The 127,280-nt window shown below is 44.6% G+C and overlaps 1 protein-coding gene and 2 pseudogenes across 1 annotated transcript; 1 reads left to right on the forward strand and 2 right to left on the reverse strand.

The window, feature by feature from the left end:
- Positions 1–13,247: 13,247 nt before the first annotated feature.
- On the reverse strand, positions 13,248–14,827 carry LOC141961083 (putative C->U-editing enzyme APOBEC-4; annotated as a pseudogene).
- Positions 14,828–24,275: 9,448 nt separating this feature from the next.
- On the forward strand, positions 24,276–99,230 carry LOC141961084 (ral guanine nucleotide dissociation stimulator-like 1). Its single transcript, XM_074907632.1, has 16 exons — positions 24,276–24,302; positions 25,301–25,411; positions 32,344–32,549; positions 70,364–70,441; positions 73,196–73,380; positions 75,826–75,950; positions 76,636–76,851; positions 81,159–81,262; positions 82,434–82,518; positions 84,827–84,916; positions 86,765–86,851; positions 87,995–88,027; positions 89,512–89,633; positions 90,528–90,617; positions 91,134–91,148; positions 99,026–99,230. Exons 1-16 carry the CDS (start codon positions 24,276–24,278, stop codon positions 99,228–99,230), a joined length of 1,779 nt encoding a protein of 592 aa, XP_074763733.1.
- A 17,658-nt stretch (positions 99,231–116,888) lies between these two features.
- Positions 116,889–118,468, reverse strand: LOC141961085 (putative C->U-editing enzyme APOBEC-4; annotated as a pseudogene).
- Between the last annotated feature and the right edge of the window lie 8,812 nt (positions 118,469–127,280).

The following is a 127,280-nucleotide window of genomic DNA, read 5'->3' on the forward strand; positions in this document are numbered from 1 at the left end:
AAAATTCCTTAAATTCCTGGTGCAGCTTGACGACCTTCCTTAAAGTCCGATCAAGTAGCCAACAACCAGTGAAGGCTTTTCCTGGGTAATCCCTATTCAGCCTTTTATTCCTGTGGCCTTTCCTGGGTAATATCCCTATTGCGGCCTGGCCTTTCCTGGGTAAATCCCTATTGCGGCCTATTCCGGGGTAGCCCTCCCCGGATTGCAAAACCTCCTGAAGCTGGACCAGCTGCTCCAATGTCAGACTTACAAATCCCGACGCTTTAGGAGATGGCACACATCTACTGCCGCCGGCAGCGACTTTATCGCCTTCCTGCTCCGAAATCCGTCCCGCCGCTTCCTGGGTTCCGTTCGGTGGAAAAGCAGAGTTCGGGTAACCCTGTTCGGTGCGCCACTTGCGGCGGGCGGAGGAAGCAAGCAGCCGATTCAACGTGAATGATAGAGCAAGCTTCAACTTTATTGAAAGAAATCACACCTTACATAAGCACTCTACAATAATCACACATACTACTCACAAATCTATTGGAGACATGTAAAAGGCTACATTATCATATCCCAGCCCCTTGTGGCATCTTCCTTCTTCTGGCCTGCCCTCTTTCCCATCACACTCAAGGCCATTGTGTACCTCAGTTTCTTTCTTGGTTAACATAACAGTCCTTTGTAAGCATAACTGTACCCTGGGTTTTTTCCTTTGTTTACCTCAGATGGCTGCAATCAGCTCCTGCAGAGACCCGTGGCCTTGCCCTCTGCAAGCCGTTCTCCAACAGACTTCAGCAGCCCTGTGCTCACCAAGGAAAGCCCAGCTGCAGCCAAGCTGCGCCTGCAGCCTGGGGAAGGTGTTTTCTGGGTGGGAGAGCACGTGTGCATTAGGAGCAGCCTAACCCTGCATGAGGATAGGGAGGCACTGCAGAGAGACTTGCATAGATTGGATCAGTGGGCCAACGTCAACGAGATGAGCTTCAACAAGGCCAAGTGCCAGGTCCTGCACTCGGGCCACCACAACCCCCTGCACAGCTACAGGCTTGGGGAGGTGTGGCTGGAGCTGTCTGGAGGAGAAGGATCTGGGGGTTCTCATTGACAGGCGGCTGAACAGGAGCCAGCAGTGTGCCCAGGTGGCCAAGAAAGCCAACGGCATCCTGGCTTGTGTCAGCAATAGTGTGACCAGCAGAAGCAGGGAGGTGATAGTCCCCCTGTCCTCTGCACTGGTGAGGCCACACCTGGAGTGTTGTGTCCAGTTTTGGGCACGTCAATACGAGAGAGATCTCGAGGGGCTGGAGCAGGTGCAGAGGAGGGCAACGAAGCTGGGGAAGGGCCTGGGGAACAGATCCTATGAGGAGCGATTGAAGGAGCTGGGGCTGTTTAGTTTGAGGAGGAGAAGGCTGAGGGGAGACCTCATCACTCTCTACAGCTCCCGGAAAGGACATTGTAGGGAGGTTGGTGCTGGTCTCTTCTCACGGGTGATGCGTGACAGAACAAGAGGGAATGGCTTTAAACTGCAACAGGGGAGGTTCAGAGTGGACAGGAGGAAAAAATTTTTCACAGAAAGAGTGGTGTTGCATTTCGGGTGAGAATAAATTTGGTACAAGATAAATCCCCTTGCGTTCTAGCCGGTCCTCAGAGATTAGAGGGGCCGGGGCGGCTCTACTTACACCTTCATAGGTATGTCAGTTGGGTTGTTGTTACGAAGGCTCTCACATAATCCACTAAAAAATAAAAAAATTATTATTAACACAATTAACTAGCTCTCCATAAATTACAGGTTCGAATGTCTGTGAGAGGAGCACAGAATGACTTCCTAGGGTTTAACGGCAACCCCAAACGCTTTATCACTCACCTGACAAGTGAGGGCTCTCAACCTCGAGGACCTGCTCAGGGCAGCGTCCCGAGCCAAGGCCCCTCGAGGAGTTTCCTTGGGCAGCATCCCGACCCAGGGGGAGAGTCCTCGGCCGCAGCTGCTGCTCCAGGGGACGAGCTCCAAATGGCTCCCCCCGGGGACTCCATCGATACCCAGGCCGAATCTGACCTGTGTCAATAGCGGCTCCCATTGGCCACAGGCCCCGATTGCCACGGAGCCCGGAGAACAAGGGCAGCCAGGAGCAGCAACCCCTCAGCAGCCAAGAAGCACCACTGGGCTGGTGCACCTGCCACAATCCACCCCGTGACTGCAGCCATAATTCGGCAGGTTTCCTTGAAGTGGCGGCGCAGTCACCTCTCGCCTCCAAGGTTAAAAGGCAGTGCGGTCCTGGTGAGTCTCCATGCTCGTTGTGGATTGTCATCCCTAGATGATTATACACTCAAATCTTAAAAAAAACAACCCCCCACCCATACAATGTATTACAATCAACACTGAAGGAAGCTGATTAACCGTTCTAACGAGGAAGATTCAAACAGATCCAGTTAATGCTTAATATGGCAACAACTGCCTCAAGTCTCTTGCCACTTTCTTCATTTGTTGACCTAAAGTGACATTAACACAACAGCACCAAGTTCAATCACATTCTTCTGAAGGATGCCAATTTCACAAGATTCATTCACCACCACTTTGTCAGCCGAGTCTTGGTTGTCCATATGGGTCACCATTGCCAGTCAGGATGTCGAAGTCATCTGTTCCTCCAAGATCTTAACAAAAGAAACAGAACTAGGCCTGGGGTCAGAACCCGGGCATCAAGTTGGAAATCAGGGATTATCCATCAGGCACTGCTTTGGTGAGTTTTTCCACCTTTATCTAAGGCCTCCCAGGCATGGAAACCCCCTAGATTTTAACAAGGTCACAAGCACAATGCCACAAGAGGGCAACTTCCCCACCGCAGGCTGGCCTGCATGTATTTTCAGGGGGAACCGGCCCTTATGATTGTCAAATATAGGAGCATCGTCACCTGATAATCCCATAGGACAAAACGCTCGCCTTCTTGGGTTCACGTAATGTCCCTGGCAGTTATTAACAATAAAAACTGCTTATGCGAACCTTACATCCCAGGTAGGTCGTGAAACACCGGCAGGCCTCTCGATCAAGCCATTAATTCGCTCAACCATGCCATCAGCTTGAGGGTAACACGGTGTATGAAACACCCACTCGATGCCTTGTGTGCCCACTCCTGGACCACCCCGACAGTAAAGTGGCTCCTGTTATCTGATTGACTTGAGCGTTTCCTTCTCTCTCTGCCGCGGGTGGCAAGAATGATCTCACTGTGTTACTGATTTTATTATCAACTGAAATTAAATTATGTTTAATTCTAATGTAAGTACAGAATTAAGGGATATTTTAGTAAAAATCATTTTACATTTATTGTATTTTGAATCTAGCAACCGATTGCTACTCTAAAATCCCCTGTACAGCCCCGTACCAAGGCCGAAAGGATTGGTCATAATTGTTTAGTAAGAACGGTTAGAACCTAGGTAACAAAACATGAGGTGATTTGTAATCTGATTTATAATACATGTATAGGACTAGAAGAATGCAAGTAGTTGTCAAGGTCCAGGATTAATGAGAACCGAGGGAAGTAACCGTAACAGCTTGCAGGTACCTGCCAAGAAAACTGTGTCCTTAAGCAGAAGGTAATTCCGGCAGGGGGAGATCGCGACCACCGACTCATGGGCCACCTACTCACATTACACCCCAGACCCATTTCTGGACATTTCTAACCTTTACTGCGCAGAATCGGAAATGGGAGGAGAATATGTTAATGATTTCTTAGAAATTGTATGCTTATGTATAAAGACTTAATGAATATGTATGAGTAAGTTCTATATAAGATGTATGACCCTGGTGCCTGGTACGTGTTGTTGGTGAGAGCACTCCCCTACACGTCCGGCCGTCAATAAAGAAGTGTCTGCTTATCTACATCAAATTGGTGTTGATAAGTTATTTTTATCCCGGATTTCGGTGACAGTTTCTGGCGACCCAGATGGGACCTCGCTGAGAGAGACCGGAGGAGTCGGGGACCTGATCGGTTCCAGCCGGCACCGAGGATTACTCGGGGATACCCATCGATCCCCGATCCGTAAGGCTCTTCGCGACGTCCCCTGGATTTTGGTAAGACACTTCTCCTTTGCATTGGTTTTGTATTGGTTTTGCATTTGCATTGGTTTTGTATTGGTTTTGCATTCGTTTTGGAAAAGTGGGTTAGAGTCCCACTATATAAGCCTGCCTGTCAGACGCGGCGAAAGCTGCGCAGGGTTGGGCTAGAGGATCCTCGTTTGTTGGAAGCCTAGGCGTCTGCCCGTAAGACATAAGCGAAAGCTATTGCAGGGTTGGACATTTGGATTTGGAAACAAGAGAACCTATATGCTATAGAGTTCTCAAAGGTAGTGCCTCTAACGAAAAAGTTAGAAGTTTTTATGTACTCTATTGTGGGATTGGTTGTTTCGTCAATTGAATTTTGTGTAGTAATTAGGAACTGTGTTGCATTGTGTTATATACCTTTATTTGTCGTAGTAATGGTAGAAAGGTGTGAGTGTGTTTGTTAAGTGTGAGACGTGTAATTGAGCATGAAGTGAGTGTGGAGTTCGGATCCGCAGTTCTGTTATCCCACGAGGGGTGCAGCCGGAGAAGGACGAAGCGATAGACTTGAGCGAGTGATTAATTGTATATTGTGTTAACAAAATAACTGAACCATGGCATCTAAGCTGACTCATTTGTTTAAAAGCAAAAGTATGGGTAATCTTGCTGCAAATGACAAAGTTCCAAAAACCTCTCTGTTAGGATGTTTGTTAGCACATTGGGGAGATTTGCAGGATGATTTGCGAAAGAGTCAGATGATTGAATATTGTAATCATTGGTGGCCTCTGTATACTGTGGATGATCAGGAAAAAAAGGCCCATGAATGGGACATTAAATTATAATACCATTTTTCAGTTAATGCTGTTTTGCAGAAGGGAAGGAAAATGGAGTGAGGTGCCATCTGTTGATTTATTTTTTTATTTAAAAGGAAGGATTGGCAGAAAGAATGTAAGTTGATTAGTAAGGATAATTTAGTAATGGCTATAATTTCTGATGATAAAAAGGTGAAAAAGTGTTGTTCAACATATGAACTTGGAAAGACTGTTTGAAGGAAAGAATTGTTTCTACTGAAAAGGATGAAGGGCTGGAATTAGATATATGCCCTCCACAGAGAGAATGGCATCAGGGGCGAGAATATAGAGAACAGGTAGAGGAACCTGAAAGTAGTGGAATAGAAGATGTGGATGAAGGGTCGTCTAAGGTTGTAATTCATACCCCTGTATCTTGAAAGAACTCGGCAGCAGGTACAAACAATAGTTTCCCTGCGGCAGAGAGTTGGCAATGATGGGTCAGCGTATGTGAAAGTGCCTTTTTCAGTGACGGATTTGATGGCTTAGAAGCAGGCAGTAGAAGTGTATAAAGAGGATCCTGAGAAAACAGGCAGAGTAATAGATAATATGAACAGAACACAGAATCTGGATTGGAGTGATTTACAGGTGATTTTAGCTAATGTGTTAGATGATACAGAAAAACAGATGGTATTGAAGGCTGGTAAAGCACAGGCAGAAGTGACTGTATTGAGTAGGACAACAGGTAGAATATTAGAGCAGAATACTTCATCTGGGGATCTGCAGTGAGGATCCAAATAATGTAGAACACAGAGAAAGACTGAGTTGGTATCAGAAATGGATTTTATATGGAGTTAAACATGCCATGCCTAGGTTTCTGAACTGGTCTAAATTGTATGAGGTGGGACAAGATAAGAATGAATCTCCTTCAGCATTTCTAGAAAGACTAGAAGAAGCTGCCAGAAAAATAAATACTGATTTGAAAGTAGAAACTGAGGCAGCTCAGATATAATTGGCTTTGATTTTTATAGGACAATTGGTACCAGATATAAGAAAGAAACTGATTGATAAATTTTTGAAGTATAAAATCTTGGAGGAGTGTGAATCTAAATATAAAACTCTCATTCTACCAGTCAGAAAACCATTGGGTGAATATAAATTAGTGCAAGACTTCAGAGCAGTGAATCAAATAGTTAAGGGTATATATCCTGTAGCAGCAAATCCTTACACGCTGTTAACAGCTTTAAAGGAGACTTATCAGTGGTTTACAGTGCTTGATTTAAAAGATGCTTTTTTTTGTATACCTTGGAGAAGGAAAACAGAAAATCGTTTGCTTTGAATAGAAAAATCCACAAACAGGACGAAAGATGCAGCTGGCATGGACAAGACTACCCCAAGGATTTAAAAATAGCCCGATAATTTTTGGAAATCAGCTGGCAAAGAAGCTTGAAACACGGAAACAGGACAAACCAAAACCTGGACATTTTCTTTTACAATATGTGGATGACACACTGATTGCTACAGAAGAAAGATTTACCTACATATAGGTAACAATAGATCTTTTTAAATTTCTGGCACTGAATGGGTATAAGGTAGCCAGGAAAAAAAAAAAAAAAAAAAAAAAAAGCGCCCAAATAGCATGTCAGACTGTGATACATTTGGAGTTTAAGATTTCAAAAGGGCAGCGGCAATTAGGAACAGAACACTGAGAAGCCATGTAAGCTGAAAAATATTCATGAACTCTGAGTATTCTTAGGAATGACAGGGTGGTGCTGCCTCTGGATCATAAGTTATGGTCTGACAGCTAAACTGCTATATGAGGCCCAAAGAACTCTCCTTTGACATGGGGCCCACAGCAACAATGGGCTGTCACAGAATTAAAACACTTTAATGTCTGCACCTGCCTTAAGACTTTTGGACATCACCAAAGACTTTCAGATGTTTGTTCACGAAAGACAACGCCTGGCACTGGGTGTCCTGACTCAGAAGATGGGAAGCTGGAAACGACCTGTCGGATACTTCTCTAAACAGCTGGACACAGTGAGTAAAGGGTGGCCAAAGTGCCTTCGAGCTGTGGCTGCAACAGTGATACTCATACAGGAAGCTCGGAAATTAACTTTGGGAAGCACAGTAACAGTCTATGTCCCACAGATGGTGATAACTGTTTTAGAACAGAAGGGGGGACATTGGCTATCTCTGAGCTGAATGATGAAGTACCAGGTAGTACTGACTGAACAAGATGATGTGATTCTAAAAACAACTAACCTGGTAAATCCTGCAGTGTTTTTAAGTTCCACACAGGAAGAAGAGCCACTGGAGCAGGACTGCTTGGCTACTATCGAGTATGTTTATTCCAGTCGAGAAGATTTGAAGGATGCACCATTGGAGCAACCAGACTGGGAATTGTATACAGATGGTAGCAGCTTTATGGAGGAGTCTGATATGTTGGATACGCGGTAACAACAGACACCACAGTTATAGAAGCAAAGGCACTGACGAATACCACATCAGCTTAGAAATCAGAACTCATTACTTTGATTCGAACCTTAGAACTAAGTGAAACGAAGAAAGTAAATAATTAGATAGACTCAAAGTATGCTCTTAGGGTGGTACATGTCCATGGAGCTTTGTAGAAAGAAAGGGGATTATTGTCCTCTCAGGGATCAAATATTAAGCATCAAAATTAAATTATACAATTATTGCAAGCAGTTCAAAAACCAAATCAGGTAGCAATCATGCACTGTAAATCACACCAAATTAAAAATACAAAAAAATTTTATTGGAAACATTTTGGCTGTCCAAACAGCAAGAAAAATAACAAAGGAACAAGCATTCCAAATGGCATTAATTCCCTCCAAACAGTAACTCTTCCAAGGGAAAGGCCAAAATATTCAGTAGAAGATGAAAATTAGGTCAATTTTTGAATGCTAAGAAAAATTTAGCGGGATGGTGAATAACTCTTCATGGAGGAGTAATAGTTCCACCTTTGTTAATAAAAGAAAGAATGCAAACCAAACATCAAGAATGTCATTAAGAAACAGAAGCTTTAGTAACTTTTTTACAAAAACAAGTTATATCTGTTAAAATGGTGGACATGGCTAAATTAATAACTGCAAAATGTGACGTATGTTTAAAAAATAATCCAGTAATCAAGAAAAGAGCTCAAATGGGTAGATTAAAATCTAGTACAGAAAATGGAGATTATTGGCAAGTAGATTTTTCAGAATTACTAGACAAAATGGGTACTGATACATCCTGGTAGGGGCTGATACTTTTACAAAATAGCCAGAAGCTTTTCCCTGTCGCACCACCCAAGCCAATGAAGTAGTAAAGTGGTTATTACAAGAAATAATTCCAAGATTTGGAATTCCTGTTAGAATTTTGTCTGACAGAGGTCCACACTTTGTTGCAGAAATAGTTCAAAATGTCATCAAAATTCTGGGTATCACTTGGGATTTGCATACTCCATGGAGGCTGCAATTCAGTGGAAAAGTAAAAAGAATGAATCAAACTTTAAAAAGACAAATAAGTAAAATCTGTCAAGAGACCAATTTAAAATGGCCTCAAGCATTTCCATTGGCATTATTACAAATCAGAGTACAACCAAAGATGGAACCTCAGTCAGTCCTTATGAATTACTGTATGGAAAAACCTTATGAGTCCCCAGAACCAAATCCAAACATGCATGTAAAAGGAAAACAGGATGTGTATAACTATTTACTTTCTTTAGGAAAAACACTGACTGTGATTCGGAGTGCAGTGCTGTGGAATAGACTATTATCCCTAGAAACTCCAGTGCATGACTTTCAACCAGGAGATTATGTCTATGTGAAAACATGGACTTCTGAACCTTTACAGGAGCGCTGGAAAGAACCTTTTCAGATACTGTTAACAACCTTTACGGCTATCAAAATTGCAGAATCAGATGCTTGGATACACTATACCCGAGTGAAGAAAGCACCTACTCCATGGAAGATTATAAGCCGTGACCCAAAGACTTTAAAACTGACTTTAAAACATGTTTAAAATTTCATATCAGTTTGTGATTGTTCTCCTTATATTAGCTTGGAAGGTGACACTGGTGGAATCATGGTTGATCTGGTGGCAAGCAACAGAAGGCAAGCAGATACAGAATAATTAATCCAAATTCCCAAAGAAATACCTGAAGAAAATTTGATGTTGGGATTGATTAAGGGATTTGCCAACTTACAAAATGTCACCCAGATCACAGCTTGTTTACCAATTCCAAGAGCAGTAGGTGAATCTATTCCTTGGAGAATCTTGACTATTAATTTGACCTATCTAGAACACAAAAACGAGACCACTTATTGCAAACAAAAGCCAGTGATTCAATGGTACGAACAAGTGAAAGTTATTAGAAAACAATGGAAATCACCAGGAAAAAAATCAGACTGCGAAAAACTACTAAATTATGACTTTGTAACAGGGTCTCAACCTAGTGCTTTGGATCGAGTTCTCCTTCCAGGAGGCCCAAACCCTAATCTAGGATGGTGTTCATATGATGAACAAGTTAACAACAATGTGAGCAGGATCATCATGGAATAGCAGTGTAACAAAACTGGGCAAAGTACCCAAAACCAGGCAAGGTGAGACTCTGTATGGTCTATGTCCATATTCTTACTATTTCAGTACATGGCCAGAACCCCTTAGTGTTTTACTTGGGAGAGTACCTGGATCAATAGAGTGTTTACAATCCTTCCCTCAATAGTAAATAAAGGCACTACCCGATTAGAAAAGGAACATTGTAGTACCATGGTAGAAATGTGAAAAGGTGTATGATTGCAGCAATGCAGACTTAATAATTCAAAGAATTCCTCATTTGGCAGATACTTAGAAGTTTGGTTGTTATTGTCGAGGTTTTTATAATAACTTCACCATGACTAGCATCTTTACACCCAGAAGCAGATACTTTTCTAGTTGTAAGAAATCCACCACTCAAAGTCCAGGACATTTAGTTTGGGCATTAAGTGATGGCACCTGGACAACCCACTTACCAGTAGATAGTAAGGTAAAACAAATTACTTTAGGCCTGCCAACATTGTGTCCAATTTGGAAGAAATCACCATTCAAGGGATCCCTAGAAAAATTTAAAATTACAACGAATCAAAAGGTCTGAAACAGATGATGACACTTGGAATGAACCATTAACAGGAGTAAAAACTGGCCAGGCTTTAGAGTCTCTTCTGAACCCAATAGCGTCCTATAGGAAGAGAGAATAGCTTTATCACTTAACAGGACAAGTAAAAAAATTGGCCAATGTTACAAGAAAAGGATTTAAAGAATTAAATATACAGTTACAGGCAACTTCCCGAATGACACTTCAAAACAGGATGGCATTAGACATGCTTCTGTTAAAAGAGAATGGAGTGTGTGGATATCTCAAAGATAGATCGGATCATTGCTGCATTCATATTCCAAATGTTAAACAGGATTTAGAACATGATTTAGATCTGTTAGGCAAAATCGAAAAAGAAACAGAAACCATTCGAGAAGACATATCAGAAGATTGGCTAAGAAAAATTTTTAGTGGATTAGGTTGGAATTTGAGCTCTTGGCTGAAATCCCAAATCAAGACTCTGTTTTTATTACTGATCGTCCTTTTAATGATTATGCTAGTGTATGCGTGCCTTAAAAGACAGTTTACTAATAAACTTGCAATACATCATAGAATTATAAGAAAAGTACCCACTATGCCACCAGACTACAGCCCACCACCACCATCATCTAGCAAGACAAACTTTGGCCTCAAAAATGAGAAAGAATAAAAGTGTGAAAGTATTGAAATAATTTTCAACACTTTCAAAGGGGGGAATGTTACTGATTTTATTATCAACTGAAATTAAATTATGTTTAATTTTAATGTAAGTATAGAATTAAGGGATATTTTAGTAAAAATCATTTTACATTTATTGTATTTTGAATCTAGCAACCGATCGCTACTCTAAAATCCCCTGTACAGCCCCGTACCAAGGCCGAAAGGATTGGTCATAATTGTTTAGTAAGAATGGTTAGAACCTAGGTAACAAAACATGAGGTGATTTGTAATCTGATTTATAATACATGTATAGGACTAGAAGAATGCAAGTAGTTGTCAAGGTCCAGGATTAATGAGAACCGAGGGAAGTAACCGTAACAGCTTGCAGGTACCTGCCAAGAAAACTGTGTCCTTAAGCAGAAGGTAATTCCGGCAGGGGGAGATCGCGACCACCGACTCATGGGCCACCTACTCACATTACACCCCAGACCCATTTCTGGACATTTCTAACCTTTACTGCGCAGAATCGGAAATGGGAGGAGAATATGCTAATGATTTCCTAGAAATTGTATGCTTATGTATAAAGACTTAATGAATATGTATGAGTAAGTTCTATATAAGATGTATGACCCTGGTGCCTGGTACGTGTTGTTGGTGAGAGCACTCCCCTACACGTCCGGCCGTCAATAAAGAAGTGTCTGCTTATCTACATCAAATTGGTGTTGATAAGTTATTTTTATCCCGGATTTCGGTGACAACTGCACACAGCGCTCCCTCGCAGTTTCTCCCGGCCGCCCCGCAGCCCCTGCCCGCCCTCCGGTCGGCTCAGGGCCGGGTCGCCCCTCGGCGGGAGCGCCGGGCACGGATGTTCCCGCAAAAGGCAGCGCCGGCGGCCGCCGCTCCCCGCAGCCCTCCCCGCCGCGCCCGCTCCTGCCGGGACTACTTCCCGCCCGGCGGCGGAAGGATATTGCCGCAGCCATGAGTCCACCTCGCCCTCATCGGGCCCCGCTTGCCCGTCGCCTCCTTCCTCCTCATCCACGAACTTGTTCTCGTCGTACTCGTCCACATCCACCCGGCGGAACCGCGCCGAGAACACCGCGTGCTTCGCCATGGCCGCCGCGCCGCGCCGCGCCGCGCCCCGCCCCGCCCCGCCCCGCCCCGCCCCGCCCCGCGCAGGCGCCGCCGGGGCGCGAGCGCTATGCACGCGCCCTCCGCCGGGGCGCGAGCTCTGCGCAGGCGCCGGCCGTTGGGCGCGAGCGCTATGCACGCGCCCTCCGCCGGGGCGCGAGCTCTGCGCAGGCGCCGGCCGTTGGGCGCGAGGGGGTGGAGCCACGCGGGAAGCGAGCTGCCATTGGTCGGCTGCGTGCCAGGGCGTCCGGTTGCTGTGGTTACCGCGTCATTCGCGGACGGGCGCCGCGGGACGCGGAGTGGCCATCGACTTCGGGCTCCGGGCAAGCGCGCTCCTGCCGAGCCCCGACAGCGAGCTGGTCCTGCGGACACAGCGACAGGGCGCGATGCCGTGCGGGTTCAGCCTAGGGAGCGTTCTCAGACGGCTCTGGCCGAAGCGAGAGCCCGCCGCCCCCTCCAACGGGCCTGTGGGGGCGACACGGAGCGCGGGTGGCGCCAGGTAGTGCCCACGCGGCGTGCTCCGGCACTGGGGAACAGGCTTTGGTGCTGAGCTTGGAAGTCCAAGCTCAAACGCCGCCTACTTACCACAAGAGTTCAAAAAGAGCAGCGGCTCTACAAAATCTAGCGAAAGAAAAGTAATCGCCCCGATGCTACAGCACAGGCGCCTGCTTGTGGCCGTGCTAGCTAGTACTTAATCGGAAAGTGCAGAGGGATTCCGTCTCATGCAAGAAAGCTGTCCTAAAAAAGCGCCTAGGCGTTGTAAAAGTAAGGGATCGGGTGGGTTTTAGCGCAGTGCTGCCTCTCTAACGTCGTCTGAGGCTCAGAAGAACCTCTGCGTTTCCAAGGGGGATCACCTCTGCTGAAGTCAAGGGTGGTTAAGGTCACACGGGGAAGCAACCTCTTTTTTTCTACTCGGATATGCGTAACTAAGTAAGAGATGCCACAAAAAGAGTCAAAAAGGAGCAGCAGCACTGCCTCACAAAATTAGACAGTGTGTGTGTTTGGCAATGGCTGTTACCTAGGAAGGAACCCCGGTTTCCCCAGGCAACAGCATGATCTTGACTTCAGCTGCTCCCTTCTTCAAGACCTTTAGTGTCATCACAAATGTACTCAATCACACAGTGAAAACACTGCTCTAAATGACAGAAACTTTGTTTTTCTTTTTCAAGTTACACTTGGACTGTGTAGATCTGTTATCTCTATTATCCTATCAGATACTTGCTATCAATTACAAAATGACACAGCTTTGTGAGCTTCCTCTTAACGGAAGGGAGGAACCCAAGGGGGGGGGGGGGCGTAAAGTACATGCACACACATAAATAAGTGTATATAAACCCCTCTACTATTAAGGAAACAGCCGGTGGGAAAACTTTATCGATAGATCAGCCTTACCTACAGAACCACCTTCTTGACAGAGGAGGAATTTAGGATATGTCATGTGTTCCCCCAAAGTTGCCTCAGCTGGGAAGCTGCAAGTCTGGCTGTGGCGGTAGCTTGTGGACTGTTCACATGTTTCTGGTAGCAATTGGCTTAAGGGCAACAAACAAATTACTCCCAGGAGGTAATCAGAAGATACCAAGGTTTTGGTTTTAGTGCGATAGAATTATGTTTGAAAGGAACAGGGATAAAATAAAAGTATACTATCTTCAGAATCAGCTATTCGAGACCACCAGTTATTCTGTGGGTTAACTTTTGTAGGAGGTGACTTTATTGATTTTTTTTTTTCTTTTTTCCATCTGTGATCTCAGTTTGATAGCCAGAAAGCAGTTCAGTTAGTATCATCTTTAGAGTAGGTGCCTGCTGCTTGGAAAAAAATCAGGATTATGAGTGTCACTGAATTATTCCTTTGGCATTTTTAAATGCCTTACGATATTTTTAGGTCTGGGGTATAGATGTTCCCTCTGAAAGGGCAGAAACATGCCTGGGAAAAGCACCAAGGGGCTGTGAGACATCGGAGGTAGCAGTCTGCCTTTCATCGCTTGGAAAGGCTGCTGGGAGGCCGGACTAGGAGAAGAAAAGGCCTTTAATTTCTGCTGCACAGCAGGGTTTCCCTGCCTCGCCTGTGGAAAGGCTTTCCTAAAGTAGGGTGTAATTCCTGTTAAGTTGTTAACTGGATGCAGATTTTGTTGATCTGCTAGGGTTCTTGATGGTGGAGTTGAGTGATGAAGGGCTGACCCTGGGATGCCATACACAAAATTGCAGAGGAGGTAACACCAGGCCCCCCCAGGCAGTCTCTGCAGAGTCACCCCAGGCCACAGGCTGGGAGAGGCTCCGCAAAGCTTCGCCGTTCCACGCAGCCGTGGGGAAACCGTCCTCGGTGAGATAAAACTGAGAGAAATAGATGCAGAGCGTGATTTCTGGATACTTCCACAAAAGGGTGTAGATTTTACTTACGCAGCAGTGGTAAACCTCGTTACAAGGAGAGTAATTTGCATAGAGGACGATGCATCCGATGTTTGCATGGGCATCTGTAACTGCATCCAGATAACCACCCACCCCAAACAGCACAGATTCGGGATGGTAGCCTCGCTCAGTACAGTCTGTAGCATGGCCTTTTTGGACTACGCTGCCTGAGGAACTCCTCAGTTCACAGAAGAGGAGGTGTTTGTTTCGGAGAGTTGCTGTTGATCTGTAAGGGAAGCCAAAGACCCTGTCAAATTCTGCGTAAGGGACTCTCGCTTCTTCACCAGCCCGCATGTGGTAGGGACACTTGGCGCAGGTGTGGTTCTGTCTCTGCCAGCAACAGGGCTTTACCACAGTCCCCTGGTTTGTCAGATATTCTTGGAAAATTGTTTTCTCTCCTGGATTCAAGTTCTGTTGAAAAATCTCCCCGTTTATGAGCTACATAGCTGACAGTCCTGAGTGAAAAGGGGAAGTATTAGCTTAAGTCAACCCTTCGATTTATTTGGCACTTGAACCGCAAAAATAGTAGGGGACAGTCTCCTCAAAAACGTACTGAAACTTGTAGCAGCGTATAGCAACTTAGTGACACACAGAACAAAGCGCCCTTGCAGCCTAGGAACATTTTTCCTTTTCACAAACTAGCCTTTTTTGCTAAAAACGTAAGTTGAAAATATTTCTCCGGCTCTGCTCCCTTACCCTAGACAGGACAAACTGTATAATAAAACCAGCCATGATTTTCAGGAATTGATTAGCAGATGAGCCTTATGAAATCTGGCAAAGCAAACAGGAAAACACCACCAAAACCCAAAAGGTATAATTACCATCTCAGCAGCTCCAGCTCAGTAAATACTCGTCTGATTTCCTTCACTGGCCTTTTAGGACTGGTCCAGAGTTTCCACTCCAGTGATGTGGCAAGCTTTCTTTTCAAAATCCTATGATGAAGAAGAAAGTTACTATTGCCTCCCCAACTAGCTGCCTGGTGATTCAGATCAAACGGACTGACGAGTGCTGGCTGTGTGTCAACAAGACGAAAGAGGAGGCCAGAATATGGTGTTCTTTGGAATACTTAGAGACGCCGGGGGATGTTTAACTGTGGGCTTTGAGCCTGGACACCCCAAGCAGTCTCTAAAGCCCTTGTGACTTTTGGGGTTATTTACAAGAATGGTCATCAGAGAACCAATACATAGGACTATGAGGTGCACATTTCCAAATGGTTTGGTGGAGCTCAAAGTGTATGCAGTGTAAAGAGGGAGAAGTAGATGTGCTGTCTAGGTTACTGGTTTAGGCCACTGCGATAGCGGTACTTACTCTAGTGTCAGAGAAAGCAGAAATTTAAGTGAGCTAGGAAGGGGGCTTGGGTGCATGTAACCATGCCATGGGTTAGATGCACTGCATCTACTCAACATGCCTGAGCATCTTCCTTAGCTGTGGAAGGATTTTAGTCAATTGTCGTGATTCACAAGAGAGAGAGAAACACAATGGACATTAATAGTAAATGTATTGCTATCTGCGTTTCAAAACTGCCTTTCTGTTGATTCCAAACAAGTATGACATTTGTTCTTCAGGAACCTGTTTCGGAGATTTTGGAGAAGAAGAAATAGAAGCTCACCTGAGCAACACCTTGCCGAAACTGAGACACAGGTGCAGCCTGCAGAAGATGCAGAGAGTGTGCAGGAGGCAAGTCACTGGTGTACAGGCAGTTATAGCTGACTATGGGATATTTTAGAGATGGTGTAAAAACAAACAAACAGAAAAACAACTCAAAACCCCCAAACCCCAGCCTCCCCAAACCTGGATTTTATTGTGCGGCACTTGAAAGATACCCTTTCTAATTTAGAGATTTCTGTGTTCAAGGCTGTGGTACTTAGTAAAGCCCTGAAATTTTAATTGTTCAAGTGGTATGTATAATGAAAACTCATTACATGGTTACAGAGGGACTAGTGTATATATATATATATATATATATATATATTTCTAAAGTTAATGGTTACATATTTGTTTGCAATTCTCCTGTTCATTGCTCCTCCCTGCAAATCTAAACAGAGCTCAAAAGAAAGCTATGGAGTAGGCATCTGATTTAATGGTGCCTACTTGGCTCTGTAGCAGGGCTCTAAGAGGGCAATAAAATCCTTGTAGGATTTGGTGAAATCACATAGAACGAATGTAGCATTAAACAAAAGAAGTAACCCATAGATAAGCCGAATTCTTGCTTCACTTCAGCTATTTGCCTTTTAACTGAATGAAGAGAAGAAAAAAGATGACAACTATGTCTTACTGTTGTTACTTGAGCACTGGGGAAAAGTTAGGGTCCCAAGCCAACTGGAAAATGAGGCTCTTTCTCATGTCTTCACTCTCAGCTGAAATTGAAGCCTATGTTCTGTTTTCTGTTACGCTAGTGGGAATCCTTTGTTGGCTTAGACTAACAGCATTGAGATCTGAGAGCAGAGAACTGCAGCGAGTGCCCATCTTACCTGAACGCTTGAAAGAATTGGTCTTAGATCTGATTGAGAAATCTGTCCCTGGTGTTCAAGAGTCTTCAGCATCCAAAAGAGCTCTCTTATATGACTGGCTTCTTGAAATGGGGTCTAGGAATTTCTGAGTATTTTGAAATACGTCCTGCAAGAAAGGAGGACACAGTTTTCAAGTTTAATATGGGTCATTTAGAATAAAAAAGCAAATAGGATCAACTATGATAGTAATACAAGGATTTATGATTAATTTATCCCTGTTACTTTAACCATCTCTTAGAGGTTAAGAGTGTTGAGTCTGTGCACAACGTTCGGAAATGCCACACTTTGTTTTGGGGTTCACAGTTCACAAGACTACTTTGTGCAGATTTTCCTCATGCTTTAAGTCTAAGCCATGGAGTTACTTTTGGACATGTTAGTTGTGACCTCTAACATGTATAATGCCATTGAAAACACACGATTACTAGGATTTGTTGTAGGAACAGCATTTAAACTGAAACTCTACATTTACTCTTTCTGGAAACTATGTATGCATGAAATGAATGCGACCTGCCCTCTGATTATAACTCAGTGGGTGGGAGGGACAAAGTCCTTGGGCTTTGAACTAGTTAGATACAAATACAGAGCTGCCTGGCAAAAGTCTGTTCAGAGGAAGGGAAGGCCCTGGATAGAGTGGGAAGTACTCCCAGTATCTTAAGTAACAGGCACTCCAATATAATTATTAAACCCAGAGTCCTCTGGGGAGTGCTTGGATTAAAGGATACCAGAGTGATACAGTCTTCTAGGGAAGGAAATACTTCTTTTTCAAGAGGAAAAATGAAAAAGACTCTAGAGTGAAAATTAAGGAGATGAAAATCCTCATAGTCAACAGAGATTTATACTGTCGAAGCAGACAGCAACAGGGCCATAAAAGGCCTATGTGCATACCTGTAACCAAAGCAAACTGAAACAGAGCAGAAGGGAAAAAGAAAGTTATGTTTGTAAATGGGAAGTTCTGAGAGCTCATCAACTAATCAAACAGTTACACTTCTTGTTCTGGAAACTGAAGCTTGCTAGAAAAGAACATGAACTATGGCAAGTAATTTGAGAATGAGGGGGAGGATTGACTACCAACTAGCCAATAACATAAATAACAAATTTGTGAATGTATTGGAAGCAAGAAGCTTCTTATGGACAATCAGCCTGTTTATGGAGATGAGAGAGCAATTAGGGAAAACGAGAACTGTGCTAAATCAACCCAATATCTGTTTGTGCAAAAAAGAAGGCAATCTTTTGAGTGACACTTGTATATGAGAGCCACTTGATTCACAAATCAGGAAAGGTTTTTTTTCCTTAATTCAGCTGATGCAATCAAAATGACCTATTTATATCACAATGTCCATAGGAATTTTCTGCTGTGGCAGAAAACTCTGTGGTTACAACAGTGATGATACCAAATGGAAGTGTGTGTGTGTGTGTGTGTGTGTGTAACAGGCGGGAAAATCAGTCCTTTCTTTGAAAAAGGAAGAAATTGGTGAACTCCATCTCCCTGTCTTCTCCTTTACATGAACACTTGCTTATTCCTCTGTGAAGCAGCAGTAAGGTGAAGAAGCACGGTCCCACTGTTTACAAACGGAACGATCTCAACAGCATAGGCAACTTTCCCTTTGTTAATATGGCTTTGATTTGACTGAGTTACAAGCCTTAGAAAACCACGTACTCAGCATGCACTTCAGGGTTTTGTTTCTTCCTTCAAAGCTTGTGAAGGGGGCAGCCAAGAGGATTTGCTGCAAACACCTGAGTAGCTATAGAGCACGAAACTAGAGAAAGATACTGCTTTGAAGCAGCAGGGACACGTGTGACTGGAAAAAGAACAGAGGAGCTGGTAAAGCGCTTAAGGCCTAAGAAAAGTTTCTGGGTGTTTTGCGATATGTGCGACTGAGACTCCAGTTCCTAGGACCCGCCGTCTCTGCTCCTCCAGGTTGTTTCCAAAGAACCAAGAGAGGTTTCTGCAGACTGAGTAGGGGGCAGGTATAAGAGCAGACCCTGAGGTACGCTGGCACTACTTACCCTCCTCTTGAGTGAAAAGGCTCAGGGGACAGGGAGTAAAACACGCTGTTGTTTCTCCGCATGACGTTGCAGGCGGTGCAGTTTACCAGTGATGTGACCACGGTTTTGCAAGCAGCATTGCTTTGAAGTCTTAACAAACGGCAGGCCAAGGACTTGCTGTTCCTGAAGGAGATATGCCCCCTAGATCTGAGATTATACAAAAGCATGCCATCTCCTCTTGGACTGCACAGTTTGTGAAACAGTGCATGCCTATCTAACTGCAATCACATCTGAAATGAGAGGTCAAGGGAAGGCTGGATCTGCTTCCTTAAGTACATAATTTTTTGAATTAGCATTGCTAATTATGCAGCCTTATGAATCAGTAATCTGTTTTTTTTTTTTTTTTGTATGGGAGCTCTGTTGCATTTCCTCTGGCATTTTACAATGAAGCTGGTTAATACTTCCAGTTACTCAAAGGCACCTATTTAGTTCTAGTGTCAGCCAAGACAGGTTATGATGAACTTGGTTATCTGGTTCTTTACTGAGCTGCTACTGCATTGTCACATCTTTCAACGCTGTTCAGAGCGAGCGGGGAACACGTTTTTTCCTTTTTTGCACAGGAATAAGGATCGCAAAGGTTGCAGACAGTGGAAGATCAGACATACCGTGTATAATGTAACATTGCTTGTGCTTTGATTAGTTAGCGGTTTGAAATTCAAATTTAATTTTTGATCCCAACAATTTTTCTTACTGGCTGACATGTACTGACAGGGCACTCATTCATCTAAAGAATATAAATCTCCAAGTTAATTTATTTCCAAAAGAGGAACATGGAGGACCTGCCTCCCCTCTGTTACCCTCCACATCAGCACGCAGCACGTAAACGTATTGCCCCTGTGCTGATGGAACAGACTGCATGAGGTAAGTGCCTGTGAGGTGCTTTGTGCTGTAAAGGACCTTGAGTCCTTTACCGAGATTGCAGCACGCTGAATGTTAAGCGGGTCTAAAGCACTCTGACAAACTAACTGTGTAATTGAGTGGAAAGCAGGAACTCAGGCGTGCACAATGTAAAGGAGTACTACCAGGTGGTTCTCATACAGTAACTGTGGCAAAGAGCTCTCTGCAGCCAAGCTACAGGCCAGAGTCCGCAGCCAGTAAATCACAATATAAAACCGATACGTGTTTGCATTTCTATAGTCTGCTTAAATTCTGTAGCTTTTGTGGCTCACCTGTGCGTGATTTTTTTAATAGTTTCAATCTCAAGAACTGTAGTCTGCAGCACCTGTTAGCTATCAAATTGAGGGCATATGCCATAAACAGAAAGCGGGAACTAGATGTGGTTATAAAGAAACCAGACAAATAATAATTAATGAGATAGTATGAATAGAAACAGTATTTATTTCCTTTTGTAAGCATGCCCTTCTAATGCATCATCCACTGCAGGGGGCGTCTCTTTGGACAGGCTTTATTCTATACGATAGATTCTCCTATTTTCTACAGGATGAACAGACAGCCTGTCTCGTGGAATCCTCTCTTCCAGTTAACAGTTGCACATGTACAGGTAGTGCCCTTGAGGTGGTAGCCACTGCTTCTTAAACAGAAACCCCAAAACAGAAAAAAAGAAAACTATGTAATATTGTAAAAACACTTAATGCAAAGCCAGGGTTACTAGGAAATGTCTAGCATTTCCAACATGCAAACAGGTCTAGCCCCTGGCACAATCAAGCACCAGACAGTGGAAACTGCTTGAGCTGGTACTGCCATTGAAAGGAACATCTTGAAACCACGGCCTAACTTATGGTTTCTGTAATGCAAGGAGCGTTCTCCCTTTTTTGGAAAAAAAGTAAGGAGGCAGTTGTGTGTTTTCCTTTCCTGTCTCCCACTGAGCAGCCCTTCCCAGTAAGGCTAATTCGCATGCAGCGCTCTGGTACCTGGCTTCTTTCCTTTTAGGCTGCGCGATGCCCTTCTCTCATAGAGAAGCTGTCTGGGACGATTCTTACATCGCCTGGTTACTTTGTCCTTTTCCTTTGCTCTCCCAAATATTTCCCTTATTTGGGTACCGCTGGCTTCTGTTTCCTCTTCTCCTTCCGCTAGGCCCCTAGAAGAGGCAGCAGGACTAGCTGTTCTTTATTTCCAGCTGGTTTATAGGTCTTTTGCTTTATCTGCTCATGAAAGTGTCTGCATGCCAGCTGTAGCAACAGTTGAAAACAAGGAAAAATCATCACTCTGTGACTAACTTATTTCTCTGTGGACAGTCAGCAAGTTCTCATTGGGCTTAAGTGGTCAATGATCTGCCGTTTGAGAACTTTCCAGACCTCAAAGGATCTTCTTATATAACATTTCACTGTGAGAAGTGTAAGGTTGCATTTCACAAGTGGATTTGCATTTCCTTCTTGGTGCAAGGGGGAGGGAATACGTGCTCAGATGTATTTAGAGGAACAATTCTGATTCAGTAGAAAGGGCAGGCACAGACCTTGATTATGGCAGGAATGTAGCTATCGCATGTGAACATGATTGGGAAAGAACCAAATATTTAACACAAAGTTAACCACGAGTGTGGCTCATTGGTGTAGATCGAGTTTGTGATTAAAGTCTGTTAAACCAGCAAACCAGAAGTTCCACTAAACCGAGTTGCAGACTGTTCTCATGCTTTTTCATGCTGTTCTCAGTCCTCGAAATCTTTACAGAACATCTTTTAGACCAATCAGAGCCTGCTTTGTCTTCATGTTCTCCTGTGCATTCTGATCCTGTCTCTTGGTCTACATAAGGGGTTGAACACTACATAATGGTCTTAGAATGCAACTAAAGGGAAGTTAAACATTACATACGCTTTTCCTCCTTTTCAGTATGAAATAATCAGTATCTGGATAGAAATCAGATTTTTAGGAGCCTAGACTGAGCCTAATCCTTTCTCTCTCAAAGATCAAATAAACACATACATGTTATGTACACATACACAGACACGCATGTTTTGGTAAAAGTTAATAACAGGAGTTGGGTCCTTCTGTTAAATTTGTAGTCAGTACAGCATGTTCCATTCACTTTGACAGGTTCTACCAGTCTGAGAGAAATTTCTTGTATTCCGTGTAACAACACTGTTGTAGCTATGACATCTGAGGATCTAAATATGGACAAGGTCCGTTGAAAGAGGGAGTATATTTGAATTGACCTCTTTGGTTAGCTGGAAAGCAAGCAAATACTGCGGCATAAGAAAGAGGCACACTATGTTGGAAAACACTATCCCATCCCCTGGCAGCTGCTTTGATGAGCAAACCACCCCAGCCTACACCTATCCCTCTCCCAAGTGAGACCGTTAGCAACAGAATCCAGACTTCCAAGGAACTAGAAAACTGCAAATATTAGAATTGGCAGAGGATTCGGATAAACACTTTTGCACTGAAAATCTGTTGCAAATGTGACTGCAGGGCTCTACGCAATGCAACGTCTGACGGAATTCTTGTGGGGACAAGACTCAGTCCCGGGGAGGTTTGAGCCTGCAACTCATTCTGATTCCAGGGTCTAGGCTCCAGTTCATCAAAGAATCTTAAGAATTTAGTTGCTTTGATGTGAATGGTTTAGGCTCATGCTGAAGTAAAGCTACTGCTTACGTGCTTTTCTGAACTAGCATCCTAGGTAGGGGCTAAAGAAAGATGAAATTAATTTGTCAGACTAAGTTGCACTGTGTATTGCCCTGGCCATCTTGCAGTTTTCCTCTTGCAGCTAAACGAGTTAACGGAAACAGCTTCTAGAAGCTTACTCATGTAAACTAATTTAAGGGATAAGTAAACAAAATAACTAGATTAAGATTTCAATCAAGTAAATACTGAAGGTTTCTACGAAACACAGACATATTGGGTTGGGGGTTTCTGGTCAGATTATTGAAGCTTGTATCTGCCTCAGCATATTCTGGATCACTTTGGTGTTAAACAAATAAACTCAATGCTCCGCCTGGCAAATCATCTGATCACTTCAACCGTGACAACACAATGCAATCTTGGTTTCGTAGCTTAAAATAATGTTCCTTGCTTTCCTGTGCTGCCTCACGTTAACAGCTGCAAGTGATAACAGTCTCTCCGAACCAGCACTGCTCCTGAGAGACTTGCCAGTAACACTTGTGTGTAAATACGTGAATATACTGGCTGTTAGTGCTGAGGTTCAGGAGATCTGAGCTTTCTGGTTCAGGTCTTACTTGCTTTCATTGACTTGCACAGTAATTGGTGCATTCAACTCCTCTCTGCTTCCCTTTGTAAGTCCAAAAATCCAGGTAACTAAAGACAGCTCAATAGGCAACTTAAGTCAGTGTTTTTAAGGTGGTTTGAGATCCTTGTGTTAGCATGCTGATGTCTGCAGCTAGTGCTTGCGTAAGAGGAGGGTCATGGTTCAGAGGGGCTTGTGTGTGAGCAAGGGGCTCCCACAGAAAAAAAATAAGGATATTGTGGGTTTAGTCTATGTAAAGAGGTAAGGGGGAAAGATGATAATCTACTGATTACAGAGACTCAGTATGAGAAGCTTTTCTCCTTGGCTTAGGAAGAGCCATTCTCTTGCGGCGAGACAGGTGAAGAGCGTCGGGGTTTGTTTCCCAGGGCCAGCTGCACAGGTCGAAGGGGTAGGAATACTCTCCCCAGGCCTCCAGTTTCCCATCCCCTTATCTCCGCAAGCCAGGAGCGCTGCCCCGTGCCCCTCCGCATCTCGACCTGCAGAGCCCACGTCTCCGCTCCTTGCTCCTCGTGGCTCCGCTGTTTACCACGGGTTTCTTACCTGCCGCTGCGCATCTGCACATCCCCTGTCCCCGCTCTCGCTTCTCCCTGGCAGGGGGAGGAGGTTTTCTGCCGACGGCCACAGGGTTGCGGAGAGCCGCGGGGGGCCGCGGCTGCCCCCCAGCCAGCACGGTGGGGGCTGCCTGCCCTGGCACGGCCTGCCTGGGGTGGGCAGGAGGAGGAGGAGGAGGAAGGCCCTTGCTCTGCCCCTGTCTGAGCCACCTGAATTGCCCGGTGGGCGAGCGCAGAGCAGGGCCGCGACAACCTGGAGTACCGCCGCTCGCAGCAGGGCTGCGGTTCCCTACAGCCTCTGACTTCCTTCCTTTCAAGCTTGGGGAAGTAAGCTTGTCCAGCTTGAGCTTGCCCTACAATCCCCCTTCTGTCCGTTTGCCTTTCTAAGTGCTAGAACAGTTCCAACCCCGTCAGGAGCGGGCAGGGAGCCCCCCAGGCGGCCCGGCCCGGCCCTGCGCGCTGGGCACCTGCCCCGGCCGCCCGGGGGCACCGGGCGCTGCCGGTGCGGCTGCACCCGGGCGGCGGCGGGAAGGAGGCGCTGCCCGCCGGCCCCGTCCCCGCTGGAAGCCGAGCGGGACGCGCCGCACCTCGTCCCTCTTCCAGGGAGCTGGGGGCGGGTGAACGCCCCGCTCCGGGCGGCGGAGCCCCGGCGAGCGGCAGCCCCGCGGCCGCTCCCGGCGCGGCGCCGGGCAGGCACGACTGAGTCCGCCGCAACTTGTCGGCCGGCGGTAAACAGGAAGCCCCTCGGCGGGGCCGGGGCCGGGCCGAGGCGGGGCCTGGCGCGGCCGCCCGCCCTCCCGCCTCCCGCGCCGCGGAGCCGAGGGGCCGCACGGCTCGGCCCGGCCCGGCCCGGCCCGCGGCGGCCGCTGACAGGGCGGAGCGGCGGCGGCGGCGTGCCCCGTCGAGGCGCCGAGAATGAAATTGCTGTGGAAAGCGAAAAGGGTAACCGGGCGTCCCGTCCCCCCCTTGCCCTGCCCGCGGGGTGCCGGTGCCGGCGGGGTGGCCCGGGCGCGCCGCTCCCCGCAGCCTCGCCGGAGCCGCAGCGCGCTGCCGCCTCCCTGCTCGTCGCCGCTCGGAGCGATGCTGCCTTCCCCAGGAACCGTGAGCCCGCGCCTGGGGCCGGGAGGGTGCTCCGGAGGGGGGGAGTCCCCCACCCCCGGGAGAAGCGGGGACGCGGGGGCTCTGCCTGCGCTTTTGTCCGGGTAATCAGCTGGGAAACGAGGAGTCATTGCAGCACCTGTTCGCTTCGAGTTTGGAGGACGTTGCGCTACTTCTTTTTCTGTTATCATTGTTATTTTTTTTAACCCGCTTTCTAGTGTTTGCGAGTTTTAAAGCCTCGACTCCGTAAAGTTTTTCGTAGCTTGGAATAATAGGTTTTGAAAAGCAAACCACCGGCTCTTTGGATCCGTCCTGTCAAAAGAAATAAAAGGTTGGTGTATTTTAAACTTCGAAGCTAACAAGCATTTAAAGGCTGCCTGCCTAAGTAATTCTGCAGTTTTAAAAAGTGCAATTCCTTCCATAAATGAAAGGCCAAAGAGATTAATTGCTTTGGAAAGGGGGGGAGGGGAGGGAAGAGAAGACTGCTAATCAAACCCAAACTGTTTCCTTAGAAAAGACTTTATACAACTATTTAAAGTATGTGCTAGTCTAGGAAAAACAGTTGAATGGGAAGTCAAGGTATCTTGATACCACAGGAGAGGACAGTTTGCCAAGAATATCTCCAGAATATATCCTCAATCTGAAAGTATCCCGTATTGCTTTGATTGTTGTATTTACTTTGTGCAGCCCATCTTCTGCCCTCAGGTCTGCGTGAAGCAGTACAGCACCTGGGGTAGAGTGCGGTTAGCAGAGGAGTGAAAATGTTCTTTTTCTTTCTCTCTTTTTTTTTTTTTGTTTTGTTTTGTTTTTTTTTTTTTCCCCCTTTCTCCTTTCCCTGGCAGAGTGCAATTCAGGATGTGGGTGAAGAGGTGGAAGAGGGAGCCATTTTCCATGTCACCCTGAAACGAGTGCAGGTTCAGCACGCTGCCAAGGAAGGAGCAAACTGGATAGGCGTAAGTAAAGCTGGCGCGGTGGCGTTTTGGAAGGCTGCTCATGGGCTTTGGAGCCTGCTCCAGGGAGCTGAATTCCACACGAATCGTTAATGATAGTAACTTTTAGCACTGACTGCTCTCACTGTTGAAAAAACCCAAAACAGTGAAGTTGACTGCCTGGGTCATCTGAAATAACTCTCTCCTTGTGTTGACTCTTTTCTTGTCATGCAGACAAGCTTTGACCAGTTGTGGCGAGGGGTCGGGGTCGGATGATACTTAGTGCAGGAGTAAGGATCTTAGCTTATGGCCTGAGAAGCTGAACATTTAGCAGTTGTTTCAGACTGGGCTATGGCTTGTTTCTGCTGCTAGGAACCTATCTCAGGTCTCCCAAATTAGTAGTCATAGTATTTTGACTAATGAAGATCTGTCGGAAGTTAGCGGAAACTTCCTGAGAAGTTAAGTGAATATAGGTTTGGGTCTTATTTTTGTAGTGCTTTCTCAGCTAGGTTAGAAATTACTTGTCTGCATGTCTGCAGGAATTACAGCTCTGTACTGTTTGTCAAAGGTACATTTTAAAGCATGAAGGCTTTAGTGGTAAGTAGATTGAGCTGAAATGCACACGCACTCAATTTGGCATGCTGCCCAGTGCTTCACCTCTGTCAGGCCAAGTCCCCAGCTGATAGAAAATGTCCTCACTTCATTGGAATCAGTGCAGCTGTGGCAGTTTGAGCCAGATCTTCAGGAGCTGGCTCTAGCTTTTGTATTATTTTGTTATGTTTCTATATTTTCTTCAGGATCAGAGGCAATGATGTAAGAACTTGGTTTGATGTAGTATCCAGACTGATATTTTAAAGACTTTTAAAACTGCCCTGAGATTTATATCAAATCGTGTTCTTGTGAAGTTCCATGACATACAGCAATGCAGCGGTGCTGAATCCACAGTCAAGAAAGATAAGCAAATTCTGTCCTGCATAGAGATAGTGCTTAGAAGCTCCCCTTCCTATGTTTCCAAGAAGTACATAGAGTTCCAGTCAGAACAGATAATTTCAAATCTGCTTCCTTCGAGTGGCAGATTTCCCGCCTCTGCCTCCTGTTTTTCCCAGGAGAAAATATTAGAAAGTATTTACGAGCTCCTGTAAATAGATCAGGCTAGAGAAAAAGGCATATTGGTAACTGGAATAAAAGTTTTAAGAGGAGTAGCAAGGAATTTGAATGACGTGGCTAGAAAGAGAAGGTTGTATGAGGTTCAGCTTACTCCCGAGGATGTAAAGGCAGCCTGTAGGGAGGCTGGCACCTGTGTGTTGAACCGGATGGTGCTATTGTCCATGAAGCAAAGACAGCAAAGCAGAAAAGACGGGTGAAAAATTTAGAGTTCTGTGGTGTTTGTTGGTCTTGAACTGACAGCCAGGTACCCATGAAATGAACCAAGGACAAGCTGAATCGTAGCTTAGCCAGAAGCAGATAAGAACAGTAGAGCAGTGGCTGTAAAAGTAGACGAGCTGCTAAACACCTGAATTTCTGTTGCCAGGAGCAGTATGCTGACAGAGTATGAATGGCATCGGAAGAGGTGAACTCCAGTCAGTGGTTTTATGTAAATAGTAAACTGAAAAGTAAACAGTTGACAGAGAAAGGAAAAAGCAGCAGGTAGAGAAGGAAGTGGAGAGATGGGGGGAATGTTTAAGAGGCGAGAGACTGAAAGAGATTTTGATTAGCTGAGGGATGGGACTGTGGAGGGCAAAAGGGACGAGAGAATGTGTATGATGTGGATGGGATCCACTGGACAAATGAAAGGATTAGAGGATGACCACGGGAAAGAAACTTCTGCATTTGTCAAATGATAGAAATGAGAATTGTTCAAGGGTTCCTTTGCAAGGAGGAACAAGGGCTGGAGAATTTGAGGAGCTGGGACTGCAGGTGTGGAACGAGATTGAATTGAAATACTGAAACTGCTCGACTGTGGAGCGGACACAGTTGAAGATAGGAGGGATGGAAAAAAGGCCTTTCTCTTGAAGATGCTTGGCCTGGTGGTTGTGTTTGTGCTGTATGCCAGTGGATGCATACACTGAAGATGAACCACAGCTAGGGGCTAGCAGAATGGGCCTTACGTTAGTGGAAAGAGAAAAGAAGGAATGGGGTAAGACAGTAAGGCAGGAAGAAAATGATTGACCATGTAAATAGCAAAGAGGCAAGTGAGGGGGTAGTTTAAGGCTACCTGGTTAGAGGAATGTTCTCAGCAACTGGCCAGAATTGTACCAAGGCAGTAGATACTAGTGCCGGCCAGTTCTTTCATCCAGTATGAGGTGATGCTGTGTCAGTGCGATTTGCCTTAAGTTCTGTAGAAAGGTAAGTAGAGTAGGTCTGTGAGATGCTTAGCTTTACAGTGGCACACTTGGAAACTGTGGAATGTGTTTGGTGAAGTCAAGTAAGGTAGGAAGTTCAGATAGTTGAATGTATGAGCTTGGAAGTTGGAGAGACCAAACTGCAAACACTACCTTGACTTCTAGTTTGAATAAGGGAAAAAACCTTTCAGACCAGGGCGCATGAATAATGATCTAAGAAAGATGCTATTTTTTTTTTTTAGGAGTTAGACTTTGAGAAATAGAGAAAAGCTCTTGTCAGCAGAGAAAGCTGTATCTAAGAGTTAAACTAAGAGTTGGTGAAGTCAAGCCTCACAAAGGAAGTGAACACAAACAGATCACGTTTTGTCAGCCGTATGAGAACAACAAAAGAATAAGTCTGCTTCCTAGAGAGAACGAGATAGGAATTAAAATTAATCTATATATAACCCAAAAAACCAAATGAATTTTTACCTGTTTTCTATAAGGATGACAAAGGTCAACCTAGAGGTTGATGGTAATGATGGCGCGTGGGGCTTTTTCATGTCTTCAAGCTTTGTCTCCAAGAGCTTAATGTGCCCATGCTGGGCATCTGGTAGTGTCCATCCCCAAACTACCAAGGAACTGGTGTAAGAAATGATAGTCAAGCAGCAAGAAGTTTTAATTCATCGATCAAGTCAGAAATGCTGTTGTATGGCTGGAGAACAGCAGCGGTGCCTGTATTTGGCGTGGGGAAGGTGTGATTTAGGTGGGTAGGAGACAGTGATCTCATGAAGATAACTGCTCTGATTTAAAAAAGCTGTGGGCTTAAACTGTTTGAAAATCTGCCCATCTTGAATCTTGAAATCACTGAAAAAAATTAGGGATGATAAAATATTTTTAAGTACCTGTTGAAGAAGAGCTGCTGCTGCAGCTTTAATATGTGAAATAATATAAACACGAACAATCCCTACAAGTCTCTTAAAATGATTTCTAGCAGTTTAATGTTTTGCTGACAAACTCAGGTTTAGATTTTCAGGGTTTGGTGTTGTTTTTTTGGTTTGCTTTGGTTTTTGGTGTGGGGTTTGTTTTTTGTTTTTTTTTTTTTTTAACTTTCTCCCAGTATGATATCTTGGGGAAGTTGCAGTGTTGCAATTAGCAGAGAAATTTGTGCGTGTATCATACTTGGGAGCAGATTCAGCCCTTGTTTGGTACACATTCACATTAGTGGATGAGACGCCTTTACACACGCTGAGTAGAATATGGCCGTAAATCAGTACATCATGGTTTGGACAATCTGCTGGATAGAAAATTAATAGTTAAATACGGTGGTGCAGGCGTTCTTCCCTGTTTGAAAGTGGTTGCATTGTATAAGTGGTTATTGTCAAAAGTCTATTTTAATTGTACGATGAAAAGTCAGCAAGAAAATGTAGTGTTTTTTTTTCTCCTGAGCAAGTTTTGCTTAGGGAAAATTTGAATGGAGGCGGGCGATGTATAGCACCAATAACAAACAGTATTCTTAGAGTGTTTCTGTAATGGTGATGCCATATATAATTCTATATATACCTTTAAGTCAGGTGTATAACAAATTATACACCTTTATATCAGCCATGAGATCCACGGAACAAAGTTTTTCAAGTTATTCTGGTGTAATTTCACTCATTCCCTGTGGGGTTGCGTTTGGGGTAACAGTGGGGTTTGGTGCAGTAGTACTGTGTGTTGCCTTGTCTGTTTATAAAAGGTATGAATGGGTTCATGACACAAGCCCAAGTTACCAGTCTGTTTGAGCAGATGTAAACCCACAGTGCTTCCAGAAATTCTTACAGCTTGCACCCAAGCTTGTGTTCCTTGCATCAGCCTGTGTGTTTCTGCAGCCGTGGGGTGAACTTGTGCGGGTTAAACCTGAGCCTAGGAGGTGAAATAAAGGGCTCTGTTTTGGCTGGACCACTTTCCCAGCCCACTTGGCTGCAGCAGGTGGACAGAAAAGGGCCTCTGGGAATGGCTTCTTTCAGTGGCTTAAACTCAAGGTGAAATGGTGCCATTTTGCAGTTGAGATGTGGCTGCAAGTCTCCTAGGGCCTCTGCTTACCTACTGCGTCTATACTCTTTACAGGCTGTTGACAGGTCTTTGTGTCTTGATGGTGCAAGATGATCCTGGCTCTTCCAGGCCTTCCTACAGACACAGAGGCACTTTTCTGCCAAAAATCTGTGCCTGGGCCCACTTCTTGTTAGAAAGTCCAGAACGCTGTGGGATACTGCTGTTATTCCTGATTTTTCTTTTCCTGTCTGGTCTATTTGTTTGGTTTTGGGGTTTTGTTTTTGTTTTTTAATACAGGAGGTTGTATTTTAATGTAACAGTAAGATTTGTTGGACCTTGTTAAGCTGGGAAATGAGATGTCCTCGTGCCAGAGTAGCAGGGCTTTAGACTAATATTAAAGACCTCTGTCTTGTTTAAAACAAAAAAGGGTGTCTATTATAAATAATTCAAAAGCAATGGAAGGTCGTGATGTAAATATGAAGTGGATGGGTGATCCGTTCCTAATTATTTTATGAATAGGTTAACTTTTTTCTTTGTGCTTTTGTCAATATACCAAGCCAGAGTTGGTAGTGACTGTAAGTCATTAACATGCTGTCTTCATGTCCTCAGTCTAGTCCCAAGGTGTTGTGTTAATGTTGGAATATTGTTAGCCTTGTTGTTTCTAACTCATACCTTAGCAGGCAGTTTCTGGAGCAAAACGTCTGGTCAAGCTGTCCATGAACTTCATATTCAGTCCTGGTGGTGGTTGGTCAGGATGAATTTGAGACACGTCAAGGAACCATGGAGAAACTCAGAATGTGGATTGTCTCGTTACTTAGGGGAGCCTCTCAGTCTGTACAAATAACCGACTCGATATTCCAAACTCAGAAGAGCTGTTAAATTATAAACCGTTACTGTAAGGCTGTGAAATGTGACCTAATGATATGCTGTTACTGCGTGATCTCATGATACAGCAGAAGCTCTTACTAGGAGGGGAGGCTGTGATTCCGAAGAGAACCATCACAGCAGTCCCAGCTGAAGGCATGCTGTGGGTGAGTATGTAAGGAGGAAATCTGCAGCGGAATAATGCTGCGATGAAAATGGTTGAACTCCTTAGTTTTTATCCTGAGGTTGCAGGAGAGTTGATGATGCAAAGACTAAGTACTAGAGTGTTGTGTGTTCATGTCCAGTGCAAGTTTGTTTCCTGTAGCATTCTTCTACTGATATATCTAATCTAACCTAAAAAGATTTAAGATTCCCTCCCCCCCCTTGAAATATTTCATGACGGCTTGATTTCTCCTTTGCATAATGCCATTAATCCTAGCTAGGATTTGACTTTGTAAACTCAGTGGAAGTGAATAAAAGTAACTACTTCAAAAAGGTATTTCATTCGTTCAGATGATCTTCCAATAGTTTATTTACATAAATCATAGTGATGTCTGGGGATTTTTGACAGGATTTTTCATTTCACTCATGGCTGCGGACACTCGAATGGGCTCAAGCCATTTCTTTCTCTCAAGGAAAATTACTTTTTTGTTACTGGAGTTCCATTAGTGCTGGTGATATGTGATTATGCACGTCATGTAACTGTGACTGAGGTAAAAGAGCAGGTGTGTCACAGCATGTTTTCCTCAAGCTGAGGATGCAGTCCATCAGTCAGTTTGGTCCCCATTAAACAGCAGCAACAGAAAGAGAACTGTACACCTCCCCATGCTGCCTCTGTAGCTCGGCCTTTCTTAGGTTAGTGATCTGAACATTCCTTCCCAGAGACAGTCAACTCAAGAGGTAGAGGGAAATCTTCTGTTTGATTGCTCTTGTTGATGTATTTTATTTATAATCTCATTTTAAAGTTTTTATCCCACATACTTAACAAATCAGTATTTAAAGTAGTCACAAAAATAATTTTCTGAACCATCCTCTAAATAATGGCAGAATTGAAGGGAATGTTTCTAGTTATTTCAGACTTAAACCAGTCTGTAAGCATGAAAACCAAATGCTGTCTAAGCCCCTCCCCCCAACACCAAACCCTAAATTTGTTGACAAATCTTGTGCCAAATGAAAACTGTAAGAGAAAATGGAAATGTTCTAATGGTAAGTTTGCAAGATGATGTTGGCACCCTCCTTGCAAAAGTATCATGAAATGTTTCACATCCAGATGTGTTCATGACCTTGGGTTCTGTGTGGCAACCCAAAGTTGGTATTTTCAGAAAGGGAATCACAAGTGCTGATGCCAAAGTTGTGGTCAGTTTTCATGTTTATTCAGAAGTTAATGGGGCACTGAGTTACCACTATTGTTCCTCCCAGTAATAATATTATTTGTGGTGTGATGGATTTTCTTTTAGATGATAATATATGTTGGGATCATAAGCTAACTTAATAGCAGTTGGACTGTAAAAGATTGTGTGGAGCGTAGAAGTTATCTTCAAGATAAACTTACTGAAAACCTCTGCTATTTGATACGGCATTTGGTGTTCATTTAGCCAAAAGTGACAAAATCACGTAGTAACTAAAGATGGAGTATTGATGTGGAGGATGGAATTTAATCTTTGTTTCATTGTGAAAGCTGTGTCAGGGATCTGGCTTCTGTCTGATTTTTGTGATTGTTTTGTTTCAACTTTGTAGGCTGGAGGGGACGAGTTCCCTCCAGAACGTACTGTCAGCCAGTACGAAACATGCAAAATCCGGACAATAAAAGCTGGGACTCTGGACAGACTTGTGAAGAATCTTCTGACAGCTTTTGGAGACAGTGATTTCACCTACACCAGTATATTTCTGTCTACATACCGTGCCTTTGCTTCTACTAAGGAAGTACTGGAAATTCTTGAGAGGTAAGAGCCAGTATACAATGGGAACTGAGCCATCATTTACATGATAGGGGGATGTGCTCAGCAATTTCTTCCATTACTTTTAGAGGACATGGACTTAATAACCCGATGGACAGATGTCAAGAGTCCTGCAAAATTCAGAATTTCAGCGTAAAGATAAAATGTGTAAATGCGTGCTGCCCACATCCCAGCTGTCATTAAAGCGTAGTCATCAGGCAGCAAAAGTGTGCCGTGTCTGACTGCTAAGGATCCAAACTAGGACCAACGCAAGAAAATTAGTACAGCTTCCCTCTACCCACCCCTCAAAAAAAAAAAAAAGAATGCATGGGCTGCAAAGTCATACCTAGAATAGATTAGTATGTTTTTCTGGATACTGATATTTTTGGACCTACACTCTCCTGTTTGGGGGCTGCTGATTTGAGACAGGGATTGTACAAACATAAGAAAGAATTCACTGTCCCCTTCTAGTACTTGACGTGAACATGCAGTCATAAGTATTTGCAGACAGCAGAAGAACTGGATGATGTTCTAAGAATAGCTTAGGGTAAGACTGTTAAATCACATCTGCTGTATCTGTACAAATGCTTAGAACCCACAAGATTAGTTTTCTCACACTGAATTCTAATTGGGACATGATTAGATCGGAGGTGATCTTCTTTTGGGAGGAGAATATTTATTGCATTTTCCCAATCAAGTTTGTGTAGATTATATTTACTTTAAAGAGGAGCTGACTTGCCAAGTGACAGTGTGTCGTGAGAGTGTCTTGCTTCCTAAGCCTGTAAATTGCCAAAGAGGCACAGATTTATCAGAGGAGCCAATAGCTGTGTGCATATAGATTGTCCCTTTTAGCCAGTAATATTTTGTGTATGATTTATTTTACTGACTTTTATAAAAGACACATTTTTAACAGAGAAAGTTGGAATAAATAAATAGTGAGTTGAATTGAATGGAATTTTTCTTTGAATTGCAAACGCTATCTGTACAGACCTGGGATTCTTGCGTGTGAAGCCTTAGACTGATACTTCCACCTCTTCCTTTTGTCCTTTGAAACATTTTGGGTGACTTTGTTAAGAGTTCTGACATGAACCTGCTGGACACAAACTGGCAGCCCGCTACGTGTTCTCTATCTGATGTTACGAGGATGTTGTAGCACAAGCACTTAAAGATGCACTTACTCTCCTCTGACTGTTCAGATTAATTTCAGGTGCCTGTTACCCTTAGTTGGGCACAGAATGCGTAAAATCAGCTTGCCTTATTCTGGACTGTGCGTAATTGTCCGCTTTCAGTCATGAAAGCTGGCTGTAAGGAGCCATGAACTCCGTTACGGAGCTGTATGTCTGAAACAGGGGGCACTGCCGTTGAAAATGAAGGGCATAATCCTGCCTTCGAGGCACGTGCGCTGCCTGTGTAGGTGAGAGATTTTGCTTTGCACTTTTGGAGTCGTGCCCATGGTTTCCTCTTTCCCAGTGGTAATTTTCAGAGTGCCGTGGGCCCTTCCCACTCGTGACAACTGTGTCAGTAGTTTTGGCACGAGTGGGCACTTGTCACCTCGAAAACTTTGTGGGAAATCACTCTTGGAGTAGGAAGAAATGGCAACTACTAGAGAAAGAGAAGCTGCGTTGGAGAAAGTGGTTGTGTTGCAGCCTCATTGCGCCCTGGAATATTGCTCTGGGAAAGGATGGAGTGCCAACAGGCAGAAAGGGTCTTGGAGCTGTGAGCAAGGAAAATGTTTTGGTTGATTCCTCCTGTGTGCAGGCTGCTTCCTGTAAGTGAACAAATTCGGTTGGAAGAAACTGTCTGTCTCTTGAGGACTTTTTTCCTCCTAAGTGACATAATCTTCAAGCTCCTTAGTTTTGCCCAAATGTTAGATTCCGTATTTGAGCTTTTTAGTTGTTGATGAGACTTGTATATGAATTATGCTATTTAGGATTTTGCTTTTATTCAGTCGGAGTTCCTCTAAACACCCGTCTCATTTTTTCAGGTGCGAAAACCCAGAGCCCTCAGGCTGTGAAGAGGATGTAAGCCAGGATTCCTCTGAATCCAAACCAGTCCTGGGGACGTAAGTGTGTTTCTTCACTGTTATTTTGCACAGGAAGCCCCAGTCAGGATTCGGTACTGGGGGAGGCTGTGGGCAGCATAGATGTTGCTTCCTTTGAAATTTCAGAGCACTGTTGGCTTGCTTCAAGAGGCTTGTGTAAAGGCCACATATCAACGGTCTGGTAAGATATCCAGCCCTATAACGCAGAGATCTTTCTGTCAGGGAAATTGTCTCAGAATTCAACATGAGACGAACACATCTAGGCCAAGAGTTAGTTGATTAAACAAAGGAGGAGTGTTTGTTTCCCCTGCTTTACCTCTGGTGGTAAATGGTTATGGCTTGTGACTGATTTCATTGTGCATAACAGCAGTGTCTGCAGACCGAAGCTGGGGTTGTTTCAGGCAGCGTGTGTATGCGTGTTTCTTTGCCACTGGTGCCCCTGTGATTTACAGTGTTGCTTTTAGAGTGAGATTTAAATTCTGAAGTCATCCGAATTTGCAAGAAAAAGAGCAAAGCTGTCTTGAAGTGCAGTTAAAGGGGTGAAAAAGGGGTTTGCTTATCCTCCTAGCACCATATGAACGTGGATTTTATCTGTAGACGTCGGGTGTAAAATGTGCCTTAGGTCTTCAGCATTTGTTCTTTGACAGCGGTGTGATCTGTGGTTTGCATGCATTGTGGCAGTGAAGAGTAGCTGCAACGTTATATTTGATTACAGTATGAAGATGCTCTATTCTTGTCAGCATTACTGAGGATTGTTTTTCTATGAATGTCTCAGCTTCCACCAGTTAAGAAGACCTTAGGTTTTTTTATCAGTGCACTGACTTCTCAAGGCGTAACTGAAGAAGAAGCCTTTAGCTTCCTTTTGTTTTGAGGTGGAAGAAAAATGTGGAACTCTTCTGTCATGTCCACATGTCACACAGTCCAATCAAGACTGAGAAATACGCTGCACTGTTTTAATTCCTGAGATTCAGGCAGACTGTCGATTCAGTTCTGTTCTACAATACCGAGCGTGGTCTTCCCACTGCTTACCTCCATGCTTTTCTGATGGCTTGTGTGTTGGGATTAGGGGGGTTTTGAGTCTGGCTTAAAAGGGTTCAAACATCCCCAGTCCAGAAATGTGTCGTTAACATACTGAACACCTTCCTGTCCTCCGTTGTCTGAATGGATTGGTTGGACAGTGAGGTCGCTTTGCCTTCCGTCACTCATGCAGCAACTGTTTTGCTTAACCACCAGAGATAAATTGGTAAAAGCTCCTTGGCTGTGAGCATTTCAGTAGCTGTCTCTGACAAGAAGAGATGTAGAGCTTAATTAATGTCTGTAAATGACACAGGACTCTCTGAGGCTTTAGTTAGAAACACATGTTATCGGTTGTTAGTTTATTTTTTTTTTTTTAGCACTTAGCAAGGACAGCAAGCTAGAAGCTCTACTGATTTGGGCTGTTCCTCTTGCCCCATGAGACTCAACATGGGAGCTCAATTCTCTGATTTTTTTCCTGGCTGCTGTGACAGAGAGCTATCAGTCTTTTCCTCCCATTTTGCCATGAGAACTCATCAAAGAACAGCTGGTAGTTAAAAATTCATTACAAGCACCAAGAAGGCAGTGTTCTGTAATGGGTAGAGGCAGTAGTAGGCAGCCAGCAGGTTCCCACACTGCCATCGAAAATGAGCTCCAGGGTCTCTTCCAGCTTTGGGCAAACCATTTGACTTTCCCCTTTCCCAGTCAGTCCAGGCACAGAATATGAGCTACAGCAGTACCCTTCCTGCAAAACAGATGAAGCATTTGTACTGGGGATGAGGAGAATAGTTTCACCAGGGTAAATCAGGTTGGGATTAGTCCCCCAACTGCCGTGTCATGGACCCAAAGGAGCTTGATTATGAGATGGAGAACACTCAGTGTGTTTATGTATCTCAGAATAGACCTGCAAGTCCCGTGCCAGGGCTTGAGTGCGCTTGTGGCACAGCCTCGTTTGAGAGCCTTGTGGGAGCTCATTGTCTACATGTGAAATCTGTGTTCATATTTGAACTCCTCTCGTGATCTCGTAACTTGAGGAAGGAGAGGTCCTCCTGGTATGCTTGTCCATTTTGCAGCTATTAACAGGATAGACCTGAGCCACTGTATCTGTCTTTTTGAGGATTTGAACTTTAAAAGCCAAGTGCCTGGTTGTCGGGAGCACAGAGTACAGATGTTCTTTGAGCTGACACATCAGTGTGTCTGACTGGATGCTTGTGGTCAGAGGTTTTTACTGAGAGCATGGCCCTTCATGGAATATCAGTGGGAGTGTGGGATACCGTTATTGCACGAGGGTTTTGTGAAGTGGGGTTATTGGAACAGGTATCAGGGAAGGTTTCTGTAGATGTGAAAAATACGGCCATTGGAGGGCTAAGCTCTCACAGCTCACTACAGAGCGCGGCCCTAAGCGTTTGGTGAAGTGGATAGGACCTGCTGCAAACCAGGGCTGTTGTCACTTGGTCATCTCAGCTGTTTTTCTGATGGCAGTGGAGCTCATGAGATCGGCTTCTCTAGAAGACGGTTTCTTCTTTCCTGAACATCTTCCCCCGCTTTCCCTGACAGCAATACCTGTAAGTCACCACCCCTCGTGCCCGCAGCAGCACTTATGACTCCGTGATGTACAGAATCAGTTGTTCTGGCCTATAGTAATCAGAACAGAGGAGTAGCGTAAGAACTCCTAGCTTTTAATTTTGGCTCTCCGGCTTAGGTAGGTAAGGAACAAGGCACGGATAAGCCATCTGTGCTTTTCTTTTGTGTCAGGAAAGGGGTATGATCCTACTTGCTTTGTAGGGACGTTATGTGGCTCAATTAATAGCGATGTTGAAATGCCTAAGTGCCAGTCCTGCTGTGATTGTGATAATAGCTGTGGTTGCTCAAGTGCAGTAACTTTGCAGCCAGGTAAGAAGTCAGACGAGGAAAGAGCAGCCACCCTGGGGAGCAGGCCGTACAGTTAGATTTACTACTGTGAGCTTTACCTCTCAGTCTGTACTAATTCTGACATAGAGCACGGGGAGCAATACAAATCGACAGTGCATGTATCCAAGAATGTAAAACTGTTGAGGAATTCATTCTTCTGAATGGGTAATTCTTCGTATCTTTGAAGAATAAAATACGAAAGGACAGCAAGTTTGTGGGGGTGCTAGTAACTTTAAAGAGGAGCTGACTTGCCAAGTGACAGTGTGTCGTGAGAGTGTCTTGCTTCCTAAGCCTGTAAATTGCCAAAGAGGCACAGATTTATCAGAGGAGCCAATAGCTGTGTGCATATAGATTGTCCCTTTTAGCCAGTAATATTTTGTGTATGATTTATTTTACTGACTTTTATAAAAGACACATTTTTAACAGAGAAAGTTGGAATAAATAAATAGTGAGTTGAATTGAATGGAATTTTTCTTTGAATTGCAAATGCTATCTGTACAGACCTGGGATTCTTGCGTGTGAAGCCTTAGACTGATACTTCCACCTCTTCCTTTTGTCCTTTGAAACATTTTGGATGACTTTGTTAAGAGTTCTGACATGAACCTGCTGGACACAAACTGGCAGCCCGCTACGTGTTCTCTATCTGATGTTACGAGGATGTTGTAGCACAAGCACTTAAAGATGCACTTACTCTCCTCTGACTGTTCAGATTAATTTCAGGTGCCTGTTACCCTTAGTTGGGCACAGAATGCGTAAAATCAGCTTGCCTTATTCTGGACTGTGCGTAATTGTCCGCTTTCACTCATGAAAGCTGGCTGTAAGGAGCCATGAACTCCGTTACGGAGCTGTATGTCTGAAACAGGGGGCACTGCCGTTGAAAATGAAGGGCATAATCCTGCCTTCGAGGCACGTGCGCTGCCTGTGTAGGTGAGAGATTTTGCTTTGCACTTTTGGAGTCGTGCCCATGGTTTCCTCTTTCCCAGTGGTAATTTTCAGAGTGCCGTGGGCCCTTCCCACTCGTGACAACTGTGTCAGTAGTTTTGGCACGAGTGGGCACTTGTCACCTCGAAAACTTTGTGGGAAATCACTCTTGGAGTAGGAAGAAATGGCAACTACTAGAGAAAGAGAAGCTGCGTTGGAGAAAGTGGTTGTGTTGCAGCCTCATTGCGCCCTGGAATATTGCTCTGGGAAAGGATGGAGTGCCAACAGGCAGAAAGGGTCTTGGAGCTGTGAGCAAGGAAAATGTTTTGGTTGATTCCTCCTGTGTGCAGGCTGCTTCCTGTAAGTGAACAAATTCGGTTGGAAGAAACTGTCTGTCTCTTGAGGACTTTTTTCCTCCTAAGTGACATAATCTTCAAGCTCCTTAGTTTTGCCCAAATGTTAGATTCCGTATTTGAGCTTTTTAGTTGTTGATGAGACTTGTATATGAATTATGCTATTTAGGATTTTGCTTTTATTCAGTCGGAGTTCCTCTAAACACCCGTCTCATTTTTTCAGGTGCGAAAACCCAGAGCCCTCAGGCTGTGAAGAGGATGTAAGCCAGGATTCCTCTGAATCCAAACCAGTCCTGGGGACGTAAGTGTGTTTCTTCACTGTTATTTTGCACAGGAAGCCCCAGTCAGGATTCGGTACTGGGGGAGGCTGTGGGCAGCATAGATGTTGCTTCCTTTGAAATTTCAGAGCACTGTTGGCTTGCTTCAAGAGGCTTGTGTAAAGGCCACATATCAACGGTCTGGTAAGATATCCAGCCCTATAACGCAGAGATCTTTCTGTCAGGGAAATTGTCTCAGAATTCAACATGAGACGAACACATCTAGGCCAAGAGTTAGTTGATTAAACAAAGGAGGAGTGTTTGTTTCCCCTGCTTTACCTCTGGTGGTAAATGGTTATGGCTTGTGACTGATTTCATTGTGCATAACAGCAGTGTCTGCAGACCGAAGCTGGGGTTGTTTCAGGCAGCGTGTGTATGCGTGTTTCTTTGCCACTGGTGCCCCTGTGATTTACAGTGTTGCTTTTAGAGTGAGATTTAAATTCTGAAGTCATCCGAATTTGCAAGAAAAAGAGCAAAGCTGTCTTGAAGTGCAGTTAAAGGGGTGAAAAAGGGGTTTGCTTATCCTCCTAGCACCATATGAACGTGGATTTTATCTGTAGACGTCGGGTGTAAAATGTGCCTTAGGTCTTCAGCATTTGTTCTTTGACAGCGGTGTGATCTGTGGTTTGCATGCATTGTGGCAGTGAAGAGTAGCTGCAACGTTATATTTGATTACAGTATGAAGATGCTCTATTCTTGTCAGCGTTACTGAGGATTGTTTTTCTATGAATGTCTCAGCTTCCACCAGTTAAGAAGACCTTAGGTTTTTTTATCAGTGCACTGACTTCTCAAGGCGTAACTGAAGAAGAAGCCTTTAGCTTCCTTTTGTTTTGAGGTGGAAGAAAAATGTGGAACTCTTCTGTCATGTCCACATGTCACACAGTCCAATCAAGACTGAGAAATACGCTGCACTGTTTTAATTCCTGAGATTCAGGCAGACTGTCGATTCAGTTCTGTTCTACAATACCGAGCGTGGTCTTCCCACTGCTTACCTCCATGCTTTTCTGATGGCTTGTGTGTTGGGATTAGGGGGGTTTTGAGTCTGGCTTAAAAGGGTTCAAACATCCCCAGTCCAGAAATGTGTCGTTAACATACTGAACACCTTCCTGTCCTCCGTTGTCTGAATGGATTGGTTGGACAGTGAGGTCGCTTTGCCTTCCGTCACTCATGCAGCAACTGTTTTGCTTAACCACCAGAGATAAATTGGTAAAAGCTCCTTGGCTGTGAGCATTTCAGTAGCTGTCTCTGACAAGAAGAGATGTAGAGCTTAATTAATGTCTGTAAATGACACAGGACTCTCTGAGGCTTTAGTTAGAAACACATGTTATCGGTTGTTAGTTTATTTTTTTTTTTTTAGCACTTAGCAAGGACAGCAAGCTAGAAGCTCTACTGATTTGGGCTGTTCCTCTTGCCCCATGAGACTCAACATGGGAGCTCAATTCTCTGATTTTTTTCCTGGCTGCTGTGACAGAGAGCTATCAGTCTTTTCCTCCCATTTTGCCATGAGAACTCATCAAAGAACAGCTGGTAGTTAAAAATTCATTACAAGCACCAAGAAGGCAGTGTTCTGTAATGGGTAGAGGCAGTAGTAGGCAGCCAGCAGGTTCCCACACTGCCATCGAAAATGAGCTCCAGGGTCTCTTCCAGCTTTGGGCAAACCATTTGACTTTCCCCTTTCCCAGTCAGTCCAGGCACAGAATATGAGCTACAGCAGTACCCTTCCTGCAAAACAGATGAAGCATTTGTACTGGGAATGAGGAGAATAGTTTCACCAGGGTAAATCAGGTTGGGATTAGTCCCCCAACTGCCGTGTCATGGACCCAAAGGAGCTTGATTATGAGATGGAGAACACTCAGTGTGTTTATGTATCTCAGAATAGACCTGCAAGTCCCGTGCCAGGGCTTGAGTGCGCTTGTGGCACAGCCTCGTTTGAGAGCCTTGTGGGAGCTCATTGTCTACATGTGAAATCTGTGTTCATATTTGAACTCCTCTCGTGATCTCGTAACTTGAGGAAGGAGAGGTCCTCCTGGTATGCTTGTCCATTTTGCAGCTATTAACAGGATAGACCTGAGCCACTGTATCTGTCTTTTTGAGGATTTGAACTTTAAAAGCCAAGTGCCTGGTTGTCGGGAGCACAGAGTACAGATGTTCTTTGAGCTGACACATCAGTGTGTCTGACTGGATGCTTGTGGTCAGAGGTTTTTACTGAGAGCATGGCCCTTCATGGAATATCAGTGGGAGTGTGGGATACCGTTATTGCACGAGGGTTTTGTGAAGTGGGGTTATTGGAACAGGTATCAGGGAAGGTTTCTGTAGATGTGAAAAATACGGCCATTGGAGGGCTAAGCTCTCACAGCTCACTACAGAGCGCGGCCCTAAGCGTTTGGTGAAGTGGATAGGACCTGCTGCAAACCAGGGCTGTTGTCACTTGGTCATCTCAGCTGTTTTTCTGATGGCAGTGGAGCTCATGAGATCGGCTTCTCTAGAAGACGGTTTCTTCTTTCCTGAACATCTTCCCCCGCTTTCCCTGACAGCAATACCTGTAAGTCACCACCCCTCGTGCCCGCAGCAGCACTTATGACTCCGTGATGTACAGAATCAGTTGTTCTGGCCTATAGTAATCAGAACAGAGGAGTAGCGTAAGAACTCCTAGCTTTTAATTTTGGCTCTCCGGCTTAGGTAGGTAAGGAACAAGGCACGGATAAGCCATCTGTGCTTTTCTTTTGTGTCAGGAAAGGGGTATGATCCTACTTGCTTTGTAGGGACGTTATGTGGCTCAATTAATAGCGATGTTGAAATGCCTAAGTGCCAGTCCTGCTGTGATTGTGATAATAGCTGTGGTTGCTCAAGTGCAGTAACTTTGCAGCCAGGTAAGAAGTCAGACGAGGAAAGAGCAGCCACCCTGGGGAGCAGGCCGTACAGTTAGATTTACTACTGTGAGCTTTACCTCTCAGTCTGTACTAATTCTGACATAGAGCACGGGGAGCAATACAAATCGACAGTGCATGTATCCAAGAATGTAAAACTGTTGAGGAATTCATTCTTCTGAATGGGTAATTCTTCGTATCTTTGAAGAATAAAATACGAAAGGACAGCAAGTTTGTGGGGGTGCTAGTAACTTTAAAGAGGAGCTGACTTGCCAAGTGACAGTGTGTCGTGAGAGTGTCTTGCTTCCTAAGCCTGTAAATTGCCAAAGAGGCACAGATTTATCAGAGGAGCCAATAGCTGTGTGCATATAGATTGTCCCTTTTAGCCAGTAATATTTTGTGTATGATTTATTTTACTGACTTTTATAAAAGACACATTTTTAACAGAGAAAGTTGGAATAAATAAATAGTGAGTTGAATTGAATGGAATTTTTCTTTGAATTGCAAATGCTATCTGTACAGACCTGGGATTCTTGCGTGTGAAGCCTTAGACTGATACTTCCACCTCTTCCTTTTGTCCTTTGAAACATTTTGGATGACTTTGTTAAGAGTTCTGACATGAACCTGCTGGACACAAACTGGCAGCCCGCTACGTGTTCTCTATCTGATGTTACGAGGATGTTGTAGCACAAGCACTTAAAGATGCACTTACTCTCCTCTGACTGTTCAGATTAATTTCAGGTGCCTGTTACCCTTAGTTGGGCACAGAATGCGTAAAATCAGCTTGCCTTATTCTGGACTGTGCGTAATTGTCCGCTTTCACTCATGAAAGCTGGCTGTAAGGAGCCATGAACTCCGTTACGGAGCTGTATGTCTGAAACAGGGGGCACTGCCGTTGAAAATGAAGGGCATAATCCTGCCTTCGAGGCACGTGCGCTGCCTGTGTAGGTGAGAGATTTTGCTTTGCACTTTTGGAGTCGTGCCCATGGTTTCCTCTTTCCCAGTGGTAATTTTCAGAGTGCCGTGGGCCCTTCCCACTCGTGACAACTGTGTCAGTAGTTTTGGCACGAGTGGGCACTTGTCACCTCGAAAACTTTGTGGGAAATCACTCTTGGAGTAGGAAGAAATGGCAACTACTAGAGAAAGAGAAGCTGCGTTGGAGAAAGTGGTTGTGTTGCAGCCTCATTGCGCCCTGGAATATTGCTCTGGGAAAGGATGGAGTGCCAACAGGCAGAAAGGGTCTTGGAGCTGTGAGCAAGGAAAATGTTTTGGTTGATTCCTCCTGTGTGCAGGCTGCTTCCTGTAAGTGAACAAATTCGGTTGGAAGAAACTGTCTGTCTCTTGAGGACTTTTTTCCTCCTAAGTGACATAATCTTCAAGCTCCTTAGTTTTGCCCAAATGTTAGATTCCGTATTTGAGCTTTTTAGTTGTTGATGAGACTTGTATATGAATTATGCTATTTAGGATTTTGCTTTTATTCAGTCGGAGTTCCTCTAAACACCCGTCTCATTTTTTCAGGTGCGAAAACCCAGAGCCCTCAGGCTGTGAAGAGGATGTAAGCCAGGATTCCTCTGAATCCAAACCAGTCCTGGGGACGTAAGTGTGTTTCTTCACTGTTATTTTGCACAGGAAGCCCCAGTCAGGATTCGGTACTGGGGGAGGCTGTGGGCAGCATAGATGTTGCTTCCTTTGAAATTTCAGAGCACTGTTGGCTTGCTTCAAGAGGCTTGTGTAAAGGCCACATATCAACGGTCTGGTAAGATATCCAGCCCTATAACGCAGAGATCTTTCTGTCAGGGAAATTGTCTCAGAATTCAACATGAGACGAACACATCTAGGCCAAGAGTTAGTTGATTAAACAAAGGAGGAGTGTTTGTTTCCCCTGCTTTACCTCTGGTGGTAAATGGTTATGGCTTGTGACTGATTTCATTGTGCATAACAGCAGTGTCTGCAGACCGAAGCTGGGGTTGTTTCAGGCAGCGTGTGTATGCGTGTTTCTTTGCCACTGGTGCCCCTGTGATTTACAGTGTTGCTTTTAGAGTGAGATTTAAATTCTGAAGTCATCCGAATTTGCAAGAAAAAGAGCAAAGCTGTCTTGAAGTGCAGTTAAAGGGGTGAAAAAGGGGTTTGCTTATCCTCCTAGCACCATATGAACGTGGATTTTATCTGTAGACGTCGGGTGTAAAATGTGCCTTAGGTCTTCAGCATTTGTTCTTTGACAGCGGTGTGATCTGTGGTTTGCATGCATTGTGGCAGTGAAGAGTAGCTGCAACGTTATATTTGATTACAGTATGAAGATGCTCTATTCTTGTCAGCGTTACTGAGGATTGTTTTTCTATGAATGTCTCAGCTTCCACCAGTTAAGAAGACCTTAGGTTTTTTTATCAGTGCACTGACTTCTCAAGGCGTAACTGAAGAAGAAGCCTTTAGCTTCCTTTTGTTTTGAGGTGGAAGAAAAATGTGGAACTCTTCTGTCATGTCCACATGTCACACAGTCCAATCAAGACTGAGAAATACGCTGCACTGTTTTAATTCCTGAGATTCAGGCAGACTGTCGATTCAGTTCTGTTCTACAATACCGAGCGTGGTCTTCCCACTGCTTACCTCCATGCTTTTCTGATGGCTTGTGTGTTGGGATTAGGGGGGTTTTGAGTCTGGCTTAAAAGGGTTCAAACATCCCCAGTCCAGAAATGTGTCGTTAACATACTGAACACCTTCCTGTCCTCCGTTGTCTGAATGGATTGGTTGGACAGTGAGGTCGCTTTGCCTTCCGTCACTCATGCAGCAACTGTTTTGCTTAACCACCAGAGATAAATTGGTAAAAGCTCCTTGGCTGTGAGCATTTCAGTAGCTGTCTCTGACAAGAAGAGATGTAGAGCTTAATTAATGTCTGTAAATGACACAGGACTCTCTGAGGCTTTAGTTAGAAACACATGTTATCGGTTGTTAGTTTATTTTTTTTTTTTTAGCACTTAGCAAGGACAGCAAGCTAGAAGCTCTACTGATTTGGGCTGTTCCTCTTGCCCCATGAGACTCAACATGGGAGCTCAATTCTCTGATTTTTTTCCTGGCTGCTGTGACAGAGAGCTATCAGTCTTTTCCTCCCATTTTGCCATGAGAACTCATCAAAGAACAGCTGGTAGTTAAAAATTCATTACAAGCACCAAGAAGGCAGTGTTCTGTAATGGGTAGAGGCAGTAGTAGGCAGCCAGCAGGTTCCCACACTGCCATCGAAAATGAGCTCCAGGGTCTCTTCCAGCTTTGGGCAAACCATTTGACTTTCCCCTTTCCCAGTCAGTCCAGGCACAGAATATGAGCTACAGCAGTACCCTTCCTGCAAAACAGATGAAGCATTTGTACTGGGGATGAGGAGAATAGTTTCACCAGGGTAAATCAGGTTGGGATTAGTCCCCCAACTGCCGTGTCATGGACCCAAAGGAGCTTGATTATGAGATGGAGAACACTCAGTGTGTTTATGTATCTCAGAATAGACCTGCAAGTCCCGTGCCAGGGCTTGAGTGCGCTTGTGGCACAGCCTCGTTTGAGAGCCTTGTGGGAGCTCATTGTCTACATGTGAAATCTGTGTTCATATTTGAACTCCTCTCGTGATCTCGTAACTTGAGGAAGGAGAGGTCCTCCTGGTATGCTTGTCCATTTTGCAGCTATTAACAGGATAGACCTGAGCCACTGTATCTGTCTTTTTGAGGATTTGAACTTTAAAAGCCAAGTGCCTGGTTGTCGGGAGCACAGAGTACAGATGTTCTTTGAGCTGACACATCAGTGTGTCTGACTGGATGCTTGTGGTCAGAGGTTTTTACTGAGAGCATGGCCCTTCATGGAATATCAGTGGGAGTGTGGGATACCGTTATTGCACGAGGGTTTTGTGAAGTGGGGTTATTGGAACAGGTATCAGGGAAGGTTTCTGTAGATGTGAAAAATACGGCCATTGGAGGGCTAAGCTCTCACAGCTCACTACAGAGCGCGGCCCTAAGCGTTTGGTGAAGTGGATAGGACCTGCTGCAAACCAGGGCTGTTGTCACTTGGTCATCTCAGCTGTTTTTCTGATGGCAGTGGAGCTCATGAGATCGGCTTCTCTAGAAGACGGTTTCTTCTTTCCTGAACATCTTCCCCCGCTTTCCCTGACAGCAATACCTGTAAGTCACCACCCCTCGTGCCCGCAGCAGCACTTATGACTCCGTGATGTACAGAATCAGTTGTTCTGGCCTATAGTAATCAGAACAGAGGAGTAGCGTAAGAACTCCTAGCTTTTAATTTTGGCTCTCCGGCTTAGGTAGGTAAGGAACAAGGCACGGATAAGCCATCTGTGCTTTTCTTTTGTGTCAGGAAAGGGGTATGATCCTACTTGCTTTGTAGGGACGTTATGTGGCTCAATTAATAGCGATGTTGAAATGCCTAAGTGCCAGTCCTGCTGTGATTGTGATAATAGCTGTGGTTGCTCAAGTGCAGTAACTTTGCAGCCAGGTAAGAAGTCAGACGAGGAAAGAGCAGCCACCCTGGGGAGCAGGCCGTACAGTTAGATTTACTACTGTGAGCTTTACCTCTCAGTCTGTACTAATTCTGACATAGAGCACGGGGAGCAATACAAATCGACAGTGCATGTATCCAAGAATGTAAAACTGTTGAGGAATTCATTCTTCTGAATGGGTAATTCTTCGTATCTTTGAAGAATAAAATACGAAAGGACAGCAAGTTTGTGGGGGTGCTAGTAACTTTAAAGAGGAGCTGACTTGCCAAGTGACAGTGTGTCGTGAGAGTGTCTTGCTTCCTAAGCCTGTAAATTGCCAAAGAGGCACAGATTTATCAGAGGAGCCAATAGCTGTGTGCATATAGATTGTCCCTTTTAGCCAGTAATATTTTGTGTATGATTTATTTTACTGACTTTTATAAAAGACACATTTTTAACAGAGAAAGTTGGAATAAATAAATAGTGAGTTGAATTGAATGGAATTTTTCTTTGAATTGCAAATGCTATCTGTACAGACCTGGGATTCTTGCGTGTGAAGCCTTAGACTGATACTTCCACCTCTTCCTTTTGTCCTTTGAAACATTTTGGATGACTTTGTTAAGAGTTCTGACATGAACCTGCTGGACACAAACTGGCAGCCCGCTACGTGTTCTCTATCTGATGTTACGAGGATGTTGTAGCACAAGCACTTAAAGATGCACTTACTCTCCTCTGACTGTTCAGATTAATTTCAGGTGCCTGTTACCCTTAGTTGGGCACAGAATGCGTAAAATCAGCTTGCCTTATTCTGGACTGTGCGTAATTGTCCGCTTTCACTCATGAAAGCTGGCTGTAAGGAGCCATGAACTCCGTTACGGAGCTGTATGTCTGAAACAGGGGGCACTGCCGTTGAAAATGAAGGGCATAATCCTGCCTTCGAGGCACGTGCGCTGCCTGTGTAGGTGAGAGATTTTGCTTTGCACTTTTGGAGTCGTGCCCATGGTTTCCTCTTTCCCAGTGGTAATTTTCAGAGTGCCGTGGGCCCTTCCCACTCGTGACAACTGTGTCAGTAGTTTTGGCACGAGTGGGCACTTGTCACCTCGAAAACTTTGTGGGAAATCACTCTTGGAGTAGGAAGAAATGGCAACTACTAGAGAAAGAGAAGCTGCGTTGGAGAAAGTGGTTGTGTTGCAGCCTCATTGCGCCCTGGAATATTGCTCTGGGAAAGGATGGAGTGCCAACAGGCAGAAAGGGTCTTGGAGCTGTGAGCAAGGAAAATGTTTTGGTTGATTCCTCCTGTGTGCAGGCTGCTTCCTGTAAGTGAACAAATTCGGTTGGAAGAAACTGTCTGTCTCTTGAGGACTTTTTTCCTCCTAAGTGACATAATCTTCAAGCTCCTTAGTTTTGCCCAAATGTTAGATTCCGTATTTGAGCTTTTTAGTTGTTGATGAGACTTGTATATGAATTATGCTATTTAGGATTTTGCTTTTATTCAGTCGGAGTTCCTCTAAACACCCGTCTCATTTTTTCAGGTGCGAAAACCCAGAGCCCTCAGGCTGTGAAGAGGATGTAAGCCAGGATTCCTCTGAATCCAAACCAGTCCTGGGGACGTAAGTGTGTTTCTTCACTGTTATTTTGCACAGGAAGCCCCAGTCAGGATTCGGTACTGGGGGAGGCTGTGGGCAGCATAGATGTTGCTTCCTTTGAAATTTCAGAGCACTGTTGGCTTGCTTCAAGAGGCTTGTGTAAAGGCCACATATCAACGGTCTGGTAAGATATCCAGCCCTATAACGCAGAGATCTTTCTGTCAGGGAAATTGTCTCAGAATTCAACATGAGACGAACACATCTAGGCCAAGAGTTAGTTGATTAAACAAAGGAGGAGTGTTTGTTTCCCCTGCTTTACCTCTGGTGGTAAATGGTTATGGCTTGTGACTGATTTCATTGTGCATAACAGCAGTGTCTGCAGACCGAAGCTGGGGTTGTTTCAGGCAGCGTGTGTATGCGTGTTTCTTTGCCACTGGTGCCCCTGTGATTTACAGTGTTGCTTTTAGAGTGAGATTTAAATTCTGAAGTCATCCGAATTTGCAAGAAAAAGAGCAAAGCTGTCTTGAAGTGCAGTTAAAGGGGTGAAAAAGGGGTTTGCTTATCCTCCTAGCACCATATGAACGTGGATTTTATCTGTAGACGTCGGGTGTAAAATGTGCCTTAGGTCTTCAGCATTTGTTCTTTGACAGCGGTGTGATCTGTGGTTTGCATGCATTGTGGCAGTGAAGAGTAGCTGCAACGTTATATTTGATTACAGTATGAAGATGCTCTATTCTTGTCAGCGTTACTGAGGATTGTTTTTCTATGAATGTCTCAGCTTCCACCAGTTAAGAAGACCTTAGGTTTTTTTATCAGTGCACTGACTTCTCAAGGCGTAACTGAAGAAGAAGCCTTTAGCTTCCTTTTGTTTTGAGGTGGAAGAAAAATGTGGAACTCTTCTGTCATGTCCACATGTCACACAGTCCAATCAAGACTGAGAAATACGCTGCACTGTTTTAATTCCTGAGATTCAGGCAGACTGTCGATTCAGTTCTGTTCTACAATACCGAGCGTGGTCTTCCCACTGCTTACCTCCATGCTTTTCTGATGGCTTGTGTGTTGGGATTAGGGGGGTTTTGAGTCTGGCTTAAAAGGGTTCAAACATCCCCAGTCCAGAAATGTGTCGTTAACATACTGAACACCTTCCTGTCCTCCGTTGTCTGAATGGATTGGTTGGACAGTGAGGTCGCTTTGCCTTCCGTCACTCATGCAGCAACTGTTTTGCTTAACCACCAGAGATAAATTGGTAAAAGCTCCTTGGCTGTGAGCATTTCAGTAGCTGTCTCTGACAAGAAGAGATGTAGAGCTTAATTAATGTCTGTAAATGACACAGGACTCTCTGAGGCTTTAGTTAGAAACACATGTTATCGGTTGTTAGTTTATTTTTTTTTTTTTAGCACTTAGCAAGGACAGCAAGCTAGAAGCTCTACTGATTTGGGCTGTTCCTCTTGCCCCATGAGACTCAACATGGGAGCTCAATTCTCTGATTTTTTTCCTGGCTGCTGTGACAGAGAGCTATCAGTCTTTTCCTCCCATTTTGCCATGAGAACTCATCAAAGAACAGCTGGTAGTTAAAAATTCATTACAAGCACCAAGAAGGCAGTGTTCTGTAATGGGTAGAGGCAGTAGTAGGCAGCCAGCAGGTTCCCACACTGCCATCGAAAATGAGCTCCAGGGTCTCTTCCAGCTTTGGGCAAACCATTTGACTTTCCCCTTTCCCAGTCAGTCCAGGCACAGAATATGAGCTACAGCAGTACCCTTCCTGCAAAACAGATGAAGCATTTGTACTGGGGATGAGGAGAATAGTTTCACCAGGGTAAATCAGGTTGGGATTAGTCCCCCAACTGCCGTGTCATGGACCCAAAGGAGCTTGATTATGAGATGGAGAACACTCAGTGTGTTTATGTATCTCAGAATAGACCTGCAAGTCCCGTGCCAGGGCTTGAGTGCGCTTGTGGCACAGCCTCGTTTGAGAGCCTTGTGGGAGCTCATTGTCTACATGTGAAATCTGTGTTCATATTTGAACTCCTCTCGTGATCTCGTAACTTGAGGAAGGAGAGGTCCTCCTGGTATGCTTGTCCATTTTGCAGCTATTAACAGGATAGACCTGAGCCACTGTATCTGTCTTTTTGAGGATTTGAACTTTAAAAGCCAAGTGCCTGGTTGTCGGGAGCACAGAGTACAGATGTTCTTTGAGCTGACACATCAGTGTGTCTGACTGGATGCTTGTGGTCAGAGGTTTTTACTGAGAGCATGGCCCTTCATGGAATATCAGTGGGAGTGTGGGATACCGTTATTGCACGAGGGTTTTGTGAAGTGGGGTTATTGGAACAGGTATCAGGGAAGGTTTCTGTAGATGTGAAAAATACGGCCATTGGAGGGCTAAGCTCTCACAGCTCACTACAGAGCGCGGCCCTAAGCGTTTGGTGAAGTGGATAGGACCTGCTGCAAACCAGGGCTGTTGTCACTTGGTCATCTCAGCTGTTTTTCTGATGGCAGTGGAGCTCATGAGATCGGCTTCTCTAGAAGACGGTTTCTTCTTTCCTGAACATCTTCCCCCGCTTTCCCTGACAGCAATACCTGTAAGTCACCACCCCTCGTGCCCGCAGCAGCACTTATGACTCCGTGATGTACAGAATCAGTTGTTCTGGCCTATAGTAATCAGAACAGAGGAGTAGCGTAAGAACTCCTAGCTTTTAATTTTGGCTCTCCGGCTTAGGTAGGTAAGGAACAAGGCACGGATAAGCCATCTGTGCTTTTCTTTTGTGTCAGGAAAGGGGTATGATCCTACTTGCTTTGTAGGGACGTTATGTGGCTCAATTAATAGCGATGTTGAAATGCCTAAGTGCCAGTCCTGCTGTGATTGTGATAATAGCTGTGGTTGCTCAAGTGCAGTAACTTTGCAGCCAGGTAAGAAGTCAGACGAGGAAAGAGCAGCCACCCTGGGGAGCAGGCCGTACAGTTAGATTTACTACTGTGAGCTTTACCTCTCAGTCTGTACTAATTCTGACATAGAGCACGGGGAGCAATACAAATCGACAGTGCATGTATCCAAGAATGTAAAACTGTTGAGGAATTCATTCTTCTGAATGGGTAATTCTTCGTATCTTTGAAGAATAAAATACGAAAGGACAGCAAGTTTGTGGGGGTGCTAGTAACTTTAAAGAGGAGCTGACTTGCCAAGTGACAGTGTGTCGTGAGAGTGTCTTGCTTCCTAAGCCTGTAAATTGCCAAAGAGGCACAGATTTATCAGAGGAGCCAATAGCTGTGTGCATATAGATTGTCCCTTTTAGCCAGTAATATTTTGTGTATGATTTATTTTACTGACTTTTATAAAAGACACATTTTTAACAGAGAAAGTTGGAATAAATAAATAGTGAGTTGAATTGAATGGAATTTTTCTTTGAATTGCAAATGCTATCTGTACAGACCTGGGATTCTTGCGTGTGAAGCCTTAGACTGATACTTCCACCTCTTCCTTTTGTCCTTTGAAACATTTTGGATGACTTTGTTAAGAGTTCTGACATGAACCTGCTGGACACAAACTGGCAGCCCGCTACGTGATACATCTACCTGATGTTACGAGGATGTTGTAGCACAAGCACTTAAAGATGCACTTACTCTCCTCTGACTGTTCAGATTAATTTCAGGTGCCTGTTACCCTTAGTTGGGCACAGAATGCGTAAAATCAGCTTGCCTTATTCTGGACTGTGCGTAATTGTCCGCTTTCAGTCATGAAAGCTGGCTGTAAGGAGCCATGAACTCCGTTACGGAGCTGTATGTCTGAAACAGGGGGCACTGCCGTTGAAAATGAAGGGCATAATCCTGCCTTCGAGGCACGTGCGCTGCCTGTGTAGGTGAGAGATTTTGCTTTGCACTTTTGGAGTCGTGCCCATGGTTTCCTCTTTCCCAGTGGTAATTTTCAGAGTGCCGTGGGCCCTTCCCACTCGTGACAACTGTGTCAGTAGTTTTGGCACGAGTGGGCACTTGTCACCTCGAAAACTTTGTGGGAAATCACTCTTGGAGTAGGAAGAAATGGCAACTACTAGAGAAAGAGAAGCTGCGTTGGAGAAAGTGGTTGTGTTGCAGCCTCATTGCGCCCTGGAATATTGCTCTGGGAAAGGATGGAGTGCCAACAGGCAGAAAGGGTCTTGGAGCTGTGAGCAAGGAAAATGTTTTGGTTGATTCCTCCTGTGTGCAGGCTGCTTCCTGTAAGTGAACAAATTCGGTTGGAAGAAACTGTCTGTCTCTTGAGGACTTTTTTCCTCCTAAGTGACATAATCTTCAAGCTCCTTAGTTTTGCCCAAATGTTAGATTCCGTATTTGAGCTTTTTAGTTGTTGATGAGACTTGTATATGAATTATGCTATTTAGGATTTTGCTTTTATTCAGTCGGAGTTCCTCTAAACACCCGTCTCATTTTTTCAGGTGCGAAAACCCAGAGCCCTCAGGCTGTGAAGAGGATGTAAGCCAGGATTCCTCTGAATCCAAACCAGTCCTGGGGACGTAAGTGTGTTTCTTCACTGTTATTTTGCACAGGAAGCCCCAGTCAGGATTCGGTACTGGGGGAGGCTGTGGGCAGCATAGATGTTGCTTCCTTTGAAATTTCAGAGCACTGTTGGCTTGCTTCAAGAGGCTTGTGTAAAGGCCACATATCAACGGTCTGGTAAGATATCCAGCCCTATAACGCAGAGATCTTTCTGTCAGGGAAATTGTCTCAGAATTCAACATGAGACGAACACATCTAGGCCAAGAGTTAGTTGATTAAACAAAGGAGGAGTGTTTGTTTCCCCTGCTTTACCTCTGGTGGTAAATGGTTATGGCTTGTGACTGATTTCATTGTGCATAACAGCAGTGTCTGCAGACCGAAGCTGGGGTTGTTTCAGGCAGCGTGTGTATGCGTGTTTCTTTGCCACTGGTGCCCCTGTGATTTACAGTGTTGCTTTTAGAGTGAGATTTAAATTCTGAAGTCATCCGAATTTGCAAGAAAAAGAGCAAAGCTGTCTTGAAGTGCAGTTAAAGGGGTGAAAAAGGGGTTTGCTTATCCTCCTAGCACCATATGAACGTGGATTTTATCTGTAGACGTCGGGTGTAAAATGTGCCTTAGGTCTTCAGCATTTGTTCTTTGACAGCGGTGTGATCTGTGGTTTGCATGCATTGTGGCAGTGAAGAGTAGCTGCAACGTTATATTTGATTACAGTATGAAGATGCTCTATTCTTGTCAGCGTTACTGAGGATTGTTTTTCTATGAATGTCTCAGCTTCCACCAGTTAAGAAGACCTTAGGTTTTTTTATCAGTGCACTGACTTCTCAAGGCGTAACTGAAGAAGAAGCCTTTAGCTTCCTTTTGTTTTGAGGTGGAAGAAAAATGTGGAACTCTTCTGTCATGTCCACATGTCACACAGTCCAATCAAGACTGAGAAATACGCTGCACTGTTTTAATTCCTGAGATTCAGGCAGACTGTCGATTCAGTTCTGTTCTACAATACCGAGCGTGGTCTTCCCACTGCTTACCTCCATGCTTTTCTGATGGCTTGTGTGTTGGGATTAGGGGGGTTTTGAGTCTGGCTTAAAAGGGTTCAAACATCCCCAGTCCAGAAATGTGTCGTTAACATACTGAACACCTTCCTGTCCTCCGTTGTCTGAATGGATTGGTTGGACAGTGAGGTCGCTTTGCCTTCCGTCACTCATGCAGCAACTGTTTTGCTTAACCACCAGAGATAAATTGGTAAAAGCTCCTTGGCTGTGAGCATTTCAGTAGCTGTCTCTGACAAGAAGAGATGTAGAGCTTAATTAATGTCTGTAAATGACACAGGACTCTCTGAGGCTTTAGTTAGAAACACATGTTATCGGTTGTTAGTTTATTTTTTTTTTTTTAGCACTTAGCAAGGACAGCAAGCTAGAAGCTCTACTGATTTGGGCTGTTCCTCTTGCCCCATGAGACTCAACATGGGAGCTCAATTCTCTGATTTTTTTCCTGGCTGCTGTGACAGAGAGCTATCAGTCTTTTCCTCCCATTTTGCCATGAGAACTCATCAAAGAACAGCTGGTAGTTAAAAATTCATTACAAGCACCAAGAAGGCAGTGTTCTGTAATGGGTAGAGGCAGTAGTAGGCAGCCAGCAGGTTCCCACACTGCCATCGAAAATGAGCTCCAGGGTCTCTTCCAGCTTTGGGCAAACCATTTGACTTTCCCCTTTCCCAGTCAGTCCAGGCACAGAATATGAGCTACAGCAGTACCCTTCCTGCAAAACAGATGAAGCATTTGTACTGGGGATGAGGAGAATAGTTTCACCAGGGTAAATCAGGTTGGGATTAGTCCCCCAACTGCCGTGTCATGGACCCAAAGGAGCTTGATTATGAGATGGAGAACACTCAGTGTGTTTATGTATCTCAGAATAGACCTGCAAGTCCCGTGCCAGGGCTTGAGTGCGCTTGTGGCACAGCCTCGTTTGAGAGCCTTGTGGGAGCTCATTGTCTACATGTGAAATCTGTGTTCATATTTGAACTCCTCTCGTGATCTCGTAACTTGAGGAAGGAGAGGTCCTCCTGGTATGCTTGTCCATTTTGCAGCTATTAACAGGATAGACCTGAGCCACTGTATCTGTCTTTTTGAGGATTTGAACTTTAAAAGCCAAGTGCCTGGTTGTCGGGAGCACAGAGTACAGATGTTCTTTGAGCTGACACATCAGTGTGTCTGACTGGATGCTTGTGGTCAGAGGTTTTTACTGAGAGCATGGCCCTTCATGGAATATCAGTGGGAGTGTGGGATACCGTTATTGCACGAGGGTTTTGTGAAGTGGGGTTATTGGAACAGGTATCAGGGAAGGTTTCTGTAGATGTGAAAAATACGGCCATTGGAGGGCTAAGCTCTCACAGCTCACTACAGAGCGCGGCCCTAAGCGTTTGGTGAAGTGGATAGGACCTGCTGCAAACCAGGGCTGTTGTCACTTGGTCATCTCAGCTGTTTTTCTGATGGCAGTGGAGCTCATGAGATCGGCTTCTCTAGAAGACGGTTTCTTCTTTCCTGAACATCTTCCCCCGCTTTCCCTGACAGCAATACCTGTAAGTCACCACCCCTCGTGCCCGCAGCAGCACTTATGACTCCGTGATGTACAGAATCAGTTGTTCTGGCCTATAGTAATCAGAACAGAGGAGTAGCGTAAGAACTCCTAGCTTTTAATTTTGGCTCTCCGGCTTAGGTAGGTAAGGAACAAGGCACGGATAAGCCATCTGTGCTTTTCTTTTGTGTCAGGAAAGGGGTATGATCCTACTTGCTTTGTAGGGACGTTATGTGGCTCAATTAATAGCGATGTTGAAATGCCTAAGTGCCAGTCCTGCTGTGATTGTGATAATAGCTGTGGTTGCTCAAGTGCAGTAACTTTGCAGCCAGGTAAGAAGTCAGACGAGGAAAGAGCAGCCACCCTGGGGAGCAGGCCGTACAGTTAGATTTACTACTGTGAGCTTTACCTCTCAGTCTGTACTAATTCTGACATAGAGCACGGGGAGCAATACAAATCGACAGTGCATGTATCCAAGAATGTAAAACTGTTGAGGAATTCATTCTTCTGAATGGGTAATTCTTCGTATCTTTGAAGAATAAAATACGAAAGGACAGCAAGTTTGTGGGGGTGCTAGTAACTTTAAAGAGGAGCTGACTTGCCAAGTGACAGTGTGTCGTGAGAGTGTCTTGCTTCCTAAGCCTGTAAATTGCCAAAGAGGCACAGATTTATCAGAGGAGCCAATAGCTGTGTGCATATAGATTGTCCCTTTTAGCCAGTAATATTTTGTGTATGATTTATTTTACTGACTTTTATAAAAGACACATTTTTAACAGAGAAAGTTGGAATAAATAAATAGTGAGTTGAATTGAATGGAATTTTTCTTTGAATTGCAAATGCTATCTGTACAGACCTGGGATTCTTGCGTGTGAAGCCTTAGACTGATACTTCCACCTCTTCCTTTTGTCCTTTGAAACATTTTGGATGACTTTGTTAAGAGTTCTGACATGAACCTGCTGGACACAAACTGGCAGCCCGCTACGTGTTCTCTATCTGATGTTACGAGGATGTTGTAGCACAAGCACTTAAAGATGCACTTACTCTCCTCTGACTGTTCAGATTAATTTCAGGTGCCTGTTACCCTTAGTTGGGCACAGAATGCGTAAAATCAGCTTGCCTTATTCTGGACTGTGCGTAATTGTCCGCTTTCACTCATGAAAGCTGGCTGTAAGGAGCCATGAACTCCGTTACGGAGCTGTATGTCTGAAACAGGGGGCACTGCCGTTGAAAATGAAGGGCATAATCCTGCCTTCGAGGCACGTGCGCTGCCTGTGTAGGTGAGAGATTTTGCTTTGCACTTTTGGAGTCGTGCCCATGGTTTCCTCTTTCCCAGTGGTAATTTTCAGAGTGCCGTGGGCCCTTCCCACTCGTGACAACTGTGTCAGTAGTTTTGGCACGAGTGGGCACTTGTCACCTCGAAAACTTTGTGGGAAATCACTCTTGGAGTAGGAAGAAATGGCAACTACTAGAGAAAGAGAAGCTGCGTTGGAGAAAGTGGTTGTGTTGCAGCCTCATTGCGCCCTGGAATATTGCTCTGGGAAAGGATGGAGTGCCAACAGGCAGAAAGGGTCTTGGAGCTGTGAGCAAGGAAAATGTTTTGGTTGATTCCTCCTGTGTGCAGGCTGCTTCCTGTAAGTGAACAAATTCGGTTGGAAGAAACTGTCTGTCTCTTGAGGACTTTTTTCCTCCTAAGTGACATAATCTTCAAGCTCCTTAGTTTTGCCCAAATGTTAGATTCCGTATTTGAGCTTTTTAGTTGTTGATGAGACTTGTATATGAATTATGCTATTTAGGATTTTGCTTTTATTCAGTCGGAGTTCCTCTAAACACCCGTCTCATTTTTTCAGGTGCGAAAACCCAGAGCCCTCAGGCTGTGAAGAGGATGTAAGCCAGGATTCCTCTGAATCCAAACCAGTCCTGGGGACGTAAGTGTGTTTCTTCACTGTTATTTTGCACAGGAAGCCCCAGTCAGGATTCGGTACTGGGGGAGGCTGTGGGCAGCATAGATGTTGCTTCCTTTGAAATTTCAGAGCACTGTTGGCTTGCTTCAAGAGGCTTGTGTAAAGGCCACATATCAACGGTCTGGTAAGATATCCAGCCCTATAACGCAGAGATCTTTCTGTCAGGGAAATTGTCTCAGAATTCAACATGAGACGAACACATCTAGGCCAAGAGTTAGTTGATTAAACAAAGGAGGAGTGTTTGTTTCCCCTGCTTTACCTCTGGTGGTAAATGGTTATGGCTTGTGACTGATTTCATTGTGCATAACAGCAGTGTCTGCAGACCGAAGCTGGGGTTGTTTCAGGCAGCGTGTGTATGCGTGTTTCTTTGCCACTGGTGCCCCTGTGATTTACAGTGTTGCTTTTAGAGTGAGATTTAAATTCTGAAGTCATCCGAATTTGCAAGAAAAAGAGCAAAGCTGTCTTGAAGTGCAGTTAAAGGGGTGAAAAAGGGGTTTGCTTATCCTCCTAGCACCATATGAACGTGGATTTTATCTGTAGACGTCGGGTGTAAAATGTGCCTTAGGTCTTCAGCATTTGTTCTTTGACAGCGGTGTGATCTGTGGTTTGCATGCATTGTGGCAGTGAAGAGTAGCTGCAACGTTATATTTGATTACAGTATGAAGATGCTCTATTCTTGTCAGCGTTACTGAGGATTGTTTTTCTATGAATGTCTCAGCTTCCACCAGTTAAGAAGACCTTAGGTTTTTTTATCAGTGCACTGACTTCTCAAGGCGTAACTGAAGAAGAAGCCTTTAGCTTCCTTTTGTTTTGAGGTGGAAGAAAAATGTGGAACTCTTCTGTCATGTCCACATGTCACACAGTCCAATCAAGACTGAGAAATACGCTGCACTGTTTTAATTCCTGAGATTCAGGCAGACTGTCGATTCAGTTCTGTTCTACAATACCGAGCGTGGTCTTCCCACTGCTTACCTCCATGCTTTTCTGATGGCTTGTGTGTTGGGATTAGGGGGGTTTTGAGTCTGGCTTAAAAGGGTTCAAACATCCCCAGTCCAGAAATGTGTCGTTAACATACTGAACACCTTCCTGTCCTCCGTTGTCTGAATGGATTGGTTGGACAGTGAGGTCGCTTTGCCTTCCGTCACTCATGCAGCAACTGTTTTGCTTAACCACCAGAGATAAATTGGTAAAAGCTCCTTGGCTGTGAGCATTTCAGTAGCTGTCTCTGACAAGAAGAGATGTAGAGCTTAATTAATGTCTGTAAATGACACAGGACTCTCTGAGGCTTTAGTTAGAAACACATGTTATCGGTTGTTAGTTTATTTTTTTTTTTTTAGCACTTAGCAAGGACAGCAAGCTAGAAGCTCTACTGATTTGGGCTGTTCCTCTTGCCCCATGAGACTCAACATGGGAGCTCAATTCTCTGATTTTTTTCCTGGCTGCTGTGACAGAGAGCTATCAGTCTTTTCCTCCCATTTTGCCATGAGAACTCATCAAAGAACAGCTGGTAGTTAAAAATTCATTACAAGCACCAAGAAGGCAGTGTTCTGTAATGGGTAGAGGCAGTAGTAGGCAGCCAGCAGGTTCCCACACTGCCATCGAAAATGAGCTCCAGGGTCTCTTCCAGCTTTGGGCAAACCATTTGACTTTCCCCTTTCCCAGTCAGTCCAGGCACAGAATATGAGCTACAGCAGTACCCTTCCTGCAAAACAGATGAAGCATTTGTACTGGGGATGAGGAGAATAGTTTCACCAGGGTAAATCAGGTTGGGATTAGTCCCCCAACTGCCGTGTCATGGACCCAAAGGAGCTTGATTATGAGATGGAGAACACTCAGTGTGTTTATGTATCTCAGAATAGACCTGCAAGTCCCGTGCCAGGGCTTGAGTGCGCTTGTGGCACAGCCTCGTTTGAGAGCCTTGTGGGAGCTCATTGTCTACATGTGAAATCTGTGTTCATATTTGAACTCCTCTCGTGATCTCGTAACTTGAGGAAGGAGAGGTCCTCCTGGTATGCTTGTCCATTTTGCAGCTATTAACAGGATAGACCTGAGCCACTGTATCTGTCTTTTTGAGGATTTGAACTTTAAAAGCCAAGTGCCTGGTTGTCGGGAGCACAGAGTACAGATGTTCTTTGAGCTGACACATCAGTGTGTCTGACTGGATGCTTGTGGTCAGAGGTTTTTACTGAGAGCATGGCCCTTCATGGAATATCAGTGGGAGTGTGGGATACCGTTATTGCACGAGGGTTTTGTGAAGTGGGGTTATTGGAACAGGTATCAGGGAAGGTTTCTGTAGATGTGAAAAATACGGCCATTGGAGGGCTAAGCTCTCACAGCTCACTACAGAGCGCGGCCCTAAGCGTTTGGTGAAGTGGATAGGACCTGCTGCAAACCAGGGCTGTTGTCACTTGGTCATCTCAGCTGTTTTTCTGATGGCAGTGGAGCTCATGAGATCGGCTTCTCTAGAAGACGGTTTCTTCTTTCCTGAACATCTTCCCCCGCTTTCCCTGACAGCAATACCTGTAAGTCACCACCCCTCGTGCCCGCAGCAGCACTTATGACTCCGTGATGTACAGAATCAGTTGTTCTGGCCTATAGTAATCAGAACAGAGGAGTAGCGTAAGAACTCCTAGCTTTTAATTTTGGCTCTCCGGCTTAGGTAGGTAAGGAACAAGGCACGGATAAGCCATCTGTGCTTTTCTTTTGTGTCAGGAAAGGGGTATGATCCTACTTGCTTTGTAGGGACGTTATGTGGCTCAATTAATAGCGATGTTGAAATGCCTAAGTGCCAGTCCTGCTGTGATTGTGATAATAGCTGTGGTTGCTCAAGTGCAGTAACTTTGCAGCCAGGTAAGAAGTCAGACGAGGAAAGAGCAGCCACCCTGGGGAGCAGGCCGTACAGTTAGATTTACTACTGTGAGCTTTACCTCTCAGTCTGTACTAATTCTGACATAGAGCACGGGGAGCAATACAAATCGACAGTGCATGTATCCAAGAATGTAAAACTGTTGAGGAATTCATTCTTCTGAATGGGTAATTCTTCGTATCTTTGAAGAATAAAATACGAAAGGACAGCAAGTTTGTGGGGGTGCTAGTAACTTTAAAGAGGAGCTGACTTGCCAAGTGACAGTGTGTCGTGAGAGTGTCTTGCTTCCTAAGCCTGTAAATTGCCAAAGAGGCACAGATTTATCAGAGGAGCCAATAGCTGTGTGCATATAGATTGTCCCTTTTAGCCAGTAATATTTTGTGTATGATTTATTTTACTGACTTTTATAAAAGACACATTTTTAACAGAGAAAGTTGGAATAAATAAATAGTGAGTTGAATTGAATGGAATTTTTCTTTGAATTGCAAATGCTATCTGTACAGACCTGGGATTCTTGCGTGTGAAGCCTTAGACTGATACTTCCACCTCTTCCTTTTGTCCTTTGAAACATTTTGGATGACTTTGTTAAGAGTTCTGACATGAACCTGCTGGACACAAACTGGCAGCCCGCTACGTGTTCTCTATCTGATGTTACGAGGATGTTGTAGCACAAGCACTTAAAGATGCACTTACTCTCCTCTGACTGTTCAGATTAATTTCAGGTGCCTGTTACCCTTAGTTGGGCACAGAATGCGTAAAATCAGCTTGCCTTATTCTGGACTGTGCGTAATTGTCCGCTTTCACTCATGAAAGCTGGCTGTAAGGAGCCATGAACTCCGTTACGGAGCTGTATGTCTGAAACAGGGGGCACTGCCGTTGAAAATGAAGGGCATAATCCTGCCTTCGAGGCACGTGCGCTGCCTGTGTAGGTGAGAGATTTTGCTTTGCACTTTTGGAGTCGTGCCCATGGTTTCCTCTTTCCCAGTGGTAATTTTCAGAGTGCCGTGGGCCCTTCCCACTCGTGACAACTGTGTCAGTAGTTTTGGCACGAGTGGGCACTTGTCACCTCGAAAACTTTGTGGGAAATCACTCTTGGAGTAGGAAGAAATGGCAACTACTAGAGAAAGAGAAGCTGCGTTGGAGAAAGTGGTTGTGTTGCAGCCTCATTGCGCCCTGGAATATTGCTCTGGGAAAGGATGGAGTGCCAACAGGCAGAAAGGGTCTTGGAGCTGTGAGCAAGGAAAATGTTTTGGTTGATTCCTCCTGTGTGCAGGCTGCTTCCTGTAAGTGAACAAATTCGGTTGGAAGAAACTGTCTGTCTCTTGAGGACTTTTTTCCTCCTAAGTGACATAATCTTCAAGCTCCTTAGTTTTGCCCAAATGTTAGATTCCGTATTTGAGCTTTTTAGTTGTTGATGAGACTTGTATATGAATTATGCTATTTAGGATTTTGCTTTTATTCAGTCGGAGTTCCTCTAAACACCCGTCTCATTTTTTCAGGTGCGAAAACCCAGAGCCCTCAGGCTGTGAAGAGGATGTAAGCCAGGATTCCTCTGAATCCAAACCAGTCCTGGGGACGTAAGTGTGTTTCTTCACTGTTATTTTGCACAGGAAGCCCCAGTCAGGATTCGGTACTGGGGGAGGCTGTGGGCAGCATAGATGTTGCTTCCTTTGAAATTTCAGAGCACTGTTGGCTTGCTTCAAGAGGCTTGTGTAAAGGCCACATATCAACGGTCTGGTAAGATATCCAGCCCTATAACGCAGAGATCTTTCTGTCAGGGAAATTGTCTCAGAATTCAACATGAGACGAACACATCTAGGCCAAGAGTTAGTTGATTAAACAAAGGAGGAGTGTTTGTTTCCCCTGCTTTACCTCTGGTGGTAAATGGTTATGGCTTGTGACTGATTTCATTGTGCATAACAGCAGTGTCTGCAGACCGAAGCTGGGGTTGTTTCAGGCAGCGTGTGTATGCGTGTTTCTTTGCCACTGGTGCCCCTGTGATTTACAGTGTTGCTTTTAGAGTGAGATTTAAATTCTGAAGTCATCCGAATTTGCAAGAAAAAGAGCAAAGCTGTCTTGAAGTGCAGTTAAAGGGGTGAAAAAGGGGTTTGCTTATCCTCCTAGCACCATATGAACGTGGATTTTATCTGTAGACGTCGGGTGTAAAATGTGCCTTAGGTCTTCAGCATTTGTTCTTTGACAGCGGTGTGATCTGTGGTTTGCATGCATTGTGGCAGTGAAGAGTAGCTGCAACGTTATATTTGATTACAGTATGAAGATGCTCTATTCTTGTCAGCGTTACTGAGGATTGTTTTTCTATGAATGTCTCAGCTTCCACCAGTTAAGAAGACCTTAGGTTTTTTTATCAGTGCACTGACTTCTCAAGGCGTAACTGAAGAAGAAGCCTTTAGCTTCCTTTTGTTTTGAGGTGGAAGAAAAATGTGGAACTCTTCTGTCATGTCCACATGTCACACAGTCCAATCAAGACTGAGAAATACGCTGCACTGTTTTAATTCCTGAGATTCAGGCAGACTGTCGATTCAGTTCTGTTCTACAATACCGAGCGTGGTCTTCCCACTGCTTACCTCCATGCTTTTCTGATGGCTTGTGTGTTGGGATTAGGGGGGTTTTGAGTCTGGCTTAAAAGGGTTCAAACATCCCCAGTCCAGAAATGTGTCGTTAACATACTGAACACCTTCCTGTCCTCCGTTGTCTGAATGGATTGGTTGGACAGTGAGGTCGCTTTGCCTTCCGTCACTCATGCAGCAACTGTTTTGCTTAACCACCAGAGATAAATTGGTAAAAGCTCCTTGGCTGTGAGCATTTCAGTAGCTGTCTCTGACAAGAAGAGATGTAGAGCTTAATTAATGTCTGTAAATGACACAGGACTCTCTGAGGCTTTAGTTAGAAACACATGTTATCGGTTGTTAGTTTATTTTTTTTTTTTTAGCACTTAGCAAGGACAGCAAGCTAGAAGCTCTACTGATTTGGGCTGTTCCTCTTGCCCCATGAGACTCAACATGGGAGCTCAATTCTCTGATTTTTTTCCTGGCTGCTGTGACAGAGAGCTATCAGTCTTTTCCTCCCATTTTGCCATGAGAACTCATCAAAGAACAGCTGGTAGTTAAAAATTCATTACAAGCACCAAGAAGGCAGTGTTCTGTAATGGGTAGAGGCAGTAGTAGGCAGCCAGCAGGTTCCCACACTGCCATCGAAAATGAGCTCCAGGGTCTCTTCCAGCTTTGGGCAAACCATTTGACTTTCCCCTTTCCCAGTCAGTCCAGGCACAGAATATGAGCTACAGCAGTACCCTTCCTGCAAAACAGATGAAGCATTTGTACTGGGGATGAGGAGAATAGTTTCACCAGGGTAAATCAGGTTGGGATTAGTCCCCCAACTGCCGTGTCATGGACCCAAAGGAGCTTGATTATGAGATGGAGAACACTCAGTGTGTTTATGTATCTCAGAATAGACCTGCAAGTCCCGTGCCAGGGCTTGAGTGCGCTTGTGGCACAGCCTCGTTTGAGAGCCTTGTGGGAGCTCATTGTCTACATGTGAAATCTGTGTTCATATTTGAACTCCTCTCGTGATCTCGTAACTTGAGGAAGGAGAGGTCCTCCTGGTATGCTTGTCCATTTTGCAGCTATTAACAGGATAGACCTGAGCCACTGTATCTGTCTTTTTGAGGATTTGAACTTTAAAAGCCAAGTGCCTGGTTGTCGGGAGCACAGAGTACAGATGTTCTTTGAGCTGACACATCAGTGTGTCTGACTGGATGCTTGTGGTCAGAGGTTTTTACTGAGAGCATGGCCCTTCATGGAATATCAGTGGGAGTGTGGGATACCGTTATTGCACGAGGGTTTTGTGAAGTGGGGTTATTGGAACAGGTATCAGGGAAGGTTTCTGTAGATGTGAAAAATACGGCCATTGGAGGGCTAAGCTCTCACAGCTCACTACAGAGCGCGGCCCTAAGCGTTTGGTGAAGTGGATAGGACCTGCTGCAAACCAGGGCTGTTGTCACTTGGTCATCTCAGCTGTTTTTCTGATGGCAGTGGAGCTCATGAGATCGGCTTCTCTAGAAGACGGTTTCTTCTTTCCTGAACATCTTCCCCCGCTTTCCCTGACAGCAATACCTGTAAGTCACCACCCCTCGTGCCCGCAGCAGCACTTATGACTCCGTGATGTACAGAATCAGTTGTTCTGGCCTATAGTAATCAGAACAGAGGAGTAGCGTAAGAACTCCTAGCTTTTAATTTTGGCTCTCCGGCTTAGGTAGGTAAGGAACAAGGCACGGATAAGCCATCTGTGCTTTTCTTTTGTGTCAGGAAAGGGGTATGATCCTACTTGCTTTGTAGGGACGTTATGTGGCTCAATTAATAGCGATGTTGAAATGCCTAAGTGCCAGTCCTGCTGTGATTGTGATAATAGCTGTGGTTGCTCAAGTGCAGTAACTTTGCAGCCAGGTAAGAAGTCAGACGAGGAAAGAGCAGCCACCCTGGGGAGCAGGCCGTACAGTTAGATTTACTACTGTGAGCTTTACCTCTCAGTCTGTACTAATTCTGACATAGAGCACGGGGAGCAATACAAATCGACAGTGCATGTATCCAAGAATGTAAAACTGTTGAGGAATTCATTCTTCTGAATGGGTAATTCTTCGTATCTTTGAAGAATAAAATACGAAAGGACAGCAAGTTTGTGGGGGTGCTAGTAACTTTAAAGAGGAGCTGACTTGCCAAGTGACAGTGTGTCGTGAGAGTGTCTTGCTTCCTAAGCCTGTAAATTGCCAAAGAGGCACAGATTTATCAGAGGAGCCAATAGCTGTGTGCATATAGATTGTCCCTTTTAGCCAGTAATATTTTGTGTATGATTTATTTTACTGACTTTTATAAAAGACACATTTTTAACAGAGAAAGTTGGAATAAATAAATAGTGAGTTGAATTGAATGGAATTTTTCTTTGAATTGCAAATGCTATCTGTACAGACCTGGGATTCTTGCGTGTGAAGCCTTAGACTGATACTTCCACCTCTTCCTTTTGTCCTTTGAAACATTTTGGATGACTTTGTTAAGAGTTCTGACATGAACCTGCTGGACACAAACTGGCAGCCCGCTACGTGATACATCTACCTGATGTTACGAGGATGTTGTAGCACAAGCACTTAAAGATGCACTTACTCTCCTCTGACTGTTCAGATTAATTTCAGGTGCCTGTTACCCTTAGTTGGGCACAGAATGCGTAAAATCAGCTTGCCTTATTCTGGACTGTGCGTAATTGTCCGCTTTCAGTCATGAAAGCTGGCTGTAAGGAGCCATGAACTCCGTTACGGAGCTGTATGTCTGAAACAGGGGGCACTGCCGTTGAAAATGAAGGGCATAATCCTGCCTTCGAGGCACGTGCGCTGCCTGTGTAGGTGAGAGATTTTGCTTTGCACTTTTGGAGTCGTGCCCATGGTTTCCTCTTTCCCAGTGGTAATTTTCAGAGTGCCGTGGGCCCTTCCCACTCGTGACAACTGTGTCAGTAGTTTTGGCACGAGTGGGCACTTGTCACCTCGAAAACTTTGTGGGAAATCACTCTTGGAGTAGGAAGAAATGGCAACTACTAGAGAAAGAGAAGCTGCGTTGGAGAAAGTGGTTGTGTTGCAGCCTCATTGCGCCCTGGAATATTGCTCTGGGAAAGGATGGAGTGCCAACAGGCAGAAAGGGTCTTGGAGCTGTGAGCAAGGAAAATGTTTTGGTTGATTCCTCCTGTGTGCAGGCTGCTTCCTGTAAGTGAACAAATTCGGTTGGAAGAAACTGTCTGTCTCTTGAGGACTTTTTTCCTCCTAAGTGACATAATCTTCAAGCTCCTTAGTTTTGCCCAAATGTTAGATTCCGTATTTGAGCTTTTTAGTTGTTGATGAGACTTGTATATGAATTATGCTATTTAGGATTTTGCTTTTATTCAGTCGGAGTTCCTCTAAACACCCGTCTCATTTTTTCAGGTGCGAAAACCCAGAGCCCTCAGGCTGTGAAGAGGATGTAAGCCAGGATTCCTCTGAATCCAAACCAGTCCTGGGGACGTAAGTGTGTTTCTTCACTGTTATTTTGCACAGGAAGCCCCAGTCAGGATTCGGTACTGGGGGAGGCTGTGGGCAGCATAGATGTTGCTTCCTTTGAAATTTCAGAGCACTGTTGGCTTGCTTCAAGAGGCTTGTGTAAAGGCCACATATCAACGGTCTGGTAAGATATCCAGCCCTATAACGCAGAGATCTTTCTGTCAGGGAAATTGTCTCAGAATTCAACATGAGACGAACACATCTAGGCCAAGAGTTAGTTGATTAAACAAAGGAGGAGTGTTTGTTTCCCCTGCTTTACCTCTGGTGGTAAATGGTTATGGCTTGTGACTGATTTCATTGTGCATAACAGCAGTGTCTGCAGACCGAAGCTGGGGTTGTTTCAGGCAGCGTGTGTATGCGTGTTTCTTTGCCACTGGTGCCCCTGTGATTTACAGTGTTGCTTTTAGAGTGAGATTTAAATTCTGAAGTCATCCGAATTTGCAAGAAAAAGAGCAAAGCTGTCTTGAAGTGCAGTTAAAGGGGTGAAAAAGGGGTTTGCTTATCCTCCTAGCACCATATGAACGTGGATTTTATCTGTAGACGTCGGGTGTAAAATGTGCCTTAGGTCTTCAGCATTTGTTCTTTGACAGCGGTGTGATCTGTGGTTTGCATGCATTGTGGCAGTGAAGAGTAGCTGCAACGTTATATTTGATTACAGTATGAAGATGCTCTATTCTTGTCAGCGTTACTGAGGATTGTTTTTCTATGAATGTCTCAGCTTCCACCAGTTAAGAAGACCTTAGGTTTTTTTATCAGTGCACTGACTTCTCAAGGCGTAACTGAAGAAGAAGCCTTTAGCTTCCTTTTGTTTTGAGGTGGAAGAAAAATGTGGAACTCTTCTGTCATGTCCACATGTCACACAGTCCAATCAAGACTGAGAAATACGCTGCACTGTTTTAATTCCTGAGATTCAGGCAGACTGTCGATTCAGTTCTGTTCTACAATACCGAGCGTGGTCTTCCCACTGCTTACCTCCATGCTTTTCTGATGGCTTGTGTGTTGGGATTAGGGGGGTTTTGAGTCTGGCTTAAAAGGGTTCAAACATCCCCAGTCCAGAAATGTGTCGTTAACATACTGAACACCTTCCTGTCCTCCGTTGTCTGAATGGATTGGTTGGACAGTGAGGTCGCTTTGCCTTCCGTCACTCATGCAGCAACTGTTTTGCTTAACCACCAGAGATAAATTGGTAAAAGCTCCTTGGCTGTGAGCATTTCAGTAGCTGTCTCTGACAAGAAGAGATGTAGAGCTTAATTAATGTCTGTAAATGACACAGGACTCTCTGAGGCTTTAGTTAGAAACACATGTTATCGGTTGTTAGTTTATTTTTTTTTTTTTAGCACTTAGCAAGGACAGCAAGCTAGAAGCTCTACTGATTTGGGCTGTTCCTCTTGCCCCATGAGACTCAACATGGGAGCTCAATTCTCTGATTTTTTTCCTGGCTGCTGTGACAGAGAGCTATCAGTCTTTTCCTCCCATTTTGCCATGAGAACTCATCAAAGAACAGCTGGTAGTTAAAAATTCATTACAAGCACCAAGAAGGCAGTGTTCTGTAATGGGTAGAGGCAGTAGTAGGCAGCCAGCAGGTTCCCACACTGCCATCGAAAATGAGCTCCAGGGTCTCTTCCAGCTTTGGGCAAACCATTTGACTTTCCCCTTTCCCAGTCAGTCCAGGCACAGAATATGAGCTACAGCAGTACCCTTCCTGCAAAACAGATGAAGCATTTGTACTGGGGATGAGGAGAATAGTTTCACCAGGGTAAATCAGGTTGGGATTAGTCCCCCAACTGCCGTGTCATGGACCCAAAGGAGCTTGATTATGAGATGGAGAACACTCAGTGTGTTTATGTATCTCAGAATAGACCTGCAAGTCCCGTGCCAGGGCTTGAGTGCGCTTGTGGCACAGCCTCGTTTGAGAGCCTTGTGGGAGCTCATTGTCTACATGTGAAATCTGTGTTCATATTTGAACTCCTCTCGTGATCTCGTAACTTGAGGAAGGAGAGGTCCTCCTGGTATGCTTGTCCATTTTGCAGCTATTAACAGGATAGACCTGAGCCACTGTATCTGTCTTTTTGAGGATTTGAACTTTAAAAGCCAAGTGCCTGGTTGTCGGGAGCACAGAGTACAGATGTTCTTTGAGCTGACACATCAGTGTGTCTGACTGGATGCTTGTGGTCAGAGGTTTTTACTGAGAGCATGGCCCTTCATGGAATATCAGTGGGAGTGTGGGATACCGTTATTGCACGAGGGTTTTGTGAAGTGGGGTTATTGGAACAGGTATCAGGGAAGGTTTCTGTAGATGTGAAAAATACGGCCATTGGAGGGCTAAGCTCTCACAGCTCACTACAGAGCGCGGCCCTAAGCGTTTGGTGAAGTGGATAGGACCTGCTGCAAACCAGGGCTGTTGTCACTTGGTCATCTCAGCTGTTTTTCTGATGGCAGTGGAGCTCATGAGATCGGCTTCTCTAGAAGACGGTTTCTTCTTTCCTGAACATCTTCCCCCGCTTTCCCTGACAGCAATACCTGTAAGTCACCACCCCTCGTGCCCGCAGCAGCACTTATGACTCCGTGATGTACAGAATCAGTTGTTCTGGCCTATAGTAATCAGAACAGAGGAGTAGCGTAAGAACTCCTAGCTTTTAATTTTGGCTCTCCGGCTTAGGTAGGTAAGGAACAAGGCACGGATAAGCCATCTGTGCTTTTCTTTTGTGTCAGGAAAGGGGTATGATCCTACTTGCTTTGTAGGGACGTTATGTGGCTCAATTAATAGCGATGTTGAAATGCCTAAGTGCCAGTCCTGCTGTGATTGTGATAATAGCTGTGGTTGCTCAAGTGCAGTAACTTTGCAGCCAGGTAAGAAGTCAGACGAGGAAAGAGCAGCCACCCTGGGGAGCAGGCCGTACAGTTAGATTTACTACTGTGAGCTTTACCTCTCAGTCTGTACTAATTCTGACATAGAGCACGGGGAGCAATACAAATCGACAGTGCATGTATCCAAGAATGTAAAACTGTTGAGGAATTCATTCTTCTGAATGGGTAATTCTTCGTATCTTTGAAGAATAAAATACGAAAGGACAGCAAGTTTGTGGGGGTGCTAGTAACTTTAAAGAGGAGCTGACTTGCCAAGTGACAGTGTGTCGTGAGAGTGTCTTGCTTCCTAAGCCTGTAAATTGCCAAAGAGGCACAGATTTATCAGAGGAGCCAATAGCTGTGTGCATATAGATTGTCCCTTTTAGCCAGTAATATTTTGTGTATGATTTATTTTACTGACTTTTATAAAAGACACATTTTTAACAGAGAAAGTTGGAATAAATAAATAGTGAGTTGAATTGAATGGAATTTTTCTTTGAATTGCAAATGCTATCTGTACAGACCTGGGATTCTTGCGTGTGAAGCCTTAGACTGATACTTCCACCTCTTCCTTTTGTCCTTTGAAACATTTTGGATGACTTTGTTAAGAGTTCTGACATGAACCTGCTGGACACAAACTGGCAGCCCGCTACGTGTTCTCTATCTGATGTTACGAGGATGTTGTAGCACAAGCACTTAAAGATGCACTTACTCTCCTCTGACTGTTCAGATTAATTTCAGGTGCCTGTTACCCTTAGTTGGGCACAGAATGCGTAAAATCAGCTTGCCTTATTCTGGACTGTGCGTAATTGTCCGCTTTCACTCATGAAAGCTGGCTGTAAGGAGCCATGAACTCCGTTACGGAGCTGTATGTCTGAAACAGGGGGCACTGCCGTTGAAAATGAAGGGCATAATCCTGCCTTCGAGGCACGTGCGCTGCCTGTGTAGGTGAGAGATTTTGCTTTGCACTTTTGGAGTCGTGCCCATGGTTTCCTCTTTCCCAGTGGTAATTTTCAGAGTGCCGTGGGCCCTTCCCACTCGTGACAACTGTGTCAGTAGTTTTGGCACGAGTGGGCACTTGTCACCTCGAAAACTTTGTGGGAAATCACTCTTGGAGTAGGAAGAAATGGCAACTACTAGAGAAAGAGAAGCTGCGTTGGAGAAAGTGGTTGTGTTGCAGCCTCATTGCGCCCTGGAATATTGCTCTGGGAAAGGATGGAGTGCCAACAGGCAGAAAGGGTCTTGGAGCTGTGAGCAAGGAAAATGTTTTGGTTGATTCCTCCTGTGTGCAGGCTGCTTCCTGTAAGTGAACAAATTCGGTTGGAAGAAACTGTCTGTCTCTTGAGGACTTTTTTCCTCCTAAGTGACATAATCTTCAAGCTCCTTAGTTTTGCCCAAATGTTAGATTCCGTATTTGAGCTTTTTAGTTGTTGATGAGACTTGTATATGAATTATGCTATTTAGGATTTTGCTTTTATTCAGTCGGAGTTCCTCTAAACACCCGTCTCATTTTTTCAGGTGCGGAAACCCAGAGCCCTCAGGCTGTGAAGAGGATGTAAGCCAGGATTCCTCTGAATCCAAACCAGTCCTGGGGACGTAAGTGTGTTTCTTCACTGTTATTTTGCACAGGAAGCCCCAGTCAGGATTCGGTACTGGGGGAGGCTGTGGGCAGCATAGATGTTGCTTCCTTTGAAATTTCAGAGCACTGTTTGCTTGCTTCAAGAGGCTTGTGTAAAGGCCACATATCAACGGTCTGGTAAGATATCCAGCCCTATGACGCAGAGATCTTTCTGTCAGGGAAATTGTCTCAGAATTCAACATGAGACGAACACATCTAGGCCAAGAGTTAGTTGATTAAACAAAGGAGGAGTGTTTGTTTCCCCTGCTTTACCTCTGGTGGTAAATGGTTATGGCTTGTGACTGATTTCATTGTGCATAACAGCAGTGTCTGCAGACCGAAGCTGGGGTTGTTTCAGGCAGCGTGTGTATGCGTGTTTCTTTGCCACTGGTGCCCCTGTGATTTACAGTGTTGCTTTTAGAGTGAGATTTAAATTCTGAAGTCATCCGAATTTGCAAGAAAAAGAGCAAAGCTGTCTTGAAGTGCAGTTAAAGGGGTGAAAAAGGGGTTTGCTTATCCTCCTAGCACCATTTATGTGACTACTGGCTGGAAGAGGTTTGAAATACAGGGATGGCTTCCTTGTCAAGGGGGAAATCTTCAGGACTTCATTTTCTCAGGAAAGTTAGAGGTTTCTTTTGCCTTTTACTCTGGAACAAGGGACTCTTTTCCCTTTCACGTTATGTCCTACTCTGTCACAGTAGGTGATTATGAGGCAGTGGCTGTGGATAGTGGGTCATGTTATGTGACTGCACACAAAAGTCCTTTTCCCTAATCCCTCTGTCAGCTCATGCGAACAAAATTCTCTTGACATCGTTTTTTGATATGCTGCCTGTGTCTTCCCTGCCTGTAATATGTGCTGTGGCCCGTGGTCGTAGTGCACCAATATAGACATGGTGAGCTACCGGCACGTTGCTGTGACGAACCACAGATCTCACAGAAAATGCAGCAGAAAAAAAGAAAAGTTGATAGTTACTTTTTTTATCCAGGCTTGAATTTTCTTAAAACTTGAAGTAATTAGATTATTTTGGCAGACTTTGTTTAGTTTTTTTCACACTCAGTTGAAATTTGTCAACAACATTGTGAGTTATCTCTGGAAAACCATAGCATAAATTTTACGTCTTGTTACAAAATCAAGTTGAAATGATGGGAAGTCCCTGCAAAGACAGGATTTAAAGAATTTCCCATAAGCATCCATTTGTGGAGTATCTATGTACCAGTCCCAATAGGTGGGTGTGGGTTAAAACCTACATAAACCAGGAAAAGGAGATAAACAGATCACTTCCCTCTGTTTCAGGCAGGGTGGAAACCGCATCAGCTCTGGTTTCCCCTCATCCCTCTCAGTCTGTGTTAGGCTTGTCCATGGGCAGTTCTCTGCAGTTGGTGTCTTTTTAGCTACATGTGTCTAAGAAGGCGTGCGATAACTTTCCTGAACAAGATCCAGTGCTCCTCTAACTCCTTAAGCGTTCCTCTTCCAGCATAACCGAGCATAACCTTTTTGCATGGTATAATTTGACAAACCCTCCCTGTCTTTGAGCTAAGGGTAAACTCAAGGTTCTGCTGATACATTTTTTTGTTAAACGCATTTCATCCTGAGATTAGCAAGGCCAGTCTGTCTTCTGGGTTCAGCTGTCTTGGCGCTTCAAGCTCGATACGGGGCACTGCCTGTGCTGCACATGTCACGGTTAGGGTGTTATCTTCACAGATGAGGCAATCTCACTGTGTATGTTCATGGGGGTTAGGTTCAGGCTTAGACGGCTTTTTCACAGAAGCCAAGGTTTCCTTCAGTCTTTCTCCTAAGACAGCAGATCGTGAGTAGTATGGGTTGGAGGACAATGCAGCTTCAGCTTGGTCCCTAGACTTGGCAGCAGCAACTGATGGGAGGAAGGGCAGCAAAGGAAGCGTTTGATTTAGCGCTTCCACGGGGGAAGCTGCTACCCTGAATGCGTCCAGAGGAGGGCAACCAAGGTGGTGTCAGGGCTGGAGGCATGTCCTGTGAGGAGCGGCTGAGGACCTTGGGCTTGTCTGGTTTGGAGAAAAGGAGGCTGAGGGGCGACCTCATGGCTCTCTGCAGCTTCCTGAGGAGGGGACGTGGAGAGGGAGGTGCTGAGCTCTTCTCCCTGGGATCCAGGGACAGGACGCATGGGAATGGTTCAGGGCTGTGCCAGGGGAGGTTCAGGCTGGGCATTAGGAAGCATTTCTTTACTGAGAGAGTGGTCAAACCCTGGAACAGGCTTCCCAGAGAGGTGGTCAATGCCCCAAGGCCGTCAGTGTTTGAGAGGCATTTGGACAATGCCCTTAACAACGTGCCGTAACTTTTGGTCAGCCCTGAAGTGGTCAGGCAGTCGGACTTAGATGATCGTTGTAGGTCCCTTCCAACTGAAATAATCTGTTCTATTCTATCAATATTTGATGTCCTGAATTTAATAGAAGAGTCTCAATATAGCTTAAGTGGATTTGATTCTTTATTCGTTTTCATTTGGGGACTATAATCAGATCCACTTGGGGGAGGGCAAATCAGGAGCAACTTCACTGAGGTCCCTGGCAAAATCTGAGTGATATCTTAATAAGATTCCATGTATAAAAATTAAATTCTTTGCTCAAAAAAGTCTTCATACTGCCTTCATGTGGGGTATGAATGCCTGTGTTTTTATTGTTGTATTAGACACAGATACCTGCGGTTGCATCAATACATGCTGTTTACAACCAGTGTGTTCTTGTGTATTTGCTCTTAGTGAAGTAGCATCAATCTTAGGAGCCTGGCTTGATCAGTGTACTGAGGATTTCAGAGAGCCGCCTGACTACCCATGTTTGATGAAGCTGTTGGATTACTTGAAGAAGAATATCCCTGGCTCTGACCTGGAGAGGAGGGCGCAGAACCTCTTGGAGAAGTTCCAGAACCAAGAAGTGGAAAAGGACGGTAAGTTACCTTTCCCTTCTGCCTTCCTGTTCTCCCGGACTGTGTGGTGACACAGGGGTTTGTGTGGAGTACACTTCACTAACTCGTAGGCTAATTGATTATATTGTGAGGCTCACCAGGGACTTTTTTCTTGTTTCTTTCTTTAAAAAAAAATCTCTGTGAGGCTGCAGGCTCTGTGCGGGATGAAATAGTCCTATAGTGTAGGTGCCTATGCCTGTTTATTGTGGGGATTGGGATTGGGAAATCCAGCACTTGTCTAATATTTAGCCAAAACTTTGAGATTACTGCAGCAACTAAGTCGTTAATTGTCAGCGCCCTTCCCGTGTCATGGAATTAAAACACACAGCAGGTCTCTAGCTGTTTTTTTCATTTCAACACACATGCACCGAGAAAAGCCCAAACCAGCAGAAAGAAAAATACAGAGCTGTGGGGTTAGAAGAGTTTTAGACTTGTCGCTTACTTTATCAGAGCTCCATCTTTGTTTATTTCTGAGATTTCTTTCAGAACTCTTAATGTGTGGTCTGGCATCAAGGCTTGCTGATAATTATTGTCCCAAAGCATTCATATTGTGCTATGAATTTACAAATTTGGGTCCTAATCCTACAGTTTGATTTGCGTAATCAGACCTCCGTTCAGTGCTGCCATCAGCCATGCCGGTAGATTAGACTGCAGTATCAGATACGTAGAAAAAAGCCATTTCTGGCCTCAATTCTTGCTGCTTGAGCAATGCAAATCAAGGTGAGTCAGAGACTGCAAATTCAAAAGGGGCACGTGGTTGCTGTCAGTGAAGTCAAGAGGGCAGCTGGGCTTTGAGGGGGACCTAAACGGATCAGCGATTTGAAGATGATGAGATACTTGAGTACGAGAGAATTCCAGCTTCTTGGACAGCAGGGAAAAGACTGGTTACACATTTATGAAGGTGAAGGAGAAAAGAGAAAAAAAAGGCATGAAAAAAGAAAAGGAAAATTCTTGCGTTGCACTCGAGGACCTGATTTTAAAGGCACTGGGAGATTTTGAGTAGGGTTGCAACTTTGCGATGAGGATTTTCACTGAATTTCAAGGCGGAAGGGAAAATGAGGAGTTACACAGCCAAAAAGAGGGAGAAGAAGGTGTAACTCTTGTAACAGTTTGGTAGAAATCCATTTAATTATGCGCAGTGTTACAAAACAGTCACGGAAAAATAATGCTGGAACAGAGGTCTCCCTTTATTGCGTTTAGCTCTGTCAATAAATTGTGCAGTTGGAATGTGCGGATGGAAGTCTGGATAGAGCCTCTAGTTAATAATTTGTTACATCAGAACTGTAGCAATTTACACTGATGATTAGGTTTTGCTAATGAACAAAGAAAGGAAAACTGAAGTATTTTGAAAAACAATGATAAAATATCGCAGTCTGCTTTTGTCGCTTTAATATCTGTTCTGCTTTAACTGGTTATGAAGTATTGCACAACACACTCTGAAATGCACTGGTTGTTTTTGTTAATGAAATCTCACTAGTAGTAAACTCAGCACTTTCAGTGTTAGTCTTCAACAAGTCCATTTTTTTTCCCTCCCTTCTCATGGAGTTACTGTCACCTTACAGTAAAAGGGATTAGGAAGAGGATTTCTTTTCAGAGATTTTCTGTTTGACTTCCTCCTCTACCATGGGAAACAAGGGCATATTTCTTTGTGTTTTAATGTGGCTTTGTTCTCAACCTGTGGGAGCCAAAAGGTGACATGGGAACATCTGTGAAATCCTTTCCCTTCTGCACTGGATCTGGTCCCTTGATGAGGACAACTCTCCTCTCTCACCTCTTCATTGCTGCCCAGGGCAGATTTAGAAGCAGCATTCAGCTGAATGCTGTAGGTGCTCACTGTTCTCCCTTTTCTGGGCAGAAATCCCAGAGAGGGAAGGTGAGGGATGCTGGAATAAACTCTCTTCAATGTAGTTTATGTAAGCACAAATGGTGCCAAGAAATCTGATCTCTCCTTTTAGTTCCCCACATGGGAGCTGAAATCTGGATATAAGAGCACTCCTAATGCAGTATTTTGGGGATATGACTGCAGTCTTGTTCCTTTTCAGTTTGGTTAATTTTTGGTTTTTCAGATTATAAGACGCATTAATACTAAAAGGTAGATTAACAAAATTCTGCAATGTTAATAAGAAATTTTTGTTGGGGCATTCTTCTTTCAGAAGAATGTTTAGTGAATGGGTTAAGTCACTTCTCTGCTAAGAGACCCTGAACAGCTCAGTTCTCTTTTCCTTCCACCTTTTCTTTGCCAATTTAATTTTCTGGTCATCATCTTTCTCACCAAAATATGCAGCACAGCGGGGCTATTAGGTCAGGCAGGACCCTTTGTGTGTTCTGCTATAATATATAGAGTGGTGGTTTAAAATAAACAAACATCTGCTTTGATTCACTGTTTGCTGTATAAATTTACCAAGTCGTGTTTTCCATCCTGGACAGATGGGTTCCGTGTTGCTTCCCTCTGTAACCTACGTGATGAAGAGGAAATGGACATCAGCAGGCCTGAAGAATTCTCTTTTTTCCAGGCAGACCTTGTGGCAGAACAGTTGACATACATGGATGCAGTATGTAGAGTATATGTACTACTTGAAATGCTGGGGTAAATAGTGTGGGGCTTCTAAAAATTTTTTGTAAAGATATGTCAATGTAAGTATAGTGTTCCAGAAAAGGTCTGTTGTTGGGACACAGAACACAGCTCTGCTTGGTTATCCAAACTGGCTTCATTCATTGGGCTTTTTTTCCTTCAGTCATTCCAAAGATTATTTTTTTTTTAAATTAAAATAAGCGTGAATGTATACTGTGTAGCCTTTTCTGCAGAGCTCAGTATTTGTACACCTGAGAAATAGCACATTTTTATGACGTATACTAAAGATGTATCGGTACTCTTAAATGCAGTGCTCTGATTTGATTTGTCTGTATCAATCTCCTTCAAAATATCATGATATAAAAGAATTTCCCCTTGGTTTTCCCAGGAGTGTTTAGCTGTCAGTTCTTTTAGGGCATCAAGCCTATAAAGTGTCTATTTCTGCCAAATATACAATAGATATATATATTAAAGTATATACACTTTATGTATAAAAAAAATAAAGTGTACATACTGCCAAAGCGTGTATTTCAAACTAACGGAAAACAAATATTTACCTTTTAATGCCATATTAGATTTAGATCCATGTAAACATGCATTTCTTCTTGTGGATAGTAGAGATTTAGGAGAACCCTGCTGACGTAGACACCTCTGCTTCACTCTAGGAACTCTTCAAGAAGGTTGTGCCCTACCACTGTTTGGGATGCATCTGGTCTCGACGGAATAAGAAAGAATATAAGCACCTGGCGCTGACCATCAGGGCTACCATCTCACAGTTCAATGTCGTTACCAAATGTGTGGTCAGCACTATCCTGAAGGACAAGGAGCTCAAATCACAGCAAAGAGCCAAGATCATTGAGAAATGGATTCATATTGCACATGTAAGGCATTTATTCTAGACTGTTTAATGTTTCTCGTGTGGGTGCCTTGGAGTGGGGGAGTTGGAAGGGGAGGAAGGTGTTGGATGCGTTGGTCCCAGGCCATCTTAGCTCTAATGCTTTCTATTTTTGACTGCCTTTCTTTGTAACAGTAGATGAAGTGTTGCCCTTCCTCAGTTGCTTCCCCACCATGGAAGTGGGGTTGGTGCTTGTCTCTTTGGTTGGGGAGTGCTAATTAATGGGTGAGGCAGGTACTGTGTCTTGCAGATGGGGAGTGCCACATACTTGATGATGCAACGTTTATGGGAAGATGGGTATAAATTCAACCAGTTCACTTCCCTGGAACTAAATGCTGCTCGTATCAGGGAAGGAAGAGAAGTGATGGTTGATATCATCCAAAGGTTAGACTTGTTTGCAGAAGAAAGTCTAACAAGAAAGGAGTCGGACTGGCAGTGGTGCAAGCAGCAGGCACAGTCAGAATAAGCTTTGCACTTGCCTGCCTTTGGCCATTCGTGTTCAGCCAGTGAGCATCATGCTCCCTCTCCTGCGTCGATGAACGCCATGGGACTTGAAATCAGATGTGGTGGAAGGCAGCACAACTGTTTGTGTTTTATACATTTACATATGTGTGTGTACATGTGAAAGGAAAGCAAATACAGGGTTTGAAGTAAGTGCAGAGAAAGCTAACACTTCTAGGAAGCAGTAGCCTCTTCAACATGGAAAAAATGAAATTATTGTTTGTACTCTTTTGTTTTGAAAAGTCCTTGAGGCTGGAAGGTCATTTGCCTACTGAGTTATTCATGGTTCCCATCATGTATGCAAACCAGCTGAGTTTGGAGGGGGTGAGGGGTGCAAGCAGTGACCAGAAAAAATAAGTAGAGTTACAATATGGTACCAGACTCCTCCTCATCTTACCTTTCTGGTTTATCATTGTCTCACGCGTTTCTCTAACCCGTTTATACTCTTGGCTTCGATTCCTTTGTCTTGTAGCAGATTGTGTGTTTCTTAATCTTTGTGCGAAAGGGTTTTTCATGACTTCTTTACATAACTCCAGTTTGCTAATTTCTTAGATCTTATCTTTAACATTTTACTGTAAGCTTTTTAACTCCCCTCAGAGCACTGGGCAGCTGGCAGCAAACGGGATCTCTCTTGAAGAGAACATTTAAAGCACTTTCATATGGATGTGTGTTGACTTGTGTTTTAAGAATCACGTGGATTCTTTCTGAGCTATACAAAATAAGCAGTCATAAAAAGTTCAAGCCAAGCAGAGGCTTTCCAACCTTGACCCTGCACTTGTATGCTCCCAGCGGCAGCGTTGTTAGTCCTGGCACCTGAGCTTTGGCAGCTGCTGGTTCAGGAGGCTGGTGTGGGGAAGAAGTCTTTCACCTCTTTTGGCACTTCCATTGACTCATAGTTCTCGTCTGATGGCTGCTTTGTAGCCCCTGTGAATGGATTAGGAAGTTTGATTCCTATTGTCTGTGGGCAGATCTTTAAGTTGCAGAGGGTACCAGCTGAAGGGGCCTTCGTGGGGCAGCCTGGGCTGCAGCCTGGGCGAGCAAGTACGAAGCAGCTTCCTGCTGGTCCCAGGGAGCAGGGAGGCCCGGGAAGCCAGGACAGGGACCGCTCTCGGCATACTTGTTCTGTGGATGGAGAACTTTGATCTCCACCTCTGTTGATTCAGTGCTTCTCCCTGTACTTAGTTCATACACATAATTCAATGCTCCAGTCTTAGCTAAGCACGTGAAAAATGCATGAGCACGCTCTACAAAATAATTGCACATGTCGAACAGCTAGTTGCATATCTGCTTAGCTGCCCACTTCTGAAGAAAGCTGCTTGCTTTTTGCGTGCAAATGAATGTTTTGAATAGTTAGATGTCTGAATTAGAAAATAATCCCCTCATTAAAGTGCAGTTATTCCCAGACTGCTGACTCTGTAACTAAGCAGCGTGGAGTTCCACGTTTGTTATTTGTTCGTGACTTTTGGATCCAGTTTCTTGGTTTACAGGATAAACCGAATACTTTTCCGAACTGCCAGCCCTCTCTGCTCCACCTAGATCTGGGGTTCCTGAGCAGGAGCAGCCAATTTTACTCACACAATTTTTTCTTTAAAACTGAAAAGGAACGTTGAAATCGTTACTACCCTGTTATGCTTAATCTTTTAAACTCAAAGTTGCTTCTGCACAGTATTCTTTCTGGTTTCCCCCCTGTGAAGGGCACAGCATGAAACAATGTTATTCAGAGCAGTCTTAAAAATTCTTCCTATATGTAAATGAAAGCTTGCTAAAGTTTAGTCTGCAATCAGTTAAATCATTGAGAACACCAAATCCAGGATTGAATTCCTAATGTGCTGTGGGTGCGTATGCCTGGTCGTGAACCTTCTGCGTCACTGACAATGTAGATGTATCATCAGTATTTGGGTTAGGAGATTAACGACGTCTGAATTAATGATGCACTTGTGTTGGAAGACTAATGGCGTCTAGACTGATGATGGCTAAAAGCAAAAGAATTTGTGCTTGTTATGGAAGAAACAGATAAGAAGGGATTCCTTTAAAATAGCAAAGCAGAAACTTATCTACCGGCTGCCCGCGGTTAGTAGTCCTTATTGAAAGTGCTGACAGGAACTAGTTTTTGAAATGGGCATGCGCTAGAGCAGCACACGGGTTTACCGTTATTTTTAGAATGTACAAGAATATATAAGGACTTGTTTTTCTCATAAACTTTGGAGCTTGACTGTTAACCATATTGGTGTGTGTCTTGTCCCGCAACCTCGTCCTGCAACAATATGCTTTAGATTATGCAACGTGCAGTTAAGTCAAGATGGTTCCAAATTGGATCTTCCAGTGCAAACTCCTGTGTTTGAGAAATCTCAGTGCTGAGAATTTGTGCCTCTCAATCCCTGTTCTCCCCGGTCTGAATTTCAAGTTGAAGTTAAAGAAAGCAGGGTCTTGTTCTTAAATGTGTCGGTCTCAGAAGAAGAGCCGTTACGTGGTTCCTTTGGCTGCAAAGTTTGCAAGAAGAGCTTTCAGGTCTTGCATGTCCTACCACGTGATTGTGAACTTGGTCTTCATCTAGCCTAACTGCTAACCTGCTTCAAGTGCTGCGGTGTGCCTAGTCAGTCTTCTTAAACCACACTTTGTTAAATGTAGCCTCCTAAGTTGCCCAAAGATTTTTTTTTTTTTTTTTTTTTTTAGGTAAATAAAAGGGAGTAAATGTACTTGCCTTAGTTGTTCAGTCAATTTTAATGCAACTTGTGAACAGAGTTGCTGATATACCAAGGTCTGACTTTTGTTTATGTTAAGGTTGCTTTACATTGATTCAGTCCTACAAAGGAAATAAAGTATGTCTATTTTCACTGTAAGGATCCTTTACATATTCAGCATTATTAGTGTAATAATGAGTCCCATCAAAATTTGCAAAGTGGAATTGTAGTTTGGATTTGGATATATTCTCATCTACATGCAACAGTCAAATGGGCACGTGTTTTGTCTGTTAATTTGCATGTACGGACACCTGTTAGTGAGAGCTTGTATTTGCAAGAGTTTAAGTCTGTGGTGCCCGGGCGTTCTAGTTCATGAGCCGCCAACAGATTTACAGGAGTTCCTTGAAGAGTCTCAGGCCAGACTTTCCCTCTCCTCCTTGCTTGCATCTGCTTTACCAGGAATCTGTGCTGTCTTTTTGAGAACTAGGTTTTTCAGTATCCTTTTCCATCCAACCTTTTCCCCCAGAGAAACTGTAAGAAATGCCTATGAACCAGTCCCTCTGTTAGGATTTGGTACTGACTCTGGAAAAGCTGGGAAGTTTTTTTCTCTTGAACAGTGTGCACGTACTTGAATAACAGGTTATTCCTTTGCATGTCTTTATTTTTAATTGACGCTTAGATGATTGAGGGTTTACATTTTTAATACCACATATAAAGAGGCAAAGCCTGTTTTTTCCTCTAAAGGGTAAAAGGGATTGGTAACTGTAAAGAGTTTTTTAAGAAGTGTAATATTTGTGCTTTCTAGCCTGGCTTCATGGACTCAGTTCCACTTTTATTTTTACTGGGACAACTGGAAGCTGTACCACTGCAACATCACCACAAATACATGAAAGTGAGGAAAACAAGATATAAATGCCAAAGCCCATAAAGTGTTTGTTGGCTGGGGGGGGTGGCGGGGGGGAGTGATATTTTTGATGCTCCATATTTGTACAGCTGCCTGCTTAGCAGTGAGAATGTGTAGCGAGCATGACACCAGTCAAACAGAAGAGCACTAACATATTCGTAATGCTGACATTACATGCTCCTGTATCTCTAACCACTCCTTTCACAGGAATGTAGGATCCTGAAGAATTTTTCCTCCTTGAGGGCCATCATTTCAGCACTGCAATCCAACTCCATCTATCGGCTGAAGAAGACCTGGGTGTGTGTTTCAAAGTAAGCATCCCCCTCTGCCCCTGTGGCTAGCCCCAAACAAAGACAAAAAGCTCCGTGCTCTTTCTTTCCATCTTGTTCTTCTCGGTCTTCCTATTCTGCTCCTTCATGGACAAGTGTCCTCTTAGAAGATACTCTCATTCCTGTGAGGCTCAGACCCCTTTTTTTGGGTCTGTCTGCTGTGAGCTCTTCTTTCATATTGACGGGACCACCTGCCCTCAGGGGTACTGGGTCTCTTCTGTCCTTTATAGCGTATTGGATCTTCCACAACCTATTTTGAAGAACTATGGGACTACCTACTGACTCAGCACAAGCACACGGTTCTTGGAAGGTCAGCAAAAGGCCACCATGATGCTTGCCAGTTGTCTCCTCTACTGTGAAGTTGGAGGAGGTCAACGTTGCCACAAACCTTCACTAATCCTCTCTTGGTCCTGACATTTCCTTAAAACATATCCCCAAACTACAAAATCCAAGCCTGTATTGAAGATGGTATTTCTTACAGGGGAATACCTTTTTGTGCAACTGGCATATTTACTGCATGCCAGACAGACACCAGAAAGCTGTGTAGGAAAGATGGTGTTCTGCTCATTCAGTTGGTGACAAACAGATTTATGTTTTTTTCCTTTGTCTTTGATAAACAAAGAGAAACGTTGCTCTGCCACACAGCATACTTCTGCATTTCCACTAGGAGAGGTGGATCTTTCCTTCTGCCGCCCTGTGTTCCTGTTGCTGATCAGGATGTTGCCATCTTGTGTTTATAGTGTGGGGTAATAGAAAGGGGCTCACACAGTTACAAGCTTCTGGCTTTCCTGAGTGCGTGGCACAGGGCAAAAACGTAGGATACCTCTCACAGCTATTTTTCTGTTGCTTTGTATCCATTTACCCGCTTCCTTACAACAATCTGATACCCCTCAGTGTGACTGAAAGCCCTGCCCAGGATCGGCGTACCTGTGGCATTCCTTGTGCTGCTGTCAAATAAGGCTGGCGTTACCGGGGAGCACCAGGAGATCCCAGGAAAGTTCCTAGTTGATGTGCAGCATCTCACTGGATGCGTTTTGGTGGTGGTATCTTTTACATGCCCAACTGTTAACGATTCATGAGGAAAAAACCAGTAATCTGATCTGTATTAGAGTGCTTTCTGATAACCTAAAAGATTTAATCTTTTCCTATACAGGGACATGATGCTGATGTTCGAAGAGCTCTCTGATACCTTCTCAGACCACGACAATTATTTGACAAGCAGGCAGCTGCTGCTGAAGGTGAGAATTAGCTTGAGTTGCAAGGCTTGTGATCTCAATCAAAGCTGAGGTTAGCCCTTCTTCTAAGGAGCTGTCAAAGCTCGTCTCTCCCTGAACTACGGTAGGCAGTGCTTCAGGGAAGAGAGGTCTGTAAAACCTGTGCTTTTCTGCTGGGATGAGAGGTGATTTTGTTGTTCCTGAAAGCACCTACGCTCCTGTTAGCCTGCTGAGCTTGGATACCCACACAGAGCAGGGTGCAGCAGCACAGTTTCTGTGAGGGCTTGTTCACAGGACAGCAGGTCAGGAGCCTTGGAGCCCCCACTGCTGGAGTTCGACGTCTCTTGGGCAGGGTGATTGTCTGAACTGCTAGCTGGTGCACCCTCTGAGCAGACCTGGAAAGGCTCTGGTTTGCACTGGTGAGTGCAGAGCAGCTCCAAATGAGATTCTCAACTGGGCTGCACGGCTGTAGTGCTCTTGACTTCACTGGAACAATGCCACTCGGCTTCAGCTGAGGAATTAAACCAAGATGTTTATCTGACCATCCCATACCTTTCTTGGAACTGGAAAACAGGGCTGGGAATTTCGAAGGAACAGGCTTCCTGCTCTGTGTGTGGCCAGATGGACAACAAAGCAGGCTCTGTCTGAAGCAGTTTGACTTGAGCACTCTCCTGGGCGAACGCCAACAAGCTCTGGGTCTTGAGAGGGGTGAGGAAGAATAGCAGGGAAAGGTTATATTCTGTAGAAACTATGGAATGTTTGTGGCAGTTTTTTCTGTCTGCATGAAAATGTTTCTATAGACTGCCTCCTGACCAGTTGATTTTTTGGCAGTTCTATCCAGTCAGTCTGGCATTTGTACCTTACCCCCTTGCCTTGGTATTTGACACAGTGTTTTGCTCAGGAGTGATGGGTGAACACATTCAAACCTGTCAATCTCCTTTGTTTATCATCCATTTATCAACACCTGTAGCTAAATTTTAAAGCAGGTGAGATAATAATAGGCATAGAGGGAAAATGTGTATTCACAACAGCTTATTAACCTAAGTACTAAAAAGACACAACAGCAACTCAATCTGAGCCCAGACCTTCTGGCTCCTAGCAAATCACCCTCTCCAGCTGCCGTAAGGAGATCTGCAAAACATTTTGAAAGCAGTGAGAGGAGAAAAATTCCACAGAATAGCTAGAACCTCTCTCCTACTCCTCCTTTTGGACTGTTTTGTAACGATTGGAGGATGAATGTCCACTGAATCCCTAAAGTCTTTGTTTTCTTTCACTGTAAATAGTGTCTGTAGGGAAGCTGTCTTTGCCCTTGCCTATCCATCCTACAAATGTAAGTGTAAAGCAGACAAAATGGCACATGACAACAGGTTGTTTGGCACGGAGAGGGAGCGCTGTGTTCTCTCCTCCCCAAACAATGGCTCTGCTGCAAGCTGCAGTTTCAGGTTCTGTGCCTGCCCGCCGGCTGCTGTTAGAGGATCTCCAGTTTATCTTTCAGTATCTTGAAGACACTGAGACAACACTCGTTTTTCATTTGCTCTTGTTTTCCAGCCGAGGAAGGAAATACAGTTTGAGTTTGATCTGTTCCTTCACTGTGACTGAGAGAAGTAAACGTTGTGATGAAAGGATCTTTCCAAGTGCAGGCTGTTGTTTTGTGCCTCTTAAAAAGACTGATAATCATTCGTGCCCCACCTGTCCAACCACTGGAGACAGTAACAGTAACTCCCAGCATCCCGTAGGGATCCAGGGAAATAAAGGCTACAGATCTATTGTGAAATAGCTCCTCCATTCACAGGAGAGCTTGACTTGTGGAGATGAAAACCTATTACCTTGTTTTCCTGCGTGGTTTTGGATTAGTCAATAAGCTACAGAGGGTAGTTGCTGCATCTCTGTTGCGGCATGAGAAAAACAAGCAAGCATTACATAAGATAGAGATGTTTACTTGTAGCAGTCCTGATTAGGAAATTAAACAGAAATCCTGAGGTCGAGAGTGTCAGGATAGAGTTCAGAGAAGCATCTGGCCACCTGAAGGTGCATCTAAGCTTCTCTGATTTAAACTCCCAGGAGATTTTCAACAGCTCTTAGCTTTGACCAGAGTAGAGCCACTTTGCTGAAAAACTCCCTTCTAGTAATTTTGTGGGATTTTGTCCACAATTCCCAGTCAGTGTACAAGTCCCGGAAAATTAGCACATGTATGTACACGTGCATGTACCTATACAGCAAATATTTTTGCTTGCCCCATTGAATGTATTTGCAATTATTTTACACAAACATAGTTGCCAGCTTATCGCTTAGATCCTTTGTTAATTGCCTTTAATTCTCTTGTAACTCACAGGAAGGAACATCCAAATTTGCCAACCTGGACAGCAGTGTGAAAGAAAATGCGGAAAGCACACGGAGGCGGCTGCAACTTCAAAAAGATATGGTGCGTTTGGGGTCCTTTTCCTCCCCTTTTTGACCTGATAACGTGATTAACCCTGAGTGGTGAATGATATAAGAAGCAAAAACTAGAAAGGTATTTAACAAAGAGAGCGTGCAGTAGGTAAAGACCTTGAGAGTGCCGCTGTCAAGAAAAACAATCACATCAGTGCTATAGATTAGCTGATGCAAAGCGAGGGAAGCGAAAGGTTGAGACTGAATAGGCAGTCAGAGTGTTTGTTCCTGTGCAAAGCTGTATTTCACTTATGCTGTGGGTCGCAGTAAGCAGGTAATACTCTGTGTGCGTGTATATAAAGTGCAGATATATATAGATGATATCCCCCCCCTCCCCCCGCCCCATACATCTGTATATAAAGATGGTTCCAAAGCGGGATCCGTGCTGCACCCCGCTCAAGCCGTATGGCCTACGCTGAGCTGCCACGCTGTAACCGCTGTGGTTTTTAGCGCAGCCCAGCTGTCCTCCTACTCCAGTAACACCCGCCTGTGTACTGAAAGGCCGGAGGAAACGGATGTGCAAAGCTTCAGCATAGCCAGTGTGTTCAGAGATCTGATGCTGGGAACGCTCCGAGATTTCAGGATTCGGTGGTTGTACGCGGGGGCCACGTCATGTTCCCTGGCACCAATCTTCCCCTGTCCCCTGCAAGGGGATAACTGGGTGGGCAGGTTTGCTGCTCCCGCTTGCATTTGCTTCACATCCCAACCAGCTGTTGGGGGTGGACCCTGAGACAAGGGTTTGGCCTCAGTTTCAGGTCTTCCAGAAGTTTACTAAATCTGTCACATAGAAGAGTAATAAAAGATGGGTGAATACAGACATGTGTTCTTCGTTTTCAACTGCCTTGTTTCTGTCCTACAAGAAATTAATTCTGTTAACTACTCTCGTTACCCTTTAGAGAGAAATACAGGGAAACTTTTTCATGTAGTAAGATACCTAATGTAAGTACTGGAATTCTTGTGATAAAAGAAAATTAGCTCTGGCAGAGCAGCAATTGCATTTACTTTGAAGCAAGCTCATGAAGCTTCTGACATGCCAGCTTGAAAATTGCACAGACTTTTACAGAGATTGCTTTGTAAAACGTGTCCAGTTTCCAGTCTGCTGGTGAAAATGCCTTTTGTCTCAAAGCTGGCAAAGATTTAAAAGGGCAGGCGGAGAGAAATCTGGGATAGGGAGGCAAAAGTGCTGAATGTGACTTTTTTGTCTATTTGTTTGACTGGAGAAAGTATGGATCCTTTGGATGGTAGAAACAAGCGTTTCCTTCACAAGTGTAGAAGCAGCCTGAATTCTACAACTGCTAGCAGCCTAGGAAGTTTAAAATGTGAATAATTACTCTCAAAATGAAAGGAATGGCTGAGGAAGATGGTCACTTCTTAGAGGAGGACAACTGTGACTTGATTTGACTGGACTGTCAGGTGGCATACACCATTAAGTAAAAATCCACTGGAATGAGGCAGAGAGAGAAACTGCTTCAACAGGCTAGCCGGGAGCATGCCCCGGCTCCTTCTCTTGTAGCAGGTAGCCGAGGGACCCTGTCCCTGCTGCTCGATGCTGCTTCCACAGGCGGGGTTTCCTGGTGACCCACTGTTAGAAACCAGGGTGTGGTGGCAGTGTGGTAATAGAAAACCACTTGGCAATATCTGTGAGAGCATCCCACTGTCATTCGAGTTTGATTTGAATTGTAGATTAGATACTGAGGAGGATGCCATGAAAGAAAAGATAAGACCACTGTTTGGTTAAGCAGACTGCTTTTATTTCATTCTCCTATACAGGCCTGTTCTAGCATTCTGATTATTACCGTTTCTCAATCATTTAATCCAACGTTGCTCTGATCATTTGCAGGCAGTAATGCAAGGCACGGTACCTTTTCTTGGTACCTTCCTCACTGATCTCATCATGCTTGACACAGCACTTCAGGACTATATCGAGGTAAATTAAGGCAATTTCTTGAATCCTAAATATCCTCCCTGCCTTCCCAGCACTGAGCGTGTCTGTTCCTGTATCTTCTACCGGGTTCTTCTGCAGCTCTTAAAAATGGAGGAATCTGTTTTCAAAAAAAAGGAAGCCAGATGCGGTTTTATCAGCAACAAGAATCTTGTGTGAATTGGAGTGCTGTTATCTGAAGGGACAAGCTTAGCGTTGTATTTTGTCTTGTTTTCTTAGGTTAGAAAATGTGAAGAAAGTAGGCTTTCCATTATTCTGTTTCATTTTTCTGAAAACAACGTTTTAGGCATGCAGATTTATGTGAATAATTGGTAAAATGCACACAATCACAAATTCAGCACTGCAGACTGATCACTGAAGAGCTTTGGTATTGACTCGGGTGTGTCTGGGCCCTAAAGTGATTGAAGACTTGTTTTTTTTTCGTTTCTCTTTAGCTGAACAAGCAGGGGGAACCAATTTAGCACAGGAAGGGAAAAAGGACTGCAAGAGGGTCTGGTTGTTTAACAGAGACTGAGGATGGGGCCAGTTTTCAAAGGTGTTTGAAACCATAAGTAGAGACACTGCAGCCTTTGTTGTGCTGGTGTTGGTATTTATGATAAGAATGGGCAAATACAGTTCTCCCTGGGCTGGCAGTGGTTGCTGGGGTTTTTAGTGGTGGTTTGTTTGGCGGAACTGCACAGAAGCAGGCCTGCGTAAGGTTGCTGTACATCCATTTTCTTTGGGGCAGTTTCCCTCCTGTCCGTGCTTTGTGTTTACTTGGTGTTTCTGAAACTCCCTGGGAACACTGCTAGAGTCACAGCACAGGCAAGAGCCAAGTTTGTTTCTGCCGTGCAAAATCCCACTAGCATTCTTCAGAGCGGATCTCAACACAGCTTTTATGAGCATTCTTGCATTGGGCTTTTTTTCTGGGGCAGATTGCCCTATAGGCCGTGAGGACAGCTGTCCCTTGGAGACTCAGATGTATGAGTGCTGTGGTTTATACCAGATCTGGAAACAGGTATTTGGAGAAGGTCCTTGCTCGGGGCACGTCTGCGCTTTACATTAGCCTTGCTACTTCACGCTGTTTGTGATTAAGTTCAACTAAGCTTGTGTTCTTCTATTCTGATCCCTGCTCTTTCCTTCCAACAGGGCGGCCTGATCAATTTTGAGAAGAGACGAAGGGTAAGTTGAATGTTCTGTGATTTTTAGTTTACTGATACCCTCTTCTAGAGCGTTCTCTTGGCGAGGCCGTTTGTCATTGCTCGGGCATATACAACAGCTGTGAATTTTAATGCAAGTTCACAAGGAAAGAATAGACCCCTGAAATGCTGCGAGCTTCTGCCAAACTGTGAACAAACTGCAGAACGAGAACCTACTTTTTAGATGTGTGCAGTAGGGGAAGAGGAGCTGCAGGCCACTTACTTCCGTGGGAATTACATGCGGGGCATGCCCATTCCCTCCCTTTGGTGTTCATGGGAATGTGACAGATGTGTATGACCTGTGTGTTGAAACAGAGCTGGTGGCATGAGACCTTTGCTTTCCAGAAGATACAGTTTGTAAATATCTTCCTTCTGCTGCGGTAAACTATTTGTAGGTGAAAGGCTGCAGATGAGACAGAGAAATAAAAGCTGTCAGTCTTTCTGTTCAGCCTGATCCTCGTTGGTCAGAGATGAGTAATGTTATGTAGGAGTTAAAGGTTCTGTCTGAATGAAGTCATGCCAAATCTCCATTCTGGGGTCTGAAAGCAGTCTTGGGAGTTGGCTGTGATGGAGCCATTTCCTCCCCTTAACTGCTCCCAGCTCTACAAACCACTTCTTGGACTTGCCTTGCATGTACAGCTGCATGGCTCAGGGTACTAATAACGGGATACGGGAGCTTCTGGTTGGTCATCGGTCCAGCTTCATACAAACCAGTGGCAAAGCCGCCCTCTGAACCAGGCCGAGTACTCAGCTGCATTCCTGCATCCCGATTCTATAACCTCCTCTAACACGAGGGGGTATTAAGAATTATTGTGGCAAAGCGTGTGTGCAGGTGGAGTTAGAGAAGAGCTGCACGTTCTAGTCACACGTGTTACGGGTAGCATTTCATGTTCCTCTGGTGCAAGTGTGAGTGCACAACGTGAAAAGCCGGGGACAATCAGACTCTCTGCTTTCGTCGCAGGCACCCCTAATTATTTACCCTCGCTTGCTGTCTGAGAACCACCTAAGCACAGGGCATGGTTTGTCTCTCACAGCTGGTCTGGCCCGAGCAGGGGTCAGCAGGTGGGGTAATCTGAAGACTTTATGACCCTTTGCTACCCTCGTTCCTAGAGGAACAACCAGCAGTGCTGCCGTTCGGTGGGTTTGCACTGGCATTGCACTTCAGTTAGTACTTGGGAAAAGCGCTGTGGTGAAGTGCGATTCCTTGTGTTTGTCTTCTGATTTGTGCTTCTCTGAAAATGTCACAATTCAGTAAACATTTTGGATGCTGGGGGGAAAAAAAAAAGACAAGACTTCGTTGTTTGAAAAACTGGTTCTGGAAATAGTCACTCGACTGAAACTGAACTTCAGGTCAAACGAAGTTTGTCCTGGATCTGTTGTTGCCTGTGTTTAGTATATGAATGAGTGAATTTGGGTTTGTGTTGTTTTTTAATTAGAATTCCCATTTGATTCTTTATTTTTTTTTAGGAATTTGAAGTAATTGCCGAAATTATGCACTTGCAGTCTGCATGTAACAGCTACTGCTTGACACCAGACCCAAAATTCCTCCAGTGGTGGAGCAGACAGGAGCATTTAACTGAGGAGGAGAGGTAGGTTCTCAGTCCAGCCGGCGAAGCAGGCTTTTCTTAGCCCACACCCCCCTGCAGGGAGGTTGTGTCAGCCTTGAGCTGTCCTCTTACAGGGACTTACATGTACTGCTGCTCCAGGAGGGTGGAAGTACCTCTGTCTTCTGCTAACCAGCTGTAGAAACCCTGTTAAACATTTAGCAGGGGTTTTTGGAGACTGGATTTTTTTTTTTTTTTTTTTTTGAGATTGGAAATGAGGCTTCTGACTTTGAAATCTGATAGTCTGTTGTGTCTGGGCTGTCTGTATGCCCAGAGGCACGCTCAGAGGCCGATCCTAGGGGAGGTCGAGATGCAGGCACTGAGCGTTGGGCTGGTGGATGCAGGCAGCAGGTAGCCAAGGCAACGCAGAGCTGGCTGAGCGCTCATCAGATAAACGTCTCCCGGGTGTTTGGGGTGGGTTTTGCAGCCCTGCTGAGTTCTGTGCTACGGTACATGCTGCTAGACCAACGCAAGGCAATTTATTTTCTGCACTCTAATATTTCCACTAGGTATCTGAATACCACTCTGCTGCACTAAGAGTGTAAGCATAGATACATACTGCATTGTACTGAGTCATAGTGAAAAAAAGTCAGCTTATCCAAGATTCACATGTTAAGTATTTTCTTGACTATTTTTTTTAAATAAAATGATGACTGTTATCCAAAAAAGCACTAATTTTTAAAATTGTTGTAAAGAAGTGAAATATCCCCTTCATCAGGGTAAAGTGTAGAGCGCGCTGTGTTCCTCTTTGTGGGGTTGCAACCTTTGGTGAAGTGGGAATAACTGAAGGCTTCTCAAATATCTTGAGTATTACTGCTTTGAGATACCTAACTAATCGTCTTGTCTGTCAAAATTAACCGGGTGCCCTCTGTTCTGCAGTTACAACCTTGCACGTGAGATTGAAGCAGCTGCTGACACTGGCACCCCATCGCCGAAACCTCGGAAAAGCGTGGTGAAGAGGTTGAGCCTGTGAGTACGATGGGGCAAAGGGTATCTGGTGTGTTAATATGAACCTGAATAAATCAAACAAGCAGTGCTTGTTTTACCCGCTGAAAAACCTGGCTGGGGATGCAGACCACTGCAGTACATTAAGGAGACACCATCAGCTAGAAATGCAGACTTCTGTCTGAAGCTGTCCTTGCTGCTGCTGTTGTTATAAGTAGTCATGAGGATTATTAATGATGAAAGAGATTAGAGACAAAAAAGCCTTCCTAAGGTGTCAGAAAAAGGAATCATTTTAGGGCTGGATTATAAATTCAATATCTATTGTGTAATGACTTCCCTGAATGCAGAGGCAAAACAGAGTAGATGAGGATAAAGTCTGGCCTATTATTAGTCTAATTTGCTCACACTTGCAAAAATTCCTTGCAGGATTTTAATTTGAAAATTAAGGTTAGCAAAAGGGCATTTGATAATAGAAACAATCTGCCCAGCTGCCTTCAGGTTAGAGAAGGAAAATAATCATGGGGACATGGTTCAATTGAGTTTAATACTGCAAAGGTTCAAGCAGGAGGCGGTGGAGAACAGGGGCATGCAGCTAAGCAGACACAGGAAAGAACAGACTAGCAGGAATTCATGGCAAGCTGCAGGAAATGAAAGCAGAGATCAAGGGCGGAAGTAAAACTAACTTAAAGGTGAGAAATTTGAACCTGATGCGAGAGGAGATACGAAAGGACTCCCGCATACCAGTGGCATGATCAAGATGAGGTGGGGAGATGATGAATTTAAGAGCACTATCAGCTCCTAACTGTCCTTTCCTGCTCGGTTCTTGTGGCCAGTTTCCTCAGAACAGGCAGTAGCCATTTCACTTCACATCAGCACTACTGCAGGCTAGGGTCTGAAAGAAGAATGAATGGATGTTTTCAATCTAGAGTTTTGAGTTCTGATAAGCAAGAAAAAAAAGTCCAGGCAGCTGTTTGGAAGGTGTTTCAATTAGTCCGTCTGAGTTCCATTTTGCGTAGTCCATCTGGCTGTGAGAACGTGAGCTTTGAAGATGACAGTGCCTGAGCTCTCGGTGGCCTGTCATGGGTGTCTCCCTCGGCACGTGCCTAAGCTGCGCGTAAGAACTGTCGCTGCGGAGCACAGGCTTTATTCTCTTGTTTCTGACGGCGTTTCAGTGCTGCAGTATTGTCATTTACTGCATGGAGTTTGTTTGCACTGTGCAGCCTTTGTCTAAAGAATTGTTTCATCTGCACTCTGAATGTATTTTGCAAATTAATACTGTAGAAAAGACTGGCATAATTCACCCCGGCAACAGGGGGTGACACCTCTTTAAATTGTTTTAAATCGTTAACTGCATGCCGACAGAGCATCTAATTCACCTGGCTTCTTTACTTTATGTCTTGTACAAGTTTGTTTCCTTTGACACTCCTTTAAATTTACTTGACCTGCATTTAGAAATGAGTCTTGGAGAGGGAGAGCCTATAATTTACACTTTCTCCTGATCTTCTCGTTGTGTACATCTCCATTCAGACTCTTAGAGAGAAACTGGTATCCGTGGCACCTTTACTGAGGGAAAGAATTTGCAGCGGGGAGGAATTGGCCTTTGGCAGACCTTTGCCTGGTGTTTGGCCACGTGTTACCTTTCTTGCACTCATGGCGACTGAGCAGGTCTTGTGTCAGTGGGACCCGGGTGTGACAGCAGTGTGCAGGACCGCGTAAGGTGCAGCCAGCTGCCATGCCTCTAACTCGCCCCTCCTCATCCCTTGGGTTGTAAACACATCAGGTTTACAAGCTGTCATTTCCTAGCAAGTGAGGCTGAAAATTCAGCAGACCGAAGAGTCTTGTTTGTGGTACTTGGGCATTAGCTCAGCTTTTGGCCTTGCAGCTGGTGGGTATGCCAGGTCAAGAAGGTATTGTGTTAGGGTGTAACAGACTCTCTTGACAAACCGTATGAACAGCATAGAGGAAATGGAAACAACAGGCCACTCAAGACAGGAAAGCAAAACAATGAAACAGTGCATAAGAACTTTGAGCCAAGTGACCGCCTTGCTCAGGCCAGCTCTGTTCTGCTTTCACTTACTGGCTTTTATGCTTTCTTTTCTATACTAGACTGTTTTAGGCAACTCGACATCAAAGGCCTGCTGCTGGAGCTGATCTATTAAGTTCAAACAAGCTGTGGCTAGCCTTTCCACTCTATTTTTTGGCAATTCCTCCTAAAGTGTCCACTCTCTCCACAATGATAACATGGTCTCATGTTCTGAATGAATTTTTTCTTTTCTGGCATTTTGTTACTTATCTTAGTGACAGCAGCAACTACTGGTTTTTCTTTTTCTGCTAGTAAAACACCTTTTACAGCAGAGGCAATCATAGCTGCTTGGGCATTCTGTTCTGCCCTGGAAGCACGTAGTAGCATTTCATCAACAGGAGCTCCATTTAGTAAACCTGCTAGTATAGTCCTTGTTCTGGTATTGGCATTTTCAAAAGCTAACAACCGAAACATAGTCTTTCATTTCATCAGGTAAGTCCGCTTGATCTTTCATAGCTTGAGATAGTCGATCAATACAGGCACTGTATATGGTTCTGTAAGTCCTTGTCGAACAGCCGCAAATGGAGCTGTTTTTTTTCCCTTCAGGTATCTGCAGAAGAACCCGGTGGGCTAGCTGTTGTGACATTTGGTGAAAAATTGGAGGGAAAGTCACCTGTACGGCCGTGCTGGCATATGCGCCCTGACTCTACAGATACAGTACAGATACCTACAGTCCCAGCATAAAATGGATCGTTCTGATCACGTTGATGCTTATTTAGTTCAGTAATTACAAGTTGATTCCATGTTCTTTCCCAAATTAAATGTTGAGAAGGAGTCAATAAAAGTGAAGCAATGTTCTGAGAATCAGCAGGTACCATCAAATCCGCTGTAAGTATATATTTTATAATGTTCTTTGCTGCTCCTGATTTTAATCCATAAGTGGTTACTGTTTGTTTTGCTTGCTGTAAAATTTTCCAATCACGTGGTTCCCACTTCCCGACTCCCCCTTCAGTGACCACGGGGCAGGCTAAAGATCCAACTGTCTGCCAGTCTCCTTCTAAAATAGCATCTCGGACTACTCCAGTCCATCGTCGCTGCACAGGATCAGTGTCGGAGGTTGGATAGGATGGAGGTCGTTGTATAGTCGGAGCTGTATTTGTTGTGGTTGGTGGTGGTGGCAGTGGTGGTGGTGGTGCAGAAGGAAGTGCAGGGCCTGAGTTGGAGTGCCACCAAGTGGTAGATTTTAGAGTCCTTTTTTGTGTCAATACAGGGATGTAGCTCCTCCAGCTTTTTCATTAGTTGATGTAACAGTTGGTCATTTTCTAAATCGCCTGCAGCAGGAACTGTTGGAGGCGTGTTACTGCCAGAGTTGTTGGATGATGACCAAGAAGAGGAGGAGGAGTGTGAAACTGGAAGGGACGAATATAATCGTGGGCGGCAACTAGATCCGCTTTGCTCCGCCTCTTCTTTTGTAATTTCCCTCATCTGAGGGGCAATCTCTTTCACTTCCGCTTTACTCTCAGTTGAAACTGAAACTTTGCTGCTTGTACCACCCCCTCCTGCACGAGCCGCAACTTCTGCTGCGGATGCAGCGACGGAACCCGACGTACCACGAACAGGCAGCTTAGTGACATCGAGACCAAAAAATTTCGCTACCGGACGACGTGGGGTGGTTGCTTTATTTACTTCTGCTTTATCTGGTTGTACCGCCTCTATTGCTGCAGCGGCCACCTTCCGCTCAGCTTCCATCTCTTGTAAAGCATTAATCACTTCCCGCCACACCGATCCAAGTTCCTTTGCTTTTTTTCCTGCTTTTCCACCCTCTATAGTAAAATTCCACAGTAAATCTCCTACAGCCCTCCATTGAGAGGGATTAAATAACATAGAGGCGCTGAGGCAAAGCTGTGGCTCCTGCGCCCGTTGCACCAAGTCTTTTAGCTTGGACTGGCTCACATCACTACCTCTCTTAGAGAGTATACTTGTGAGGAGCCATATCGCTGCTTCCACTTCTTGTGCCATAGCAGCTTACCTTCGCAGAGGACAGCCTGCAGAACCGTCTCCTAACTCCAGAAGTGCGTCTATGTGCCGGCTTCTGTGTTTCTCTGCGCCGTTTCTATCCGAAGTTCTCCGTTCATCGCCACGTCTCGGTCGATGTGTTAAGAATAACGAGGTCCCTGTTCGGGCGCCATCTGCCGATGGATAGAGCCCGGATATCAAGAATAATACCAACGTGGTTTGCAAGCTCGATCCAATTTTATTAAGTACAGAGCATCTTACATACTGTTAGAGAGTGACTATGCGAAGGCAAACAAACTGTGATTGGTTCTGTGCTACTGTCCACACGATATTATTCATATTTCATTGGTACAACGTAAGAAGCACACGCGAGAGGCGTGAGCCGTGGACCTACTACTTGAGGTTTCAACGTCACGCCTTATCTCTAGTTAAAAGAATTTGCTGAACAATAGCTCTCTATGCAGTGGCAAGTCAGAGAGGAATGCTGAACAGCAGTTCTTTCTACAGAGGCAAACAGCAGAGAATTGTTCATTTCAGTATCAAGGACCATGTGACTGTTATCTTCCAACAACTTCTCCACAACAGTACAGACTGGAATTTTTGGGGGGGTTGTTTTGCACGTGAGCCGAGGAAGGTGACAGCCTCACCTAGAGGGGAAAACAGGACTGCAACGTTTGTCTTAAGAACACCGCACAAGCCAACTCTCTTTGCGAGAAAACATTTTCCTTTGTGCCAGTATTACACAGAAGAAGGTCTGAATTTATTTTTATAAAACGGGAGAAGAAAAGTTTCAATGCAGTTCTGCCTGAACCGAGGAGGAGGTCCCAGCCGCCTCCAGCTGACTGACGGGAACACTGGTTTGCGGGAGGTGTGGGTGAGCCAAGTGCCACAAGCAGTTGCTGCCTTCAGGAGGGATTTACATTCATGAAAAAGCAGGGCGGGTGCATCCCCAAAACACTCATCCCTGGAGACAGTAGAAACTGCAAGTGGGTCTGTTGCTTTCACACAGCTGGCAAACTTCTTTTTGCGCTTGTTCCATGCCAGAAAATTACCTATTTGGGGTTTTTTTTCCAAAGACCTTTGAAAGAATGGACTGCACTTGCTTTGGGATGAATGTCATGGTTTGTCCATGAACAAGGCAAAGAACCACTCCTTGTCTGGATTTAGGTCTGGTCTTAATGCCGCTACAGGGCGTTTTTTCTTTCACTTTGCTAACCCGTTGTACAGAAATCGATGCCTTTTGCCTGTACTCTGGAAGGACCGATGTACCTCTTTGTAACGTGCAATCACTCTTCAAGAGCAAAACTTTTAACTCACGTTTTCCTTCATGAGGGGCAACTACATGACCTTTTATTTTAAAAGTGGGTATTGAGAGGAGATAACCGGGTCTTAAACATTACCCCAACCACCCAGAGATTTTGATACACTCGTAGCATTATTATGGGTCATCTACAGGCAGCTCCCTTGCTCTTGATGTATGTCTGTTAAATGAGTTTCCTGAATGGTACATCCTTTCAGCTGCAATAAAGAATTCAGCTGGAATGTTATCATCTGTTCTCTGTGAAACTTTAAAGAACATATTTCTTGAGTCTCTTACCAGAATACAGCCTTCCTTGAAAGGATAGTTAGGAGTTTTATTTTTAAAAGCCATAAATGAGACATTGGATTGTAAGCAGCTCTTACTGAATAGGCTGTCTTTGAGATACATTAGTCTGAGTTAAAACAAACTCAAATACTTAATGATACACATGCCTGGGTCTTTTTTTTCCCCACCGGTTCTGTAGCAGAGATTTTCAAAACTGTGCGCAATTAGCGATAAACTCATGACGCAGTGTTTGCTTTACTATGTTCTGTGTGAAGTTTTATCACCTCTGTTGACAAGTAGCACCATGTAGGTCCTAGTCTGAATAGTTTAAGGACTCCCACTGTTTCCCTGTTAGGAGGGTGAAGGAAGCGAGTTTGTAACTGAGCCTTAAACTTTGCCCAGAGTTAGGATAAGATTACCACAGAAGAAGTTCAGTTTTCTTTGCGTTTCAGTGTAAGCGTGCACTGATGTCTGTGCAGTACCATTTGCAAAGCACAGCACTGCTCACTCAGAGGGGGTATGTCTGTACTAAGCTGAAAGGTGAATGTTCTTGATTTTAAAATTACAAAAATGTTGTATATGAAAAAGATTTTTTTAATTGCTTACCTGTAATCTTTATACAATAAGTATATAAACTTTTTTTCCACTAATATTTGCCTGGAGTGAATCTGTTTTCTTAAGACTTTATTACTGCATGTCAGTTGTGGGGTTTTTTCCTACCTCACACCACTTCCCTCACTGTCACTCTTTCCAACTTCATCACTTTTACTGTTTTAACTGTTCTCAACTTCTTCCAGCTCCCACAACCCATCTCCCCTGCCACCCAGAGAACTTGAAATGCCATATTTTAGCCGTAACCCTTCAGCTACAACCTTCCTATACCTTTTTTTACTCTGCAATCGTGCATTTTCTTTTGAATTCCTAAAAGTTTCTATGAGGACGGCTTCTGTGTTTCTTCCGCACAGTGGCTGGAAGGGCTGTCCAAGTAAAGCAGTCTCTCACCCACGTTACCCACGGAGGGGCAGCAGCTCACCACGAGCCATACGTAGTCCAGTCACACATTGCAGGAGTGCAGCGAGCTTGCTGAGAGCTCCAGGGCAAAGCAAAAGCGATCCCGGTGCATCAGTCACGCACGCCAACCCGAGCCTGGCGCCTCAGTTTGCGCAGGCAGGGCCAGCGGACAGGGCGCAGTCCATCTCCTGGGTCTGGAACTTATCCGAGCCAGTTTCATCTTATCGTCCTCCCCGAGTAGACTGAACCATGGCCTCCACTCGCGTCAAAACCACCACCAGAAAGAACGTGGCGACCCAGACGGAGCTGCCACGCAAACACGCAGCGGTGCAGGTCCCGGGCTGCAGGGAGTGCCTGAGCCTGTCAGTCCTGCCGGAGGGCTTCATACAAACCAGTGGCAAAGCTGCCCTCTGAACCCGGCCGAGTACGCAGCTCCATTCCTGCATCCTGATTCTATAACCTCCTCTAACACGAGGGGGTATTAAGAATTATTGTGGCAAAGCGTGTGTGCAGGTGGAGTTCTATCCCAGAGTCAAAGAAAGGTAAACGACCAACAACACTGCAAATAACAAATAAAGCACAGTCCTAACCAAGCACATGATAAAGGCAACAGTAATAACAACACTATCAATTAACAGTTTTTAAGCAGACATATTCAAACAAAATGTGTCCCGGGCCGGGCCGAGGGATGTGCTTCCAGCCTTTGGGAACTGGGGGGAGAAGGTGGTTGTTCACACGAACAGGTACAACTGCAAGACGGTTTACACGGACGCTTACAGGATGACCACATACATACCACACGGGAAAAATACAGCAAGAGCTAACAGAGCACCTGCCACACAATTAAGTGTCAACAGGGTATATATTCCGGTGGCTGTTGTGGCTGAAGATGGCACTCTGACTCGCCGGGGCGGGGGGGGCGCGGGTTGTCTGCCTACGCAGCAGGAAAATGAAATTCCACACCCCCAGCCTAGCGTGCAGGCGTGGTTTAGGCCTTGGTACTTCCACCTCGCCTTCATGGGTCCAGTAATGACCTTTTAAAGTGCAGGCCCCATTAGCAAAGGGACCTTCCCTCGGAACCAAGGGAGAGGAGAATGGTCACCCAAAGCAATTTTTGCAATGATAGACAACGCATCCTAAAAACGTTAGTAAGGCAACGAACATCGGCACTGCACAAAAATTTAGATTTACATAAGGATCCCTCCTCATGACTCAGGGCATCTGTCTCCAGGAGCGCTGACCTGCAGGAAAAAGGAAGGAAAAGCTTCTTGGTTCGTTTTGTGAACCGGGAGTGGGTTATAATTAGAAAGATGGGGCAATCCACCTTGTATTAATTTTGTGCTCCTTTCCATGAGCATCTTTGGCTTTCCAGGTATACTTGTTTATTGGTGTATCCAATACCAACGATACCGCTCCCACTGTTGGCAGTTCAACTAAGACAGGTTGTCTGGGAGAAATGAGATGGATTTCTGGGGTGCTTGGCTTTCAACTCCTACACCTAAATCTCTTAATTGTTGCAACTAACTTAGTTGCAGCTGGAATCTGCATGGGAGGTATTTTTACTTTGCCGCCCGTAACAGGTCCAGCACTAATAGAGTTTAACTCCGAATTGATACTGACTATCAGAAAGATTTAACGTCAGTCTTTCTGCACAGGTTGCCCTAGAGTTTGGCCATTAATTCATTTGTACTGCTCATGTACAAGTCACGTACATGTACTGATTCACTTCCCTTGCCTCGTGCAAAGGGCACAAGTCGGAAAGCAGTGCTCAATCCTCTTTCACCCCCCAGGAACCAGTGATCCACTGGCCCATAACACACCCCTCAGAGAGCAACCCAAATCTGCTCCGAGTGGGGGCTCGGGTGACAGCACAGACTCGGCCAGTGTTCCATCATGCGAGTTTAATCACCCTGAGCCTGAAGACGCCTGCATCGCTCCCGTAGGAACCGCTGATGCGTCTCAGAAAAAGGTGCAGTCTGTGCCTTGTTGCCAGAAGAAGTAGCCTGAGAGAGACTGTCGACACTGCCAGCAGGGCCCAAGCCTGCTTGTCGTGTCGAGAGCATTGCTTTTAGAGGAATGGAGAGACTCTAGATATAAATGTGTAAAAATGAAAGCAACCCAGTCAGGATTTTTGCACAGTTCCCTCTGTGTTGCTGAGATACAAGGCAGACTGAAGCTCTCCTTCCCTGAAACCAGATTTTCTTGTGGTGCCTGTTAGTGGAATTGCACGAGGTTAATTTTTCTTTCAGTCCCTCGTTGTGCTTTTTGAGAGGGATGGGGCAGGCTAGCGGGCAGCATTTCTACCTGTGGGAAGTGGGGTGAGGAGCACGTGGCAGCATGACGTTAGCAGTGACACGGACAAGAGGATTTGTGAGCGCCCCCCAACCAAAACCCACTGAAATGGGAGATGGGATCAGCTGAAGAGGAGTAAGCTCAACAGCTAGACATTTCCTCCTCCAATACCTCAGGTCTGATGAATTATTCTGCTGTTAGCAGCCTGCTGTTGTGTCCATCATTCTCAGTCAGCTGCGGCTGTTAAAGGGAGTTTGACTTCTGCGGCGGGCGGAGGAAGCAAGCAGCCGATTCAACGTGAATGATAGAGCAAGCTTCAACTTTATTGAAAGAAATCACACCTTATATAAGCACTCTACAATAATCACGCATACTACTCACAAATCTATTGGAGACATGTAAAACATTATCATATCCCAGCCCCCTGCAGCACTTCAGGCATGTCACAACACCTTCCTTCTTCTGGCCTGCCCTCTTTCCCATCACACTCAAGGCCATTGTGTACCTCAGTTTCTCTCTTGGTTAACGTAACAGTCCTTTGTAAGCATAACTGTACCCTGGGTTTTTTCCTTTGTTTACCTCAGATGGCTGCAATCAGCTCCTGCAGAGACCCGTGGCCTTGCTCTCTGCAAGCCGTTCTCCAACAATTCCCCCTTTTTCTTTTTGTGCAGGCTGCACAAGCATAAATTTACTAATATTTCTCATTATACAACTATATGCTATTTTAATAATTACTACAATCAATAATACTATTCCTAATCACCGCAATAAACTGTTAAAGGTACCCTATTAAGTACAAAGCATCCCATATTACCTATGTTCAAGGGATATGACTAAATACTAGAAAATAAACAGTGAGGAAAATATGGAATAGCACACTTAATTAATAGAAGTACTAACATTCAGATCCGCAATTGCTAGGGAACCCTGGATACAGCGAGAATTTAGAATGCCCTTCCTCACAAACTGGAAACCCTACGTGATGCGTCCATCCGTAGGTGAGGCATCCAAAGTCGCTGCAAGCAGGTCCAGCCTTCAAAGCAACAAGCCAAAATAACTGGCAACTTTCTTTGAGCGGAAACATCTGATTTCATCCTCCTGTTGGGTTCCACCTGGAGCCTGGCCAGTACTCCAGGGGGAAAACCAAGGGAGTTTCTAAATAAGGTTAAACACTTGAGCTCTTAATTCTCAATGTTACTAAACACAGAAAGTGGAATACACATATTCTTGCGGTATCTTATCCTTATTAATAACTACATTTTCTCTAAACTACATTTTGCACAAGCGACTAGTAAGCTTATATATTTCATTAAGGAGTTACAATTACTGTTAGCATTTTCTCTTAAAAGAATTGGCAACTGTAGTGTAGTTTGTCCTGTTGCAGTAGCAAACATTACTCAGACATTCTGCTTGAACGATCAGTCGAAGAGACCGCAAACTGTCCGCACAGGGGCACTCACAGCACCCACAGCTGGATCCCGAGTGCTGGCTGCCTCTCACGCCTCAGCTGTGGTTGCACACACCTTGCTGGTGACCATTGGAGACTAAGACCTGTGGAGACGCAAGCATAACTTCTTCCCCAGGTTATTAAAGAAAATGGTCCTTCCCAGTTACCCCTTACTAGGTTTTTGTTAACACTTGAGCTTTGCTTTGGACTTCTTGTTGATCTGGTATCTGTGATGAGAAATGACACAATATTGGTGACACCTGTAACACAGGGGAAATGTTTAAAATGTTCATGACATATAATGCCTTATTTAGCCTTTTGTGAGGTGTAGATTGGTATCTTGCGTCTTGCCCCTTTGTTGTTATTGTTGTTGCAATAGACGCTTTAGCTTGCTAGATGTATGCTTCACAGTGGCCTGACCAGCCGGTGAATGGGGAATGCAGGTCAGACGCTTGACTCCCCACTGTATGACAGGATGCAAACAGTGCTCCAGGAAAGGTATTAACAGACACCTGTACATATTTTAGTATCTGAAATGCACCTAAGTGAGTGACAACAGATTGCTATAATTCTGAGGAGGTGAGTCCCCAAGAGTCAACACCACTTCCCTGTTGAAGAGACGGAGTCTTTCTGGTATTCAGGGCAAGTTGCAGTGATGTCTTTAGCCTGATGCCTTGATAAAGAAACCTGGTTTTGTATTGCTCTGGCATTCTGGTGGAAAAAATGCATGCGTTTTACAGCAGAGCAAATGGTTGACCGGGAGCCAAGATCTCTCCCCCCTTTTGTTTTTGCAACAGCACTTTCAAGATCTGGCGTGCTCTTTCTACGATGGTTTGTCCTGTGGGGGAATGCAGTACACTTGCGATGCTTGTTAGCTATACGGTGAAGATCTTGTTTTGCTTTCTCTGTAAGTACTTTGGGTGATGTCAGTGAAGGATCTTTTCACAAAATATCAAATAAGCTATGCAGATCATCATGAGTTAGGCCCACGACGGCTGTATCTAATTTATGGTTCCTAACAGTGACTGTAAATCTTTTAAAGTCTTAATAACAGTTTTAAGTTGTTGCAGGACAATACACACAGGTGATTCGGTTTACAAGGTTAGTGTCAGGGTGGGTTTCAGGGTGGGTTGTGCTACAGTGGTGATTAAGACAAACTTGATCCAATTTGAGTTCCTCGTTGAGTCATACAGTTATGACCCCAAAATGCAATAGGGGTTTTCCAATATAAATGGATGGATATTTGCTACCCAATTTTCTGGGCCTCTTACATGAATGAGATCCTTGCTTTAAATTGTTACAGCATGACCACCAACCCTGAAAAGCATTTGAGTTACCGGAGCTAACAGCCAATCTGCTCACAGATATTATGGTTAACATCTGCACCAGTATCTAAAACGCCTGTCAGCTCGACAGATTTTTCAGCTTTAACGAGAGTACATTTTACCAGAAGTGAACCTTGTGTTACTGTTTTAGTCAAAAAAAATTTAAGGGGTACCTGCTGATCCAAATCCCGAGTAATTGCAGCTTCTTTAACAAGCTGAGCAATTTTTCACTTTTTTGTTACTGAACATAGGGGTACAGACCATAATTTTGATTTTTCTCTTCATAATCAGCATCTACGACCCCTGGTAAAACAAACAACCCCTGTAAGGTTGCGGATGACTTTTTAACAATATTTTCAGAGGTGCACTCTCTCCGCAGAGTATGCACCTAAATTCAAGATAACAGTCAACACAGAATTACTGCCTCCCGTTAGAGGAGGTATTTTACCTGTAACACTGAGAACACGGAGCCCAAACAAACCGCAGCACCGATGCCCCAGCGGGCGGGCACTAGGACCCTGTAGCTCCTCGGCGGCCGCTCCCTTGGCCGCAGAACTCCGCGGCTGCAGCGGCCGCGTCTCGCGCACACACACACACACACACACACACAGTCGCACAACTGCACGCAGGAGCTCCTGACACTCATCACTCACAACATAAAATGACAAATATGACAAATACGAGGACTCCATTAAGAACATCTAAAGCCTGTGCTGCACAACCCTGCCGCTTTTGGCGGGGGGGTGCCGAGCGCGCAGTGCCGGGCTCAGCCGCAGGCGGCCGCTCCGCGGGGGGGTCGGGGAGGCCCCGGGCCGCCGCCGCCAGCTCCGAACGCCGAGCACAGAGATGTACACGCTCGGTTTTTCAGATTTTGATTTTTCAGAGTACTGTGCCGGCGTGAATGCCGTTTTTTCTTAAAAGTGTTAGCCAGTTTTTATGGGGCCAGTCGAGATCCCTGAGCCATCGCCTCCAGTACAGCTGTCGTAGTCTGAGATTTTGCAGCCCGTTCTTATTAATGCTTTTCTCTAAATCTTTAATAATAGAAAAATGCCGTTTTTCCCAACGTGGCTGATGACTCGGCTCATAGCTTACAGGAGTAAGAATTTTTCTTGCCATGTCCGTATTCCCTTGCGCCAAAGTTTTTTCGCCTCACTTTTATGTTTTTTTCACCTCAGTTTTATCTATGGATCATCCCCAATTAAAGGAGGACACAGACCAGACAGTCCAGATTCTTTTTCAGGATTTACAGCATCAGGGTCTAAAAGATTATCACGCCATTCTGCTTCTTTAAACAATAAATTTGGCTCTTTAAAGTGTCCCTTAGCCTTGCCCAGACCGATCAGCGCGGCTAAGTCTTTTAACGGACCTACTCCCTGCTTTTCTAAAAAGCAAAAAGTTTAAGGGCTACCTCTCGTTCCTTGTTCCTGCCCGGGCAAAAATTCCTTAAATTCCTGGTGCAGCTTGACGACCTTCCTTAAAGTCCGATCAAGTAGCCAACAACCAGTGAAGGCTTTTCCTGGGTAATCCCTATTCAGCCTTTTATTCCTGTGGCCTTTCCTGGGTAATATCCCTATTGCGGCCTGGCCTTTCCTGGGTAAATCCCTATTGCGGCCTATTCCGGGGTAGCCCTCCCCGGATTGCAAAACCTCCTGAAGCTGGACCAGCTGCTCCAATGTCAGACTTACAAATCCCGACGCTTTAGGAGATGGCACACATCTACTGCCGCCGGCAGCGACTTTATCGCCTTCCTGCTCCGAAATCCGTCCCGCCGCTTCCTGGGTTCCGTTCGGTGGAAAAGCAGAGTTCGGGTAACCCTGTTCGGTGCGCCACTTGCGGCGGGCGGAGGAAGCAAGCAGCCGATTCAACGTGAATGATAGAGCAAGCTTCAACTTTATTGAAAGAAATCACACCTTACATAAGCACTCTACAATAATCACGCATACTACTCACAAATCTATTGGAGACATGTAAAAGGCTACATTATCATATCCCAGCCCCTTGTGGCATCTTCCTTCTTCTGGCCTGCCCTCTTTCCCATCACACTCAAGGCCATTGTGTACCTCAGTTTCTCTCTTGGTTAACATAACAGTCCTTTGTAAGCATAACTGTACCCTGGGTTTTTTCCTTTGTTTACCTCAGATGGCTGCAATCAGCTCCTGCAGAGACCCGTGGCCTTGCCCTCTGCAAGCCGTTCTCCAACAGACTTCAGCAGCCCTGTGCTCACCAAGGAAAGCCCAGCTGCAGCCAAGCTGCGCCTGCAGCCTGGGGAAGGTGTTTTCTGGGTGGGAGAGCACGTGTGCATTAGGAGCAGCCTAACCCTGCATGAGGATAGGGAGGCACTGCAGAGAGACTTGCATAGATTGGATCAGTGGGCCAACGTCAACGAGATGAGCTTCAACAAGGCCAAGTGCCAGGTCCTGCACTCGGGCCACCACAACCCCCTGCACAGCTACAGGCTTGGGGAGGTGTGGCTGGAGCTGTCTGGAGGAGAAGGATCTGGGGGTTCTCATTGACAGGCGGCTGAACAGGAGCCAGCAGTGTGCCCAGGTGGCCAAGAAAGCCAACGGCATCCTGGCTTGTGTCAGCAATAGTGTGACCAGCAGAAGCAGGGAGGTGATAGTCCCCCTGTCCTCTGCACTGGTGAGGCCACACCTGGAGTGTTGTGTCCAGTTTTGGGCACGTCAATACGAGAGAGATCTCGAGGGGCTGGAGCGGGTGCAGAGGAGGGCAACGAAGCTGGGGAAGGGCCTGGGGAACAGATCCTATGAGGAGCGATTGAAGGAGCTGGGGCTGTTTAGTTTGAGGAGGAGAAGGCTGAGGGGAGACCTCATCACTCTCTACAGCTCCCGGAAAGGACATTGTAGGGAGGTTGGTGCTGGTCTCTTCTCACGGGTGATGCGTGACAGAACAAGAGGGAATGGCTTTAAACTGCAACAGGGGAGGTTCAGAGTGGACAGGAGGAAAAAATTTTTCACAGAAAGAGTGGTGTTGCATTTCGGGTGAGAATAAATTTGGTACAAGATAAATCCCCTTGCGTTCTAGCCGGTCCTCAGAGATTAGAGGGGCCGGGGCGGCTCTACTTACACCTTCATAGGTATGTCAGTTGGGTTGTTGTTACGAAGGCTCTCACATAATCCACTAAAAAATAAAAAAATTATTATTAACACAATTAACTAGCTCTCCATAAATTACAGGTTCGAATGTCTGTGAGAGGAGCACAGAATGACTTCCTAGGGTTTAACGGCAACCCCAAACGCTTTATCACTCACCTGACAAGTGAGGGCTCTCAACCTCGAGGACCTGCTCAGGGCAGCGTCCCGAGCCAAGGCCCCTCGAGGAGTTTCCTTGGGCAGCATCCCGACCCAGGGGGAGAGTCCTCGGCCGCAGCTGCTGCTCCAGGGGACGAGCTCCAAATGGCTCCCCCCGGGGACTCCATCGATACCCAGGCCGAATCTGACCTGTGTCAATAGCGGCTCCCATTGGCCACAGGCCCCGATTGCCACGGAGCCCGGAGAACAAGGGCAGCCAGGAGCAGCAACCCCTCAGCAGCCAAGAAGCACCACTGGGCTGGTGCACCTGCCACAATCCACCCCGTGACTGCAGCCATAATTCGGCAGGTTTCCTTGAAGTGGCGGCGCAGTCACCTCTCGCCTCCAAGGTTAAAAGGCAGTGCGGTCCTGGTGAGTCTCCATGCTCGTTGTGGATTGTCATCCCTAGATGATTATACACTCAAATCTTAAAAAAAACAACCCCCCACCCATACAATGTATTACAATCAACACTGAAGGAAGCTGATTAACCGTTCTAACGAGGAAGATTCAAACAGATCCAGTTAATGCTTAATATGGCAACAACTGCCTCAAGTCTCTTGCCACTTTCTTCATTTGTTGACCTAAAGTGACATTAACACAACAGCACCAAGTTCAATCACATTCTTCTGAAGGATGCCAATTTCACAAGATTCATTCACCACCACTTTGTCAGCCGAGTCTTGGTTGTCCATATGGGTCACCATTGCCAGTCAGGATGTCGAAGTCATCTGTTCCTCCAAGATCTTAACAAAAGAAACAGAACTAGGCCTGGGGTCAGAACCCGGGCATCAAGTTGGAAATCAGGGATTATCCATCAGGCACTGCTTTGGTGAGTTTTTCCACCTTTATCTAAGGCCTCCCAGGCATGGAAACCCCCTAGATTTTAACAAGGTCACAAGCACAATGCCACAAGAGGGCAACTTCCCCACCGCAGGCTGGCCTGCATGTATTTTCAGGGGGAACCGGCCCTTATGATTGTCAAATATAGGAGCATCGTCACCTGATAATCCCATAGGACAAAACGCTCGCCTTCTTGGGTTCACGTAATGTCCCTGGCAGTTATTAACAATAAAAACTGCTTATGCGAACCTTACATCCCAGGTAGGTCGTGAAACACCGGCAGGCCTCTCGATCAAGCCATTAATTCGCTCAACCATGCCATCAGCTTGAGGGTAACACGGTGTATGAAACACCCACTCGATGCCTTGTGTGCCCACTCCTGGACCACCCCGACAGTAAAGTGGCTCCTGTTATCTGATTGACTTGAGCGTTTCCTTCTCTCTCTGCCGCGGGTGGCAAGAATGATCTCACTGTGTTACTGATTTTATTATCAACTGAAATTAAATTATGTTTAATTTTAATGTAAGTACAGAATTAAGGGATATTTTAGTAAAAATCATTTTACATTTTTTGTATTTTGAATCTAGCAACCGATTGCTACTCTAAAATCCCCTGTACAGCCCCGTACCAAGGCCGAAAGGATTGGTCATAATTGTTTAGTAAGAACGGTTAGAACCTAGGTAACAAAACATGAGGTGATTTGTAATCTGATTTATAATACATGTATAGGACTAGAAGAATGCAAGTAGTTGTCAAGGTCCAGGATTAATGAGAACCGAGGGAAGTAACCGTAACAGCTTGCAGGTACCTGCCAAGAAAACTGTGTCCTTAAGCAGAAGGTAATTCCGGCAGGGGGAGATCGCGACCACCGACTCATGGGCCACCTACTCACATTACACCCCAGACCCATTTCTGGACATTTCTAACCTTTACTGCGCAGAATCGGAAATGGGAGGAGAATATGTTAATGATTTCTTAGAAATTGTATGCTTATGTATAAAGACTTAATGAATATGTATGAGTAAGTTCTATATAAGATGTATGACCCTGGTGCCTGGTACGTGTTGTTGGTGAGAGCACTCCCCTACACGTCCGGCCGTCAATAAAGAAGTGTCTGCTTATCTACATCAAATTGGTGTTGATAAGTTATTTTTATCCCGGATTTCGGTGACAGTTTCTGGCGACCCAGATGGGACCTCGCTGAGAGAGACCGGAGGAGTCGGGGACCTGATCGGTTCCAGCCGGCACCGAGGATTACTCGGGGATACCCATCGATCCCCGATCCGTAAGGCTCTTCGCGACGTCCCCTGGATTTTGGTAAGACACTTCTCCTTTGCATTGGTTTTGTATTGGTTTTGCATTTGCATTGGTTTTGTATTGGTTTTGCATTCGTTTTGGAAAAGTGGGTTAGAGTCCCACTATATAAGCCTGCCTGTCAGACGCGGCGAAAGCTGCGCAGGGTTGGGCTAGAGGATCCTCGTTTGTTGGAAGCCTAGGCGTCTGCCCGTAAGACATAAGCGAAAGCTATTGCAGGGTTGGACATTTGGATTTGGAAACAAGAGAACCTATATGCTATAGAGTTCTCAAAGGTAGTGCCTCTAACGAAAAAGTTAGAAGTTTTTATGTACTCTATTGTGGGATTGGTTGTTTCGTCAATTGAATTTTGTGTAGTAATTAGGAACTGTGTTGCATTGTGTTATATACCTTTATTTGTCGTAGTAATGGTAGAAAGGTGTGAGTGTGTTTGTTAAGTGTGAGACGTGTAATTGAGCATGAAGTGAGTGTGGAGTTCGGATCCGCAGTTCTGTTATCCCACGAGGGGTGCAGCCGGAGAAGGACGAAGCGATAGACTTGAGCGAGTGATTAATTGTATATTGTGTTAACAAAATAACTGAACCATGGCATCTAAGCTGACTCATTTGTTTAAAAGCAAAAGTATGGGTAATCTTGCTGCAAATGACAAAGTTCCAAAAACCTCTCTGTTAGGATGTTTGTTAGCACATTGGGGAGATTTGCAGGATGATTTGCGAAAGAGTCAGATGATTGAATATTGTAATCATTGGTGGCCTCTGTATACTGTGGATGATCAGGAAAAAAAGGCCCATGAATGGGACATTAAATTATAATACCATTTTTCAGTTAATGCTGTTTTGCAGAAGGGAAGGAAAATGGAGTGAGGTGCCATCTGTTGATTTATTTTTTTATTTAAAAGGAAGGATTGGCAGAAAGAATGTAAGTTGATTAGTAAGGATAATTTAGTAATGGCTATAATTTCTGATGATAAAAAGGTGAAAAAGTGTTGTTCAACATATGAACTTGGAAAGACTGTTTGAAGGAAAGAATTGTTTCTACTGAAAAGGATGAAGGGCTGGAATTAGATATATGCCCTCCACAGAGAGAATGGCATCAGGGGCGAGAATATAGAGAACAGGTAGAGGAACCTGAAAGTAGTGGAATAGAAGATGTGGATGAAGGGTCGTCTAAGGTTGTAATTCATACCCCTGTATCTTGAAAGAACTCGGCAGCAGGTACAAACAATAGTTTCCCTGCGGCAGAGAGTTGGCAATGATGGGTCAGCGTATGTGAAAGTGCCTTTTTCAGTGACGGATTTGATGGCTTAGAAGCAGGCAGTAGAAGTGTATAAAGAGGATCCTGAGAAAACAGGCAGAGTAATAGATAATATGAACAGAACACAGAATCTGGATTGGAGTGATTTACAGGTGATTTTAGCTAATGTGTTAGATGATACAGAAAAACAGATGGTATTGAAGGCTGGTAAAGCACAGGCAGAAGTGACTGTATTGAGTAGGACAACAGGTAGAATATTAGAGCAGAATACTTCATCTGGGGATCTGCAGTGAGGATCCAAATAATGTAGAACACAGAGAAAGACTGAGTTGGTATCAGAAATGGATTTTATATGGAGTTAAACATGCCATGCCTAGGTTTCTGAACTGGTCTAAATTGTATGAGGTGGGACAAGATAAGAATGAATCTCCTTCAGCATTTCTAGAAAGACTAGAAGAAGCTGCCAGAAAAATAAATACTGATTTGAAAGTAGAAACTGAGGCAGCTCAGATATAATTGGCTTTGATTTTTATAGGACAATTGGTACCAGATATAAGAAAGAAACTGATTGATAAATTTTTGAAGTATAAAATCTTGGAGGAGTGTGAATCTAAATATAAAACTCTCATTCTACCAGTCAGAAAACCATTGGGTGAATATAAATTAGTGCAAGACTTCAGAGCAGTGAATCAAATAGTTAAGGGTATATATCCTGTAGCAGCAAATCCTTACACGCTGTTAACAGCTTTAAAGGAGACTTATCAGTGGTTTACAGTGCTTGATTTAAAAGATGCTTTTTTTTGTATACCTTGGAGAAGGAAAACAGAAAATCGTTTGCTTTGAATAGAAAAATCCACAAACAGGACGAAAGATGCAGCTGGCATGGACAAGACTACCCCAAGGATTTAAAAATAGCCCGATAATTTTTGGAAATCAGCTGGCAAAGAAGCTTGAAACACGGAAACAGGACAAACCAAAACCTGGACATTTTCTTTTACAATATGTGGATGACACACTGATTGCTACAGAAGAAAGATTTACCTACATATAGGTAACAATAGATCTTTTTAAATTTCTGGCACTGAATGGGTATAAGGTAGCCAGGAAAAAAAAAAAAAAAAAAAAAAAAGCGCCCAAATAGCATGTCAGACTGTGATACATTTGGAGTTTAAGATTTCAAAAGGGCAGCGGCAATTAGGAACAGAACACTGAGAAGCCATGTAAGCTGAAAAATATTCATGAAATCTGAGTATTCTTAGGAATGACAGGGTGGTGCCGCCTCTGGATCATAAGTTATGGTCTGACAGCTAAACTGCTATATGAGGCCCAAAGAACTCTCCTTTGACATGGGGCCCACAGCAACAATGGGCTGTCACAGAATTAAAACACTTTAATGTCTGCACCTGCCTTAAGACTTTTGGACATCACCAAAGACTTTCAGATGTTTGTTCACGAAAGACAACGCCTGGCACTGGGTGTCCTGACTCAGAAGATGGGAAGCTGGAAACGACCTGTCGGATACTTCTCTAAACAGCTGGACACAGTGAGTAAAGGGTGGCCAAAGTGCCTTCGAGCTGTGGCTGCAACAGTGATACTCATACAGGAAGCTCGGAAATTAACTTTGGGAAGCACAGTAACAGTCTATGTCCCACAGATGGTGATAACTGTTTTAGAACAGAAGGGGGGACATTGGCTATCTCTGAGCTGAATGATGAAGTACCAGGTAGTACTGACTGAACAAGATGATGTGATTCTAAAAACAACTAACCTGGTAAATCCTGCAGTGTTTTTAAGTTCCACACAGGAAGAAGAGCCACTGGAGCAGGACTGCTTGGCTACTATCGAGTATGTTTATTCCAGTCGAGAAGATTTGAAGGATGCACCATTGGAGCAACCAGACTGGGAATTGTATACAGATGGTAGCAGCTTTATGGAGGAGTCTGATATGTTGGATACGCGGTAACAACAGACACCACAGTTATAGAAGCAAAGGCACTGACGAATACCACATCAGCTTAGAAATCAGAACTCATTACTTTGATTCGAACCTTAGAACTAAGTGAAACGAAGAAAGTAAATAATTAGATAGACTCAAAGTATGCTCTTAGGGTGGTACATGTCCATGGAGCTTTGTAGAAAGAAAGGGGATTATTGTCCTCTCAGGGATCAAATATTAAGCATCAAAATTAAATTATACAATTATTGCAAGCAGTTCAAAAACCAAATCAGGTAGCAATCATGCACTGTAAATCACACCAAATTAAAAATACAAAAAAATTTTATTGGAAACATTTTGGCTGTCCAAACAGCAAGAAAAATAACAAAGGAACAAGCATTCCAAATGGCATTAATTCCCTCCAAACAGTAACTCTTCCAAGGGAAAGGCCAAAATATTCAGTAGAAGATGAAAATTAGGTCAATTTTTGAATGCTAAGAAAAATTTAGCGGGATGGTGAATAACTCTTCATGGAGGAGTAATAGTTCCACCTTTGTTAATAAAAGAAAGAATGCAAACCAAACATCAAGAATGTCATTAAGAAACAGAAGCTTTAGTAACTTTTTTACAAAAACAAGTTATATCTGTTAAAATGGTGGACATGGCTAAATTAATAACTGCAAAATGTGACGTATGTTTAAAAAATAATCCAGTAATCAAGAAAAGAGTTCAAATGGGTAGATTAAAATCTAGTACAGAAAATGGAGATTATTGGCAAGTAGATTTTTCAGAATTACTAGACAAAATGGGTACTGATACATCCTGGTAGGGGCTGATACTTTTACAAAATAGCCAGAAGCTTTTCCCTGTCGCACCACCCAAGCCAATGAAGTAGTAAAGTGGTTATTACAAGAAATAATTCCAAGATTTGGAATTCCTGTTAGAATTTTGTCTGACAGAGGTCCACACTTTGTTGCAGAAATAGTTCAAAATGTCATCAAAATTCTGGGTATCACTTGGGATTTGCATACTCCATGGAGGCTGCAATTCAGTGGAAAAGTAAAAAGAATGAATCAAACTTTAAAAAGACAAATAAGTAAAATCTGTCAAGAGACCAATTTAAAATGGCCTCAAGCATTTCCATTGGCATTATTACAAATCAGAGTACAACCAAAGATGGAACCTCAGTCAGTCCTTATGAATTACTGTATGGAAAAACCTTATGAGTCCCCAGAACCAAATCCAAACATGCATGTAAAAGGAAAACAGGATGTGTATAACTATTTACTTTCTTTAGGAAAAACACTGACTGTGATTCGGAGTGCAGTGCTGTGGAATAGACTATTATCCCTAGAAACTCCAGTGCATGACTTTCAACCAGGAGATTATGTCTATGTGAAAACATGGACTTCTGAACCTTTACAGGAGCGCTGGAAAGAACCTTTTCAGATACTGTTAACAACCTTTACGGCTATCAAAATTGCAGAATCAGATGCTTGGATACACTATACCCGAGTGAAGAAAGCACCTACTCCATGGAAGATTATAAGCCGTGACCCAAAGACTTTAAAACTGACTTTAAAACATGTTTAAAATTTCATATCAGTTTGTGATTGTTCTCCTTATATTAGCTTGGAAGGTGACACTGGTGGAATCATGGTTGATCTGGTGGCAAGCAACAGAAGGCAAGCAGATACAGAATAATTAATCCAAATTCCCAAAGAAATACCTGAAGAAAATTTGATGTTGGGATTGATTAAGGGATTTGCCAACTTACAAAATGTCACCCAGATCACAGCTTGTTTACCAATTCCAAGAGCAGTAGGTGAATCTATTCCTTGGAGAATCTTGACTATTAATTTGACCTATCTAGAACACAAAAACGAGACCACTTATTGCAAACAAAAGCCAGTGATTCAATGGTACGAACAAGTGAAAGTTATTAGAAAACAATGGAAATCACCAGGAAAAAAATCAGACTGCGAAAAACTACTAAATTATGACTTTGTAACAGGGTCTCAACCTAGTGCTTTGGATCGAGTTCTCCTTCCAGGAGGCCCAAACCCTAATCTAGGATGGTGTTCATATGATGAACAAGTTAACAACAATGTGAGCAGGATCATCATGGAATAGCAGTGTAACAAAACTGGGCAAAGTACCCAAAACCAGGCAAGGTGAGACTCTGTATGGTCTATGTCCATATTCTTACTATTTCAGTACATGGCCAGAACCCCTTAGTGTTTTACTTGGGAGAGTACCTGGATCAATAGAGTGTTTACAATCCTTCCCTCAATAGTAAATAAAGGCACTACCCGATTAGAAAAGGAACATTGTAGTACCATGGTAGAAATGTGAAAAGGTGTATGATTGCAGCAATGCAGACTTAATAATTCAAAGAATTCCTCATTTGGCAGATACTTAGAAGTTTGGTTGTTATTGTCGAGGTTTTTATAATAACTTCACCATGACTAGCATCTTTACACCCAGAAGCAGATACTTTTCTAGTTGTAAGAAATCCACCACTCAAAGTCCAGGACATTTAGTTTGGGCATTAAGTGATGGCACCTGGACAACCCACTTACCAGTAGATAGTAAGGTAAAACAAATTACTTTAGGCCTGCCAACATTGTGTCCAATTTGGAAGAAATCACCATTCAAGGGATCCCTAGAAAAATTTAAAATTACAACGAATCAAAAGGTCTGAAACAGATGATGACACTTGGAATGAACCATTAACAGGAGTAAAAACTGGCCAGGCTTTAGAGTCTCTTCTGAACCCAATAGCGTCCTATAGGAAGAGAGAATAGCTTTATCACTTAACAGGACAAGTAAAAAAATTGGCCAATGTTACAAGAAAAGGATTTAAAGAATTAAATATACAGTTACAGGCAACTTCCCGAATGACACTTCAAAACAGGATGGCATTAGACATGCTTCTGTTAAAAGAGAATGGAGTGTGTGGATATCTCAAAGATAGATCGGATCATTGCTGCATTCATATTCCAAATGTTAAACAGGATTTAGAACATGATTTAGATCTGTTAGGCAAAATCGAAAAAGAAACAGAAACCATTCGAGAAGACATATCAGAAGATTGGCTAAGAAAAATTTTTAGTGGATTAGGTTGGAATTTGAGCTCTTGGCTGAAATCCCAAATCAAGACTCTGTTTTTATTACTGATCGTCCTTTTAATGATTATGCTAGTGTATGCGTGCCTTAAAAGACAGTTTACTAATAAACTTGCAATACATCATAGAATTATAAGAAAAGTACCCACTATGCCACCAGACTACAGCCCACCACCACCATCATCTAGCAAGACAAACTTTGGCCTCAAAAATGAGAAAGAATAAAAGTGTGAAAGTATTGAAATAATTTTCAACACTTTCAAAGGGGGGAATGTTACTGATTTTATTATCAACTGAAATTAAATTATGTTTAATTTTAATGTAAGTATAGAATTAAGGGATATTTTAGTAAAAATCATTTTACATTTATTGTATTTTGAATCTAGCAACCGATCGCTACTCTAAAATCCCCTGTACAGCCCCGTACCAAGGCCGAAAGGATTGGTCATAATTGTTTAGTAAGAACGGTTAGAACCTAGGTAACAAAACATGAGGTGATTTGTAATCTGATTTATAATACATGTATAGGACTAGAAGAATGCAAGTAGTTGTCAAGGTCCAGGATTAATGAGAACCGAGGGAAGTAACCGTAACAGCTTGCAGGTACCTGCCAAGAAAACTGTGTCCTTAAGCAGAAGGTAATTCCGGCAGGGGGAGATCGCGACCACCGACTCATGGGCCACCTACTCACATTACACCCCAGACCCATTTCTGGACATTTCTAACCTTTACTGCGCAGAATCGGAAATGGGAGGAGAATATGCTAATGATTTCCTAGAAATTGTATGCTTATGTATAAAGACTTAATGAATATGTATGAGTAAGTTCTATATAAGATGTATGACCCTGGTGCCTGGTACGTGTTGTTGGTGAGAGCACTCCCCTACACGTCCGGCCGTCAATAAAGAAGTGTCTGCTTATCTACATCAAATTGGTGTTGATAAGTTATTTTTATCCCGGATTTCGGTGACAACTGCACACAGCGCTCCCTCGCAGTTTCTCCCGGCCGCCCCGCAGCCCCTGCCCGCCCTCCGGTCGGCTCAGGGCCGGGTCGCCCCTCGGCGGGAGCGCCGGGCACGGATGTTCCCGCAAAAGGCAGCGCCGGCGGCCGCCGCTCCCCGCAGCCCTCCCCGCCGCGCCCGCTCCTGCCGGGACTACTTCCCGCCCGGCGGCGGAAGGATATTGCCGCAGCCACGAGTCCACCTCGCCCTCATCGGGCCCCGCTTGCCCGTCGCCTCCTTCCTCCTCATCCACGAACTTGTTCTCGTCGTACTCGTCCACATCCACCCGGCGGAACCGCGCCGAGGACACCGCGTGCTTCGCCATGGCCGCCGCGCCGCGCCCCGCCCCGCCCCGCCCCGCGCAGGCGCCGGCCGTTGGGCGCGAGCGCTATGCACGCGCCCTCCGCCGGGGCGCGAGCTCTGCGCAGGCGCCGGCCGTTGGGCGCGAGGGGGTGGAGCCACGCGGGAAGCGAGCTGCCATTGGTCGGCTGCGTGCCAGGGCGTCCGGTTGCTGTGGTTACCGCGTCATTCGCGGACGGGCGCCGCGGGACGCGGAGTGGCCATCGACTTCGGGCTCCGGGCAAGCGCGCTCCTGCCGAGCCCCGACAGCGAGCTGGTCCTGCGGACACAGCGACAGGGCGCGATGCCGTGCGGGTTCAGCCTAGGGAGCGTTCTCAGACGGCTCTGGCCGAAGCGAGAGCCCGCCGCCCCCTCCAACGGGCCTGTGGGGGCGACACGGAGCGCGGGTGGCGCCAGGTAGTGCCCACGCGGCGTGCTCCGGCACTGGGGAACAGGCTTTGGTGCTGAGCTTGGAAGTCCAAGCTCAAACGCCGCCTACTTACCACAAGAGTTCAAAAAGAGCAGCGGCTCTACAAAATCTAGCGAAAGAAAAGTAATCGCCCCGATGCTACAGCACAGGCGCCTGCTTGTGGCCGTGCTAGCTAGTACTTAATCGGAAAGTGCAGAGGGATTCCGTCTCATGCAAGAAAGCTGTCCTAAAAAAGCGCCTAGGCGTTGTAAAAGTAAGGGATCGGGTGGGTTTTAGCGCAGTGCTGCCTCTCTAACGTCGTCTGAGGCTCAGAAGAACCTCTGCGTTTCCAAGGGGGATCACCTCTGCTGAAGTCAAGGGTGGTTAAGGTCACACGGGGAAGCAACCTCTTTTTTTCTACTCGGATATGCGTAACTAAGTAAGAGATGCCACAAAAAGAGTCAAAAAGGAGCAGCAGCACTGCCTCACAAAATTAGACAGTGTGTGTGTTTGGCAATGGCTGTTACCTAGGAAGGAACCCCGGTTTCCCCAGGCAACAGCATGATCTTGACTTCAGCTGCTCCCTTCTTCAAGACCTTTAGTGTCATCACAAATGTACTCAATCACACAGTGAAAACACTGCTCTAAATGACAGAAACTTTGTTTTTCTTTTTCAAGTTACACTTGGACTGTGTAGATCTGTTATCTCTATTATCCTATCAGATACTTGCTATCAATTACAAAATGACACAGCTTTGTGAGCTTCCTCTTAACGGAAGGGAGGAACCCAAGGGGGGGGGGGGGCGTAAAGTACATGCACACACATAAATAAGTGTATATAAACCCCTCTACTATTAAGGAAACAGCCGGTGGGAAAACTTTATCGATAGATCAGCCTTACCTACAGAACCACCTTCTTGACAGAGGAGGAATTTAGGATATGTCATGTGTTCCCCCAAAGTTGCCTCAGCTGGGAAGCTGCAAGTCTGGCTGTGGCGGTAGCTTGTGGACTGTTCACATGTTTCTGGTAGCAATTGGCTTAAGGGCAACAAACAAATTACTCCCAGGAGGTAATCAGAAGATACCAAGGTTTTGGTTTTAGTGCGATAGAATTATGTTTGAAAGGAACAGGGATAAAATAAAAGTATACTATCTTCAGAATCAGCTATTCGAGACCACCAGTTATTCTGTGGGTTAACTTTTGTAGGAGGTGACTTTATTGATTTTTTTTTTTCTTTTTTCCATCTGTGATCTCAGTTTGATAGCCAGAAAGCAGTTCAGTTAGTATCATCTTTAGAGTAGGTGCCTGCTGCTTGGAAAAAAATCAGGATTATGAGTGTCACTGAATTATTCCTTTGGCATTTTTAAATGCCTTACGATATTTTTAGGTCTGGGGTATAGATGTTCCCTCTGAAAGGGCAGAAACATGCCTGGGAAAAGCACCAAGGGGCTGTGAGACATCGGAGGTAGCAGTCTGCCTTTCATCGCTTGGAAAGGCTGCTGGGAGGCCGGACTAGGAGAAGAAAAGGCCTTTAATTTCTGCTGCACAGCAGGGTTTCCCTGCCTCGCCTGTGGAAAGGCTTTCCTAAAGTAGGGTGTAATTCCTGTTAAGTTGTTAACTGGATGCAGATTTTGTTGATCTGCTAGGGTTCTTGATGGTGGAGTTGAGTGATGAAGGGCTGACCCTGGGATGCCATACACAAAATTGCAGAGGAGGTAACACCAGGCCCCCCCAGGCAGTCTCTGCAGAGTCACCCCAGGCCACAGGCTGGGAGAGGCTCCGCAAAGCTTCGCCGTTCCACGCAGCCGTGGGGAAACCGTCCTCGGTGAGATAAAACTGAGAGAAATAGATGCAGAGCGTGATTTCTGGATACTTCCACAAAAGGGTGTAGATTTTACTTACGCAGCAGTGGTAAACCTCGTTACAAGGAGAGTAATTTGCATAGAGGACGATGCATCCGATGTTTGCATGGGCATCTGTAACTGCATCCAGATAACCACCCACCCCAAACAGCACAGATTCGGGATGGTAGCCTCGCTCAGTACAGTCTGTAGCATGGCCTTTTTGGACTACGCTGCCTGAGGAACTCCTCAGTTCACAGAAGAGGAGGTGTTTGTTTCGGAGAGTTGCTGTTGATCTGTAAGGGAAGCCAAAGACCCTGTCAAATTCTGCGTAAGGGACTCTCGCTTCTTCACCAGCCCGCATGTGGTAGGGACACTTGGCGCAGGTGTGGTTCTGTCTCTGCCAGCAACAGGGCTTTACCACAGTCCCCTGGTTTGTCAGATATTCTTGGAAAATTGTTTTCTCTCCTGGATTCAAGTTCTGTTGAAAAATCTCCCCGTTTATGAGCTACATAGCTGACAGTCCTGAGTGAAAAGGGGAAGTATTAGCTTAAGTCAACCCTTCGATTTATTTGGCACTTGAACCGCAAAAATAGTAGGGGACAGTCTCCTCAAAAACGTACTGAAACTTGTAGCAGCGTATAGCAACTTAGTGACACACAGAACAAAGCGCCCTTGCAGCCTAGGAACATTTTTCCTTTTCACAAACTAGCCTTTTTTGCTAAAAACGTAAGTTGAAAATATTTCTCCGGCTCTGCTCCCTTACCCTAGACAGGACAAACTGTATAATAAAACCAGCCATGATTTTCAGGAATTGATTAGCAGATGAGCCTTATGAAATCTGGCAAAGCAAACAGGAAAACACCACCAAAACCCAAAAGGTATAATTACCATCTCAGCAGCTCCAGCTCAGTAAATACTCGTCTGATTTCCTTCACTGGCCTTTTAGGACTGGTCCAGAGTTTCCACTCCAGTGATGTGGCAAGCTTTCTTTTCAAAATCCTATGATGAAGAAGAAAGTTACTATTGCCTCCCCAACTAGCTGCCTGGTGATTCAGATCAAACGGACTGACGAGTGCTGGCTGTGTGTCAACAAGACGAAAGAGGAGGCCAGAATATGGTGTTCTTTGGAATACTTAGAGACGCCGGGGGATGTTTAACTGTGGGCTTTGAGCCTGGACACCCCAAGCAGTCTCTAAAGCCCTTGTGACTTTTGGGGTTATTTACAAGAATGGTCATCAGAGAACCAATACATAGGACTATGAGGTGCACATTTCCAAATGGTTTGGTGGAGCTCAAAGTGTATGCAGTGTAAAGAGGGAGAAGTAGATGTGCTGTCTAGGTTACTGGTTTAGGCCACTGCGATAGCGGTACTTACTCTAGTGTCAGAGAAAGCAGAAATTTAAGTGAGCTAGGAAGGGGGCTTGGGTGCATGTAACCATGCCATGGGTTAGATGCACTGCATCTACTCAACATGCCTGAGCATCTTCCTTAGCTGTGGAAGGATTTTAGTCAATTGTCGTGATTCACAAGAGAGAGAGAAACACAATGGACATTAATAGTAAATGTATTGCTATCTGCGTTTCAAAACTGCCTTTCTGTTGATTCCAAACAAGTATGACATTTGTTCTTCAGGAACCTGTTTCGGAGATTTTGGAGAAGAAGAAATAGAAGCTCACCTGAGCAACACCTTGCCGAAACTGAGACACAGGTGCAGCCTGCAGAAGATGCAGAGAGTGTGCAGGAGGCAAGTCACTGGTGTACAGGCAGTTATAGCTGACTATGGGATATTTTAGAGATGGTGTAAAAACAAACAAACAGAAAAACAACTCAAAACCCCCAAACCCCAGCCTCCCCAAACCTGGATTTTATTGTGCGGCACTTGAAAGATACCCTTTCTAATTTAGAGATTTCTGTGTTCAAGGCTGTGGTACTTAGTAAAGCCCTGAAATTTTAATTGTTCAAGTGGTATGTATAATGAAAACTCATTACATGGTTACAGAGGGACTAGTGTATATATATATATATATATATATTTCTAAAGTTAATGGTTACATATTTGTTTGCAATTCTCCTGTTCATTGCTCCTCCCTGCAAATCTAAACAGAGCTCAAAAGAAAGCTATGGAGTAGGCATCTGATTTAATGGTGCCTACTTGGCTCTGTAGCAGGGCTCTAAGAGGGCAATAAAATCCTTGTAGGATTTGGTGAAATCACATAGAACGAATGTAGCATTAAACAAAAGAAGTAACCCATAGATAAGCCGAATTCTTGCTTCACTTCAGCTATTTGCCTTTTAACTGAATGAAGAGAAGAAAAAAGATGACAACTATGTCTTACTGTTGTTACTTGAGCACTGGGGAAAAGTTAGGGTCCCAAGCCAACTGGAAAATGAGGCTCTTTCTCATATCTTCACTCTCAGCTGAAATTGAAGCCTATGTTCTGTTTTCTGTTACGCTAGTGGGAATCCTTTGTTGGCTTAGACTAACAGCATTGAGATCTGAGAGCAGAGAACTGCAGCGAGTGCCCATCTTACCTGAACGCTTGAAAGAATTGGTCTTAGATCTGATTGAGAAATCTGTCCCTGGTGTTCAAGAGTCTTCAGCATCCAAAAGAGCTCTCTTATATGACTGGCTTCTTGAAATGGGGTCTAGGAATTTCTGAGTATTTTGAAATACGTCCTGCAAGAAAGGAGGACACAGTTTTCAAGTTTAATATGGGTCATTTAGAATAAAAAAGCAAATAGGATCAACTATGATAGTAATACAAGGATTTATGATTAATTTATCCCTGTTACTTTAACCATCTCTTAGAGGTTAAGAGTGTTGAGTCTGTGCACAACGTTCGGAAATGCCACACTTTGTTTTGGGGTTCACAGTTCACAAGACTACTTTGTGCAGATTTTCCTCATGCTTTAAGTCTAAGCCATGGAGTTACTTTTGGACATGTTAGTTGTGACCTCTAACATGTATAATGCCATTGAAAACACACGATTACTAGGATTTGTTGTAGGAACAGCATTTAAACTGAAACTCTACATTTACTCTTTCTGGAAACTATGTATGCATGAAATGAATGCGACCTGCCCTCTGATTATAACTCAGTGGGTGGGAGGGACAAAGTCCTTGGGCTTTGAACTAGTTAGATACAAATACAGAGCTGCCTGGCAAAAGTCTGTTCAGAGGAAGGGAAGGCCCTGGATAGAGTGGGAAGTACTCCCAGTATCTTAAGTAACAGGCACTCCAATATAATTATTAAACCCAGAGTCCTCTGGGGAGTGCTTGGATTAAAGGATACCAGAGTGATACAGTCTTCTAGGGAAGGAAATACTTCTTTTTCAAGAGGAAAAATGAAAAAGACTCTAGAGTGAAAATTAAGGAGATGAAAATCCTCATAGTCAACAGAGATTTATACTGTCGAAGCAGACAGCAACAGGGCCATAAAAGGCCTATGTGCATACCTGTAACCAAAGCAAACTGAAACAGAGCAGAAGGGAAAAAGAAAGTTATGTTTGTAAATGGGAAGTTCTGAGAGCTCATCAACTAATCAAACAGTTACACTTCTTGTTCTGGAAACTGAAGCTTGCTAGAAAAGAACATGAACTATGGCAAGTAATTTGGGAATGAGGGGGAGGATTGACTACCAACTAGCCAATAACATAAATAACAAATTTGTGAATGTATTGGAAGCAAGAAGCTTCTTATGGACAATCAGCCTGTTTATGGAGATGAGAGAGCAATTAGGGAAAACGAGAACTGTGCTAAATCAACCCAATATCTGTTTGTGCAAAAAAGAAGGCAATCTTTTGAGTGACACTTGTATATGAGAGCCACTTGATTCACAAATCAGGAAAGGTTTTTTTTCCTTAATTCAGCTGATGCAATCAAAATGACCTATTTATATCACAATGTCCATAGGAATTTTCTGCTGTGGCAGAAAACTCTGTGGTTACAACAGTGATGATACCAAATGGAAGTGTGTGTGTGTGTGTGTGTGTGTGTAACAGGCGGGAAAATCAGTCCTTTCTTTGAAAAAGGAAGAAATTGGTGAACTCCATCTCCCTGTCTTCTCCTTTACATGAACACTTGCTTATTCCTCTGTGAAGCAGCAGTAAGGTGAAGAAGCACGGTCCCACTGTTTACAAACGGAACGATCTCAACAGCATAGGCAACTTTCCCTTTGTTAATATGGCTTTGATTTGACTGAGTTACAAGCCTTAGAAAACCACGTACTCAGCATGCACTTCAGGGTTTTGTTTCTTCCTTCAAAGCTTGTGAAGGGGGCAGCCAAGAGGATTTGCTGCAAACACCTGAGTAGCTATAGAGCACGAAACTAGAGAAAGATACTGCTTTGAAGCAGCAGGGACACGTGTGGCTGGAAAAAGAACAGAGGAGCTGGTAAAGCGCTTAAGGCCTAAGAAAAGTTTCTGGGTGTTTTGCGATATGTGCGACTGAGACTCCAGTTCCTAGGACCCGCCGTCTCTGCTCCTCCAGGTTGTTTCCAAAGAACCAAGAGAGGTTTCTGCAGACTGAGTAGGGGGCAGGTATAAGAGCAGACCCTGAGGTACGCTGGCACTACTTACCCTCCTCTTGAGTGAAAAGGCTCAGGGGACAGGGAGTAAAACACGCTGTTGTTTCTCCGTATGACGTTGCAGGCGGTGCAGTTTACCAGTGATGTGACCACGGTTTTGCAAGCAGCATTGCTTTGAAGTCTTAACAAACGGCAGGCCAAGGACTTGCTGTTCCTGAAGGAGATATGCCCCCTAGATCTGAGATTATACAAAAGCATGCCATCTCCTCTTGGACTGCACAGTTTGTGAAACAGTGCATGCCTATCTAACTGCAATCACATCTGAAATGAGAGGTCAAGGGAAGGCTGGATCTGCTTCCTTAAGTACATAATTTTTTGAATTAGCATTGCTAATTATGCAGCCTTATGAATCAGTAATCTGTTGGGTTTTTTTTTGTATGGGAGCTCTGTTGCATTTCCTCTGGCATTTTACAATGAAGCTGGTTAATACTTCCAGTTACTCAAAGGCACCTATTTAGTTCTAGTGTCAGCCAAGACAGGTTATGATGAACTTGGTTATCTGGTTCTTTACTGAGCTGCTACTGCATTGTCACATCTTTCAACGCTGTTCAGAGCGAGCGGGGAACACGTTTTTTCCTTTTTTGCACAGGAATAAGGATCGCAAAGGTTGCAGACAGTGGAAGATCAGACATACAGTGTATAATGTAACATTGCTTGTGCTTTGATTAGTTAGCGGTTTGAAATTCAAATTTAATTTTTGATCCCAACAATTTTTCTTACTGGCTGACATGTACTGACAGGGCACTCATTCATCTAAAGAATATAAATCTCCAAGTTAATTTATTTCCAAAAGAGGAACATGGAGGACCTGCCTCCCCTCTGTTACCCTCCACATCAGCACGCAGCACGTAAACGTATTGCCCCTGTGCTGATGGAACAGACTGCATGAGGTAAGTGCCTGTGAGGTGCTTTGTGCTGTAAAGGACCTTGAGTCCTTTACCGAGATTGCAGCACGCTGAATGTTAAGCGGGTCTAAAGCACTCTGACAAACTAACTGTGTAATTGAGTGGAAAGCAGGAACTCAGGCGTGCACAATGTAAAGGAGTACTACCAGGTGGTTCTCATACAGTAACTGTGGCAAAGAGCTCTCTGCAGCCAAGCTACAGGCCAGAGTCCGCAGCCAGTAAATCACAATATAAAACCGATACGTGTTTGCATTTCTATAGTCTGCTTAAATTCTGTAGCTTTTGTGGCTCACCTGTGCGTGATTTTTTTAATAGTTTCAATCTCAAGAACTGTAGTCTGCAGCACCTGTTAGCTATCAAATTGAGGGCATATGCCATAAACAGAAAGCGGGAACTAGATGTGGTTATAAAGAAACCAGACAAATAATAATTAATGAGATAGTATGAATAGAAACAGTATTTATTTCCTTTTGTAAGCATGCCCTTCTAATGCATCATCCACTGCAGGGGGCGTCTCTTTGGACAGGCTTTATTCTATACGATAGATTCTCCTATTTTCTACAGGATGAACAGACAGCCTGTCTCGTGGAATCCTCTCTTCCAGTTAACAGTTGCACATGTACAGGTAGTGCCCTTGAGGTGGTAGCCACTGCTTCTTAAACAGAAACCCCAAAACAGAAAAAAAGAAAACTATGTAATATTGTAAAAACACTTAATGCAAAGCCAGGGTTACTAGGAAATGTCTAGCATTTCCAACATGCAAACAGGTCTAGCCCCTGGCACAATCAAGCACCAGACAGTGGAAACTGCTTGAGCTGGTACTGCCATTGAAAGGAACATCTTGAAACCACGGCCTAACTTATGGTTTCTGTAATGCAAGGAGCGTTCTCCCTTTTTTGGAAAAAAAGTAAGGAGGCAGTTGTGTGTTTTCCTTTCCTGTCTCCCACTGAGCAGCCCTTCCCAGTAAGGCTAATTCGCATGCAGCGCTCTGGTACCTGGCTTCTTTCCTTTTAGGCTGCGCGATGCCCTTCTCTCATAGAGAAGCTGTCTGGGACGATTCTTACATCGCCTGGTTACTTTGTCCTTTTCCTTTGCTCTCCCAAATATTTCCCTTATTTGGGTACCGCTGGCTTCTGTTTCCTCTTCTCCTTCCGCTAGGCCCCTAGAAGAGGCAGCAGGACTAGCTGTTCTTTATTTCCAGCTGGTTTATAGGTCTTTTGCTTTATCTGCTCATGAAAGTGTCTGCATGCCAGCTGTAGCAACAGTTGAAAACAAGGAAAAATCATCACTCTGTGACTAACTTATTTCTCTGTGGACAGTCAGCAAGTTCTCATTGGGCTTAAGTGGTCAATGATCTGCCGTTTGAGAACTTTCCAGACCTCAAAGGATCTTCTTATATAACATTTCACTGTGAGAAGTGTAAGGTTGCATTTCACAAGTGGATTTGCATTTCCTTCTTGGTGCAAGGGGGAGGGAATACGTGCTCAGATGTATTTAGAGGAACAATTCTGATTCAGTAGAAAGGGCAGGCACAGACCTTGATTATGGCAGGAATGTAGCTATCGCATGTGAACATGATTGGGAAAGAACCAAATATTTAACACAAAGTTAACCACGAGTGTGGCTCATTGGTGTAGATCGAGTTTGTGATTAAAGTCTGTTAAACCAGCAAACCAGAAGTTCCACTAAACCGAGTTGCAGACTGTTCTCATGCTTTTTCATGCTGTTCTCAGTCCTCGAAATCTTTACAGAACATCTTTTAGACTAATCAGAGCCTGCTTTGTCTTCATGTTCTCCTGTGCATTCTGATCCTGTCTCTTGGTCTACATAAGGGGTTGAACACTACATAATGGTCTTAGAATGCAACTAAAGGGAAGTTAAACATTACATACGCTTTTCCTCCTTTTCAGTATGAAATAATCAGTATCTGGATAGAAATCAGATTTTTAGGAGCCTAGACTGAGCCCAATCCTTTCTCTCTCAAAGATCAAATAAACACATACATGTTATGTACACATACACAGACACGCATGTTTTGGTAAAAGTTAATAACAGGAGTTGGGTCCTTCTGTTAAATTTGTAGTCAGTACAGCATGTTCCATTCACTTTGACAGGTTCTACCAGTCTGAGAGAAATTTCTTGTATTCCGTGTAACAACACTGTTGTAGCTATGACATCTGAGGATCTAAATATGGACAAGGTCCGTTGAAAGAGGGAGTATATTTGAATTGACCTCTTTGGTTAGCTGGAAAGCAAGCAAATACTGCGGCATAAGAAAGAGGCACACTATGTTGGAAAACACTATCCCATCCCCTGGCAGCTGCTTTGATGAGCAAACCACCCCAGCCTACACCTATCCCTCTCCCAAGTGAGACCGTTAGCAACAGAATCCAGACTTCCAAGGAACTAGAAAACTGCAAATATTAGAATTGGCAGAGGATTCGGATAAACACTTTTGCACTGAAAATCTGTTGCAAATGTGACTGCAGGGCTCTACGCAATGCAACGTCTGACGGAATTCTTGTGGGGACAAGACTCAGTCCCGGGGAGGTTTGAGCCTGCAACTCATTCTGATTCCAGGGTCTAGGCTCCAGTTCATCAAAGAATCTTAAGAATTTAGTTGCTTTGATGTGAATGGTTTAGGCTCATGCTGAAGTAAAGCTACTGCTTACGTGCTTTTCTGAACTAGCATCCTAGGTAGGGGCTAAAGAAAGATGAAATTAATTTGTCAGACTAAGTTGCACTGTGTATTGCCCTGGCCATCTTGCAGTTTTCCTCTTGCAGCTAAACGAGTTAACGGAAACAGCTTCTAGAAGCTTACTCATGTAAACTAATTTAAGGGATAAGTAAACAAAATAACTAGATTAAGATTTCAATCAAGTAAATACTGAAGGTTTCTACGAAACACAGACATATTGGGTTGGGGGTTTCTGGTCAGATTATTGAAGCTTGTATCTGCCTCAGCATATTCTGGATCACTTTGGTGTTAAACAAATAAACTCAATGCTCCGCCTGGCAAATCATCTGATCACTTCAACCGTGACAACACAATGCAATCTTGGTTTCGTAGCTTAAAATAATGTTCCTTGCTTTCCTGTGCTGCCTCACGTTAACAGCTGCAAGTGATAACAGTCTCTCCGAACCAGCACTGCTCCTGAGAGACTTGCCAGTAACACTTGTGTGTAAATACGTGAATATACTGGCTGTTAGTGCTGAGGTTCAGGAGATCTGAGCTTTCTGGTTCAGGTCTTACTTGCTTTCATTGACTTGCACAGTAATTGGTGCATTCAACTCCTCTCTGCTTCCCTTTGTAAGTCCAAAAATCCAGGTAACTAAAGACAGCTCAATAGGCAACTTAAGTCAGTGTTTTTAAGGTGGTTTGAGATCCTTGTGTTAGCATGCTGATGTCTGCAGCTAGTGCTTGCGTAAGAGGAGGGTCATGGTTCAGAGGGGCTTGTGTGTGAGCAAGGGGCTCCCACAGAAAAAAAATAAGGATATTGTGGGTTTAGTCTATGTAAAGAGGTAAGGGGGAAAGATGATAATCTACTGATTACAGAGACTCAGTATGAGAAGCTTTTCTCCTTGGCTTAGGAAGAGCCATTCTCTTGCGGCGAGACAGGTGAAGAGCGTCGGGGTTTGTTTCCCAGGGCCAGCTGCACAGGTCGAAGGGGTAGGAATACTCTCCCCAGGCCTCCAGTTTCCCATCCCCTTATCTCCGCAAGCCAGGAGCGCTGCCCCGTGCCCCTCCGCATCTCGACCTGCAGAGCCCACGTCTCCGCTCCTTGCTCCTCGTGGCTCCGCTGTTTACCACGGGTTTCTTACCTGCCGCTGCGCATCTGCACATCCCCTGTCCCCGCTCTCGCTTCTCCCTGGCAGGGGGAGGAGGTTTTCTGCCGACGGCCACAGGGTTGCGGAGAGCCGCGGGGGGCCGCGGCTGCCCCCCAGCCAGCACGGTGGGGGCTGCCTGCCCTGGCACGGCCTGCCTGGGGTGGGCAGGAGGAGGAGGAGGAGGAAGGCCCTTGCTCTGCCCCTGTCTGAGCCACCTGAATTGCCCGGTGGGCGAGCGCAGAGCAGGGCCGCGACAACCTGGAGTACCGCCGCTCGCAGCAGGGCTGGGGTT

The sequence above is a fragment of the Athene noctua genome, chromosome 5 (assembly GCF_965140245.1).
Source record: "Athene noctua chromosome 5, bAthNoc1.hap1.1, whole genome shotgun sequence".
Lineage (NCBI taxonomy): Eukaryota > Metazoa > Chordata > Aves > Strigiformes > Strigidae > Athene > Athene noctua.

Excerpts from the sequence above, each read along its gene's own strand:
- LOC141961084 (XM_074907632.1), top strand. The coding sequence starts at position 24,276 with ATGAAATTGCTGTGGAAAGCGAAAAGG. Across the intron at positions 73,381-75,825 it reads CCAAGAAGTGGAAAAGGACG|ATGGGTTCCGTGTTGCTTCC; the intron begins GTAAGTTACCTT and ends CATCCTGGACAG. Across the intron at positions 89,634-90,527 it reads CATTTAACTGAGGAGGAGAG|TTACAACCTTGCACGTGAGA; the intron begins GTAGGTTCTCAG and ends TCTGTTCTGCAG.